The 144,179-nt window shown below is 40.4% G+C and overlaps 2 protein-coding genes across 2 annotated transcripts; one reads left to right on the forward strand and one right to left on the reverse strand.

The window, feature by feature from the left end:
- Positions 1-3,127: 3,127 nt before the first annotated feature.
- SLC2A12 (solute carrier family 2 member 12) lies at positions 3,128-69,365 on the forward strand. Its single transcript, XM_056125922.1, has 5 exons — positions 3,128-3,392; positions 25,952-27,292; positions 48,396-48,518; positions 53,198-53,330; positions 67,729-69,365. The coding sequence occupies exons 1-5, from the start codon at positions 3,278-3,280 to the stop codon at positions 67,877-67,879; spliced, it is 1,863 nt and encodes a 620-aa protein (XP_055981897.1). The 5' UTR covers positions 3,128-3,277; the 3' UTR covers positions 67,880-69,365.
- TBPL1 (TATA-box binding protein like 1) lies at positions 69,343-105,056 on the reverse strand. The gene is made up of 7 exons (XM_056125923.1): positions 104,918-105,056; positions 82,435-82,613; positions 79,432-79,514; positions 79,209-79,272; positions 76,892-76,995; positions 76,713-76,807; positions 69,343-71,929 (listed from the first exon to the last, which is right to left on the reverse strand). The coding sequence occupies exons 2-7, from the start codon at positions 82,567-82,569 to the stop codon at positions 71,850-71,852; spliced, it is 561 nt and encodes a 186-aa protein (XP_055981898.1). The 5' UTR covers positions 82,570-82,613; positions 104,918-105,056; the 3' UTR covers positions 69,343-71,849.
- Between the last annotated feature and the right edge of the window lie 39,123 nt (positions 105,057-144,179).

The raw sequence follows: 144,179 nt of genomic DNA on the forward strand, positions 1-144,179 counted from the left end.
CAAAAAAATTTTTAAAAAGAAAAAAAAGAGAGGAAGCACATATTTCAATTTATAATTTTTCTAATGTTAAATATTATAGGGAATTGTGAAATATTTTGATATTAATAAAGTGAAGGTTTATTCAGTGCATTAAATAATGAGGATCTGCCATTTATTAAAGAAATATATATATAAGATCTGCTGCATGCCTTATAATGTGAGCAAGATGAGACGTGCATATGAGACAGATATAATAAGACTTACAGTCTAGTAACACTAGACTGTAGTGGGTCTACAGGGAACAACCTATTTGCATATATATACTAAGAATTTATGGTGTACCAAGCACTTAGAATATGCAATGAACTTAGATGATGTAGTTCATAGTCTTGTGAAGCTTCATATCTAGCAAAAAAAGATAGATTTAAATCAAATTCCTCCATGCAATAGTAATAAATGCTCTTAAAATGTGCAAAATGCTATATAGGGGGAGTTCTTAAGAAAATTTGAGTGATAAAATATTTTCTTCTAGCATGGGCAGAAATAAATTTTCTATGAATTAAGAGAGTAAAGGGAAGCTATGACCTGTCACATCAACAGAGGACAAGGAACAGAAATAAGGGTACCAAGAGAATATAAAGACAGTTGTGTTTGCTTATCCAGTTTTTTGTTTGTTTATTTGTTTTGTTTTGTTTTTTGTTTTAGGCTCAAAGTTGCCTCATGTAGTGCCAGGGATGGAGTCAAGGTTGACTATGTACAAAGAAAGTGCCTTGATCCCTATATATCTCTCTGATCCTGTCCGCTTATTCTCTTGGTGGTTTATGCCTTAAGAGTCCTTATGTTCAGCTACAGAAAGTAAAGTGAAATTGTTGGAATAGTTTTAACCATAAGAAAGTATCATAGAATTAGGTTTGTTTTCTGTCTAGTTAAGGCGATAGCAGACATTGTCATAATTTGGATTTCCAAGAAGTGCAGGGACACAGTGCTTGGGATCACTAACCCATTGCAAGAAAATATTCTCCAACTGAGGTCACTGGTCATGAAAAGATAAATGGGGAGCTGATGAGAAATGGCGCACAGATAAAATCTGCAACGCCTACAACCTTAACTCATCCTGGGAACAAATAAAATAAAAGTCTAATTATACTGCATTATTTTTCCTGGGAACAAGCTGATCTAAGTGATTCTGAACTCTGCTCCTCTCTGAATCACGAGGAGGTTAGGCTAAGCTTGGAGAGCTTCCATTTTCCAGCCGTATAAGCAGACACACAAAAGGTGCTTTAAAAATACCAGTGGAATGAATCCAGGTTTTTCCCATTGGCCACCTGATTCTTCCAAGAACATGGAAAATAGAGAAATAGCTACTGAGATTCAAAGGAAAGGTACCAGGGACAGGTTATTATGACCTAGCAGGAAAGGAAGAGCTGTGTGATTCAGCTTCTGTACACGCAAGCACAAATTCACTCTCTGGAGAGATGGCTAGAACCAAAATCTCTATTCCATGGCATCTTCATAAAATAGCTAAGGGCTGAGGTGAAGGAAGTCAAGAAAATTAGGGAAGGACAATGCCGGGAGCTACCATATAGACACATTCGACTCCCTGACTGTTGGCTCAGCTCTGCCACTGGCAAACTGAAAGACTTTCGCTAAATCATCCAGCCTTCATTTCCTCTCTTGTTAACGGCCTCATACTTGTTTCCAAAAGAATTACTTGAGTCAATGCTCTTAGTATTTCTCGACACATAAAGAGTGCTTCATAAATTCTAGGGTTTCTTTTTGTCACACACAGAGCTGGTCAGCACTTACTCCTTGCTCTGTGCTCAAGAGCCACTCCTGGCAGGGTTCCTGGGACCATCTGGGGTGCTGGGAATTTACAACCCAAGTCAATCACATACAAGGCAAATGTCTACCCACTGTACTATCACTTCAGCCACGTGATTTTAGATTTTATTCTTAATTGATTTCTTTATTTCCTTTAGGGGGGCGGACAGATGTGGAGAGGGGTACACATGACTACACAGGGCCTACTCCTGGCTTTACACTCAGGGATCACTCCTGGCAGGCTCAGGGGGGGGGGCATATAGGGTAATTGGGATTGAACCCAAGTGAGCTGCAAGCATGCAAGCAAAACACTCTACCCACTTTCCTGTTGTTCTGGTCCCCCTTCAAAAGATTTTCTAAAATGAACCTATTTTCTCTATCACATTTTACAGTAATAGGATTTACGTAATTTAGAACTGAAGGTCACATGTCATAACTGTAGGACTTTCTCTATATATTCTTTCACAACTCAGAAGAATTTTCCTTTTCTGGCCTTTGGATATTGTATCATAGCTACCGAGAGTATTCGATATGCCAGACACAGTAACAACAAAGTCTCCAATGGAGACGTTACTGGGCCCGCTCGAGCAAATCGACGATCAACGGGAGGGCCTTTACCTTTACCTTTATTGTATGACTACTGTACTGACACCTGCCTTGTAAGCCTCACCTCTCTGAAGAGTAAATACCTCCTCCTACCAGCAGGCAGCTTGCAACCTGAGAACAACTCAGGGTTGGGTCCAGGTGTAAGGCAACTCTGTACATGTAACAGAACTCATGTCTATGCTATAACATATCAAGATAACAAAAAGCTCACAGAGGTTCTCAGGCCTGACTTGTACCACTGGCCTTGAAAGAGAGCCAGTATATACCTCAAATTCAAAGTAAAACCAGGTAGAATCCAGAAAGATCGTTTATGCTTTGTTTAAGTTAGTAAGTGTCAAGAGTCTCTGGCTAACAGTTCTGCTGAAAAATTGACACACTTTTCCTTGTGGTATGTGTGCAGAAATTGTTCCTCTCTCTGCAAGATTAACCGATACCATCTGTGACTCTTCTGGGAGTTAGAATCTGCAGACTTCTTGCGGGGCCCCTCCTTTCAAAGGGGCAAGAATCCGAGCGCTACCCGCAGCTAAAGACCAAACACTGGGTCAGAGCTCTGCTTCCAGGGCCTTTAACCCCTTGCTTCCAAATCAGCATCTGAAGGCAAAAAACAATCCTCCTCGGAGACTTGGCCCTCCCACCGCCTGTGATAGGCTGCTTGGAATAGCAACAGCCTGTGTCACCGTAAAGGGCAAAGCCTTCGGAAATAGAAACAAAGTTGGTCACAAATCACATTGGCTTTGCCCGAAGTTTTTTCTTTTGCTTCTTTCCCACCCTTCTTGAGCATGCGACCATGGGGAAAAAGTGACCACTCGTGGCAGTAGGGGAAGTCGGGGTGGTGAGCAGCCGAGGGGACAGCTGTAACTTCTACGTGACCATGGTACCTGTTGAAAACACAGAGGGCCCTAGTCTGCTGAACCAGACGGGGACAGCCGCAGAGACTGATGGCAGCAAGAGCGCCCGCGGCAGCCGGCATTCGCCCTGGGCAAGAGGTAACGTGAGGCCGCTGGGGCTCAGGTCACCTGCTGGAAGCAAGCTGTACTTGTGTCTCACTCACGGGTGTGTGTGTGTGTGTGTGTGTGTGTGTGTGTGTGTGTGTGAGAGAGAGAGAGAGAGAGAGAGAGAAAGGCAGAGACAGAGACAGAGAGATAGAGACAGAGAGACAGAGACAGAGAATACACGGGAAATTGCAGAGTACAATTTCCTAGAGAAGGGGACATAATCTAGTGGGAAGAAATGTCCAGTTGTTGCAATGTGAAGCCTGAGGTCCCAAGCAGGATGAGTGCCACTGACAGTGTTGACATTACTATAGAAACCTCTTCCATTTGGTCCAGATGACGGGTTATATGGTCACATGTGTGTGTCATGATAGTCATCATCACACATGCTTGTGTCATGATAGTCTCAAATGGACCATCCATGACAACTGGATATTTTCCAATCAGCAATTAGATTACTAATTCCTAAAATGAGTGATTATGTAATCAATGACCACGGTTTATTTCTAAGCGTTTAACATCTGTTTGGAAGGGACTTGAGCATTATTTGGAGGCCCCAAAACGCCTGTTCCATCTTCAAATTGAGGTTGATGTCACACTTTTGCCTTTGGGAGGTGAAATTTGGATGCTTTAATTCATTCCCTTTTCTGTGTGTATGTTTCTGTTTGGTTTGGAGGCCACACCTTCAGCCGTGGGGTTGGCGGTTGGCGGTCTGCTCCCTAGTTAAGTGCTGAGGGGTCACTCCCTGAGGCACTTAGGAGAACATGGGGTGACCAGGGATTTCATCTGAGTCTCCTGCATACAAATGAACTCCAGCCTTTTGAACAATTTCTCCAATCCCTCACTTCAGGTCTTTATTACTAAACCAAATGCCTTTTTTAAACATTCACATTTTCAGTTTCCACAAACACAGTGCACACCTTTGGCTTTCTCTTCCAGTTCATTTATTAGTGTGTTCTCCAAGGAATAGAAAGGAATGGTCATATGAAGTGAGATCAAATGCCAATAATTCTCTCTTGCCTCACCTCTGTACTTCCTCCAATCGAATAATACATTTCCAGGACATACACTGAAATTTCATGAACAAATATTGCAAACTCATCAACTTTTCCTCTTAGAATGGATCCATATGCTTACATCTGCTCTGTGGGTTTTTCAGATTGTGGAATTGAACCCGAGGCCACTGACGCTTGAAGTGACACTTTCTTAGAATTAATAAGCTGTCACACTTTCTCATTCTGCTCCCTGATCAGTCTTCTGCCTTCCCCAGTCTAATCAAGGATGAAAATCTGGGTCATCTTGCAAGATGACCAGTGCTCTATTCAGCAGAGCTGCCCCTTTCTGCATGTGTCTGCTGTGGCTTATAAGTCTATAACCAGAACAGGGAAATTGGGACCAAAAGCAAGCAATCCAAAAGTTCTCAGCCAATTCCTGAAACATTGAGCTGTGAAGGAAGCTGAGGTGGAGATACTACGAAGGTGCTAAGCAATCTGTGATACAGTCACAAAGAAAGTAAAGGAAAACTGTCCTGAAAGGGACAGTTTCCATTGGATAATTATTTAACTTTGCTAGAGTTTTGACAGTTCGGTGGACTTTTTCACTGGATGAGAGTGCAGAAATTCACAACTGACACAAAGGGGCCATGAGTCCGTGTACTTGGGAAGGTTGAATATGTGCACCAACTTCAATTAAAAGTTCAAGTTTTTGTTTTTTTTTTTATAAAGAAATAATACGAGGCTGGAGAGATAGTACAGCAAGTTGTTGCTTGCCTTGCATGTGGCTGCAGGGTTTGATCTTCAGCATTTCATATGGTTCCCTGAGTACTATCATAAGTAATTCCTGAGTGCAGAGCAAAGGAGTTACCCTTGAGCATGAGTATGCCCCCCTACCCCCTGATAAAATAATAGAAATGATAAAATTATTGAATCATAAATTGTCTTTTAAGTTTAAATGAAGCTTTAGCATGTAGAAGAGAAAGTCTGAACATTTCCCTGAAATCTTAGCTCAATACAGCTTATATATATATATGTGTGTGTGTGTGTGTGTGTGTGTGTGTGATTGTGTATGTGTATGTATGAATTATACTAAGTTGAAAAAATATCTAGTAAGAGGAACATAACAGATCATAATGAGATGAATTAAGCCTTTTATTATGACTTTTGTAAATTTTCCTAAATTGCCTTGAACTTCTCTGATCTCCAAAGGAGATATATCTTTCTACTGAAGGCATAGTGCGAACTTACTGTGGAGTGTAGATGAATTCCTTGACCTCTTCTGTTAGAATTACATTTTAGTCCCTTTTATGAAAATTCTGAGATTTAATGAAATAAGATTTGCCAAATTCTCCTCCCGACTTATTTATATTACTGACCTCAACAGTTTGATCCTGGTAACTCAGAGTAGCTAAAATATACTTAATAATTAGCTCAGCACTCTTACATTTGAAGGTATCAAATATTCTGTGTTCCTATAATGCAAAAATTAAAACAAAGAAAAAATTAGAACACAAAGATTCTCTGCAGTCCAGGACAAGGTGATTAAATCTTTAATATGATGGGAAAGAAAAATAAACAAAAGAAAGAACTTAAGATCTGTGATTGGCACCCCTCGTGCTATTGTGTGCAGTGAAGACTGTTGGCAGCTCACCCTCAGCCACCGCTCTCAAACTGGCAAGAATACTTTGTTCCAATGACTAGAAAAGAATGAACTACAATTCATTTTCTAGAAAATATGACAAGAAATATGACGATAATTTTTTCAGTCTTTATAGATATTTGTAATTGACCCTCTCAGGAGATGGTTGAATTTTATTTAGAACCCTGTTTCCTAGAACAGTAACAGGTGAATGAGACCAGTTGTAGTTACTGGTTTTGGCATATCGAATACACAACGGATAGCTTGCCAGGCTCTTCCATGCGGGCGGAATACTCTCGGTAGCTTGCCAGTCTTTCCGAGAGAGATAGAGGCTTTTGGGGCGACCTCTAAACACCCTTGTAGGTGTTGCCATATTTGAACCCTATCAAATATGGTACGACAATTCCGGAAGATGGGTATTTAGTGTCTTAAGATGTGTCTTATGATGTGTCCGGAAAGCGTCCTGGAGTGTGGCGACGGCTGGGTAGTGGAGGTAGTGTCATTGGGCTACACTAGTACGCGACAGGGACAAATGGAGACGTTACTGGCGCCCGCTCGAGCAAATAGATGACTAACGGGAAGTTAAGTGATTAAGTGATTCCTAGAACAGAGAGCTAGCACTATGGTTAAGGTGCTTGCCTTGCATATGATCTACCTGGGGTTGATCCATGGCACCTCATATGGTCTCCCAAGCCTGATCAGAAGTGACCCCTGAGCACATAAGCAGGAATAAGCCCCAAGGACCGCCAAATATGGGTCCACATTCCTAATAAATAAATAAATAAATAAATCAGTACTAGTACCTAGAGCCAACAATAGATACAAGTGGATGACAGTTGCACACTGCTCGAGCATCTCACAGCAGGGAAACAAGCAAGAGGTCTGAGATGTGAGTTGGCCCAACTTTCTCTGTGGCTGGTACGAAACTGACCCCTGCAGCTTTGTCCCCAAGCTTTTCTGATTTAATCATTCAAATCAAAGTTCAGATACCAAGAATCTTACTTAGTATGAGAGGGCAGGTTTTCCAGTATCACAGATCCCAGTGCTGAATGTCCTGGAATGTCCCAGGCTACTAAGGAGTGGACTTATTGACTCAGTTGAAAAGCTGTTGGTCCCAGAAGACCCTTCTGAGTCATGCTGCTAGTCTAGAGGTGACACTCACAGCAATAAAAAGAAATCAAATTGTGAGACTTTTTAATGACTGTAAGGCTTAACAAAGAAAAAGTTTCCTCATGATCTCAGAAAGAGGAATGGCATGTAGTCTTACCAAAAGCTACATGCGGTCTTTGCTTGATGCAGTGAAACTTTGTTCCCCTTTAAGACCATAGCACCTAGAGAGGGAGAATTTGCCATTTGTCTTTTGGGTACCAGTGGGTGCTGATGGTACTGATGGTAGCCCATGGTGATAAAATATAAAACAACAACAACAATCCAGGAGTCAGACTGAGGTTAGCTGTAGATGATGATGTGCCTAAACTGGTTTTACAACCAGTGTGGGTTCTGAAAGAAGGTGCCACAGGCACAGCATTAAATCTCTTAAACATCACCTTTTTCGGGGGAGAGTGCTAGGAGGAGTTGAGGGAGTTAAACTGCCAGAAAGAGGTCCGGTGATAGCTCATAGCACCCTCATGGAACCCCCCCTCAGAGTATTTTCTGTGTAACTGCATGCTGGGAGTAGAGGGGTGCTTTTTTGCAGTCATAATCTTCCTCTGGGCTGAAGCAATAGCACAGCAGATAGGATGTTTGCCTTGCATGCAGCTGATCTGGGTTCAATTCCTCTGCCCCTCTTGGAGAGCCCAGCAAGCTACCGAGAGTATCTCGCCCGCACAGCAAAGCCTGGCAAGCTCCCTGTGATGTATTTGATATGCCAAAAACAGTAACAACAAGTCTCACAATTTGTTGTGAGACGTTACTGGTGCCCGCTCGAACAAAATGATGAACAACGGAAGAACGGTGCTACAGTGCTAATCTTCCTCTAGGTGTTAGAAATAATTGAAAAATAACAATGATTAATGCAACCTGGAGTCATTAGAGGTTACCCAAAAGGTCATGTGTTTGTCAAAAGCGAATCAATCCCCTTCAAAATGCAATTTTTAATGACCTTAGATGTGTGAGATTTTATTTTCATTCAAACCTTGTTCTCAAATCTGGTTTTATAATTAATGTTTCTCAAGAGTAGGAAACCAAGTAAGAAACTATTTAGCCTTGGGGTTAAAAAAATTCTCCAAACTCCAAGGGCCCTCCATTAGCACTTAATTAGCCAGGCTGTCTAATTGTTGAAGCAGCTATTTACCCTATCCAGGTTGTATGTGCAAGAGCTAGTTTTATGAGATGCTTCACTTGCGTGAGTTGGGTTCCCTAGGTCAAATATTTTCCTTTGGGACAGTCTTCCACAAGAGGATGAAACTGACTACAACACAGCAATGCAATGGAAACCGTGTGATAGAGCACCAAGTTAAGGGAATGAAAGGTTCCATTGAGCTTCTTCCCAAGGGGTCATTTGACCAAACACCAAATAAAGATAATTACTTAACCCTATTTGTATCCAGAAGAACTTAATCTCAGTTAAGAGTGCAGAACTCCAAATTGCCTCCTTCCCTCACACTTGTTACAACATTTAGTTAATCATATTGTTTTTCTCTTAAATAATGCATTTCATATTTTTTCCTGGTTTGTTTGTTTGATATCATTTTTATTTCTTTATCACAGAAGACTCATTTATGCATTTTCTAAATATACCCCAGTGATACACTGTTTTTTCCATACAATTTAAGTAGAAATAAAAATAAAATAAAAATTATTGGTTACATAATTCGAATTTTAGAAATTTTTGTTCTTTCCAAACAATGATTCAATTTATACATATCTGCCAAATTGCCAAGGGAGAAAAATTCAGTTCTCGGGTTAATTTGTAAGAATTTTTTCCCCTTAAGTAAGTGAAGACTAAGTTTGAACTCTTAAATGCTGTTTACCTTGGAAATAATTTTTCTCAGAAACACACATGACAGGCCTGCCTGGCATTGTTGGACTCTAGGCCTGTTAGCTTTGTGAATTTATTTTTCCCATAACCTTTTGAACATACCTGTTTGCATATTTTATGGAAGTTGAAATTGAATGCTATATGCCATCTCTGTTTAGAAATCAGTCTGAAATGTGTGTCCATCTCAGATGTGCAAGACCTTTTAAAGTTAAGTGGCAGGGGTTGTAATAAGAATTAATTTATACCATACAGCATTAGCAGCCTCAAACTAATGAAATATTTCACGTTCCTTTTTGGGGGGGGGGGGGTAGGAGGGCACACCTGGCACTGCTAAGGGTTTACTCCTTGCTCTGTACTCAAGAATTACATAAAATGATTGGACTCATTTGTGATGTAAAAAAATAATATGAGACCAATATCCAAGGAGAATAGAAATAAGAACCAAGAGGATTGGTCCGTGGTTGGAAGCCTATCTCAAATGGTGAAGGAAAAGGCAGTTGGGACAGACAAGGGACCACCATTACAAAGATAGTTGGAAATGATCACTCTGGATAAGAACTGTGTGCTGAAAACAGGTAAAGAAACAAACATGATAACCTCTCAGTAGCTGTATTACAAACCATAATGCCCCAAAAGGGAGGGGGGTGCAGGAAAGAGACAGACAGACAGACAGACAGACCGACAGACAGATAGACATAGGAAGAAGGAAAGTGCCTACCATAGAGACAGACTGGGGGGAGGGTGGCGGGAGGGAAACAGGGGACATTGGTGGTGGGAAATGTCCACTGGTGGAGGTCTGGGTGTTGGAACACTGTATGACTGAAACCTGACCATGATCAGCTTTGTAACCCTATATCTCATGGTGACTCAATAATAAATAAATAAATATATATATTTTAAAGTGATAACCTCTGGTGGTGCTCAAGGGACCAATGGAATGCAAGAGATTGTACCTAGGCTGGCTACTTGCAATGCATGCACCTTAACCTCTGTATTATCTCTCCAGCCCCAAAACCAATTTTACTGAAGTGCTGGTATTTATTTTCTCTTTTGCTTTTGAGCCACACCCAGCAGTACTCAGGGTTTATTCCTGGCTCTGTGATAAGTGATCCTCCTGGTGGTCTGGGAGGACATATGATCAAGTGCCAGGATCAAGTCCAGGTCAGCTTCATGCAAGACAAGCACTCTACTTACTGTACTATTGCTCCAGCCCCTGAAATATTTCACTTTCCTTGGGAAACTAAACTGTAGAAATTCCAAGGCAAAGTCATCGGAAGAAATTTTTATGATGTAAAATCCATGTTTGTAAGTGCTGTCCAAAACAGAGAAATTAAAAGATGTATGAAAAGACATCATTGTTATTCTGGAAGCAGTACCACTTTGCTTCCTTTTCTATCAGTCAGAGAATATGTTCAAAGTTTTAATTCATTTTAGTAAGATTTACCTCACTGATGCAGACTTAAGGAATCTTGTTTGAACAGTTGTTGTGGGTCAAAAGCTTCTATTATTATTATTGTTCTAAAACAAACAGTGGTTTCACCAGCAAAGTGGGTTTATCAAGAGTGAAGGTAATTTGGAACCTGTGGTGTCTTGTTTGTTTTTGTTTTTGTTTTTGTTTTTGGTCACACCCAGCAATGCACGGGGGTTACTCCTGGCTCATGCACTCAGGAATTACTCCTAACAGTGCTTAGGGGAACCACATGGGATGCTGGGACTCGAACCCGGGTCAGCCACGTGCAAGGCAATCACCCTACCCGCTGTGCTATCGCTCCAGCCTCAACCTGTGGTATCTTAATGAAACATGTGCATACTTCTCCAGAACACAGAAAGAAACATTCTTAAATAGATTTTAGAGGGATTTTTTATAATGGAGAGTCCAACTGAGGAAACAGAGGTTTGAAATATAGTGGCTTTTCATTGATTGAGCTCTTGCAGTGCAATAATGCATTACTATCCAGGGCAGAAAATGTATCGCTTCCATTCCTAGATTGCTGGCATGTACCTTCTGGATGGAATCTGTAATTCACCCTGCAATTGGGTGCATGAGAACCTTCCTAATCTTTCTAATTAATGAGTTCAGTTAATGAGATTTCTGTATTCTAATTTCCACACTATCATGCCTTAACAACAACCCAGTAGATATCACCTAGGTTCAGTTAGGAAAACTGACATTAAGAGAGCAACTGCTAACATGTTCCCAGTGCTTCTTGTGCCAAGCCCTACTTCTGTATCCTTTATTCTCACAACTTTATAGGGCAATTTTATAGATCTTTCTCTTAGGCATGAGGATGTAGGAAGAGAAAGGTAGGAAATATGTCAAAGTCTACATGATCTCTAATCAGACACTCTGACTCCAGACTGCACTTTCATTAAGCCCGTAGGCCTCCTGGAGAGAGGAAGTGACTGACTGCTGCTAGCACTGATAATAGATGGGAGCACAGAAATTTCAATCTAGCAAAATTTTATCTAATTCAGGTTTCCTCCCATTTGACCAGGAATACCAGAAAATGTTGATTTCTACTGCTCATTCTGTGAACTGATCTGTGGATTTGGGTACTTGTTACAGAGTACAATAAGTACTCCATCACTCTGTTTCTTGCCTTCTGCTTTACCTAGTACCTTAATTTTCAATGAATCTTATTTTCTTTTCTATAAGATTCTAAGTCCATGTAAAACATATATATTCTTGCATCTATCAAAAATTCTGAACATATTACATTTGTTTGGAAAGTAGCATTTCACTTAGAAGAGGTCACAACTATGCTTTCTTTCTCTTTGTTTGCCTCAGGACTAACTTGCCTATGTTACATATAACACCATCATGTGCCAGCAAATCCATATGTTATCTAGGAAATGTCTCAACAGCGGGCTCACAAATGTCACCCTGGCTGATGACTCTGTCCATTAAGATAAACCGGTCTCCCATCTGTGCTCAAGCCAAAGCTTGCACAAAAAAGAAATGTGCTTAACTGTTAAATCAATAAATGATAAAGTATCCAGTGCAATGCTCTATATTTCACTTAAAAAGAGATACCTAACTTATTAGAAAGACAAGAATCTAAATAACTAGAAGATAGTCATTTAGAAAATTTAGAGTTCCTACTAGGATTCATAATGCTAGTTTCTACTAGGATTCAAACATAATGCTAGAACCAGTGGTGAACAAAATACAACCATACAATGCAGGTGCTTATTGATATACTGAATGACAAGAGACCAGGAAACCGAAGTTGAAGGAGACAGATAGATGTGTAAGGCTCTGGAGGTGGCTCAGCAAGTTTTTATAAATCCACTGGAGTGGCAGTATAAGTAAAGCAAGTGAAAATCATCTAACTGCGATCAATAAGTTTATATAGAACATTTTAAGTCAAGAAAATAGCTCACCTACAAATCTGAAGAGGAGAGCAACACATTCAGGGATCCAAGGAACTGCAAATATGTTTGCATGACAAGAACACAGCATTGAAAGTGGAGGGAAGATGGCAAAGGTATCTGAAGATGTAAGCAAAAAGAGTGACTTGAAGCCATTGCGGCTAAGAACCACAAGAGGAAGAAGACTTAGGAAAAAAGCTGTATCAGTTTCTGAGATGGTAGAAAGAGCCTTCAACACTTTAAACTGTGTATCTGCAAAACCTTAGACTTTAAGAGGTCACCTTTACTTAATATTTCAAGAAGGACCATTCCAGAGAGATAGTACAGTGTAAGGTGCTTGTCTTGCATGACCCAGGTTTAATTCTAAGACCACATATGCTCTTTAGACTGCTCCCAGGAGTGATGCCTGAGTGCAGAGGTAGGACTAAGTCCTGAGCACTTCCAGGTGTGGCCTCCAAACTGAAAATAAATAAATAACAATCTTAAAATGTTGCTCCAGCACCTGTATGGTTAGCTGCCTTTTCAGGTCGGAATTTGGGGGCTCAACAGTCCACATCTTCCTATCTTGTCCTTTTATCACTTCTCTTTCTGTATTTCTTCAGATCCCATTTCCTAAATTTCAACTCTGGACTAACTAGGTAAGACAGTGGTAGCTCGTTTGGAATTTGAAATATGAAATGTGCTACAAAGGAGCAAAGTCTAAGCGGAATCATCCATACATTCTAGATGTGGTAGAGTTGACTGCAGTGCTTATGACAGGCAATGAATCACAGACTGAGTTAAGATAGCATGGGCATGATGTACCTCATTCATGATAGGGCAATCAGAAAGGGGGAACAAAATATTCCTTCTCAAGTCCAATGGATTCATGCCAGAAAAGCAACTTCTAGACTTGAGAAATGTGACTTGCAGTGTTGAACATCAACAGCTTGTCCTGTTTCTAACTGAACCCCGTGGCAGACAAAGAGGGTCAGTCACTAAAGATTCAATAACTGTTCCATCTCCTTTCTGATTTTCTGCCCTTCTTTCAGGTAAAAAATGACATAGATGCTCATTTTTTAGTCTCCCTTGTAGCAGAGTTAGACCATAGAACCTACAATTTCTGATCAATGAATGAGAGACATTAGGGTAAATCTTTGTAGGTAAGGAAAGTTTTCCCCAGGTCTCTTAGAGTTACCACTAGGTCATTAATCTAACTGACCATGAACAATTAGAGCATAAAAATATATTTCATGTAAGTTTTATTTTGCATGGGAGTTTTTAAAAAAATTTTTATCAGTGAAACACCATGAGGTACAGTTGTAGACGTAACAAATTTTTGTGCTTGGGTTTCAGTTATACAATGATTGAGTACCCATTCCTCTACCAGTGCCCATTCTCCACCTCCTGTGCTCCCAGTATTTCTCCCTCCCATGCCCCCATCCCCCATCCCCCATCCCTCCATCCCCCCATCCCCCCATCCCCCCATCCCACCCCACCCCTGTGGCAGGGCATTCCCTTTTGTTTTCTCTCTCCTTTTATGTGCTGTGGTTTGCAAAAGAGGCACTGGGTGGAAATCATGCTTGGTCTATAGTCTACTTTAGGTCTATAGATCTACCATCCTGGGAGGATCCTCCCAACACCCTTTATTTGGTGCTCCCTTCTCTATCTGAGCTGCCTTTTCCCCTAGCATGTGCAGCTGGCCACCAAGCCATGGAGTGAACCTCCTGGTACTTATCTTGGCTATTTTTGGGTGTTAGTCTCCTATTTTTTTTTTTTACTTTATATACCCCAGATTTGCTCGAGTGGGCCCAGTAACGTCTCCATTGGAGACTTTGTTGTTACTGTGTCTGGCATATCGAATACGTCACGGAGAGCTTGCCAGGCTCTGCCGTGCGGGCGAGATACTCTCGGTAGCTTGCCGGGCTCTCCGAGAGGGGCGGAGGAATCGAACTCAGGTCGGCCATGTTGGCTGCGTGCAAGGCAAACGCCCTACCGCTGTGCTATAGCTCCACCCCAGATAAATGCAATCTTTCTATATCTGACCCTCTCTTTCTGACTTGCACAGGAGTTTTTATAAGGAAATGAACACTTAAAGAACATTTACTGAAGTATTTCCGTGGTAGGTTGGAAAGAAATATGTGAGATGAAGGAGTTTGAGTTATGTGTGGTAAACACATAATGAGTGACTTAATAGAACCTGTTTGGCTCCTTCTGGAACTCCCGTGTCTTCGGGGACAAGGAAACCAGTACACTTCTTCCTCAGGAAGGGCAGGTTGATGACCTACGAAAAGTTCAGGTGATCTTGCTTTTGCTGTTTTCTTTTTCTTTTCTCTGTTTTTTTGGTGAAACAAACTTTTTTTAATTTAGGAAATATAAAAGAGCAGAGAGAAATAAAAAAAAACCCTCAAAAAGTAAAAGAAAGGAATTCCACACCCTATGTTGAGATGTGGGCAGCCCCAAGTAGAGTGCAGAGTAAGGAGGCAGAGCTGCATATACGGACTGCAAGGACAGCTGCTTCCATGGTTTCCTCCAACTCCTTCCCAACTTTAGCCTAAAATAACCACTACATCAATGGGCCATAGTCTGGTGCAGTGATTCCTCGGTACCCTCATCTTGCAGGGGGCTTCTGGAAAGTTCCCTCCTTGAGAAAAGAAAAAGAGCAACTGAGGACAGGCATTGGTCCTAAGCCTCCTACTATTAACAAGCTTGGAATCTGGCTGTGAGACAATCTTATGCCCCAGACGGTGGCTGCCACCTCGCACATATGGAGGTGAGCAGAAGACAAAAGTCAATTTCCTGAGGAGGCAAGAACAGAAGCGTGCATGGAGTGTGAGTCCTTGGAGACACTATACTCATTTGTTTTTCTTGTGAATTTAACAGTTAATGCCATGATGTTTCAGGTCTTGTTTTTTGATTTGGATTCTTACAGCCCAGAATTTCAAAGCCGATGGGGAAGCTGGGTAAAGAGAAATCTGGTCCGTGACCAGTGTATTGAAGACGCAAAGGTGGGGGGAGTGGGGAGAACACAAAGTCAGAGGGTGCATTTTAAGGTTTCTTTTACAGAAGAAAAAAGTGTTGGAAAGCATCTGATTTCTGTTCTCTGTCAGTTTTACAAACAGGACTCTGAAAAAATAGATGTAAGATACTGCCGATAAGATTAAACAGGGCTGACTTTAAGTTAATTGAGAAGAGAGATAATAAATACACCTCTTAGGACATGTAAAGAAGCTGTCTGGGGTCCAGGAATGTGTTGCAGTCAAGAATACCTGCCTTGCATAGTTGAGGTTCTAAGTTTGACACCCCATCCCCCATTCCCCCCCATCTTACTCCTGCCCAAGATCACGGAGTATGAATATCTGTGAATCTCAGCACCACTAGTACATCCTGGCACAAGCCCTAGCCTCACTCACCACTAGCACAAAACAATAAAACAAGCTGAGGAGACTAGAGTGGCCAAAGCAAAATTGCTATCTGACATCTGTGATGTAGAGGATAAATAAAAGACGATCTTTCAGAACATCCAGTAAAAGGATAAGAAAATGGAGGTAAGAGAGAACATGGATATATGTATAACCAAGGTATAATTATTCCTGAACAAAGAGGAAAATGACCAAATACGAGAACAAATCTGCTATTACTTATTTATTTATTTTACTGAATCACTGTGAGATAAACCTTTACAAAGCCGTTCATGATTAGATGTCAGTCATACAGTATTCCAACATCCACCTCTCCACCAGTATATATTTCTCAGTACCAGTGTCCCCAATTTCCCTCTCATCACACACCACCAGCCTGTCTCTATGGCAGGCACTGTCCTTCTCTTTATGTCTCTCTGTCTCTGTCATGTCTCTCTCTCTCTTTCTCTCTGTGTTTGTCTGTCTGTCTGTCTCCTCTCTCTTTCTCTCTCTCTCGCTCTCCTTTTAGGTATTGTGGTTTGCAATACAGATACTGAAAGGTTGTCATGTCTATCCCTTTACCTACTAACACATTTTTTCTGAGTAGAATAGGTAGGAAAAAAATGTTGGAGAAACATCAGTAAGACTTATCTTAGTGAAAGTTTTCTATTGAGAGAGAGAGAGAGAGAAGAGAGGAAGGGACTAGGAAGAAAAGAAAAGGAAAAATGAGGCCAGGGAGATAACTCCAAGGACTGGAGTTCATGCTTCACATGCCAGAGATCTTATTTCCCTAGTCCCTGGAGCACCACAGAGTGTGGTCCCCAAACAAAACAAAAGAATGAAACAGTATTGTGATCCAGCAGGAAAGGAGATTTAGGGCAGAATGTGGGAGATTCTCACGTGCACATGAGCCATGTGCTTCTACCTCTCTAGTCCGCTAGTGAAATCTGGTTAAGATTCATTTCAGGAGCATGTCTGTGAAAGGATTACTGCCTCCAACCTGGGATTAAAAATGTTTGAAAAAGGAAGCAAAGTGTCCATCTTTTTATCTCAGAAAGGTCAAACAGTAGTGGTTACTAGGAAGGCCTACTTTTCTGTGAGTTTGAGTTTCACTATAGTAAAGCACTGAATTGGGGTTCCTGGGTAAAGGGGTTAGAGATCAGATAAAGGCCGCGGCCCCATATTTACCACTACAGATGGTCAGTCCAAGAGGGGAATAGAGAGCCTTTATTGAATCTAATTTATTTATTTTTGCTTTTTGAATCACACTCTGCCATGCTCTGGAGTTACTCCTGGTTCTGCACTCAGGAATTACTCCTGGCGGTGCTCAGGGGACCATATGGGATGCTCGGAATCGAACCTGGATCAGCCGCGTGCAAGCAAACACCCTACCCGCTGTGCTATTGCTCCAGCCCACCATAGAGTGCCTTTAACAGGGTGGACACTCATGGCCTAAAGCACAACATGCGCTACAGGGATTGTGCAAAGGAGCTTTCAGTTAAGTTAGTGCACTAAACTAACTTAATTTCACATCTAGTAGCCTGCATGAGTTCAGACTTAGCTTCAAGCCTCATGTGACTCACCTTCCTAAACCCCGGACTGATATTTCCTGCCCTCTGTGCTCCCAATCTAAGGCATAATCAAATGTAACTGGATACTCTAAGACCATAAAGACAAAAGTAAAGAGAGTAGAGAGATTGATGTGAACCAAAGGCAAGGAATCAGGAAAGGTCTTGTAGGGGGAGATATTAGAGGTGGATCTTCAAAGCTGATCCAGTTTCTCTAAGCTGTAAAGGAAAGGGCAGGGCACACAGTGACGGAAATAGCATAATAAGAAGCACAAGTCTGGGAAAGAGTTGGACACTTTCCAGAAACAGCAAGAGGTCGGGTAGCCTGTAGAATTGCTGCCTGGTGACCACTGTGGAATCTAAATACTCAGTCCTTGGAAAGGCAACTATTAAACATGGAGTATGAATGACTGCAGGACAATTACATGCTGGGATGACATGGAATAAAGTATGAATATGCTTTATTATGTATTAGTTACCTAACAATCAAATACTAAGCTCTGCAACAGGGTTATATTAACTAGCTAATCATAGTGCTGAAAGCTTTCTAGCAATTCCTAGAACAAGCTGTTTAAATGCAAAGTGTTCATTTGTAAACATGAAGCCTTATATCTCAATGTCTCAGACTACTACATGGTAACCTTAGCAAATTGACAAATATGTGGAGGAGAGGAATAAGGATCAGTATTTGGGGTTGGGCATCTGCCGTCATTTATTCATGTGTTCATTCAGGGAGCAAGCAATTATTGAGTACTTACCATGTACTGAAGACTAGAGGTAAGAATATAGATAGAGCCTCAATATTCACAGGTTTTTTCATCCTTGAATTCTACCAGCCTCAGACAGAAAATGAAAAATACCCACAGCAGATTCAGGCCTGCAATGATGGAGTCTGTTACCAATCTTTCCAGGTTTTTTTCTCTTGTCGTTATTCCCTAAAGAGTGCAGGCTAATAACAAAGTAATTATGCATTTACATTGCATAATCATTACTTAATTATTAATAAGTAGTTTAGGTTTCCTATTTAATAATTAATCAAAATACTTTTACATTTACATTGAGTAAGAATTTTAAGTAAACTAGAAATGACTTAAGACCTTCAGGAGGCTGTGCAAAGTTTACATGCAAATACTATACCTTTTTTTATTTGGAGGTTAAACATTCAGATATTGGTATTTCTGAGTATTTTAATATCATTGACTCACTCCTGCACCCTCAGACACAGAGAACATAAATGGCTGTATTAAGCCAGATTTTTGTACTCTAGAACTTTCCATCCAATAGGGGATGGCAAAAAGGTAAATAATCAGTGCCTTTATATGTACCAGGAACTCTAAAGACACATTCTGTGTTTGAGAGGGTTGAGAAGGGCAGATCTGACACCACAGGGTGGTTTTCACAGAGTAGGAGCCCCTGAGATGATTCTGGAAAGATGAGCCAAGATTTCAGAGCTGCAGGAAGAAGGGCAGAACAGCAGTGCCGAGCTTTCTCCAGAGAAAAATGAAGTCTAGGGCGGCCGCACGGGAGCCTTGTGGAAAGCGGGTTTGAGCCGGGCTCGGGGGAGCGGCGGGGACCTCATGGGAAGGGGGGCTTTGTGGGCCGTCCCCCACGCCCCACCGAGGTCGCCAGCTGCCCCCCACGAGCGGCTCTCCGGCACGGCCACGGCCCCGGAGGCACGGAAATCAATCTCTTAACTAGCTAGCTTTTGATGGAGATTCTTCCAGGGTCAATAAGTAAAATAGCAGAAATTCAAAAAAAAAAAAAGAAAAAGAAAAATGAAGTCTAGGGTCTTTAACATTTGCAAAGTGCTCATAGTTGGTCAAGCTGTCTGATTACCTGGCTGCTTGCCTTCCCCTCCCTGAAAAATCATACAAGATGGTAAGCCTAGGTGCGCCTGCTTCTCAGTGTGTTGGAGGATGTAGTGAGCAGGTGAATAAAGTCCTGGTGGGTTCTACATTTGCTCGAGCGGGCCCAGTAACGTCTCCATTGGAGACTTTTTTTTGTTGTTACTGTGTCTGGCATATGGAATACTCTTGGTAGCTACATAGGTGGCATAGGCAACCAGGAAGAAAAGAAAGAGGTAGGCAGAAATTCAAGCGCGGTGGCAAAGCGTGTGTGGCCTGTGTGTGCCCATTCCAGGGTGGTTTCATCTGACTCACCAGGCGTGCAGACAAAGCAGTGATTGTGCTTACAGCTGTAGTCTCAAGTGGGGGCTGCCTGGCTTTTGTGCTCGGCTGTGGGTTTCCCTGCTCATTTGCATGCAGTTTCTTGTCTGGGGTACAGCAGGTTTACTTACCATCTCGATAAAGAACTTTTCGAAAGGACTCTGCAGCTCCAGCGAAACTGCAGATCATGGAGGAGGTCAGAGACAGGTGACACTACAGCCTGAGGAGCAAGTTGTCTCTGTAAGGAGACTCTTACGAGGTGCCAGGTAGGGGGACAAAGATGTCATGGGGAGGTAACCTAGTCAAGCAAGATCCAGAGCAAATGACTGGGAATCATTATGAGCATTAGGGACGAAGTTTGTAGAGAGCTTCCCAAGCTGTGCTCAGGAGCCTGGGACCACCCCTAGGGAGAGACCGCCAAATGGGGCCCTAGGCTTCAACATGTGGGCCTGGGCAAGTGCTTAGCAGTTCTCATGGATGCCCCTGGTACTACATTAATGGCTACTTCTCAGTCCATCCAGTTCTCCCATCTGTGTATACACAGAAAAAGTAACTTTACCTCCTACCACCTCCTCTCTCTTTCCTCCTCTTGTCTGCCAGATTTCTTAGCAGTTTTCTCTCCTTTCTAGCATTCAGAAAATAAGATATTATCACCAGTGGCCTGTCTCATCAGTAATGGAAAAGTAGACCCAGGGAGGGGGACAACTCCATTCATATGGCAGTATTCATTGTTTTTATCTGTTAAAATATTACCAGGATCATTTCCTTTTTTTTAATTAAAAAACTTTTTTGAATCACTGTGAGATAGACCCTTACAAAGCTGTTCATAAATAGATTTCAGTTACAGAGTGTTCTAGCACCCATCTTTCCACCAGTGTACATTTCCCAGTACCAGCACCAGTGTCTCCAATTTCCCTCCCATCACCCTACCTCATTCCAGCCTATCTCTATGACAGGCACTTCTCTCTCTCTCTCTCTCTCTCTCTCTCTCTCTCTCTCTCTCTCTCTGTCTCTCTCTCTCTCTTTCCCTCCCTCTCTCTCTTTCCCTCCCTCTCTCTCTCTCTTTCCCCCTCCTCCCCCCTCTCTTTCTCAGGACCATTTCTTGTAGAAATCTGAAGGTGTCAGCAAGGCTGTGCTTTTGGAAGTGTCGGGGACTAACCTTCCATGTTGCATTAGAATTTAAAGTTGGCTGGAAGACTGTACAAGAGCAGTAAGAATCGGCCGGGAAGCCAGTTTGAGGTAGTAATCCCCAAATCTGATAACAGGGAAGGTACGCCTTATAAATAAAATGCAGACAATTAAGACCTGAGACCAATTCTATAGCACATAACACTTGCTGGTACCTCCCCCTGGGGGAATAGGATGTCTCAGTTCAGCTCTCTAAGCTTTTAAAGACAACTCCCCCAGAGAGGGCCCAGAGGAATAGTGCAGCAGCTTAGTTGGCCTGCCTTGCAAGCATAAGGTCACAAGTTCAAATTCCCAGTGTTGCTTCATGTGTCAGGCACAGTCTGGCAGCTGGTCAATTTGAGACTTTCAGCTCTGGTGTTCTGGTGTCTGGAGTCTCCAGAGCCATAAGAAATTTCTGGCAACGCATCAGCCTTAGTGTTAAAATGTGCATACATTAGAAAAATATGGCTAAGGTCTAGATGAAGCTCTACAAAGGGGTGCAATCCCTGGTGAACCCCCCAAAAAGTAGTGTGATTGCCTCGTTCAGGAAGTACAATCCCCCAATCAGCACAAGTGTAAACCATAACTAAAGAAGTGTAAACCTTGGTGAGCACCATAGCCACGGGTGTTCGACTCTCAGCAAGTTGCACAACAAAATGCACTATTCTAGGCTACTCAACTACTTCAACAATGATGGGAGGGGAGAGGGTGGCAGGGAAGAAAAAAACTTCTTAGATAGAAAATAGATGCCAGATGTAGCACTGTAGCACTATCCTCCTGTTGTTCATCGATTTGCTCTAGTGGGCACCAGAGACGTCTCCATTGTGAGATTTGTTGTTAACGTTTTTGGCATATCGAATATGCCACAGGGCGCATGCCAGGCTCTGCCATGTGGGCGGGATACTCTGGGTAGCTTGCTGGGATCTCTGAGAGGAATGGAGGAATCAAACCCGGGTCGGCTGCACGCAAGGCAAACACCCTACCCACTGTGCTATTGCTCCAACCCTTATGATTCGGTTTTCATTTCATTTCATCATCCTGTTAATCGTCGATTGCCTCGAGCAGGCCCCAGTAACGTCTCTTTCATCCTAGCCCTGAGATTATATTCACGGCTCTTTAGGAGAATGAGACCCATCATTGTTACTGGTATTTGGCATATTTGGTAGGCCACGGGGAGTTTGCCAGACTCTGCCCTGTGGGCAGGCTACATTCGATAGCCTGCAAGTTTGTCCAAAGTAGGAATGAGATAATAAGATGTCACGCGGCCGCGAATGCGGCCACGCGGTTCCGGGATCTGGATTTTATAGTCTCTGAGTCTTGACCGCTGATGGGATTACACGGCGCCAGGGGGCCAGGTGGTGGGTGTGACCCCCGCCTACTGGAATTTGGAGGATCTGGGTGGAAGATGCTCGACTCCAATTCGAGTAGGCTTGGAGGTCTCGGCCCCGGAACCCGCGTGGCTTTGTCCCTCTGCCAGTACCTTCATGTGTGCGGAGAGTGGTCTCAGCATGGTGGTGGCTGGTCCTGGAGGTCTTCGGCTGCCGGAGCTCTGGTCGGGGCGGGGAGGAAAGCTCAACCCGCTCCCCTCCAAGGGACTCCGGTAAGCCCTTATAATTCAGCCCTTATGGCTCCAGCTCCATATGATGTCTACTTTGTAAAATTATGGTTGTGTAAATAAATTTTATACCAGCTTCTCTAGAAATAATTTGCATATGTGCCTGAAGAATTAAACTAGTGCTAGTGGCTAGGTCTCTAGATGGAGACTGAGATACCAGGATATTTATCCCAACCTCCCCTCCACCCCCCCCCCCCCCCCCACACACACACATCCCAGTCCGTGAGTGTCCTCTGGAATTTGAGTCAGAGGACGTGACAGTGGAAAACAAAAGCCGGATCTGTCTTCTGGCAGGCGCAGTTTGCCCTAGGCTATCAGGAGTTGGTTTGGAGACTGGCTCAGGCCCTAGTCTATTCTCCTCCCCGACAGTCTCAGGCTTCTTTTTTTTTTTTTAATTTTTATTAGTGAGACATCATGAGGTACAGTTGCAGTCTAACACATTTTTGTGCTTGTGTTTCAGTTATACAATGATCAAATACCCATCCCTCCACCAGTACCTATTTCCCACCACCACGGATCCCAGTATCCCTCCCACCCCTCATCCCCCCCATCCCACCCTGCCTCTGTGGCAGGGCATTCCCTTTTGTTCTCTCTCTTTTATTGGGTGTTGTGGTTTGCAAAAGAGGCAATGGGTGACAATCATGTTTGGTCTATAGTCTACTCTCAGCATGCTTCTCCCATCCTGGGAGGACCCTCCCAACACCTTTATTTGGTGCTCCCTTCTCTATCTGAGCTCCCTTTTCCCCTAGCTTGTGTGGCTGGCCTCCAAGCCATGGAGTAAAATTCCTGGTACTAATCTCAGCCATTCTTGGGTGTTAGTCTCCTATTTTGTTACTTTATGTTCCCCAGATGAATGCAATCTTTCTATGTCTATCCCTTTCTTTCCTGCCTCAGGCTTCTTTAAAGAGAACAATAGAGCATCAAGACAAGGGACTCCTGAATCTTTAAGAATATCTCCTCTCTCTCTCTCTCTCTCTCTCTCTCTCTCTCTCTCTCTCTTAAATTGAATCACCAGTTGTTCGTGATTGGGTTTCAATCATACAGTGTTCCAATACACATCCTTCAGCAGTGAGAAATCAGATTTCTCAACACCAGTATCCCCAGTTTCCCTCCCACCCATCCCACCCCTTTACCCTTCTCTCTCTTCCTCTCTCCCTCTCTCCTCCCCTCTCCCTCTTTCCCTCTCTCTCTTCTCTCCTTCTCTCTTCTCTCTCTCTCTCTCTCTCTCTCTCTCTCTCTCTCTCTCTCTCTCTCTCCTTTCCTTTTGGGTATTATGGTTTGCAATGCAGATACTGAAGGGTTATCATGTATATCCTCAAGGGATCTCTTTTTTTCATAGAGAATTACTGGTTCCCGCCTAACAAAAAGGGAAAATGAAGATAGGCCAGGGGGAGGCTGTGATGGCATTCATTTCCCCATGCCCTCAACCAGTATCCTCATGGTTTCTGCTCTCACATAAAATCTGCACTCAATCTGCCTCCCAAGTGTTTCATTCATCAAAGTCACTCTGTCTCCAATCTGAGTATCAGAGACCAATTGCCAAAACCCACTCACTTTTTTAACTCCTTACACTTAGAGGAAATAAATGAAGACAGAGATACAAAGGCAATTCAGCATTCTCTTGAAAAATAATGTTTTTTCTGTAAAAAAAATTGATTTTTTGCATAGGAGAAGGGTATTAGGCCTCACCTGGAGATGCTTATGGGTTACTCCTGGCTCTGTGCTCAGGAATGACCCTAGTGGTGCTATATGATGCTTAGGGGGACCATATAAAATCCTGGGGTATATGACCCAGGGGTATATAACCCAGGTCAGTGGGACACGAAGCAAGAGCCTTGACCCCTGTAATGTAATATTCTCACCGAAATATGAGAACTTGATCTAATTTTCCTTGTGGTGGAATAGTTTGTTGTTATGAAAACAAAGATCACAGGGACAAAATGGCATATGTGAAATAGGGCATGACTGAAAGTTAGGTGGCATTTTATAAAATCATTTTGAAGGTAAAGGTAACAACACATAATAAGAAATATGGACAAAAGATCACCTGAAGTAACTTCTTGGGGACAAAAGCCACATCTGTTTTATCTCATCGCTGGGTACCTTCCATTCCTGCCCAGTACCTAGGAAAATGCCTGCTATATAATGATACTATTGTTTTCTGATTCAAGGTCCTCCTGTTGTTCATCGATTTGCTCAAGTGGGCCCAGTAACGTCTTCATTGTGAGACTTGTTGTTACTGTGTTTGGCATATCGAATACAGCACGGGGAGCTTGCCAGGCTCTGCCGTGTGGGCGAGATACTCTCGGTAGCTTGCTGGGCTCTCCAAGAGGGGTGGAGGAATCAAACCTGGCTCAGCTGGGCTGGCTGCGTGCAAGGCAAACACTCTACCGCTGTGCTATCACTCCAGCTCTGATTATTGTTTTCTGATTAGGTAAAGGTAAAGGTAAAGGCCCTCCCGTTGATCATCGATTTGCTCGAGCGGGCCCAGGAGCGTCTCCATTGGAGACTTTGTTGTTACTGTGTTTGGCATATCGAATACATCATGGGGAGCTTGCCAGGCTCTGCCGTGCGGGCGAGATACTCTACAGCTTGCCGGGCTGGATAAAATGCTGATTAATTTTAATTTGATGTACTTCCAGTGTGGTGTTCACAATGTTCATAGATTAATTTTATGCTGTTGCAAATTACTATATTCTTATTTGCTCCTTCATCTAAATAGTCAGCCATTTAAAAATTTTTATATTTTTGAGTCTTCCACTTTCCTTATTACACCAGGATCCCAAAGGTTTAAAATATCTTGGTACTCAAGGTAAAACTAACCACACAATGAAAATATCTTCCTCCATATCCATTCCCTTCCTCCTTCCTCAGAGTGGGTCATGGGCATTGCTGGTTCTTGCTCGGTGTCTACATCTCCTTATCTCTGACACAATTATATCTTTACAAGGCACTCACAAGCTCTCCAATGCCTCAACACTTTCACAGACTTCCAAAAATGAAACAAACGAAAAATGTTCTCTGCTCTACAAAATCATTTCTAGGCTGAAAGTAACATGAACATTGGCTGAGCATTGGTTGAGGTGGTAGTGAAGTGAGGTCTGAGAACATCAAACCATAACTATGAGAACCATAGTAAATATGTGACCTAACCTATAATAATTATATGCATCAATCTATCTAGATATGTACACATATATTTTAGCAACACTTTAAGGGTGTTATTTATTTTACTGTATCCAACTGTGTGTGTGGGCATTCTGTGCTAGGAAAACCTTTTTGTGTTCTTTCTTTCTTTCTTTCTTTCTTTCTTTCTTTCTTTCTTCCTTCCTTCCTTCCTTCCTTCCTTCCTTCCTTCCTTCCTTCTTTCCTTTTTTCCTTCCTTCCTTCCTTCCCTCCTTCCCTCCTTCCTTCCTTCCTTCCTTCCTTTCTGCTTTTGGGACACACCAGCATATTCAAGGGTAAGTCCTGGCTCAGCACTTGGGAATCACTCCTGGTGGGGCTCAGGGATCACATGGGTTTCTGGGGGTCGAACCCAGGTTGATCATGTGCAAGGCAAACACCGTTCCCTCTGTACTATGACTCCAGCCCCTAGGAAAACCTTCCTGAGGCTGAACCTGCATTCGAATAAGAGTCGAATAAGGACTGATCCCCTTTCTCCTCTCTGCTTAGGTTGCAGCATGCTGACTTTCCTGTCCTCCATCACTGCAGCCGTCGGTGGCCTCCTGGTGGGTTATGAGCTTGGTCTCATCTCCGGGGCCCTCCTGCAGATCCGAACCTTATTAGCCCTGTCCTGCCATGAGCAGGAGATGGTCGTGAGCGCCCTCCTCATCGGGGCCTTGCTGGCCTCCCTCACGGGAGGGGTCCTGATCGACAGGTACGGAAGAAGGGCCGCCATCATGCTCTCATCCTGCCTCCTGGGCCTTGGAAGCCTGGTCCTGATCCTCAGTTTATCCTACACGCTTCTGATCGTGGGACGCATTGCCATTGGCATCTCCATTTCCCTGTCTTCCATCGCCACTTGTGTGTACATCGCAGAGATCGCCCCCCAGCACCGGCGAGGCCTGCTTGTCTCCCTCAATGAACTGATGATTGTCATCGGCATCCTCGGGGCCTACATTTCAAACTATGCATTTGCCAACGTATCCCACGGCTGGAAGTACATGTTTGGCCTCGTCATTCCTTTGGGGATTCTGCAAGCCATTGCCATGTACTTTCTTCCTCCAAGTCCCCGGTTCCTGGTGATGAAAGGTGATGAAGAAGCAGCGAGCAAGGTTCTGGGGAGGTTACGAGGTATTTCAGTTACCACAGAGGAACTAACAGTGATAAAATCTTCCCTGAAAGATGAATATCAATACAGTTTTGGAGATCTGTTTCGTTCGAAGGACAACATGAGGACCCGAATAATGATCGGCTTAGTGTTGGTCTTCTTTGTACAAATCACCGGCCAGCCAAACATTCTATTCTATGCATCCACTGTTTTGAAGTCTGTTGGCTTCCAGAGCAATGAGGCAGCCAGCCTCGCCTCCACGGGGGTGGGTGTTGTCAAGGTGGTCAGCACCATCCCGGCCACCCTTCTGGTTGACCAAATTGGGAGCAAAACCTTCCTCTGTGTTGGGTCTTCAGTGATGGCAGCCTCTTTGGTGACGATGGGCATCGTGAATCTCCACATCCATATGAACTTCACTGATATCTGCAGAATCCATCCTCCTGCCAACCAGTCTTGGAACAGCTTTACGGCTTATGGTCCAGGAAACCTGTCAGCCAGCAATGACACTGTTAGAGAGTCTTTTAAGGGGGCCATTTCTCACATCAGAAGCCCACTGATGCCCACAAGAAGTAACATGGATACAGGAAAGGAGATGAACTTGGCACCTTTACCAACTGCTGGACTGAGCCAAACTGAATTCCAGGTGGTCACCGACCCTGTGGAAGTCCCTGCGTTTTTGAAATGGCTCTCTTTAGCCAGCTTGCTTGTCTACGTTGCTGCTTTTTCTATTGGTCTAGGACCAAGTAAGTATTTTATTTGTTTCTTCTTCCCTCTTCCACCTTTTGAAGGCTAATGCATCACATTTGACCCATCAACTATTTCTACTACTAGAGTAGCTCCTACAAATAATTATTAGAAGCAAGATGGGGAGAATGGTGGTTTCCTGATGTTTCTGCTAATGTAAAAAGTGTGTCTGGCTTCTATCTGCTTTGTAAACTGCATAGAGATAGTATTGAATCAATCAAAGGATTAGCTTCCCATTATCTGTCAGATGAGAGTACATTAACACCCATTGACTGGAGATATCTAAGACCTGAAAGATATTTATTGCCCAAGTGAATTCTTGCTTTATGAAAGTAAATACACTAGGATAACATTTCCTCCATCCAGTTCCTAAATATCTCCATAGATGCAAGAAAAAATACCTTGTTTATATTTTCTTAAAAACACAATAGTAGGTGTATTTCAGAAATAACAAAGAAGGGAAGTATAAATTGGGAAGGAGGATGCATCATTTATGTAAGTATATTTTGTAACAAAGAGTAACTTCCCAGGGTACTTAACTTTCTTCCTTTAAACAGAAGAATGGGAGTTAAATTAGTTCTCATTGAACTTACATTTTACAGGGAGATAGCTACAAGTTGACTTTTATCTATCTAGTCAGTCTACTTCAATAGGTAAGTCTGAACACTTTTCTTGAGCAAGCTTTCTTGACGTCATTAGAACAAACCGTCAATGTTTTGTGGGATTCTTTTGTCTTTTAGTTTCATGCCAAAAGTCTAAACCTATCTGTGGTTAAAGGGAATGCTCTTTTTTACATTTCACTATTAGATTAGAAATTAAGACTAGTGGACAGAATAAGGCCTGGAATAAAATCAGAATCACTGAGCACAGAGCCAAGAGTAATCCCTGAGCTTTCTATTAGTGAAGAATTCTATTAACTGTTGGAGGAAATAGTGATGAACAAGGTGGATACTGTATCTTCAAGAAAATTGTAGTTGAACAGAATAAGCTACGATCTCTGTTTATTCTTTCTGTTCAGCAACCAACAAGTTTAGATTCAGTTAATTAATAACTGGATTTGTACATAACTGACAGACTCTCTCTTCCAACTCAACTTCCTCATCTTGTAGTCTACTTCTACTTCTAATTCAGGTAAGTCTTTAGATAATGATTCATACACATTTTGCAGAAAGAGCGAATCTGATGCACTCTCTTCGTTGCTTTAAGTCCTATATGAGTGTTCAGATCTATCTCTAGCCTAATCAGCTGTTGCAATATTGGGCCATTTGAGGCAAAACACAGATGCCAGAAACTTTGCCTTGCTCTAGCAATGTGAGCCAACAGATGTGCCCGTAAGGAACAAAGCAAGTGCCAACAGAGTAAACACACTACTCTTGGCCTCTGATCTCTGTTTGTTTCAAAACTCTGACCCTGCTACTTAGAGTATACTGATGAGACATATTGATGAACAATTTCCTGGAAGAAGATTTATGCTATTATTTCAGGATTCATTTATATAGGGTGTGCCTGTGAAATATTTGTCTTAGTGAGTTTTGACTGCTATAACTAATTACCAAAATTTGCGTGCCTTAAAAGGCCAACATTTATTTCTCAGTCCAGAGGCTGGAAAGCCCAAATTTTTAGTTTCTACAGATTTGGTTTTTGGTAAGGCCCTTTTTCTGATTTGCAGATGACCACTTATTTCTTTGTCAATGTATTGCAATCAAGGACAGAGAGAGTTATTTTGTGCTTTTCCTTACAAGTGCATTAATTTTACACTAATCCCAGTTTAGGATCTTCACCTTTATGACCTAGTTATCTCATAACGCACCCTCCATACACCATCAGAAAGGAAATTGTGATTTAGTAACCACTTTGTTCATCTGTTCCGGAATATAATTTTTTGTGGCCCGCGATATCTTATTATCTCATTCTTACTTTGGACAACCTGGCAGGCTACCGAATGTTACCTGCCCACACGGCAGAGTCTGGCAAACTCCCCGTGGCGTACCCAATATGCCAAATACCAGTAACAATGATGGGTCTCATTCTCCTAACCCTGAAAGAGCCTTGAATGTGGCACTTTTTAAAATCTCAGGGCTAGGACAAAAGAGACGTTACTGGTGCCTGCTCGAGGCAATCGACGAACAACAGGATGATCGTGATGGTGATCGTGAACCACCTTGTTCATATGTTCCGGAATATAATTTTTTGTTGTTGTTGTTGTTGGATTGTTTTTGGTTTTGGGTCACACTAGGCGGTGTTCAGTGTTTATTCCATGCTCTATGTTTAGGGTTAACTCCTAGAGGTGTTTAGGGGACCATTCATGGTGCTGGAGATCAAACTCAGTATCAGATGCATGCAAGCCATATGTTTTATCCACTGAACACTCTCTCTAGCCCAGCATATGAATTTTAGGGAGCACAAAAACATTCGGTGACTAATAATGCATACACAGTTACTTAGCTACCAAAAACTAATGATATTTGCACCATTATTATATTTACTTTTCATTTTCAAACATTTTTTTGAAGTCCATCATAAGTATAAGATATGTATTGTGCTGTAACAAGGAGCAACTTCACCTTGTGAACTTCATATATTGACAAAACAAGTTTTGATCCTTTGATAAACTTCTGGCGGTAGCCTCTGCTCCACTTATTTACTTTAATGGCATCTTTATTCCTACATATTTATTATAAAACTAAAAATATTTCCTTATGATACCACTTTCTGTGCTTCAATCTTTTGAAGTATTGTGAACTAACTAAGAATCTAAGAAAAATTTACCATAAAGAAAAAAGATACCTGGTTTTTGTTTTGTTTCAGAGAATCAATTTGTAGAGATTCTCAAAGGACACATTCTGGTTTTGTTTTGTTTTTTTGTTTTTTAGGCCACACCCAGCAATGCTCAGGGCTTACTCCTGGCTCTGTGCTCAGGGTTCGCTCCTGGCATGCACCACATAGCATGCTAGAAATTGAATCTGGATTCACAGTCTGCAAGGCAAATGCCTTACTTGCTATACTCTCTCTCCAACCTTGTTCGTCCAGTCTTATAAATAAAGACACTGAATCTCAGAGAGGTTAATCAATTTGCTCAAATAAATGAAACATTCCTTGGTCTTCTGAAAATCAGTGTTACCCCAAGACAAGTATAGGCAATCCTGTATTGGTCTCGATAGCAAATATTAATTCTGTCTAGTTTAGTACCTTCTGGGAAGTTGCACTAGAAATAAGAGTGAATGAAAAGAGTGGATTCTTGGTCCATCACATGCAGTTATTAAATAGCCCCTTCGCATTTTAGACAAGCTAGAGACAGCATCACTGGGAAGATCAGCATGGAATTTGGGCAAGTCACTTATTCTAAGGCTTTACTACAGAATAAAAAGAGTACACTAAGAATACAGAAGCCTTTGTTGTGTATTTGTTAAGTAACAGAACTTGATTTACATCATGTTTAATGTCTGTATTGGTTAGAATTCAAGCTTAGCTGCAACAAAAACCAAAATAACAGAGGTTGAAATAAGTTAGGTATTTCTTTCTTATTGCTTAACACGGTGGAGCTGGGTTGTTCTGGGTATTGCTGAGTCTCCCAGCATCAGGCACCAGGAACCTAAGGACAATGTCCTGGGGCTTCAATGTCAGTCAGTAGTTTCGGTTCTCAGTCTTTCTGTCTATTTAAAGCATTAAGATCCATTTTAAAATTTCATCACCCATTACTGATAGATAATCCCTTGAGAAAGAGTGTAATGCACAAATTGTTGTCAATTAAAGGAGAGTGGGGTGTAGGAAGGTAATATGATGTGAGCAATTCTCTTAGGGAAGAAGGACCACAAATGATGTGAAATAAGAAGTTCCTTACTGGGATTAGACCTCATGGGATTGTGGGAGAGACAGAGAAAGATCCTAAGGGGGAAAGACAAAGGTTATTTCCTCTGGTAGGTCAGGCTGTAGGAAAGCAGAGTGACACAGGCAAGTGACCTTGCTAGGACAGACTGGAATCTGTGAAGACTGGAGCCTGCATCTGTCCCTCATTGCTTTGACTGACCACTTGCAGAGAAACCATGTCCTTTTACAGAAGGGGGACCCTGACTGTGTATTTCGCTTAGCTAGAAGTGATCTGGCCACTCCACCTCTTCTCCCACACCAATAAGAAAAACCAAAAACCAATAGCAAATCCTGTTCACAAACTGCAGTGATGCCCAGGGCCTTGTACTTCCCTTTTTCAGTATAGGGCTGAGGGGTCACATGGGCCTTCCTGGTGTCCTGTCAATTTTTCTTCCTCCCAACTCTAGTTCAAAGGTACACAGGGAAGGGATGGGAACTCTGAGAAATGTAGCTCCAACTCTGCTAAGTTGACATGATACAAAACCTCCTGATTCATAAGCTCTGGACTGAGGGAATTGATGTGAAAAACATTTCAGAAGGTCAAGGGCTCTGAAATTTTTTCAATTGTAATAGACAGATTTATTTTAATCAAAATATTAATTGTTAAAATGCCAGTTCTATTCCGTCTACTTCTAAAAGAGAGATGAAGTCATTTTGTTAATGTCTCATAACCTTTGTTTCGTCAGCTGTAAAACTGAAAACACTCCTTCACTAATGCATTGTAAAAGCATTCCTGTTTCTTCTAAGCATCATGAATTATTTCCTTTGAGTTGATGATTCTCATTTATCTCCACTTGTGTCATCTCACATGATTTTAGTTTTTTTTTTCCCTGTGTGTACTGGACCTATCCACTCAAATGCTTTATGATGCACCAAGCACAGCAGCCTGATGCTGAGTTATCTTTTCTCTTATACAAGAGTATTACCCTTGTATTATTCTTTTAGTCACTTGTTTCTGATGCCCTGGGAATTTTCCCAGTAAGTTCAATGACTAAAGTCTCTTATATTTTTCTTCACAAATGGCTTTTTGTATTTATTTCCTTTCCCATATCTGCTACCCTACTCTGCCCTTTAAATCATCGGAAGAATCTTCTTTTAGTTCTCTTATATTCCAGGTCTTTCTCATGTCTGTCCATCCTCCATACCAATATTCCTTAAATATCATTTCCCTTATGTTACTGAAGCTCACAAATATTCTATCGCTTTCTACTCTCTATAATATCAGAGAAGTCAAATATCTTACAAGCTAAAAGGATTAGAAATCTTTCTAGCCCAACATTTTCCTTTTATAGCAAAGAAACAAGAAACTCTCAAGAGATCCAATTGATTAAAGACTAGAATTCCAGGCCTGCATCCTATGCTCTTTTCACTATTATCTCATCTATCTTTATGGGGAAAGCAGCATCATTTTCAAAGCTTTCCATCATCTCACCAAACTAGCAAATCTAGAGGGAGCCACTTATATTGCAGTCTATGGGGTTGCATAGGCTTCTCAGAGAATGTAAAGCTCAGATGCACTGCAGGCAGTGAGGTAGTATTTTATTTTTTCTGGGATTCTTTATCCCCCCTCTGCTCTACACCCAAATCAAGAGACACAAAGACTTTGTTGTGATCATTTTTCCTTTCCTTCTACTCTATCTAAGCTTTCTCATCTTTAAAGTCAATCTCCTTTATGAATTTACTCCATTTCTTCTTTTTTTTATGTTTTTTTAAATTTTTTTTTAATTAGTGAAACACCATGAGCTACAGTTGTAGATTTACAATTTTTTGTGCTTGGGTTTGATTATACAATGATCAGATACCCATCCCTCCACCAGTGCCCATTTTCCACCACTATGGATAATATCCCCCCCACCCCCATCCCCCCATCCCCCCTGCCTCTGTGGCAGGGCAATCCCCTGTGTTCTCTCTCTCCTTTTGGGTGTTGTGGTCTGCAAAAGAGGCATTGAGTGGCAAAAATGTTCAGTCCATAGCCCACTTTCGACATGCATCTCCCCTCCTGGGAGGATCCTCCAAACACCCTTTATTTGGTGTTCCCGTCTCTATCTGAGCTGCCCTTTCCTCTAGAATGCCCGACTGGCCACTAAGCTATGGAGAATTTACTCCATTTCTTAGCGTTCTACTTTTGCATGAAGTGCTAGTGTGTTTCTAGTGTAAATTTAGAAAACCCAGGTTCTAATTTCCAGTTTTCTGCCTACGTGATCCCTAAGCAATTTAGCTTCCTTGAAACTATTTCTCATCTATACATTGGGCATAATAATGATGGACTTAATTCACATGGTATAGGTGGGGGGGGTTAGTGCAAATGTTTGAAATGTGCAAGTGTTTGGAATGATATAAACTATGCTATAAATGGGAGAAATAATATAAAGACAAATTCCAGTCCTTAATACGTAGTATATTTTATATGCTTTGATTTATTAACCAGAATATGGTTAATAGCTTATAAACTTTTCCCTTGTCTTCCTTTAAGTGACACTGAATATGTCCCCTTGAAAACCTTTCAAGGACACACAAATATTCCTGAGGGAGTGGGGAGTGGGGAGAAGGACTTTAAAACTGAGATGCTGACATAGAAAATATCTGGAAGTAAGATTGTTACTTGTAACATAAACTTTAAGAAGCAAACTAAAAATCAAGCAAGCTAGAAATGTTAGACTGGCAAAAAAGACTCCTGTTCCTGCCAGATTCTGTCACAGAGATTTTTCACAGAACAGTTAGTCCTTCCCTTGGACCTGATTTCTAAAAATCATTTTCTGATTTTGTGTATTAGGAAAGATGCAGAGAAGTTAGTAGTGGTCAGATATAAGTAGAGGGAGGCATCCAGGAATTTATTTTTAAGCCAAAACATTTATTTAAAAATTTCAGGAAGAGTGTCTAATAGTTTTCTCATGGGGTGGTGGTGGTGGGGACACCATTATTTATTGCTACAGCATAAGAAAGAGACTCTTTTTGCTATTTATTAGATCAAAAGCAAAGCTAGTGGGATAGAGAATCTCGGGGCTGGGAAAAAATAATGGCTGTGAAAAAGGAATATATCGCTTCGCCTGATACTTTTTCCAACTGGCAATTGCAGTGTCAAAGACCGAGCTGAATATTTGTGCAGGAAGATGAGGTGCTGGGATGCTGTCTGCTTGGTGAGATGATGGAAAGCTTTGAAAATGATGCCGCTTTCCCCATAAAGATAGATGAGATAATAGTGAAAAGAGCATAGGATGCAGGCCTGGAATTCTAGAATCCAATCCCAAATCTATAACAAATGAGAAACCATTCCAAGTGTGTCATTGAGGGCTGTAACTGCTACTGAGGTTTGCAAAGAAGATATTTGAATAATTGTATCATTTCCTTGCTAATATATATTGCTTTATGTTCACACTTATGCTGTCATTTGTTCTTTTCTTAAAATATATTGCATTGGAAGTCTAATTCAATCACTGAAATTGTTTTCTAGAACTTCAGAATAAGCTGTGTGAACTCAGTGAGACTTAAAGATTTTTATTAGGAGCAGGACTTTCACAACAGATCTTAAAATATTACAAACCATAAGAATTTGATGTGATTATTGCTCAGGTATTTCATTTAGAGAGCTTATTGCCCATAGAGAAGCAAATCCTTTGTGCAAATAAAGGTGGAAAGGGAAAAGTACTTGCTGTTCTAAAGCAAAATTGAAAGCAAGATTAACCCATCTTTATTAAACCTTCCTAAATATGAGTTGGCTTAGAACAACGTGGCTTGATTGCAGTAGGTCACAGATAGTTTTCCTCTGCCAAAAAATATTTCTGTTTTTAAGTTAAAATGTATGCCCAACTTCATTTTACTTTCTGATACTCTGTTTCCCTAACTGAAAAATGTATGGTTGCTCTGACATAGAACTCAAGAGAGGATATGCAGTTGATACCAATTTGTTTTGTTCAATGCATTTGTAATATCAGTATTCTAAGAAAATCATAAACTCTCATAAGCTTCATTAGTATGCTGAAGGGGTTCATAACCAAACAGGTGAAGACAAAAATGTGATGATACCCACACTTATTTATGAAATAGAGAGAGACAAATTAACATAATAGACAGCACTGAACAATGAAAAACTCTTAGCATTGGAATGCAAAACTACCAAACAGTGGACCAAGGAGAGGGGAGGAAAGAAGACTAGAGTAGAAGACATAGAGGGACTTTGGTAAAAGACCATGAACACTTTGGTGGTGGTGGTGGTAAGTATAGTAATTCTATTTATTGATATCATAAACTTTATTTTTACAAGGAGTACACTTTGCTGTGCTCAGGGTTTGCTCCTGGGTCTGTGCTCAGGGATCACTCCTGGTGGTACTCAGTGGGTCATATGTGGTACTGAGGATTGAACCCAGGTAAACTGCATGAAGGCTAGCACCTTACACACTGTACTATCTCTCCAACCCTGATACCATAACTAATATAATTGCCTAAATTTTAAAACACAAGTTAATAAAAGAACCTCTACCTTCCATTCATCTGTAACTTTAGAATGCCTACATTAAAAAATCAGAATCTATATCCTACTGCTTTTACCAGAAATTTAGTAAACACCTGTTTTCCACATACCATTTTTTGGTTTCACAATGTTTAAATTCTCACTCTTACTCATCACTCTCTGGAGGTCATTTTTATTACTCCTTTTGTTATAACTGAAAATATTCCCATCGTGGTACAGCCTGTAGGGTGCATTAGTTTCTTGACATTGTGAAGACATAGGTTCAATATAAAAACTTCCAGTCATGGTTCAAACGTGAAGCAGAGATGAGCCAAAACCAAGGCACAAAGCTATCTCATGAGTGCATCGAAGGAGCCATATGCACAGGATTTCAGTTCTTTCTAAAGCACTCTCTATAACTGAGAACACTATGTGTGACTGTCATTTTCCCAATAATTATTAGGACTTTTTTAAATACAAATACTAGGAGATTAATACCCAAGAATAGCAGGGATCAGTACCAGGAGAATCACTCCATGGCTTAGAGGCCAGCCGGGCATTCTAGGGGAAAGGGCAGCTCAGATAGAGAAGGGAACACCAAATAAAGGGTGTTTGGAGGATCCTCCCAGGAGGGGAGATGCATGTCGAAAGTGGACTATGGACTGAACATTTTTGCCACTCAATGCCTCTTTTGCAGATCACAACACTCAAAAGGAGAGAGAGAACAAAAGGGAATGCCCTGCCACAGAGGCAGGGTGGGATGGGGGGGATGGGGGTGGGAGGGGTACTGGGATCCATGGTGGTGGAAAATGGGCACTGGTGGAGGGATGGGTATTTGATCATTGTATAATTGAAACCCAAGCACAAAAATTTGTAAGTCTACAACTGTACTTCATGGTGTTTCACTAATAAAAATTAATAAAAAATAAATAAATACAAATGCTTTTGTGCAGGACTGAATAGATAGGACAATATAAGATATTTAAGAAAATATATTATATATTTAAGAAAATATATCTTAGGCAGGGCACTTTTACACATGGCCAAACCCAGGTTTGATTCCCAGAATCCCACAGAGTTTTCCAAGCACTGCCAGGAGAGAACACTGAGTGCAGATCCAGAATTAATCCCTGAGTATGGCCAGGTATGGCTCAAAATTTTAAAAAAATCTTTATACATAAACTCCTTTTCTTTCTCATGATTTCTTTCATCCTGAGCAAACAGAAGGAATTTGAACTAGGTCATGTAATAAGTTTGAAAACAAGAGTCTGACTATCATCTCTTAGTGAACTTTGTAGTCACAAAACAAAATCTTTGACAGAATACAGGTGACATAAAACACTTCCCCCCAGAAAGGCAGGGGTTCTAGTAAAAAGTCATCTTGAAGTGACCAAGAGGCGAGGAAGAGGTAGAAAGCTGTGGCAATTCATCAACCTATCGCCTCATCCAACACCACAATAGTGGGCATGGTGCAAAGTGTGGGATTCAGGATGGTGAGTGAAATCTACCCAGACCCTCCTAGAGCTTCAGGAGGAGAGAAGAAGTGCTGAAATTGAGATGGAAGTAGGAGTGTCAAAGAAAAATTTAAAAGCATAAGAATGCTTGGAGAAATTTGGATTAGATATTATAAGAGGCCTTTCTGTGTTTGTGACACTTGGACTGAGACATTGTATGACAAAAGTGGTGTGTAGTTAGATCCACGAGAATAAAGTTAAGCAGAAGTAATATCAAGTCAAAGTCCTCGAGAGGGACATGAACTTGAAGATTTACAAGACAAGCCAGAATGCTTGTGGAGGTTCTACAACACAGTGCTTGATTTTGGCTTATCTAGACTTTTGCATCAGACTGCCCGACTGTGAGTCTCAACTCCATAGTGTAGGATTTGGGGCAAATCAATGTATCTCTTTAAGATACACTTCTTTCAGTTTTCTTTATCTAGAGACTGAGTGGTAGTTTCTCCCTCATAGCATAATGCTGGGGGTGAATGAAGAAATCTGTACTTACTTCAGAGATTGGTATGCAACATGGACTCAATATTCTTGGTTATTAGTGCTAATATAATGTCTAGTTGTGGTCTAGACATGAGATAAGTAGTTCTGATAGTGTCAGCTCTAACCTCAGCATTTTGCTTAAGTCTTGTCAGAGAACACAGAAAGTCCTCCACTGCCGTACGTTGAAATATGATGCCACAATCCTTGTTGCTGCCCATTTATACCATTCCAGTCAGGTCAAGTATAAAGAGATTAGATTTGCGGCTTGAAGTATGCCCAATTCTGGATCACCTGCAGTCAACAACATTTCTGAAAACTCAGGCAAGTTATATAGAAAATCCCAAGACTTTGGAGAAAGTTTAAAAGTATGATACAGGTTGAGAAACACCAAGATAGCAACTCTTTTAAGTTGATATCGTTAGTTTAGATTACATGTCCTAGTGCACACACATTGTCCTACTTGTGTTTTTTCTGGTCTCACCTAGGACTCAAATACTATTTGTTAGAGAAATCAAAGAAATATTTATGGAACTTTCAGCTTCTGTGATTAAACAGAAGTGCTCCTTCCCTCTCTGGGTTTTGTATATCCTAAACTCCTTGATAAAAAAATCTGAGTCAATAGCTAGGAAATGAACTAGAAATGTGCTTTGTGTGGAAATTCATGGATATTTTGACCAAAAAAATTATATCTGAATAAAGTTGAGAATGCAAAGAAATTCTTTTAAGAGATTTTATTATTGAATTATTGTGAGAGATTTTTACAATCAATCTTCAATATTTGATGACCAAAAAAAACACTTGATTTTGTGTTTCAAATCAAGTAAGATAGTTAGGCAAAATATTTATTTCTAAATTTTCCCCATTTTCTCCCAATCTGAGATGTACTCCTTGCCTTTGAAAAAAAGAGGGAGCCTAGCCTTAACATGAGATAATTGGTTTAGTAATTATATGCATTTAAACTTGATCCTTTACAGAAAAAGATTTGAGGCAATTCCTTTAGGGTTTTCTTTGAAGAAATAGGTGAAAATATCATCTGAAATCTAAAAGTGGTTTTTATTTATTGGCAATAGATTTTATTGAAATGTTTTCATGGATTATCTCAAGCTTAAGAATCAAATCACATGAAATCCTTCCAATGTGAAGGAGAAGCCCACAGTTAATACTACTGCTAATAATAATGAATTTCTTTGTAGAAAAATAATATCACCATAACAACAAGTAATCAAATTTTCAAGAATTGCAAGCAGGCTGGGATTCTTAGCCCACTTGCAAGCTGACACATTGGTCTGTAACAGTTTCATGGCTTTTAGCAAAACACAATACTTCTTGGTCAGAGACAAAGGACCACTTAATACTCATATGAATAGCTATCACAAGGAAAATCATTGTTTATTCCAGGTCTTTTATCTTCCATACTACAGACATAATGGGTTTTTTAGAAGGAGGAACTCCAAACTTTGGAAAACCAAGTCTTTTATAATGGACAGTAAACCCACCTGATTACTCTCTTGTAGATGATGCCTTTGTTAATGTACTGAATAGTAAAGAATGCTATAGTAGTAAATTAATTAAAAATAACCTCCCACTCCAGAAGAGACATCAGTTCCATTTTCTAAGCCTTAGAAAGCAGTCTGGAACAAGTTCAGTGAATGCCTTTGTGAAGTCACTTTCAGTGAAGTTACGCAGAGATTCCTGAGATCCATGGAGAATTGTTTCTCAATTCCAATATCCTAAAGAGGCCTCATTCCTGTTCTTAAACAAGAAACGAGATTTTTTTCAAGATCAAAGACTGTCAGAGCTATAAGAGCTTGGCTTTTCACTTGATTTGGTTTTACAGAATTAAAATGTGATTTTGGAGGATGGGAATAAGTTGGAAGCAAGGAGACTCATCAACCATAACATTTAAATTTAGATTTTATTTCCAAATAATTTTGGTCTTCTGAAAGAATTTGTTCATGTGATGTTTGCACAGTTAGAGAGTATGAAAATTCCAGGGATGTGGAACAGCAGGTTCTAATTTGAAAGTTTACTTAGCTGCTTTGTTCCAAGACATCCTGGATTTAAAATGGAGAGGCTCACAGACCAGATGTATATCAAATGTTTCTAAGTTTCTTTATATTCCCCCTTATACCTCAGGCCCCTGATATTCACATCTATCACTGTTAAAGACTTTCTAAGTGGTAATCTTCTTTCTCCACCAATCTTATGGGGAAAAATGTACTTTGAGAGAAAAACAAATGTTGCAAAAATTATTTTTTATTTTTTCAGTCTTTGTTATTATTTGGGGGGATTTGGGACCACTCCTGACCATCCTCAGGGGTATTCCTGGGTATGTGCTCAGGAATGACCAATAGTGGTGGTTGGGGATCATATGCAGTGCTAGGATGGAACCAAGGTAAGCCCCCTGTACTTTCTCTTTAACCCCCAAATGACAATTTTAAACAAGAGACTTATTACCAAGTGTAACTATTTTACGATCACTAACCCAACAGAGTTAAGTGTACTGTTAACCTCTAACATATTTCAAATCTTTTCTTTTAAATATCAAACTCTGTTGCCACCAATACCCACTTACATTCTTCTCCTTTTCCCCAATAACTGACTTCAATGTCATTTTGATTGATTAAAGCAGTGATTTGTTTGGTCCTCTGGTATTTGTCATTAAATAATGCAAAGTAAACCAAAAATAGCAGATGAATTGTTCTACAGAAAGAATATTTATATCAAACAGAAATCCTTAGCTAATTACCCTCTATGAATTAGAGAATACAGCAGGAGTACCCACCAAAGGGCTGGAGCGATAGCACATCGGTAGGGCATTTGCCTTGCACGTGGCTGACCTGGCTGATCCAGGTTTGATTTTTCTGCCCCTCTCGGAGAGCCCTTCAAGCTATCAAGAGTATCTTGCCCACACAGCAAAGCCTGGCAAGCTACCCGTGAGGTATTTGATATGACAAACACAGTAACAAGAAGTCTCACAATGGAGATGTTACTGTGCCTGCTCGACCAACTCGATGAACAAAGGAAAGAATAGTGCTGCAGTGCTACCCATCAAAATCAGAGTCTAAAACTCAGCTCCCTCCACCTCAACGAATGACAAAGCTAAGTACACTGTCAAATGTCACCATCCAACTCTGTTACCTAGCAGCCATCCCCATAGCACACAGCTGTCACATATCCCCTTAATGCAGCATTTCAGTTATAGTCCTGTACCCTTGAAAATTATGAGTATTGGGTAGTATAGACATTAAAGAATGAGGCTGGGATTTTAACGCTATCTTAAGAAGCACAAGCATTCATTTGTTCCTTTATTGTTTTCTAGAACACAATGTTAAGAATTTCTTTCAGGAACATTTGCATCACTGAGAGCTATAATATTTTTTGAAGTCTGAAGCATTAATCATGAAAAGGAAACAACAACATCTGAAGCATGTCATTGAAATTATAGTTTAAAGCAGAAATACTTATTGCTTATAGTTCCTTTCTTGTTTGTTTGACATTTTGAATTCTTTTCAGTGTGAACTGGTCTGAAAACTTAGAGAGGGGCTGTCCAGAAGTGTATATATATATATATATATATATATATATATATATCCTTTAATAATATATATTTCACTGTCACTGTCCTCCCATTGTTCATTGATTTGCTCGAGCGGGCCCAGTAACATTGTGAGACTTGTTGTTACTGTGTTTGGCATATGGAATACGTCACGAGGACCTTGCCAGGCTTATTAATAATATATACCCAAAATGTAAAACTCTATTGCCTTAAATTCTTTTCAATCTTATCTCCCTAGTGAAAGCATACCTAGATGAATCTTCTTGTTTTAGCTTTTAAGCCATACTCAGCAGTACTGCTGGTGGGAAAGGGGTCAGGGAAGTTACTCCTGGTTCATTGCTCAAGGGCTGCTCACAGATATACTCAGGGGACCATCTGTTTGTTTGGTTTTGGTTTGGAGGCCACACCTGGCAATGCTCAGGGGTTAGTCCTGGCTCTGCATTCAGGAATCACTCTTGGCAGTACTTGGGGGGACCATCTGAGGTGCCAGGCATGGAACTGGGGTCAGCTCAGAGCAAGACAAGTGCCTTATCTGCTGTACTGTCACACCAGACCTCAGGGGATAATCTGATGCTGGGGATGGATCTGGAGCCTCCATGAAAAGCAGAAGCTCCAATCCATTAAGCCATCTCCAGGGTCTGTCAGAAATATCATGATTCACATTTTAAAATATTAAAACCTGAGGGATATTTAAAAAGACACTGGAAATTTTGATGTAGGTTTGATAAGGGAAAAATGACCCTAATTACTTGATTCTAATTTTTTTATAACCGAGATAGTTCCACTAGTTCATCTCCAATAAAAGGAAGGATGACATGTTATCAGCTGATATATCATTACCCATAGATTCTGTTATTAACGGAAAGATTGTTTCAAGGGGCCAAAGAGATAGTATAAGGATTAAGGTACTTGACTTGCATGCAGAGACTCATTCTAAATTTCAGCCCCAGGCACCATTCCTGAGCACAGAAGAACACTAGCCCCCAAGCACTGTACCATGTAGCCCAAAAAGAACAAAAAAAATTAAAAAAAACCTGGATTTGGGACATAGTGATATAGCTACATAAGAATTAAAGGAAAATAGACAGGCTAATATTAGAAAAATAGCCCCTTCTCTATCTCACTTCCCTACCCTTCCCTTTCTTTTTTCCACAAAGTTTTTAATGAATTTGGCCATCTCATCTTGGGTCCTCTGCTTTGGATCTGAACTGCCCGAGGACATGAATCTAACAGTCTAACAATATTGTGAGGTATGTACCTGGACAGGATTCAAGTCCTGGCACCCTAGCATTACCGAGAACACTGGCAGTGTGATCTAGGTAACTCCCAGCAACCAGAGGACTAAGCAGTATCATTTTCGGGTCCTTGCATCAAACCATCTATCTGGTTCATGGAGAATTGCAGCAGGGTGAGGGGGACAGGAGTGTGGGGGGGGGGGCTGGTTCTAGACATCACCCCCAATTATTTTTTGCATTTTGACTAGAAATAATTAAAATAGAAAGATTACAAACTTTGAGGTCTTTATTTCAATAACTTTGAAAACAATCAAACAACTAATAAAAATTAAAATAAAAAAATCAAACAATCCAAGATAGTATTCCTGTGTAAAATTTTTATTTTAGAGGAGGCAGAAGAGAGTAATCTTCAGAGAGACTGAAAAAAGTGAGATATGATGAATAAAAATATAGGCTATGACATCACTGTTGATGTTGGTGATCATGTTGGAGCCTGTGGAGTTTATTTTTGAAGAAACATAATTTTCTCAGTTGGGTAACTTAATGGAAACATATTTTAAACATCTGGTTGAAAGGCAGTGGGCAAATTTCCTCTCATTTCCCATTTTTCAGTTACACCTCTGCAGTGAGAAAGCCAGGTGCGTTACCTGTTGCTTGCAAAGGCAATACAAGCTGAAAATGTGGTTTCTTTTTGACAAAGTATTCATTCCTTGGCCAATCAAGTTGTTGACAGCTCTGCAGCCTAAGTATAGAAAGAACTTCCTCCAAAGCTGCTAGGAAGTTCTCTGCTCACGCTACCAAGACCTCCATGAGTCTTTCAAACTGTGAGCTAGCATAGCAGGCCAGGTAGTTCAAGAAGAGCTCAACCAGAGGGCATATGTGCTTGGAAAGCCGAAGCACTAGAATCTGAAAGCACAGGGAGGACAATGACAGCATCAGTGCAAAGAGCTGCAGCCGTGGCAGAGATGTGGAGAAGGAAGGAAACAAATGAGGCACTTTACACGTGTGGGACTAAATCACTTCCATTGACTGTCCCTATTAATCAAGTCCGTGTCCTCCACTTCACACAAATGCTTCAGTGTACTCATCAAGTTTATTGTTTCTTTTTAATAAACACCCTGTGCAGTATAAATGCAGATGGCATATTGCATATGGACGGGCAAGTTCTGATGGGCCGCTCTGGTGATTTAATGCTATGTGAATATGACCTGCACTATTGTTGGATATCGTTTTGCAAGGAGTTCAAAACTTCCTCCATCATTGCAGCATGAGTAAATCTTAGAGGCATGTGCAGACTCTGGCGTTTATAAACAGTGGTGCAACTTACTGAGGTAGACCTGCAATGATGAGGCTAAACATGGAATAAGGGAGGTTAAGAAAGATTACTTGAGGGCCTGCTAAGCTGAAGTGGTTGAACTCTCTGCAGAAGAGTTCACGATGTCTCTGAGGACTCTGCACTCTTTGCAAACAAAGAGCACGAAGCATTCCCCATGGGCTGATCATCACTGTCGGCAAGGATGAGGATACACAGATCCATCATCTCTTCAGCATGGCATGCAGCTTTAATTATATATTTGTTGGGGGAAATTAGGCCATCTCACTGGTTCATGATGTTTGGAAAAATTTTCACCTGTCATTATAAATGTCAACATAGTACATTTCCACAGCTAATTTTTTTGTGCACTTTGGAACTGATCAGAGTACCTCCATTCCTTGTTTTGGGAAAACAATCCCTTTCCAGAGAAAGTGAGGGTGTATAAATTTTGGCATTGTCTTGCTCCTAGTCTTCTGTCTTTCAGTAATTGTAGTCAGATTTTTATTTTACTTTCTAGATTTAAAAACCTGTGAATTTTATAACTATGAAATCATTGTTAAAATAACATTCTCCCTATTTATAACTTAATATACTCCATATTGTAAGATTGAATCTTCCTTGTCAAACACTTGTCAATGACTGTGACAGTCAGTTTGCCAATATTTGATAAACCAAGACATCAATTTCCAAATTATTTTCAACACATCAAAAAAGAATCTTATATGAAGGCTATGTTGTTTTTGTTTTGAAAAATTAGGTGTAGTGTTTGCCTAATAAGTTTCTATCAGAGACTGAAGGAAAGTTCTTCTTCCATCCTTCCTTCCTTCCTTCCTTCCTTCCTTCCTTCCTTCCTTCCTTTCTTCCTTCCTTTCTTTCTTTTTTTCTTTTGTTTTTGGCCCACAATTATGGATGCTCAGGGCTTACTCCTGGATCCGCACTCAGAAATCACGCCTGTTAGGGCTTGGAGAGCCGAATGGGGTGCTGGGATTGAAATCAGCTGCTTACTAGGCAAGAATCCTACCCGTTATACTATTGCTCTCTCCAAGAAGGCTCTTTTTCAATGTTCTAGTTCATTGCTTCCTGACTGGTTAAACTGCTCAAAGACTTGGCTCAGCTGCTATATTGGATGCATGCCTAGGAAGGGCCTTCAGTGTGGGTATTAGGTTATTTCATGCCTAGGAGAGTTGCACAAAGCACCAGTTCTAAGTGTTTGCTCTGAAATGACTTGTGGTTAGGACCACCAGTATCTATAACAACAGAATCAACTTGTTTTCATCTGAGGCCAATATGGCTTATAACTGATAACATCCATGACCCCGGCAATGGCTTTCATAAAGCCCCTTAAAATAATTCCAAGGGATCATCATGAAGAAAGACAGTGAGGGGAAGAAGAGGGTTTTACACAAGATGAGATATGGGTAAAAGTATATCAGAAGAACTTGTGCTAACTCCTTTATTTAAAGGAAATGAAAGTGTGCTTCTACCCTCTACCTTTTCATGACTACAAATGCAAAAATGTCATAAGGAACCTTCCATTCCATTCCAATCTATGTCAAATGCCCACGATAGAAAGGAGCTTTTCTTCAGCATAGATTCATTAGCTTCTGAACTATAATGTATGTAGTTGATTTTACCTTTTATTTTTCTTTTTTTTAAATATAAATGCTGTGATTCACAAAGTTGTCCATAATACCATTGTTTTCAGGTATTCACTGTTCCAAAACCAATCCCATCACTGTTGTGACCATTGTCCATCAATGTCCCCGGTTTCTCATCCTCTCCCCCCTCCCCAACCTGTTCCTTTAGCAGGCACAAATGATTTTACCTCATATTTCTTGTCACAGTGAAGTGGCAAATAGACTTACCAGAAAATATATGCATAAAAGTCAATTTGTGATCATTGTTATATTTCACAATGATGCTACTAAAGATATTTAGAATTTACTGAGCTGGTGGGTGCCTTCTGTGTTATTGTTTTTGTTCATGGAGCTTGGTGATCTTCTCTGCAACTTTCCCATCAAGTTTCCTGTTCTCTTACTGGGATGTTAGTACTCTAAAATTTGGAGGTATCACTTCAGGAGCTGTGGACTTGGAATAACTTGGTGGCTGGTCAGCTTGATGAGGTCTCAGTTGGAGAGCTGGACTGTTCAGAAGCCAGAAGAGTGTGGTGGGGACCCCTGGTGCTTCCAGTGGGGAAGGGAATCTGCCAGTCCCTATTCCGAGGAGAACTCAGAGTTCTCAGCCTGGAGACCCGGTATACCTGGAACAATTCAGTGGCTTGGCATCTCTTCCTCTCCCCTCCCCCCCCTCCCTTTCTTCCCTCCCCTCTCCTCCCCTTCTTCTCTCCCCTTTTCCCCTCCCTGCCCCTTCCCTCCCCTTTCCTCCCCTCCCCTTCTTTCCTCCCCTTTTTCTCTCCTTGCCCTTTCCTCCCCTCCCCTTCTTCCGTCCCCTTTTTCCCTCCCTGCCCCTCCCCTTTCCTCCCCTCCTCTTCCCTCCCCTCCCTTTCCTTTCTTCCCTCCCCTCCTTTCCCTTCCCTCCCCTCCTTCCATTCCCTTTCCTTCCCTACCCTCCCTTCCCCTTCTCCTTTCCCTTCCCTTCCCTTCCCTTCCTTTTCCTTCCCTTCCTTCCCCCCATTCCCATCTCTTTTCTTTCCTTTCCTTTTCTTTTCTTGTGGTGCTAGGGATTGAACTGATTCTCACACATGCAAGAAAAGTACTCTGCTATTTAGCTACATCCCTGACCCTTGTATAATTTTATTTTATAGTTGTTGAAGAACAAGCTACTCAAAGTCTTTACCAGGATCATGCAGACATAATTCCACCATGAGCCAGGTTCCCAGGCTTGCAAGTTCCATGATCATAGCATTATTTCACTAAGCACAAAATAATTTCACCAAAGATTTAATCTGGAAGAACTTTGTAATGGTCCTTTGGAACAGGGAGTGGAGAGGAGAAATAATAGAATTTAATTTTGAATTTCCTGTTAAAACAATAGCAATCACATTTGTTGGTTATAACTATCTTACATTCCTTTAAAGGTAACCTTTTTACTTTAGTAGGAGAAGCTAATCAAGAGGGGAAAAGTTTGCAACCCCCCCCTTATTTAATAATTCAATTTAATTTTCTTACTTTAAAACAGCAAAGTTGCTCTGAGCAGGTGTTTTCTCTACAGATTGTGATCTTGTCCTGAGAGGCAAATTGAAAAATTTAGAAGCACAGCTGACTGCTTGAATCTTGCCCAAGTAGTTGCTGGCCAATAGAGTCTTTTTCTTGGCTTCCTTCTTCTTCTTCCTCCCACTACCTCCTCTGGGTGAGAATGATGCAGCTGGTCTGTTTATAAATGCTGGCTTTCCAACACAAGTTGATTTAGCCAGCAGTGAGTCAGAGCTGGTACAGCTCCCGAGTTCTTTCCTTGGAATCAAAGATGCTTATACGCCATTTTTATTTGTTCATTGACAAACCCTTGTTGAATTACTACCAACATAGCACGACAACTCAAAGGCCTGAGTTCCGAAAACTCTCTTCCAAGACTCAAAGTCACCCCTGCCATTTATGAGCACTATGACCTTAATAGATCATTTACTATGGGAAGCTTCAGTTCTCTTCGGAGAATTCTGACAAATTATTCACTGCTATGTCTTTGCTCTATTAGTGATGGAGTAATCATTCCTTTTCTTTCTTTCCCTCTTTTTGTTTGTTTGTTTGTTTGGGGGCCACAACTGGCAGTGCTTAGGCTCTGGCTTAGGCTCTTCCTCCTGGCTCTTCAGTCAGGAATCACTCTTGGCAGACTCAGAGGAAGATTTGGAATGGTGAGGATCAAATCCAGGTCAGCTGCATGCAAGAAAAGTGCTGTACTTGCTGTACCGTCTCTCTAGCCCTCATAATAGTTTCTTATAGAAATTTTGTGAGGATGGAGTGAGATAAGGCATATAAACTAAACAATCCATTGTAGAAACTCACAGCTATTTTATTGGGCAAACTGGGTTTGATAAGCTATTACCAGAAGGCAAGTTAATTTGCTCCCAGCCTCTCCTTTCTAATCCAAGCAGGCAGATCCTATAACGTTCCCTATCACCCTCAGATACTAAAAAGTTCTCTGATCAGTGTTAATGCCAAGAAAAGTCTCCTTTGTAAATGCAAATGTTTAGTCTTGTGTAATAATAAAATCTCGGCACTCTATTTAATTTAAAACATCTCTCTCTTTTACCCCAAGCCAGGAGGGCCAAGTAGAGGTAGTTGTGCTTTCAGCTCTTCCATTAGTTATGATATGGGGCTTCTCCAAGTCAAAGGACAAAGGAGATTTCAGAAAGAGGCCCAGCTGTCTAGTAGGTGGGGCTAGGCAAGGAGGCTCCCGTGCTTGGCAGTGGTCCAAAGTTGGCTTTCTGGTTGCTGCTGGGCAGGTGCCCTCAATACTGCCCAACTCCTTCCCCCACCCCTTACATTTCTCAGACCCAGCACTTTATGACCGTCTTCCTTCTCTGGGGACCATTACTAAGCTTTCATAGAATTTCTCCTCAACCCTTCCCACTTGGCTGGAGGTGCAGAGAAAGCACTTTCCTTCTTTCTGATAAAGGACATGGCCTTGCCACCGACCACCAATCAGCATGACTGGGGCAAAGATCAGCAAGATGAACTTCATCTTTAATGGCGTTTGATCATTTTATTGTTCCACTCTTTTCTTTCTTCTAGTGCCTTGGCTTGTGCTCAGTGAGATTTTTCCTGGTGGAATTCGAGGACGAGCCATGGCTTTAACTTCCAGCATGAACTGGGGCATCAATCTTCTCGTCTCTCTGACATTTTTGACTGTGACTGGTAAGAATTCTTGGTTTTCTGCCCTCTTGTACTCACTTTGTTCTTTGGATAAAGGTTAAGCAAATACAGTCACCTGAAAAACATTTTGTTGTGTGCATTTTCAAACACATTCAAGAGTAAAGAGTAAAGCAATGAGCCTCATGTACCTCTACTGACGAACTCATTTACCTATTTAATCACTTACTCTTCTGCTATTCAATTGTTTTGAGCCATATCCCAGATATAATATAATTTTATCTAAAATTTTAATATGATTATTTAAAAGATAATCTAAAATACATAACCACAATATCTTAGCACACATAAAAGTCTTGAAAACAATTTTTAGCATCACATATTCAGTCTGTGGTCACAGTGTTCTAATTGTATACTTGGTTTGAACAATGACCAAAACATAGAATTTACACAATATGGACAATCCTTCAAAAACTAGAAATCGAGTTTCCATATGATCCCACAATACCACTTCTGGGAATATATCCCAAGGATGCAAAAAAGCACAGTAGAAATGACATCTGTACCATATTTTTATTGCAGCACTGTTCACAATAGCCAAAATCTGGAAACAACTCAAGTGCCCTAGAACAGATGACTGGTTAAAGAAAGTTTGATACATCTACACAATGGAATACTATGCAGTTGTCAGGAGAGATGAAGTCATGAACTTTGATTATAAATGGATAGACATGGAGAGTATCATGCTAAGTGAAATGAGTCAGAAAGAGAGGGACAGGCATAGAAGGACTGCACTCATTTGTGGAGTATAAAACAACATAACATGAGGCTGACACCTAAGGACCGTAGATACATGGGACAGATAGATTGCTCCATAACTGGAAGCCTGCCTCATGAGCAAAGGGGAGAAGGCAGCTGGAATAGAAAAGGAATCACTAAGAAAAAGATGGCTGGAGGAAGTGGTCGGGATGGGAGATGTGTGCAGAAAGTAGATAAAGGACCAAACATGATGACCTCTCTGTGTCTGTATTGCAAACCATAATACTCAAAAGTAGAGAGAGATTATGGGAAATCATTTCTGCCATGGAGGCAGGGGGAGGATCGGAAAGGGGGGGTATACGGGTGATATTGGTGGTGGGGAATATGCACTGGTGGAGTGATGGGTGTTTGATCATTGTGTGATTGTAGCCCAAACATGAAAGCTTGTAACTATCTCACGGTGATTCAATAAAATTACAAAAAAACATATAATTTACAGTATGTTTATTATCCTTTATAACTTTTATAAATTTAAAAGGCTTTTTAAAATTTGTAGTTTTATCTCATTTCTCCATGTCCCCCTTTTTATTTTTTAAGTTTTTAAAAATATTTTGATCTCACCCAACCTGCAGAAATCACAAACTGAGGGAAGGGGTCACCATTTTTTTTGTAGGATATAAGACATCTAACCCAGGTTTGCTGCATAGAAAATAAGTACTTTATCTCTATTACATTTTTTTATGAAGAATTGGGGTCTTTTGTTTCCTAGAGATGTCCCAAGGCTGAATCTTGCTGATTGGGATCAGATTGTTAAGCTTCAGATCTTTATAGTTTCCATAATTTTTTTTTAAAATCTAAAGACTTGAATTAGTGAGGCTCCTGGGCTGCATTACAACTTGGTTACATGTGGAGGCTTCCCCTTACTAACAAGAAGAAGAAACTTTCAGTCTGGGCCCAGAGAGTTAGTACAGGGACTGAGGCACCTGCCTTACACTCAGCAGACCCTGGTTCGATTCCCTGCATTGCACATGGTTCCCTGATCCATCCAGGAGTGATTCATGAGCACACAGAGGAGCAAATGCTGAGCACTGCTCGGATACTCCCCTCCATCCCCTACCCACTAAAAAATTCTCAGACAATATGAGGATGTCTGGTATCAGCTCTGATACTGTCTGCCTGGAGAGTTGTTGCTCAGGTACAACAGTATTATCTCCTATTGTATCCTGCCAATTAAAGACCCCAGTTGCAAGTCCCAGGTATTTTCTGTGTTTCTGAGGAATCAATTACAGATGGGAGGTTCCCACAGCCCCCCCTCAGACAATAGGTGCCTCTTGAAAGTCCAATTCTTTGGTTATATATATGGTTTTTTATATATATAATATAAGTATACTTATATTTAGTTCACTTCTGATAAATGAGGTTATAAGTCAGTTTCCAAGAACCTCCTCCTCAGGTTCAGTTAACTTGATAACTCAGCTCAGAGAACTTAGAAGAGCCACTCACTAGGGTCACTGATGTTTTACAATGGATACTTAAGGCTATGAATCAACAGTCAGATAAAGAAGTACCTAGGTCAAGGGCTTGGGGGATAAAAGGAGTTTCTAGTCCTTATGATACCAGAATCATAGCGCAGAAGCACATGCAAATATTCTGGTTCCCCAACTGAAGCTCTCAGACTCTTTCCCAGGGAGTTTTAGGGAGCTGCTTTATGGCACTGATGATTACTGTCCTTTAACAATTGAACTCAACCTCCAACCTCCAACCCCTCTCCACTCCCAAGAGGTCATGGCATGGGACTAGAAATTCCAACTAGTTTCTCTAGCCACATGGCAACCAGTGCCTAACTGTTGCCACTTCCCCCCACAAATTACTGTGACGAACGTAGAGATACCTTTTCGCTCTCCACATCACTGTGTCTTTATATTACTGTCATCCCGTTGTTCATCAATTTGCTTGAGCAGGCACCAGTAATGACTCCATTCGTCCCAGCCCTGAGATTTTAGCAGCCTCTTCTTACTCATCCTTTCCAAAGGTGCCACATTGGAGGCTCTTTCAGGGCCAGGGGAATGAGACCCCCTCTCCACATATTTTGGAAATTACAAGACTTTTGGGAGCTATGGATGATCACAGATACAACAGAGAAATGTAATTTGGTCATCTGACTGACCAAACAATGATTCCAATAAATCACAACACCACAGTGAGAATTACTTTTAACAAAGAGAACCAACTTCCAATGTGGTGAGAATCTCTGTGAAAAATGGTGAGCTTCTGGTCACAGGCTGTCATCCCATTCCAATAGAATGGATGAAGTTTGAGGAGATGACTTTTTTGCTTTTATTTTAGTTTCTATAATTTAATTTTAGGCCCCAGAGAAGGGAAAAACAAACTCCATAAGCACTTTATTAAGCACTCACTTGAGCAAAAGTCCTGTGCCAGCAGCAAGCAAAGCACAGAGAACCCAGACTTTAATTAAAACTGCTGGAACTGCAATACTCTTCTGGCTTCCCCTTTCCTCAGCACAACTGACTGACAAGTGGTTAACATGCTGCACTCCTTCAATGCTGCATTGACAAAAAAACATCAACTCAAAATCTCATTAAAGGACTGCTGTTTCAGTTTTCCTGACTGACCAAGCCATTTGTGACTTTGGCTGTTAAGTATTTGCACTCCTCCAGTCTATGGTTGGTCTAAGCCTCTGAATAAACCAACCACAAAAAGTGATGCTTTCCTCTTCAGGACTCGAAGGCATTGCTGGACTTACTACTGCTGAGGCAGGAGTGACAGCACAATGCAGATGCCTGACTCAGGTGCACGAGGGACCACCTCCCACCAATTAACGTACATTGCCCTTGACTAGGAACTACAAAGGGATTGTACCTCTGACTAGAAGTGGTCAGAGGAAAATTGAGTCTGGCAGGAGAACTCCATTACTTTGATGATCCTGCTTGTTCCATTTATACCTTAGCAAGCTCAAGTCTTTCATTAGAACTATTTCTTTTTCTGAATTCAGGAAAAAAAGTGAAATAGAATGCCAGCTACTAAAATGATAAAGTATTGCCAATGTGAAGTGATTTACTCAAGTCAGAAGAAAGAACACTTAGCTCAATCCCAGAAAAGTTCATCTATATAAATACATTTTTTAAATGCCTACCATATAAAAATCAAATGGTTACATTGGAGGTCCCCAAGAGTAATGGTGGATGGTGTCTTCCCTTAATGAAAGGGACCTGGTTGAAGGTTACCTACACCTACCTTAATTTTTGCATTTAATTAGAGCTATAATATCCTGAGAAACATGCATGAGGCATTTGTGTATTGCCTTATTGCTAGATCAGGATTTATATACACAAAAGGCAGACTGGTTGACAGCTCAGGACACCTTTAAGCAAATCAGGTTTGCTTTTAGTGCTGTTTTAATTGGTGGAAAGTACATTGAAAATGATGCTTGGTTAAACTTCGGTCCTGGCTGGTGAATGGCAGGCCCTTTCCTGGAGGTGGGTTTCTCTGAACACCTGGGCATGCCTGGATATGCCTGGTCATAACTGGGGGAAAAAAATAGCCTCGCAATTCCGCTTTAGTTAGTGCTCAAATGACTACAGAAATGTTTCAGGTTTTTTGTCAAGGGTGAGCACAGGGTGGAGGTACTTAACCTTTTACTTTCTGTGTTTCTGTGTGGTTTGGAGTTTTCTCTTTTAACCACATCTTGCGTTTTGGAAGAGCCTGCAATGCAGGCACGCAGATGGCCTTGGGTTTAAGTTGTGAAAGTTAGAAGAGTGCAATTTACCTGAGAGAGCTAGCGTACAGTCTAAAGATTCAGTGGTGAGCAATATTTTAAATTTGTGTAAGCTGTTTCCTCAGACACAAGTGTTTTGGAAAATTCCATGCGCCTTCATATGTGCTTCAAGAACTATCTGATATTCACGAATGCAACACAAAATATCAATTTCTTCTGTCATTTACAGATCTCATTGGCCTACCATGGGTGTGTTTTATATATACAATTATGAGCCTGGCATCCTTGGGTTTTGTTGTTCTGTTTATACCTGAAACTAAAGGATGCTCTTTGGAACAAATATCAATGGAACTTTCTAAAGAGTAAGTATTCTGTGCATTGCTCTCTGAATCTCACTGCCAAATATACTGCTTTTATTTACAAATAGAAAGTAATAGCATCTGAAATTTTTCTAGAATATTCCATTTTGTGTGAAATCCTAGCTCAAGGAATAATCCCAATTCCTCTGCTATGTGTTTAATTTGAATGATTCAGTAAAGAATGTGAAAAATCAGTGTTCTGGCAAGTGAGTAAGCCTTTTAAAAATGTTTTCAGTAGTGGTTAAAGAAGAAGAAAAAAACTCCACCATGCCATTTTTGCCCCCCTAAAAGGAGAGTAAGGCTTTTGATTGTTTGCTCGAGCTTTGAGGCAGATCTAGGAATATCGCTTTCATTCTGTGGATTCCTGCTCTTTCTTCTCCATCACATGCGCAGGCCTCAAAAGCCCAGACCTTTGTTAAAACTAGAATTTCCTGAAATTCTCAGAAAAATTCTTGAGCTTAAATGCCTGTAATCACTTTTAATTGGGCACAATTAAAGTGTTAGACATAGTTTCTTCTATGATTAGACATTTAGGAAACAGATCAAATGAATTTTACTTAAAAAAATTATTTAGAAAAAAATTATTTAGACAATTCAACTTAGAAATGGCTTTTAGAAACTGTCCTTCTTAGTGGCAGAGCTCAGAGCTATTAATGCTGAAATCTGGTCTCAGGGAGGGAATGGTAAGCAGGGATCAGGAAGGAAGAAGAAAGTTTTTACTCTTTTTAAGATTTAACTCTTGGACTTCACAATCTACAAAGAACGGCTCTTGGGGTTTTAATGTGATTTTATTGCCTTGTCATACTATAATAAATATGTAGAAGAAACTACACATATTAGTTAATGATTTTCTTTTAAAAAATTTCAGTCTATCAAAGAGGAAGGAATGATCATTACAGAAATTTTTAACGTAGGAAGTTCTCAGCTTTTTGTTAAGGAAGAAGAATAAACCAGATAGTTGAATTGATGATAAGTATATTATTACAGTTTCATAGATCAAAGTGTTAGTCCTGAATATTAAAGTGTATATTAAGTATTGAATATGTTATATTTATTTATAGTGAGTAATATAAATATAATATATATTTCACAACAGAATTGTGAAAACTGTTCATTTTGTATTTTATGCATTTTGAATGATTTACATTTAAAAAAATTTTCACTGAAAGACTGCTCTGAATTCAAGCATAAGTTAAAAATCAAATTATTGAGCCAATTTTTGTGTGTTTTAGGGGCTTTGCCCCCCAGTGCTTAATCCTGGCTCTGTACTCAGGGATCACTCCTCAAAGTGCTTGAGGAATCATAGGGGATGCTGGGGATGAACCCCCCAGAGTAGTTACATGCAAGCTCAGTTCTCTTTCCATACATCTATCTATCTATCTATCTATCTATCTATCTATCTATCTATCTGTCTCTCTTTCCAGCTCCTGGGCTAATTTTTGATGGTGATAAAGCCCTGATTAATGTTTTCAATGGCACCTTGTGTTTATTTTATCTAAACTTTGACTATAATGGAAAACAACAAAGTAAATAAACAAAAACAAAGCAAATCATATTCAAAAGTATCACTACTATAAAATAACAAGCTGCCTATGCCCCTGATTTAATGCAGCTTATACAATTATGCTATTGAAGGTGGCCTCCTGCAAGATAGTTCTCGTTTCATGACACTCAGCTGCACAGCAAGCACAGGAAATCTAAACCAGTTCTCCCTAAATGAAAAAAAGGTAGGGGAATTACATGAAACCTCAAGAAATTGTAGCTTCAGACCTTAAATGGATGAGTTTGGGGTATGCTAGCTTATTCCCATATAATTTTCATGTAATGTTGTGTACTAAATACCTACAAAATTGATAGTTTTATCAGATAACCCGAACACCACTTTTTTTTTAAGACACTGTGATTAACAAGTTATTGAGTTTAAGCATAGTATGTTCTTGCAGCAGTCCCACTATCAGTGTCATTTCCCTCCACCAGTGTTCCCTCTAACCTCACCCCAGCCCTCAGCCTGATGGGCACATTTTAAGTTTGGTGGTTGTGGTTCAGATCTCCTGCTTCCTTCATTACTGACTCTGCGGTGTGGATATGGAGTTGTACCACTCCTCTACACTGCTGATGTACCTGAGACCCTTCATTCCTGACCCCTGCTACTACCCATTCTCAATTTCTTTCCTTCTCTCTGTCCTCTTCCTCCCCATATACTGGAGTCAGGAGTAATTTAGATATCTCACTTTTACTACATTGCATTCCCTGGTCCAGTTATACCACATAGAAGTAAGATTGACCTATGTTTGTTCTTTTTCTTCTGGCTTACTTCACTTAACCTGTCATCTTCCAGTTGCATCTGAGTTGCAGCAAATTACATGATTTTATCATTTTTTGTAGCTTCTTAGTAGTCCAATGTGGATATCTACCACACCTTCATGATATGTTCATCTGTCATTGGACACCTAGATGAATTCCATATTTTAGCTATTGTATTAAGTGCTGCGATGAATAATGGTGTGCAGCTGTTTGATAAGGCCCCGGTTTTAAACTGAATGTGAAGATACTCCTTTACAACAAGAAATATAATTGTCACTTGGTTAATGTCCTTGTCTTGATCTAAAATGAAAATGAAGACAACTCATTTACAAAAATAAATATAATTGTCAATGATTTTGCCCTTGCCCAATCAGCACATTGCATGATTATGCATGCTAGCTAAAGTCAATGACTGAATTTCTTGTCAACCCAAGGATCTGAACAAGACTTGAATTACAAATATATGATCTGAATAGCCTTGGAGGCTAGCCATATGGCTATGTTAAAGAATACAAGCCTCATATGCTTGAGGACCTGCATTTGATTCCTGGCACCGCAAAAACAAACAAGAAGCAGAAAATAGCCTCAGACTTTAGTAACTAAATACATTCATTTGTAAATTGGAAATGTAAATTCCAAAAGGCAGAATGGAAGACAGAAATTAGATGCCAAAGATAGGCTTCCAAATCTATTAAACTTCTTCATGTATGGTCCTTTTCTTGAACTACTTTGTGTATTATTTAGGTACAACAAAACACCCCCAAATGCAGTGATTTAAAGTGAATCCAGTTACTATTCCCTATGATTCTTTGGTTTGGCTGGGGGGTGCCTTGGCTGTCTTCACCTGCACGCCCTCATGTGGCCTATCAACAGACCTATCCAGTTGGACGAGAAGGTTCAAGAGCTCACCCCCAGGGGTTGCTACTGCTGGCGCGACCAGGAGCTTCAAATCTCCTTCAAGGACTTCATGCTGCAGGAAGTAATGTGGCTTCTCACGCATCAGACTCAGGCTGCATTCCCAGGAGTGGAGGCAGGGGCTGCAAAGCTCTATCAGTTTTCTATTCTGGAAGTCACACTTTATCACTTCTGCCTTTTTCAATCTCTCGCACAAATCTCAAAGGCAATTAGACTCAAGAGATGTGAAATAGACATAACTTCAGAATAGAAAGGGTTTTTTAGCTTTTTGGGTTTTTTTTTTTTTTTTTTTGCATTTTTTCTGTGGGGTGGGGGCTGCCACACCCAGCTTTGCTCGGGTCTTATTCCTGGCTCTCTTCTCATGGATTATTCCTGATGGGCTCAGGGGACCATATGGGGTGCTTGGGATTAAACCCTGGTCTGTTCAATCCCCTGAACCCCAGATGGTCATACACCCAGAGAGATAGTACGGTGCCAGACCTTCTGTACAATCTCTCTGACCCCACACAAAGAATTTTTAAAAAATTTACCACACCTACTCTTTCTCTTAGGTTCAATGAAACATTCTTCTTCCCTGGTTCCCCTCCATCTTCACTGACTCTTACCTCCTAACTTCTTTTATTCTACAGTGTAATTATCTTTGAACCATTAGCCCCATAGCAGTGTCTTCAGGGCCAATTCAACTATTCATCCCAATGCCCTGAATAACTGAAAAGCTTTACTTTCTCCTGAATTTTCAATTATACCTGGCCTTGTTTTCTTCTATACTGCCTTATCTCACAGTGTGGTTTCACCTTCTTACTTAAATGATAGAGAATTGATGTTCAGGAATGGTATTTGGTTTTCAGTATCTTCCCTTATGTAATTTCTAAAATTTCTGGCTTAAAAATATTGATTCTTAGAAGATGACCAAAATATACAGACTGTTCAAGTCGCTATCTTGTGGACAAAGCCAATGCTGAATTCCCTGTGTGTGGGGATTATGTATGAGGATGGAGACCCTCATATCCCACATTATGATAGCAGTATAAACCATACAATGTGTGACTCATTCTCTATTTAACATATAGATATAGTGAGGGTAGGAACAGGAGAAAGGTGTTTAGTTTGAGACCTGCTGGCTTTATTATACCACTCCCTTTCCTGTCACTTCAAACATTATTTCTCCAGCTATTTGTTGATAATCTACTACAGAACCAGACATTGCAATTAGAAATAGCTGAAGATAAAGGGAACAAAGAATCCATAGACTCTAAGAGGCAAATGAGAATAGACTGCTGCAATCCACTAGCTTAAAACGCACAGGAAAAATTACAGTCTGGGGTCTGGAGTGATAGTACAGTGGGCAGAGCATTGTATTGCATGAGACCAATCCAAGTTTGATCCCCAGCATCCCCTTGTGCTCCCCAACTGTACCAAGAGTGATCCCTGGAGTAAGAACCAGGACTAAGCCCTGAGTACCATCAGGTGTGGTCCAAAAACAAATACAAGTTATACTCACGAGAGGGTTTCATCTAAAAAGCTCCCTGAAAGACTATTTATGCTGAATGTTAAAGTTGTTAAGGGCAAAGGGGAATGTGTGGGAGTCCATGCAGAGGTTGGGACACTCAACAGGGTGGTATAAGGAGGACGGGTTTTGAGTTGAGAATCGGGAAAAATGTCTGGAGCACCAGGGAGAGAGCAGTCAGGAAAGAGCTTGTCTGCATTGGTCAAAAGTCTGCGTTTTCGAGTGCCCCAGAACAGGTGACTGGTTAAAGAAATCATGGACCATAGACACAATGAAATACTATGCAGTTGTCAGAAAAAAATGAAGTCATGAAATTCGCTTCAAAATGGATGGACAAGGAGAGGATCATAATGAGTGATATGAGTCGGAAAGAGAGCAACAGACATAGAATGATTGCACTCATTTGTGGGATGTAAAAAATCACAATCTGAGACTAATACCCAACAACAGTAGAAATAAGGGCCAGGAGGACTGGTGCATGGTTGGAAGCCTGCTTCAAATGCTTGGGGAGAAGGCAGTTGGAATAGAGAAGGGATCACTATGACAACAATAGTTGGAAATGATCACTCTGGATAAGAACTGGATGCTGAAAATAGGTAAAGGAACAAACACAATAACCTCTCAGTATCTGTATTGCACTGTAGCACTGCAGCACTGTCCTCCAGTTGTTCATCGAGTGGGCACCAGTAATGTCTCCACTGTGACACTTGTTACTGTTTTTGGCATATCGAATACACCACGGGGAGCTTGACAGGCTCTGCCATGCGGGCAGTATACTCTCGGTAGCTTGCTGGGCTCTCCGAAAGGGACAGAGGAATCAAACCAGGGTTAGCCGCATGCAAGGCAAACGCCATACCCACTGTGCTATCGTTCCAGCAAAGCATAATACCCAAAAGAAGAGAGAGAGAGAGCGAGCGAGCGAGAGAGAGAGAGAGAGAGAGAGAGAGAGAGAGAGAGAAGTGCCTGCCACAGACAGGTTGGGTGGGGGGAGGGTGTCAGGAGGAAATTGGGGACATTGGTGCTGGGATATGTACACTCATGGGGGGATGGGAGTTGGAACATGGTATGCCTGAAACCCAACAATGTACAGGTACAGTGAGAACCAGCCTTTAACTGTGGATCTCACAGAGATTTAATTTAAATAAATAAATAAATACTAAAAGGTAAGGTAAAGGTAAAGGCCCTCCCGTTGATCGTTGATTTGCTTGAGTGGGCCCAGTAACGTCTCCATTGGAGACTTTGTTGTTACTGTGTCTGGCATATCGAATACTCTCGGTAGCTTGCCGGGCTCTCCGAGAGGGGCGGAGGAATTGAACTCTGGTCGGCCATGTTGGCCGCTTGTAAGGCGAACGCCCTACCCGCTGTGCTATCGCTCCAGCCCTAAAAGGACAGGCTGGAAATAAAAAAAGCATGGATTCTGTTCTGAAGTCATTTTAAACAATAGACTGGGAGAAAGTGATTCAGATTTTTAAGGAGCCCTCTGGAAAAATCTGGAAAATGGAAAGGGGAGGTGTTGAATGAGGCATCTGTTGAATCATCATTTAGGAAACTATGAGGCTCCATGAGGTTCAGAGAAAGACCATACTAGTCAGAAAACAAGGAGATTGGGATCTCACTCCTGTTTCTAGTGTGCAAGGGACGGCCACTGACAGAAGTTCTGATGAGAAACAGGTTTAGGAGGAAGGTGCCTGGTGAAGTTTGATCCCAACCCTGAGTTTGGTCCTCACTGCATTTGTACGTTGATAAGTGCTCACAGGGCTGGAGCAATAGCACAGAGGGTGGGGCATTTGCCTTGCATGCAGCCAACATGGCCGATCCGAGTTTGATTCCTCTGCCTGGAAAGCTACATGTGACGTATTCAATATGCCAAATACAGTAACAATTGTCACAATAGAGACGTTACTGGGCCCACTCAAGAAAATCGATGAACAACGGGAGGACAGTGACAGTGACAGTGAAGTGCTCACGGATATTTATTATTATTGTTATTACTATTACTTAAGGCACCATGATTTACAACGTTACTCATACATGAGTTTCAGGCATACATTCTTTCAGCACCAATCCCATTACCGGTATTAACTTCTAAAGACTTCTTTTATAAAAACGCAGTAGCACTGTAGCACTGTCCTCCCGTTGTTCATCGATTTTGCTCAAACGGGCCCAGTAACATCTCCATTTTGAGACTTGTTGTTACTGTGTTTGGCATATTGAATATGTCATGGGTAGTTTGCCAGGCTTTGCTGTGCAGTGGGGATACTCTCGGTAGCTTGCCGGGCTCTCCGAGAGGGGTGGAGGAATCGAACCCGGCTCGGCCGGCTGAGCTAGCTGTGTGCAAGGCAAATGCCCTACTTCTGTACTATGGCTCTAGCCCTAGCAAATTAGGTAGGATGCTGTGGGTCTTGGGAGGAGCAGTGCGGGTGTGGGGTCCCTGAGACTTACCTTTCTGCTCATCTATAGGAAGGGGAGCAAGATGCTGTTTTAAGAAGGGCTGTGGGGGACGTGCAGAACAACAAACACAGCTGGTAGGGTGCTTGCCTTGCACCCAGCTGACCTGGGTTTGATCCCTGGAACCACATATGGTCTCCTCAGTCCCACCAGGACTTATCCATGAGCATGAGCTCAGAGTCAGGAGTAAGACCTGAGCACCACTTTGGGCATGTGGCCCAAAAGGAAAAGTTAAAATATAATAAATGTTGGGGCTGGAGGGAGCCATCAATGGGACGAGCTCCTGCTTTGCATAGGGGAGGCATCCCTTCCATCCTTGGCACCACATGGTCCACTATGGTTTGGGAACTGAGGGATGGTGGGAAGGGAAGGAAAGGCAAAGGAGGGGGCAGGGAGGAAAGAGAATGGGAAGGAGAGGGGAGGAGAGGACAGGGGAGGGAAGGGAGGGAGCAACACTGCAACACTGAGCAATAAATCAAAGCAGGGAGAAGATGAATTAAGAAAATGGAAAAATGTGACTTACTAGTCATTTTATTCCATTTTTCAGAAAGTGCAATTTGAAATTGGAATAGGATTTAGATACTTTAAAATCCATTTTTCATATGGGCTGTCGGGATATATCAAATTACAAACCAAATTAAACATTGAATTGAAGAAACCTAAGAAATCCTTAAGTTGATCTTTCCATCTAGTGGGCCTTTCAAACGAGACATTCCAAAAGAACATAATGATTTAAGTATCTAAAACTCAACGCAATCTATTCATTCTGGGGTTGTGGTGGGGAAGGTATGTGTCTAAATTAGTAACACTCTGAATTAAGAAAAGTTTTGGGAAGAACTACATTTCTGTTCTCTGGGAATCATGTAATTACACCTACTTAAATCTAGACTCCTCCAATAAAGTTATAAGTTGCAGATTAGTGATCCACAGAACAAAGAACAGTAGACCCTCTCTCCAGCCCCCCACAACCAACTACCTCGGTGCTAGGTGTATTGAGGAACAAAAATATGAAGGTGGCAAAGGCTACAGCAGCAACAGGCCTAACTTGGTGGGAAGCCCTAACTGAGACTAGAAAGAAAACAAAGTTGCTTTCAGAAAACTTGGCTGACTCTTCGCTCTGCAATATTAGAGCACTAAGGGCTTGTCTAAGCTTGAAGCAACAGGCTGGGCGGGCTTTAAAAATGGAAGCCATTGACTAATTATGTATGAAGGATATATGTTAAACATACTTCCCTGGAAGAGAAAGGTCAGAGCCAAAACCCAAAAATTAAGATAGTATGACTGGAATGTTATCAAACTGGCTAAGTAACTGTCAGGCAGCAGAAAAGTCAGGGAACTTGCTAGTACATTAGAAGCTGCAGCGAACTTCTTGAAGTCTCTGCTCAGGGGGTTTTTAGAAACTTCAGTAACTAACTAACTAACTAATTAACTAAAACAACACACCACAAACACTGCATGTGAGAGCTGTAGTCTTGAAGAGTTTTTCTAAGGCATAAGAAAGGAAATGATATGACATTAACTTCAGATTCGGTACTATGCATTGCTTAACATTTTTCTCTCATGTGGAGCTGGGTTGAATTAGTCTCCCTTAACTTAAGGGGGTGCATTTCCAGTCCCACTGAGATGCCTAAAACCAGGGATAGCACTGCACAATATAGGAACTGCCTTTCCCTATGATGCACACTTATGCTAGTGCAATTTATAAATTTATAAATTAGGCACAGTAACGTTAACAAAGGTCAGCAGAGCCTGGCAAGCTCCCCGTGGCACATTTGATATGCCAAAAACTAGTAATAGTAACGGGTCTCACTCCCCTAACCCTGAAAGAGCCTCCAATACGGCAGCATTGGGAAAGACGAGTAAGGAGAGGCTGCTAAAATCTCAGGGCTGGGATGAATGGTGCCCACTTGAGTAAATCGATGAACAACGGGATGACAGTGATACAGTGATACAATGTTAACAATAATAAAATAATTATAATAATTCTATAGTAAAAACTGTGTATGTGTTCTCTTGCTCTCTCTCTCTCAAAATATCTTATGATGTGTAGTGCTGAACCGTTTGACCATAATTAACTGAGATCACTAGACGCATAAACCACAGATAAGAAAGTGGCTTTACTGTACCATTTCTACAAGACTGAGATAGCAAGAATTCCTCCAAAGTTGTTAGGTTTTTTTTTATATCTCCATATAAAAGTGACTCAGCTGAGAGGTCAGTAAAGATTTTAGAAATAATGTCATTTGCAAGGATTTTATTTTAAACTTCTCTGCCAACTACAAACTGAAAATGGGATGGTTGGCATTTCAGCTGTGACTTTTACTCTTTTCTTTAGTTTAAGTGGAAACAGAAACCCAACAAGAAAATGTCTTGTAAATATTTTAGTTTTGAACTTAAATCGCTTTCACTCTGATTAATTTTATGTGACCATCTCTTTATTCACTCATACAAATCTATTTATTCAGTACATTTTTATTTAACATCTGCTATAAACTCCATGTTGTTCTAGGTAACACATTAATCGACAAGCAGACTGGCACAAGAATGAAAATGTGCTGATAGGATGCTAAGTGATTAGGGACTCTTTTGGTCCTTTGGGTGATCCAAGAAGTTGGTTCCAGAGAGATGACCATTAGGATAAGATTTGGAAATAATAAAGAGACAGGCCTACAAGAACTAGGGGAGAAAGAATTCAGGCAGAGAGAACAGCTAGTTGAAAGGCTGAACCAGGTCAAACCAGAAGCATGTTGGATTTGGTCCAGACACTCTAAGAACTGCAGGATGCTGCAATCTTCAAGATGATTCTAACCTTCAAGACAATTCTAACCTTCAAGATGATTCTAACCTTCAAGTTAAGTCAATAGAGGGGCCAGAGTGGTAGAAGAGCATGTAGGGCACTGGCCTTGCAAGCAGGTGACTAGGTTCAATCCCAAGTATTTCAGATAGTTTCTTAAGCCTGCCAGGAGCTATTCCTGAATACAGAGCTGGGAGAAAGCCCTGAGCACTGTCAAGTGTGGCCCCAAATCCAGGGGGAAAAAAGTCAGTAGAGACTGATATACAGAGTTTTGCAGACTGAGTGACTTGGGGTTTTATTCCAAGTGCAGTGGAACTCACTACAGCATTGTTAGCAAGGGGTGGGAGTGTGATTTATATTTTTATTTATTTTAACTCATCATCATTATTCTTAAAAAATAAAGCAAGGCAGGTGCCCTAAGCCCTGGACTGGGACCCAGAGGTACCTTCAAGATGTGTGTGATAAGTGAACATCCGTAGTGATGTAGCTGAACATGGCTGAGAAAGCACAGAAGCAAGGGACTTGGAGCGATAGCACAGCGGGTAGGGCATTAGCCTTGTATGCAGCCGACCTGGGTTCGATTCCTCCACACCTCTTGGAGAGCCTGGCAAGCTACTGAGAGTATCCTGCCTGCATGGCAAAGCCTGGCAAGCTCCCCGTGATGTATTCGATATGCCAAAAACAGTAACAAGTCTCACAATTTGTTGTGAGAAGATACTGGTGACCGCTTGAGCAAATCAATGAACAACTAGAGTACAGTGCTACAGTGCTACTTTTATTTTTATTTTTTTGCTTTTCTGAGGGGGTCACACCCAGCAATGCTCAGGGGTTACTCCTGGCTCTGCACTCAGGAATTACTCCTGGCGGTGCTTGTGGGATCATATGGGATGCCGGGGATTGAACCCGGATTGACTGTGTGCAAGGCAAACACCCTACCCACTGTACTATCATTCCAGCTCCATTGGTTCCATTTTAGATCCTGACCATTAGCCACAAGTGGCCTCAGTGCTGCTGGCAATCCCAGATGTACTAGTCTCTCCACAACTATTTGATAGCAGCTTTTCTCTCTGGAAGCCTCCCTGACTCCTTAGCTCTCACTCTTGCTGATGGTCTTGCTTCTGACCTCGCTGGGAAAATGGACTGTCAGAAAATCATTTTCATGACCTCCCACATCACCTGCATTTTAATATTGAATCCAAACTGCTGCCCTGCTGAATGCATTCTGTTAACCTCACATTCCATTGTGAGGCCAAGAACTTCTGTGCTTTTTCCTTCTTCAAGACAAGTACCAACAAGCCCCTACCTCCATCAGATCTCTGCTTCTCAGTGTAGAAACCTGTTGGGTGGCTTTGCCCCTTCTTAAAGGAAGGGGGAGGGTATCTTTTGAAAGTTCCCTCCCCCTCCAGAGTTTGCTGTTTTTCTGCTACCATTGACTGCAGTCACTGCTCTTCTCTCTCATGAACCTGTTCCAACAAGACCCACCAGAAATGATCCTTGACCCCAAAACCAGGAGTTAGCCCTGAGCACAGCTGGGTGTGACCCTCCCTCCCCCTCCCCCCCTGCAAATCATACTCTCCTGTTTTGTTTTTTAAACGAAGATCTTGATACTCTATATTTTATCTGACTCATCTCACATTTAAATCCTTCAATTTCTTGAAAGGCAGGGAGTCTTGTATAGTCTGTCCCTGGTGTTCAAGCACCCAGAAGTGCTTGTTTGGCATATGATTGAAACTCGTATTGAATAAAAAGACACAAAAGACAATGATGTAGTCAGGATGATGCCACATTTTTAGCTTGAAAAGTGATGGTAAGATAGGAAAGTTAGGGAGGGCTACTCCCGGAGCTGGGAAGATAGCAGTGTTTTTGAATTATTTTGAGATATCCTTTAGACTTAACAATTTTGAGATGCCCTTTAGACATTAGCCTAGTCAGGAGCCGGAGAGCTAGTGCAGGGGTTAAGATGATTTCCCTGCATGTGGTCGATCCCAGTTTAATTCAGCACCACATATTCCCATTCCCAAGTCTCTCCAGGGGTTACTTCTGAACCCAGAATAGCCCCCTAAGCACTACTGAGTATGGCCCATTATACCTCTGTTCCCCCACCCCCAACACACACACACACACACACACACACACACACACACACACTCCTCCCTCAAAAAAAAATTAGGCAATAGCAAAGTATTCAAATCTGGATTTCTGGAGATATCTATCTGGAACACTAATATGTGGAAGTGGTATTTAGATCATAATCCAGATGAGATCATCTAGCCAAGACCAGAGAGAAGGGAATAAAGTCCAAGACCAAGCTCTAAATTCTGCCAATTTTAGGGAATCAAACCAATGGAGTATCAGAAGGGATTGCAAAAGAACCAACTGGAAGCAAGTCAAGTGAATAAGGTATCACTGAATCCAAAAGAAGTGTTCCATAAAGACAGTTAAACAAGGCAGAGTGTGGCTGGGAGGCCACATTCAAAGAGAAGGCAACACAGCATGTCAGGCACATTCTCAGGGAGTATGAGGTAGAAGCTGACTGAGGAGGACTGACGAGGGAACTGAAGTTTGCAAAGGCATAGGCTTCAGTAACTAGGCTCACTTCTGGTTTGCTTGGAATGGGGAGCAAACAGAAGAGTCAGACCCTGCATTCTCACTACAAATCACTGCTCCACTCCCATATATTTCCCTCTCCCCGAGAGCTCTGCATTCCTGCTCTCATGTATCTGCACATCACTTTAGTAAGTCTTGGTTCACACCAGAACCTGGGATCCACTGAAATTTCTTCTTCTTCTTTTTTTTTTAAATTGAATCACAGTGAGATTCACAGTTACAAGGTTGTTCATGATTGGGTTTCCAGTTATCTAATGTTCCAACTCCCATCTCTTCACCAGAGTATAGTTCCCATCACCAATATCCCCAGTTTTCTTCCCGCTCCACCCGCTTCCGCCTGCCTCTGTGGCAGGATCTCTCTCTCTCTTTCTCTCTCGTCTTGTCCATTATGTGTTTTGCTGCAAGTCCAATGAGGTTTCACCAACAAGTTCTCCTTTCCCTTCCTCCCCAATTAGACTCCATGAACTAGCCCCATCCCATATCTTCTCCACCCCTCTGTCCCTGTCCAGGTTAACCTTAGCTGACTGATTTCTAGTTTAACACTGCATTTGATGAGTCAAAAGGGACTGAAGAAAACACAACTGTGCCAACAAGTCTGATTTTAGATACATGAACAAAAATCTCAAACAGGTCTTCAGGCCCATCCTGAATCTTACTTTTTCCTGGTGAGGTGGTCTTTAGCTCTCCATCATTCACTTAACACTCTCCTTGATACTTCTTCCCACTTTTTCAAGCCTGTCTCATAGTGAATTTTAAAAAATGGACTAAACAGAGATCACCTGTCATCTTTCACGTTGTCTTTTAAAGTATTTGTATCTATCCCCACACCTATCTTGTGGCAAAGAACATTATAACATTATCTTCCATTTGTGTCCCACAACAGTTAAGAATCAATTGGTACCTATTTCCTCCTTCCATGGCATTCTAAATTATTTTTCAGACTTCTCAAATTCCTTCCAGGCATCAACTTATGTCCGCGTCCCTACTTTTCAGTTCTGGAGTGCACTCCATTGCATCAACATCCTCACCTTCCATTGCTTCTATAACTTACTCCACTCAGCCTTTCTCACTCTCTTGCTGCCAAGGCTCCTCATGACTTGAGTCACCAAACCTTACAGTTCTTACTCCAGTTTCTGGTCAAATGTCCTATCTTCAGGGATGCTAGCTTATGTTCACAAACATACCAATAATCCCTTCCTGTTTACTCTCATTAGCACTTTAGTATTAAAATGATACTTCTAATGTGATCATCTCCTTGAAAGCAGTTATTCACCTGCACACATCACCAGGCATACTACCATAGGTACCAGATTTTTGACCTGGTGTTGTTTTACAGGCAAAATATTTGAAAGGAGTAGGGAAGTTAAAGTCTTCTCTTTGAAAACAAATGTGTGCAACTAAAAACATATTTTTATATTGATACCAAGAATAAACCTATAGAAAATAGTGTAGGAGCAAACACAGAAGACACAGTATGTAGACATATAGGCAAGTTAGAAGAGAAATAGAAGGAAAAGGCATCTGGGGACACTTACATTTGTTCTATGCAACATTGCCCTCAGACTCCTTCCTTACAGACAATTAGACTATGATTAGGCCCTGAGAAGAATTTCCCCTCATTTGAGTTCGAGCAAAGGTCTGTGGTACTCAGATCCATTGTATGATCAAGCCAGCCAGCCAAAACAGGCTTTGCAATAGGTTATTATTTTTTTTCACAACTAAAACATTAAAGCCCCAGGGTGATTTTAAAATTAATAGTCTGCACATTTTTTCCAAGTACTGCAAATTATGAATGACATTTTCATTAGTGCCTCTTTCTCTTTCAGGAGCTATGTGAAAAACAACATTTGTTTTATGAATCATCACCAAGAGGATTTAGTGCCAAAACAGCTTCAAAACCGAAACCCTCAAGAGCAGATAGAATGTAAAAATCTGTGTGGTAGGGGGCAGCCAAGGCAGCTTTCTCCAGAGACCTAAAGGCTCAAAAGCTTGCAAATGTTAACATAGGATAAGAATTTAGTAAAGGGTGTCTTCAACACATACTTCCCATTCTGCAATGTCATGAAGTTTTAATGGGACACCCTGAAAGGCCAGATAACCTTTATACTCCAATCCCCAAGAGGAATCTCAAAGAGTAAATGAGGCATGAATTTCAAGTGATTCCTGTTCTGAGTATGGTATCAGGTTAAAAAAGAGTAAGTCTGGTATAATACATTCCATCTTTTTCACAAAGCCACCTCTGAAAAATTATGAACTAGTAATGTGAGCATCTTTTTGCCTTAAATATGTTTGTATAAAAGGCCAGTCACAGCCTTATTTTAATCAGGCACATGTTCTGAAGCCAAGGTTTGTTTTCAGATGCCTTTATATTTAAGTGCCTACTATGACTCTACTTGTACTGAATCTAAGTGTAAGTATTACCAGGACACAGTGGACACATGTGTCTGCAACTATCCTTTGCACACATGTTCTATCTAGGTTAGAAGTCCCTTGCTTGGATTTCAGTGGTAATTCTCAATCGCTGGTCAATGAGTATAAAAACTACAGCTTTTTTTAGATGAATTATGAACTATATAAAATATCCTGCATTTGTAAATCTCATGTTATTTTATAAAACAGCCCAATAATTCTGCAATAGTTGAAAACAATCATTTTTCTTCTTTTTCTAATAGAAAATACAAATAGAAGGAATTCTAAAATCCTGGCACCATATATATTTATTCCTAAGTAGCTGTTAGAAAAACATTAGAAAACAAGTAAGGCCGTTAGGTTATTTATCTAACTTTCAACATTAGGTTTGAGTTATAAAATCATGCTCACAGAATTCCTCCTTGTGAAGTGTTCATAACACAGTTCTTTACACTCCTCAGGAATATCACTACCTCAGGTTATGACAAACAGGCTATCCTAGATGTTAGTTTTCAGATGATCACAATGATAATTAACTATCAGGACCATTTCCTCACTGCTCTACTCCAGGATGAAAGAGTCAACCATATCCATATCAGGGACTCCCACCCAAACAATGGATTCTCTCTTCCTGTTATCTCTCTAGTTGAATTTTAAGGCCTGACAACAATCTTACCAATAGAACTTGGATATGCTAGAACATTTGCAACAATCTCAGACCACTTATGCAGCAATCTATTGAATTATTAATTTCACAACCCTCAAAGACACTCCTAAAGTTTAGTGTCAACAACTTGAAAAATATCATTAACTTGAAGTAAAGAAAATTCTAACAGGCCTTTTTATTTAACTGGAAATTTTCCTATTGGCCCGTAAGAGAGTATAAGGATCTACCCCCACTGACTTAGAACAATGAAGAAAAGTAACTGTGTTTTATCAGAGATTCAGGAGAATGAATGCAGTTTGGTTCTGAAATGTACAACCTAAATTATAATTACCCAGAGATGTACGAAGAAAAGAAATCTGACATCTTAATTCTATCATGGTACATTTTATTTCCGAATTAGAGGATGTAATTGTTTTTTGTTCGAGAAGGAAACGTGTGTTCTGAAGAGGATCAATTTAAGAAATTTATTATTATGTGAGCTTCAATGGGATTACACACAGATTTTTAAAAAATCAAGACAGGGAATCAACATGAATTCTTTCTTTGCCAAGCATCACAGATTTGTTACACACATTTCCCTTGAAATTCAAACAATGTATGTACTTTAGCTAGTTCTTTGTCATTCACTGTAAAAGAATAGGAAATTGTTCATAAACCTAGGTGTATTACTAGCCATTTCAATGTCAGTATCTTACTCATATTTTTCTTTCCTCATCTTGAGTTTGTAACTAAACAATTTTCTTCAAGCTAATTTTACCCAATATGCCCCAGAATGTCTTGATTTTCAAAAATAAAGGGGAATGCTTATAATTTGTATGTATATATTCACAGTTTTTATTTATAAAAAATTTACAGCACTTGTGAAAAGCCAGCAGAAGACATGAGACACACTCATTTCTTACCAGCTTTGTTAAAAGTTTAGTGACACTTTGCCAGTAGATGCTTCCGCGGCAGCCCCGAAACCAGACCTGGTCAGATTGTCTGTCCTCTTCTGAGAAAACATGGTGACGAGCTACCCATCTACTCAGTCTTCAAATCACTTGAATACTGAAAATATCACATCTAGACTTGCACCTTGGCCACGTATTTTCCCATTTGTTTGTCTGTTTGTTTTGTGGGGGTGTAGGGTGGTGAACATTGCAAAACAGGAAAACTAACTGGAAAAAAATCTCTAACTTTAAAAACAGTCTATCTGCCCAGAACGATAAGGTTTTATTCTCTGCATTTTATGAAGTTACCTATTCTACTTAACCTAAGGCAAATAAAACACAAATGTTAAAAAAAAAAAGTCAGGAAATCACAACTAAGTCTTTCACAAGAAAGAAAATATAAAAATTAGCCTTTGTTCCCAGCTTATGAGGGAGTGAGAGGCGGGGTAGGAAAGGCATCAAAAAAGAGAAAGAAAACACAAAATAGTACGTGTATCGTTCAGTGCATTGTTGAAACTAGGTCTTCGAAGGAAAATGTATAAGAATATGGAGGCTACGATGTTGTAATTTTCCACAAAAGTTTCAAAGCATTTTGGAAATTCGGGTTTTGATCATGCTGAAACATCTTCTAGGTTTCTACTGAGAAGCTAATCCAACTCTCCACTCAGCTTTCCTTCCAGGTGAAGTGTCACTGTTGCCTACACTAAACTCCTAAACACAAGTGGCAGAGCACACCACAGCTTTGTTCTGTTTTACCATTCCAGGGCTCGTGGGTGAGCCTGAGAGCCAGTTTCACAAATGCATATTTATTATGACTTTAAGAGTGGCAATCCAAGAGTCTGTCTAGTCACTCTTCAGCTCCATTAAATAAGACACAGCAAAGGGAAAGACATATCTTGTACAATGGCTTTCAAGTTCAAGTTGAACTATAAAATAATTACACTGTGGCACAGAGGCAGCATGTGGGCACTTCTAGTTAAAACAGCAAAATGCATCAATTTCTGACGAGACTCTTAGTTTTAGCCTTGAGCACCAATCTCAGATTATTAACGTTCCTACGGAGTTGAGTCTTTCCAGAATAACAAAGGTACAAATGAGGTACAACCCATCACGGCTTCTTTCTCACATCCATCTTGCAGGTAAGAGGTTTCTCTTTTAAAACTACAATTTTGTAACTTCCAAAAGATAGTCGACATTTCTATCATATTAAATTAGTAACATAAAACATTATCCTTAATCTATAAAGGTCTACTGCAGTTCTCTAAAACTTATGTACATGTTTTTATTTCTAATTTGCGAGAAAAAAATTCCTATTTGATATTTGGTAACAGAGCATTAAAAGATACTATACACATGTGGCATATATATATTTACAAAATACACTTCAAAAAAGAAGCCCACACAATTTAGCAAAAATCTAAGCTTGCATAGATTAAAAAAAAGAATTATGAATACAGTTTTTGTTAAAATAGAAAATGGGGACTACAAGTTATAGAATGGATATGAAGAGAGATCTTTTCCAAACTTTTATTTGTGCACATTCAATTGAAAAAGATAACTTTTACAGGTTCTTTGGTGCCCATATTTAGCATACAAAAATGTAAAAGACTATTCACAAAGAAAACACATTAGCTCAAACTGGAAAAAATAACAACAACAAAAACAACTGAAGGTAGTGCACACCGTGACAGCTCTGCTTATGGGGACATGAGTATTACTGCGAAAATAAATAGAATGTCCTTTTGTAAAAGCAGCAATGTCATGTCTTGTAAACTTCCTTTTTATATTACAGCAAGGTTTGAAATGAAATCCAGAGGGACTGGAGCTTACACTGTAGCCATGAATGAATAAAAGAGTCTGTTTCCTCAATTACTGTTGGTCCAGTTTTCCTTTTGAGTCCAATGTGCAGCAGGTTCTAAAAGGTGCTCACCAACGAAGTGAATTATAAAATTTCTTTCCTGCTTTCAAACACAAATGGGTAAATCTGTTCCACAGCGGTAGCAACAGCCTTTACATTGGGCCCTGCAACAAATACAGCAGAGGATGGGGTGAGAAGAGATCACCCAAGGAAAAGCTTATTTTAGAATGAAAAGTAGTTAAGCCAGTTAAGTATCACATATTTAAAAAATATACAGTCACAAAATTGAAAAATAACCCTAAGAAGGAAGACAATAATTTTTTTTCCTGGACAATTAAAGGAAGTCTCGAACCCCAAACGGTGTTGTTTAGCTTGGTTTAGATTACCAGTGTGAAAAGAGCTTATATAAAAAGCTACACACAAACTATCAGAAGACAAAAGGCCTGATAATAGGTTTTATTAAAAGAATGACAAATGAGAGAAGACAGCTATTAAATAATTATCTCTTTGGTCACCATGGCTGGCTTTTGGTTAAGCTCCCAGGAGTCTGAGTACCCAGCAGAGTGAAACAAAGCTGCTCCCAGAACAGCTTCCACTAAGCATCCTCACAGACCACCTGGTACTTATATGTTCCCCAGTAATCCATTATTCAGGTCCTTTCACCCCGGCAGCTTATTCAGTCAACAGACAAAAATGGAAAGCAATTCCCCCTCCTCCCAAAACAAGCACAAAAGAATGGGGAGACACTACAATTTCATCAACCCATATAAAGCTAGGAATGCTTTAAAAAAAAAAAGAAAGAAAATGCTAACTATTTTGATAATAAAATGGCTTCTTTAATGTACCTTTATATTTTCTGAAAGAGGCCAAAAAATATACATACACCCACCATGCACTCATTAAGGATAGTGACCTTTGAGATATACTGTCTTCTCTTTTCTTTACTCGCTCCACATTGTACCATGCTTTGCCCAAGGGAACCACTCAGTATGAACAGCTAACACTTCACAGGACAGTCCAGCAGTACATATATAATAATGCATACTTAATGCATACTAATCAGCCAAACCAATTATCTGTTAACTGATAAATATAAATTTTACATATGTGTGTGTGTGTGTGTGTACTGGTGTATTTTCTATTTAATAGAAACTTATCAATAGACTTTGGAAACGTTCAGAAGTCTGGGCTCCATAATGTAGAAGCAGACAGTGAAAAGAAGAAATAAGACTTGTTTCTATCACTTCGTTTTTAAGATTCAGGCATGACTCAGGCTTTAAACGTCTCTAAGGATATACCTCCCCTCAGCATAGGATGAGTCACGATTCAAACTTATTTGCTGAGGGTCTAAAGATATCAACAACTTTAATTTCCACGTAAGGATTAAAGAAATGAAATGAAAAATTTAAGGATGCTAAAGAACTTTTCTGAACTCAATGTTGCCTACTTTTGGGCTTTACATTTCTGTGTGATTTATTTATTTTTGTCAGGGAGGGGTTTAGATAATACCCAGCAGTGCTCAGGGTTTATTCCTGGCTCTGTACTTGAGTGAACCCTGTCAGTGCTTGTGGTATCCATATTGTGTGTCAGTTTTTTTTTTCAATTTTTATTAGTGAAACACAGTGAGGTACAGTTGTAGACTTACAAATTTTTGAGCTTGGGTTTCAGTTATACAATGATCAAACACCCATCCCTCCACCAGTGCCCATTCTCCACCACTACTGATTCCAGTATCTCTCCCACCCCTCATCCCCCCATCCCACCCTGCCTCTTTGGCAGGGCATTTCCTTTTGTTTTCTCTCTCTCCTTTTGGGTGCTGTGGTTTGCAACAGAGGCATAGAGTGGCAATCATATTTGGTCCACAGTCCATTCTCAGCATGGATCTCCCATCCTGGGAGGATCCTCCCAACACCCTTTATTTGATGCTCCCTTCTCTATCTGAGCTGCTTTCCCCCCTAGCATGTGCAGCTAGCCTCCAAGCCATGAAGTAAAATTTCTGGTACTTATCTTGGCTATTCTTGAGTGTTAGTCTCCTATTTTGTTACTTTATGTTCCCCAGATGAATGCAATCTTTCTATGTCTGTCCCTTTCTTTCTGACTTATTTCACTTAGAAAGATACTTTCTATGTGGTACCACCTGTATATAAATTTCATGACTTCATCTTTTCTAACAGCTACATAGTACTCCATTGTGTAATTTCCAGGTGTTTGACTTGGTTCTCCATGTCTGTGTGTGATTCATTTCTATTCTCAGTGCATCGTGGTCTGAAAAGAATGTTGATACTATTTCTATCTTCCTGATTCTATTGAGGTATGTTTTGTGTCTTAGCACATGGTCTATTTTGGAAAATATTCCATGGGCACTGGAGAAAAATGTGTACTCTTTCTTTTTGGGGTGTAAAGCCCTGTATAGGTCTATAAGCCCTCTCTCTTCTATTTCTTCTTTCAAAGCCAATGTTTCCTTGTTGAGTTTTGTTCTTGTTGATCTATCCAGAGGTGATAAGGTGATGTTGATGTCTCCAGCTACTATTGTGTTGCTAGCAATGTCCTCCTTAAAATCCGTTAGCAGCTGTTTTAAATATTTAGCTGTTCCCTCATTAGGTGTGTATACATTTAAGAGTGTGATTTCTTCCTGTTGTACACATCCCTTGATAAACAGAAAATAGTCTTCGCTGTCCCTTCTAATCTTTTTCAACTTGAAACTGATGTGAGCCACCCCAGCTTTTTTGAGGGAGCTGTTTCCTTGCAGGATTGTTTTCCACCCTTTAACTTTGAGTCTGTGTTTGCTCTGATTGTTGAGATGAGTTTCTTGTAGGCAGCAGAATGTTGGGTTCTGTCTCTGAATCCATTTTGCCACTCTGTGTCTCTTAATTGGTGAATTTAGACCGTTGACATTGAAAGAGATTATTGTTATGGGGTTTTGTGTCATCTTTCTGTAAGGGTGTGTTGTGCTTGTAGGGTTTGTCTTATCTTATAGGGCCCCTTTAGCCCTTGTTTTAGGTTTGGTTTTGAGTCTACGAAGTTCCTGAGCTGCTGTTTATCTAGAAAATAGTGTACCGTTCCTTTGAGTTTGGGTGAGAGTTTAGCCAGATAGAGTATTCTTGGTGAAGCATTCATTTCAGTGAGCTTTTTCATTATATCCCGTCATTGCCTTTAGGCTTGAAGGGTTTTCTCTGATAGGTTGCTGTGAATCTAAGGGGTGCTCCTTTGTATGTGATTTCCTTCTTTGACCTTGCTGCTTGCAATATTGTGTCTCTATCTGCGGCATCCATCATTCTAACTATGATATGTCTTGGAGTGTTTTTGTTAAGGTCTCTTTTAGCTGGCACCCTTTGGGCTCCTTGAATCTGAATGGCTGTATTGTCGAGCTCTAGGAATTTTTTCAGCAATGATTTGTTTAACAGTGGCTTTTTCATTGAGATTGTTTCCCTGAGCTTCTGGTACTCCTATGATTCTAATGTTGTTCCTCTTGGAATCATCTCCTAGGACTCTGATTCGCTCTCGAGCTATTTTGAGGTCTCTTGCCATTGTTTGTTGTTGCCTGTTGGCTTGGTGCAGGTGATCTTCAAGCTCACTGATTCTGTCTTCAGCTGTGGTCATTCTACTGTTGAGGGCACAGACTGAGTTTTTTATTTCATCTATGGAATCTTTCATTCATGACATTTTTGTGCATAGCTTTCCAATTTCTGCTTTCATTTCTCCCTGTATTTTCTTGATTGTGAGATCCACTGTTTCTTTCATGTCCTCTTTTGTGTGTCAGTTTTTAAACTGAGGTTGGCCACATGAAAGGCAAAGTGTCTTACCCCCTATACTATCTCTCTGGCCCCTATATAATTTATAACTACAGTGACTTTCTGCACTCTGAGGCTCTCCTCTGCTGTCTATCCTCAACTTTGGAAGCCACCCTCTCCAAATACTTAACAGACTCGAAAATTATAACAAAATCACATAAAACATAACACCAATGTGGGGGTCCCAGATATAATACAGCGGGTAGGATGCTTGCCTTGCACAAGGTCGACCCGGGTTTGATCTCTGTCACCCCATATGGTCTCCCCCAAGCTCACTAGGTGTAATTCCTGAGTGCAGAGCCATTATTCCTGAACAAAGCTGTGTGTGGCCCCAACTCAAAAACAAAATTAAGCCAATCTTGTTTAAGTACTTTGCTAAGAAATACCTCTGAAGTTAATAAAGTGCATTCTCAAGTATTTTAAATGCAAGATATCATAAATTTTTAAAAAATCAGAGAGTGAAACTATATACTAGAGTATTCATTATTTTGTTTTTGGGCCAAGATTTTCAAATAGTACAAAAAGCAGTAAAACTGATGTATGGTGTTAAATTAGATGGTTAAATTAGATGTGTTGTTGGGGATCAAACCTAGATCAGCTGTGTCAAGGCAGGTGCCCTACCCGCTCCTTAAAAAAAAAAAGTACTAGAATACTCTTAATTACAGCAAACTGGTTATCCAAATAGTATGTTCAAACACTGTCTACCACAACACAATGAGAATCTACCGTTTATAATAAACAGCAGTACAAATAAACTACATGAAAACAATGAGTGAACACAGGGAAGGGAGCTCAGTGCTAGAGTGCAGGCTGGGCTTAAGAGAGGCTCCTTGTTCAATCGCCAGTACCACATAGCCCCCCGAGGACTGCTGGGTATGACTCTAGGTAACTATTGAGCACCACTGGTCTAGGCACCTCACAAAAGGCAGGCCAAGTATCACCTGAAGTGGCCTCCAGGCCTCCTAAGAATATACAAGATTTTCAAATAGTATAAAAGGAAGCAGTAAAACTAATGCATAGTGTTAAATTAGATAGAGTGATCTCCGTAAAAAGTGGAAGTAACTAAACAAGACAAATCAATATTATTTCTATTTTTGTATGAACTTCCCTTATCTACCCATAACTGGAAAGCCTGGTTTTTAATACCGTAAAATACCTGTTACTGTGATACTTCCTGTTGAAAAAATCTGTAATGTTGCTCTTAGAGATTTTATTCGATAGCACACAGCAGGGTGAAGTTCAGGTTCATAACTATAAAAAAAAAGCCGCAATTAACAAAAATACATGTAACCTGATAAGTCATTTCAAATTTCAAGTTATTCTTCAAAAACCTACCTGGCATGAGGTCTATTGTTTTTTGTGAATTCCGGCAAACGGATTTCAAATGGCATGTTACACACTGCCAAAACATTTACAACTTTAAAATCTGTAAAGATTACCTTTAGGAAAGAAATAAAGCTCAGTAAGTTACTTTAGAAAAAAAAAATCCTATTCATCAGGGCAATCATTAATAATTAATTTCAATCTTAAGACATGGATTTAAAAAGTTAAAATTATCAGAAATGACTTACTATCATAATTAAGAGGGAAAAGCTAAAACAATGTCATCTAAAAGTAAAACCTTAGATACTGAAGAGAGAGTATAGGGATTATGGTGCTTGTCTTATATGAGGCAGCACTAATTTGATCTTGCACATCACTGGTGCAACCCTGAAGGCCCATGAGCACTGTCAGGGTGGCCCAGGTAATCTCTTGTACTGAAGGGCTCCAGAGGTACCGCACTGATGCACTGAACCACTGGGTCAATTGGCCAAGAACTGCTGGGAGTGGGCCTTGGGACTCTTCTTCCCTACACACACACACAAACCCTGAAATCTGAGAAATTGTCTGATTACAACAGTATATTTGGAGTCTTTCAGTTCTTGCCTTTTTTTTAAGACTTTGCGTGGATGTTGAAATTATAGGGACTGGAGAGAGACTAGTGAGGAAGAAAATTAAAGCAGAGTATTCCTCACTTGTCCTCAAGTAAAAAATTATGAAATTTATCACTTAAAAGAAGTAAACAGTGGGGCTGGAGTGATAGCACAGTGGGTAAGGCGTCTGCCTTGCACGCAGCCAACATGGCTGACACAAGTTCGATTCCCAGCATCCCATATGGTCCCCCAAGCACCGCCAGGAGCAATTCCTGAGTGCATGAGCCAGGAGTAACCCCTGAGCATCGACGGGTGTGACCCAAAAAGAAAAAAAAAAAGAAGTGAACAGGTAGCTCCAAGGAAGCTTTTTCTTAGGTGCAATGAAGTAAAATAACATTTTTGTGAATTTAATCAGAGGTTTTTTTTGGGCGGTAGGGGTGGGGTGGGGTGACGCAGTAAGGGTCTATCATTCCTAGGAAGCAAAACTTTTTAACTAATTGGTGTTTCTCTCAACATATCTCATTTTGGGGCTCGAGAGAGTACAGATGATAGAGTGCTTGCGTGCATGTGACTGATCTAGGATCGAGTCCCAGTACCACATTTGGCCTCTTGAGCACTTCCAGGAGTGATCTCTGAGTGCAGAGCCAGGAATAAGCCCTTAGCACTGCCGAGTGTGGTCCCAAATCCCAAAACATACTAATAATCCTACCCCCACATTACCCTAAAAAACAAAACACAGAAACAAAAAAAAACCCTAAAACCTCAAAATATGACCAAAGCCCTTTCTATTGTTATGCCAAGAAGCGTCCACACTAAAAACAATGTTTTTTATAATATTGTTTGATTAGACAATACTATTGTTTAAAATTGATAAATTCCACTACTTCTGCCAGTGGTTTTATCTCATTCGCTTCCAAAACTTTAATGAGATCACTACTCTGGATGATCTTTCAACTTAGAATTGCACAAAGCTCGTAGAGTCAGTTGCACAACTGTAGAAGTGGCTCTAACAGCAAGTTCGGGTCCCCTTACTGCCAGCCACTCCCTGACCTTGCCATCCTCTTCCAGTAGTGACACTTTGCCCTCTTGAGTCCTGCTCTTCAGTGCTTCCTGCACTCACACCTCATCCTCAGACATCATCAGACAGACAAGACACTCGACTTCCCAACCACATTCCATAAAGCCTGGGCCCGCCTCTCTTGGGACCACAACTCGTCTTTATCTTTCATTTATTCATTATTTCTCAAGTGCCTACAGAGTATACAATGTGTATTAAATTTATGTCTCTGCATAATCAGATGGGATCCCGTTAGCCTGGTAGGGAAGATGACTCACAGGGGTGAGAGCCTCCTGGTCACCACTCTACTGTGCGCAGTCAACAGAGCCCTGCGGGTTTCTGCCCTCATGAGCCCAACATGCCCCCTTGAGATGATCAAAAGAACTTGTTTTTCTTTTTTTTAAATGATAAGGGAAAGAACATAAAGAACTGAAACGGCTGTTAACATGTGAGGAAACAAGCCTCCCTATGGGAAATGATGTGCTCTATAGGAAAGGTTTTACTACTGTACTTTGGAGCTGAAGAACAATACCCAAAAACAAAGAAATAAACCCTCTAAAATAAAGGCCGTTCCAAAAAAAAAGTTGTTATGATGATTTTTATAGACTTTTAATAAGACAGTTTAACTTTACAAAATAAATCTTTATATACTGGCAGTCTAGGTAATTTTTGAAAATGTTACCTGGAAACCTAGCTTTTGCAGACTGCGGGCTAAACGTCTGGCACCAAATTTAGCTTCTTCTTCACTACAGTTTTAAGGAAAGAAAAAAAAAGATCAGTTTCACAGGAAATAAATTTTAAACTAAGGAAATTTGCAAAAGTCTACATATAATTTAAGTCTGGGAAAATACCATTATAAGAGGAATTTTTTAAAATTAAAAATAAAAATCTCATATAACATTTACCTTGTTGCTCCAGTGCAAATAATTTTTCCTGAGGACCAAATTGTAGCTGTAATTCTAGGTTTTCTAAGCTTCATTAATACTTTCTGCAAAATATAAACGAAAACCCTGATTACATAAACACTCCACATATGGTTTTGTTCTATGTGGCCAGTTTAATGCTTAAATACTTTTCAAAGATCACCCAAGACTAAAATAACTATCCTCCAAATCACCCATTTAAAAATAATGTTCTATATAAAACACAAAGAAACTATTCCAAAAAGACATATATAAAATCACTGTCTGGAGGAAATTGTACTCTAAGTATATGAACTTTTCAACTCTCATTCCACTTGGGTCACATAGCTAAAATTTGCAATATTCATGGATCTTCAAACAAGCCAAACTTCATGCTTTTGAAAGCTCTGTAATACCTGTTACATTTATTTATTTACAACACTCCTTCATTATTTTCACTCTTGCAGGTCTCATCTGACAGCACCTCAATAAACAGGTCTTTCTTGATTATCCTACTAAAACACCACCCCCTTACATTGTTTTAAACTTTTGATTATACTTTAATTCTACTTCATAGTATTCATTATTACTTTTTACTGTATCTTGTTGAGATGCCTATTACATATTCAAGTTCAGTATCTTGAGTGTAAGAGACATGCAGGAGCTAAAAAATGTAATATTATATCCTCATTTCTTAGATATGAAAAGAATTTAAAACTACTTGCATAAATTTATCCATAAAGTTAACACAAATAAGTTAAGGACTAAGACTCAAGATAATACATGTATGAATTTAAATTTTCCTTGCAACTTTTATTTATGAAAATAAGTCCATCCACCAAGTGTAAAGAATAAAATAAAACATAAACCAGTAATTTTTCTCTAAAATTTTTGTTATATTTTGAATTTCTTCTTGCTATCATATTCCACATTGTCAAAACTAGAAAGTTATTAAATCTGGTACTAGACAATTTACCAAAAATCTTAATTAAATCTCAGTTAAGACATTTCACAGATATAATGGAGAAACACTGGACAAAGTTTACTCTACTTAATAATAACTCATTACCAGCTTGTCCATCAATTTAGCCTTTATTCTTTACTACATGCAAAGACTGTTTTCAAAGCCATCTTAGGCACTCTGTCTCTCTGAACTTCTCAGTAGTTTTTTCCTTTTAAGTAAAAAAATAAAACATTACTGATGAATTTGAGAATCCCTAATTGTAGATCACAAAATTTTGTCATCTAATTTAACTCATCTTAGTTCATGGTATTAAGAAGTACAGATACTGTACCTAATTTTGATAGTTAAGCTACAAGTTTAAAAAACCCTACTACAAAAACAGATCCAGTGACAGAGTATACATGGAGCATATACAAGGACACATACATAGCCAGAGTTCAATCTCTGGCATTACAAGCCCCTCCCCTCTCTGTCCCTCCAAGTACCACTAATATAGCTCTGGCGGCCAAAGCATTGTTGGTAATTGAGCACTGCTGGTGGTGATCATTAAAAAGGAACATCTTCAAGTTTTCATATACATTCTAAACTTTCATAATAAACGTATTATACACAATACATATGTATTACCATTCTTGAGAAAACCAAATGAACAGCCATTGAAATTCATTTAAATCTCAAAACATTAGCAAGCTATTGACTTTGGAATATTATAGGTTTAATAAAAACTAAAATTTAGATTGTCCAGGTGAGGGCTGGAGATAGTACAGTGTGTAGAACGCCCGACTCATATACGGCCAACTTGGGTTCTATCCCTGGCACCTCATATAGTCACCAAGAGTGATTCCTAATTGTAAAGCTAAGAGTAAGCCCAGAACACTGGCTGGATGTACCCCACACCAAAAATGTCCAGTTTAGGACTATTTACAACCCTTTGCTAATAAAGAATACCAACTGTGGAGCTAGGGAAATAGCTCAAGGTGCTGGAGAGCCTGCATGCATGCATTCATGAGTCCCTAAGTTCAATTCCCGGTACTATGTGTCCCGCCCCCCACCCCCCCACCTCAGCAAAGCCAGGGTCACTGTGGTGGCCCCCAGAGAGACCCAAGCAGCATGGTATCACTGAGCCTCAGCACTGAACTGGTGAACCTGTACAAGTGTCATTAGGAGTGACACTTAAAGCTCAGCTGCGGAGCCTCTTCCCACCCCTAAAATGGGAATAAAACCTATTGTCAGTTAATTTCAGAAGGTTATGATAACATTCTATACAAATTTCTATATGTATATGTGTGTGTATCTATATCTATACATTTATATTTATACATGGGGGTAATAGTGTATCATTCAAGTACAGTCGTACTTCAGTAAATATACACAAAGTACATAAACATCCCCTATGCAGTTCAAATAAGCTGTGGAACTAATGAAAATTCAGTAGTACTGTCCTCCTGTTGTTCATCAATTTGCTAGAACGGGCCCAGTAACGTCTCCATCGTGAGACTTGTTGTAACTGTGTTTGGCATACTGAATACATCACAGGTAGTTTGCCAGGCTTTGCCGTGCGGGCGAGAAACTGTGGGTAGCTTGCTGGGCTCTCCAAGAGGGGTGGAGGAATCAAATCTGGCGCAGTCAGGTCAGCTGTGCGGAAGGCAAACACCCTACCACTGTGCAGCTAGTGCATTTTTCAGTACGATGTGCAGAAAGGTATCTATTTCTAAAAGTTGCTAGTTCGTTTTTTTTTTTGGGTCACACCCAGCGATGCACAGGGGTTACTCCTAGTTCATGCACACAGGAATTACTCCTGGCAACCATATGGAATGCTGGGAATCGAACCTGGGTTGGCTGCATGCAAGACAAATGCCCTACCCGCTGTGCTATCACTCCAGTCCCAAAAGTTGCTAATTCTTAAAAGGAGAGGTCATTTCTATAGTCTTATAGTACAACTAGAATGGTAAGGTACTAAAACAATCTATAGAATGAATATTTAATATCATATTTTATAAATTAGGCTATATTAGCATACATACCAAAATTTTGATACTTACTCCAACATCACGCTTATAAATTACATTTGCTCCCTCCAAAGCAATCTTCCTTAAGTTCAAATGGCATCTTGTTCTAAAAACACAGACTACATTTGTAATTAGAATGTCCAATGCAACATCGCTGTCTGCATCCATTGGGGTAGTTTAAAAACTTAGCTTCCCACCACGAAGATCACATCCTGAGAAATAAAATGAAACAAAGTAATGTTAGTGTGTTAATTCATTTTTCACAGGCAATCCTAAAAATTTCACAGATAATCCTAAAAATCAAAATGCAAAATAAATCTACATTATTTTCAGAAACTACTCAGATCAAATCAAGTCCATTCTTTTGTCTACTAAGAATATTTTTAAAAGGTAATATCCCTATAAAAAATCCTTGAAGATCTATACCTAAACTGCCGTCCATAAAATTTTTACATAATTGCAAACCACGATGCCCTAAAGGAGAAAGAAAAAAAAGGGAGAGAGTGAGAAATAGAGAGGAGAAAGACAAGAGTCTGCCATTGAGGCAGGCTGGGGATGGGGTGAGAGGTCATGGGAGAGAATCTGGGGACAATGGTGCTAGGAAATGTACAATGGTGGAGGGATGGGTGTTGGATCACTGTATCACTGAAACCTAACCATAAACAGCCTTTAAGGGTCTATCTCATAGTGATTCAATAAAAAATCTTGAAAAAAATGTATTAAAAATAAATTAAATTATTACACAATGTTTACATAGCAGGGGCTTGCCAAAATTATCTCCCTCTTGCCTTTATAACCACTATATTCCAATTACAGTCATGACAACTCTTCAGACACACCATATTCAATGGTTGGACTCTGTGGTCCCAAAGGTCAGCCCTGATAAGTGCTAATATATCCCACTTCACAAAACTTGCCAGGTTATAAAAAGGTTGAGTTGTTTTGATTTCAAGTGCTCTATTTAAATTGAAAGCAGAAATATAATTACAACACTAACAATTTTCTTCTTCACTACACATTCATTCATTATTCATTTTACCCACCACCTTCTATATGCTATATACTAAGGTTATTGGAGGAAGTAAGGAATAAGGTAAAATCTTTTGGTCACAAACTAGCTTATGTAGAGACGATCTCTAATATAGTATAATACCACTTTTAAAAATATGTTACATGGCATGCAATTTTCAAAACAATGAATAAAATCATTCCTACAAACAAAAGCAATTCCTAATACTTACTACACATGACCTATAATCAGCTACAAATATTTGGGTATCCACAAACACCGTCAAAACACTGTCCTCCCACTGTTCATCGATTTGATCAAGCGGGCCCAGTAACGTCTCCATTTTGAGACTTCTTGTTATTGTACTTGGCATATTGAATATGTCATGGGTAGCTTGCCAGTCTCTCAGAGAGGGGTGGAGGAATCGAACCCAGTCAGTAGGGCCAGCAGTGCACAAGGCACACACCCTACCGATGTGCTATCGCTTCAGCCAATTTTTAAAAAATATGAAAAATTAGTACTCTTTTTAGGATTAGTGAAATTATTACATGACTAAAACAATGAAGATACCAAGAGTAGAATACAGTAAGTCTGACCAAAACTCCAAAATACCTTATTTAATTCTGTGTATCAAATGTATCTCAACTTTATTCATTTTTTTCTGCTCATAAGTGCTTGAGCAACGTCAAATGGTCTTTCTGTACCATGGGTGGGCAGGCAGAACAGTGGACCCTATGGATGTATCAGCAGCTGGATTAATAAGCAGAGGTCAGAGACAGTTTAAGCTACAGATTTGATGTCTGAGTCACCTCTTTCCAGTTATTAGAATTTAGGATTGCCAAGTAATCTATTTGTGCTTCAAATTTCTCAATATTAAGATAGAATTCTGTCTATCACAGTGTGTGGGAATGATAGAAAACATGAAAATTAGCACATATACCTGGGAAATAACAAAAATGACAGTTATTATAGATCAAGTTTAACCGAACAGGCAACAAGAAATTTCTTAGTAATTACTATGATGATTCTAACCCAGACTATAATGACTCTAATCCAGATATTCAGCTATCTGGACATTGACAAAGTTTTCTATTATTTTCTTGAAAATGTCTGTGAAGTGACTGGGCAGTACAGGCTCCTGGATACTTACCCCATATCCATTCCACCCTTCCTTCACAAAGAACCACACAATAAGGCACTGCTTAAGAGGCCTCTCCTAACCCCAGGGACACATCCCAAGATACGGTCCGGTCCTCCTTCCACCCAGAGAATGCCAGAAACCACAGGATGTGATCAAACCCAATCTATACTGTTTTTCCCTTACGTATGTAGACTTAAATAGGCACAGTAAAGAGAGAAACAACAATAAAAGAAAAAGCACAACAATATTTTGGAATAAGTTATGTGAATATGGTTGCTTAAAATTATTGTATTTAGCTCTTAAAACTTCAGATTACTTTGAATAACTGAACCAGTGGAAAGCAGGAGGCCAGTGTACCAAACTTTTCAATCTCCATGGCAACAGATATAGATCACATGATTCTGTTCTGGTTAGTGAAGTGTGAAATGAAATAGATTCGTACTTTCTGGAAGTCATCTTACAGGGAACAACCTAAGCTAGAAGAGCACAACCTGTGGTCTATGCTCTTCTTTGACTCTTGCTGGGAGTCTGGGGGAGAGATGAAGTTTTAGGAGCTAATCAAGATCAGGAGACTATGAAGAGATAAGGGTGGTAGAACTGTAAGACAGAAGAAGCCCGAGAACCTAACACATGGAAATTCCTTATCCCTGTACTTCCTAACTTCAGATTTCTTGAATGTGAGAGTGGTATCTTCTCGAGTCCCTCAAGTTTTAGAATTTTCTTATATACATACAAACTTATGATAAAATAATATACATTAGTGAGAATAAGCTACAAAAAGCAATTGTTCACGGTACTCCCGTTGTTCATCGATTTGCTAGAGCGGGCCCAATAACGTCTCCATCATGAGACTTGCTGTTACTGTGTTTGGCATATCGAATACGTCACGGGTAGCTTGCCAGGCTCTGCCGTGCGGGTGATATACTCTCGGTAGCTTGCTGGGCTCTCCAAGAGGGGCAGAGGAATCGAACTCGGGTCAACCATGTTGGCCGCTTGTAAGGCAGATGCCCTACCGCTGTGCTATCGCTCCAGCCCACAAAAAGCAATATGTAAGTGAAAACTATGTATGAAGAAATATTTCAAATTGTACATAACTATTATAGTATCCATGGTTAAATATCTTGATGATCTATTCTCCAACTTAATTCTGAGATTAGAATGTATTTTAAAGGTCTCTAATCACATGGCTCAATACCATTCAAGTAAATCCATCAATATTTTATTGAAGGGTGTTAGAAAACCGAATATTCTGATCTCCATTTATATATTAAAGTTGTCATATATCTAGAATTCCAAACCATATTTTAAAACTTGTTACCAAACTTGAAATTTTATTTCCAATGTCATCTACTTCATATAAATCCAAGACCTGTCACCCTCCATACACACAAGTTCCTTAGGGCAATATCTGTGAAAATGCACATGTAGTCTACTTTATTATGTTCCATAGTGATTCATCTACAATGTTTCCATTGGTCTGTAAAGTTCCAAGAGGAATGTATTTAAAAATTCCACAAAAATTGTAGTTTCTGAAAGTGACATTTAAAGTCATAGTGCTAACAAGAGAGCATTATTTATAACAAACAAAAGGACAAAAAGAATAATACCTAAATATCAATAACAACTTTACAAATAAGCATTATAGTTGATGCCCTACAAGCATTTTTCCCAAACCAAATGTCTCATTCCCTTTCCTTGCAAAGGAAATCTCTAAACTAGTATTTTAGGATTCTCATGCTTTTTTCCTAGATTTATGTTAGAAAATTTAAATTTTTAAAAAAAATTTTTAACTTTATTTAAACACCATGGCTTACAAAATTGCTCATAATACAGTTGTCTTGGACACTCAATGTTCTAGCACCAAACCCCCACTAGAGTTATCTTACCTCCACCACCACTATTCCCAATTTCTCACACCCTCACCCCAAGCTAGCTCCCTTGACAGGAATAAAATAATTTATTTTATATAGCTTGTTACCACAAAAAGGTAAGTGGGATTATAAAAAAAAAAATAGCTAAGTTAAAAAAATGTGAAAATTGTTGTATCTCACAATGGTGTTACTGAAGTCACTGAGAATTTACTGAGCTGCTTGTTGCCAGCTAAACACTTTGTGTTCTTATTTTCACTTATACAGCTTAGTGGGCTCTATGCTACTTTCCCGTATAATTTGTTGTGCTCCTATTAAACTGTCAGTATTGTGGAATTTGGAAGTGTCATGTGGCTGCATACAAAGCCACATGTTTCAGAAGCTCTAGGATCTTTAGAACTGGAACAATTCTTGGAACCCCCTGCCCCTCTCTCTAGGAACCCCAGGATTCTCAGCCTGAAGACCGCTGTACCTGGGAGTTTCATCAGCTTGGCTTCTCTTCTGAGATAAGTTACGGAGCAGTGAAGCTGGGCCATTTATATGGTGGCGGCTGTGCGGTTTTGTTAACTAGTTTCTTCTGATAAAAAGAGAAGTTCAGGCCTGCATGTGTCATAACCCCAGAAAATGTCAAATTTGTAACTTTCTATTAAAATGTTTCACTGAAACTGAGGCAGTTTCAATTTTCTGCAATGATTTCATGAGCAAGATCCTATTATGGGTGTACTTTCAGGCCTTGGACTTGCTAGTAGTGGCACCCAGAAAACACTGCCACCTTCTGGTTTTGAAGAGAAACTGCATCTAGGTTTACTAAAGTTAAAAATTCAGGTACCAGGAAAAGATACTTAACCTTGACAAATCACAATGAAGTTAAAAACAAAAGAAAACATGAACCACAAGACAAAGGTGAAATGACTTTAAATCTAAAAGACAAGCGAATAAAATTATATAAACATATGAATACAGAAAAACAGTTTCAAGCTACTTTACGTGTATTCAAGTTGTCTGTGAACTGAGCCTCAAGGGTTTAGCCAAAAAGGGATCGTACATTATTTGAGAAGTGGCAGAAGTAGGGGAAGATTGGATACAGACCACTTTGCAAACTCCACATGAACTTATGTCTAGAGACAATTCTCTACTAAAAGCAAGGCATGCATGCAATAGCAACTAAGAAAACCATGTTGATAGGTTAGACAGGAGTCAGAAAACTACTGACAATGGTCAATTTTTACTACTGCCAGTTAATTTTTACTTTGTTTCTGTCTTTTGGGCCACACCTCGTGGTGCTCAGAGATCACTGCTAGAGGGGGCAGGGGACCATAGAGGATGCCAGGGATTGAACCAGGGCTGGCTGCCTGCCAAGCAAGCATTCTATCTGCTGTACTATGGGGTCCAGCCACTGCACGTCTTCCCCCCCCCAAAAAAAACCCCCGTTATTTATTAGCATATTATCATGTTAATGTACTTACAAATACTGGCATAAGTACTGAGTACCAATGTCATGCCCCAAATATTCACATTCTAGAGACAGTTACTATCTTGTCTTTTAAGAAAAAGTTTGCTGATTCCTTGGGTAGACTAGTAAGGCAAAATGTAAAATAAAATTTAATATTAATAAGCAGAAAATTCACATTTTTACAATGAACTGAAATGTGTCCTAATTTGAGCAAAAGAGCTGTAGGGTATTTAAGGAAAATTTGCATGAAATGTATTAGAAAATTATTGTAATTTTCTTGGTGAAATAAGAGGGTGGCTAGTTATATAGACAAATATGCTATTTTTAGATATGAGTAATGAAATATTCAAGTGTCTTGCCTATAATTTCCTTTAAATACAGGTATTTTTCATAATATGTACTTAGAAATCTAGATGTCGATAAAGTTTCATATTATTTCCTCAATATCTGGAGTTTTGTCACAAGAACCAAAAAAGGTGAACTATTCTGAGGTATAATATAAATTTGCATACTGGGTATAATTGTATTTTTTTGCCCAAATCTGTAACATTACCACTTCATCTCTAATTAATTGCTAAATCCAGGTGATAGATATCAAAGTAGGTTTAGGTTAGTATTCATTATATCATTCCCTCTACATTTCTGCTTGGAATTTCCCATGATTTAAAAAAGTTATTTAAGAACAAAAGGGCTGCTTTATTAGAGATCACACTGAGTCAACATAACATTTAATTATTAAAGAACAAAATCCCACATCCTGGGTGTGTAGGAATGACCAAAGCAAAGGAATAGAAATATTGCCACAGAAACATTGCACTATCAGGAAGGTACCATTTAAAGAGGGCACAGCTATCTTGATAGCCAGAGGGAAAGTAGGAGAGTGTGATATGTAAAAATACTTACATGAGGAAAGTCTCAGAACATTAAGCACAAAAAAGGAAAACAGTTGTTTTCAAAATATGAATAAAAGATGCTGTTAGAGAGTCCTACAGAAGCAGATGTCATTAAGTTATTTCCAAATCCAAAGCCACACAACTTTGTAGGTTCCCCAGAAGGTAAGTTTCAAAAAGGGAGAGGGACAGAAAAGGAAACAACAGCTAGGGAAGCTAGAAGTCCTCGACGATGTGGGAGGTGAGATTAGATGATTTCTAAGATCCCATCTAACTCCAAAATGCCAGAATTCAAGCACTTTAGATAAGGACATACTACAGACAAATTTAGAAATCAGATTATTATATTTAAACTATCATCACAGTTCTGAAACCCTCAGTTTCCTTAATACATTTTGTGCTTAAAGAGGATGGTAAAGACAGAACTGCACATGCGCGAAAGGGCAATCTGGAGGGTGACATTCTAACTTGAGGCCATGCTGGTCTAAGAACCTACACTTTAAGACCAGTATTAAGGGGTGGTATTTTTTTTTTATTAACTCATATGAAGAAAATTCAATAACAACCCCCCCCCGTCCCTCCCATACATTCCAGATAAAAGGATTTTACCAACCACATTGTATAAATTCATTTTAATGCTGAGTAAAAAGTATCTGACAGACATAACCATAAATACATTACATTAAACTATTTTCACTGTTACATATATCTCCACCCAATATATACAATTGAATCTAGACACACATTCTGAGATAGGATTCATGTGTACAGCTTGCATCAAAATGAATGATCATAATAAAAAGTATATTAAGAAAACTGTACAGTGACTGCATTTTTAATGAAAATTAACAATACAGAAACTGTACTTTAAATTGAAGCTTCACGGTCATGGTGCTCCCGTTTTTTCATCGATTTGCTCAAGTGGGCCCAGTAACGTCTCCATTGGAGACTTTGTTGTTACTGTGTCTGGCATATCGAATACTCTCGGTAGCTTGCCGGGCTCTCCGAGAGGGGCGGAGGAATCGAACTCGGGTCGGCCATGTTGGCTGTGTGCAAGGCAAACGCCCTACCGCTGTGCTATCGCTCCAGCCCAATTCAGGCTTATTATGTGAAAACGCACTTTTGGCCTACCACCTCCTTCTCAGGGGAGAGAAAAATCAGTGTGCCTCTACAAATCTACGTTCCTTAAGGAAACAAACAAAAAGTGACCCCCAATTACATTAGAGGTTACTACCACCCTTTTCATTGTTCCAATGTATCCCTCAGGGGGCAGTATGGAAACACTGGTTCACCTTTTCAGGAAAAGTTCCAGTTGTCAAATGAAATACTTGACAATTTACAGATTTATTCTGGTGGCCAGAAGGAAGGTATCAGGGTTAAGCCCTTATCTTATCTATGGCAGACACAAGTTCAATTTCCAGTAATGCCTATGAATCCAGAGCACAGCCAGGGGAGACCTCTGAGCACAGAATTAGGAGTAAGCCCCAAGTACCACCAGGTGTGACGCCAAAAACAAACCAAAACCAAACCCCCCCTCAAAAAAAAAATTCAGTCTGATACCATACTAATTATGTTTAAACTGTAGCTAGCATACTTAAGAATTTCACTATTTTAACATGTACTAAAATGTATCTACAAAAATACAGGAATATTAATAAACAGACCCTTTGATCCAGGAAGGCTCCTATGCTGGAAGCTATGTTAACACACTGGAATCTTCCTGAATTATTGCTAATCTTATTAGTAAAAATAAATAAATAAATAAAAATAACCAACATTTATCTCACCTGATTTGTTGAAGGGTTAGTATGCACATCACAAATTACAACATGATCTATTAAGGTGATGCCATATAAATAAGTCGTTAACATTAATTTTCACTAATGTACTATTGTGGAAAACAAAAAAAGCATATTTTAATGAATACAATTTGAAATGCGGGTATTCAAACTCAAAAATTAGATACAGCCTGTCAATCACTAAGTATATCAAAACAATACTTATAGATTTCTTAATATTTCAAATAAATAGTCTGAGTGCACAATTTTTTGAAGAAGTGTCTATGCCATTTTCTGATTACAAAAAACTAAGAGTTTGGGGTGAAGGGTCTTGGACAGGAAGGATTCTATGGCCTGAAGGAAGGACTGACTTAGCTTTGATGGGTGTGATTTGGTAACACTGTATCTTTAACATATAAACATCTACACTCAAGCAAACTCAAGCAAATCATTTTCACTTGGGTTCAAAGGGGAAGGGGTAGAGGAGGGAGCCAGGAATCTAACTTAGAGAGGTGAGCACTTGCCCTACAAGTGTGAGACCCTTGGTTTGATCCCAGCATTGCAAAAATAAAAATAATTTTCAGAGTGATTTACCAGCGTGATAATTACTGTCAAGTTTTCCCCCTATGCTCTCACATAGGCACATTTTTCTTTTCTTTTCTCCTTGAAACATTTTTCTTAATTAAAGCTGCCAAATCTATATATTTGATTTGAAAACAAGATTAGGATTGTATGCATATATGCTGCTTATTTAGAACAATAAGAATTTTGTAAACATCTCCAACAATCTAATACGAAAATTAGAAACAATAAAATAATTTTTTTCTGAATTCTCAGGGTGACAGTTTCAAATATTGCTACTAATTTCTTTTATGTTTCATATCCTTTGTTTGCTTTTTCCTCTGAGATTTTTAACTTATAAAAGATCTAACAAATGTCAATTAACCTTTTGCCTGCTTACACTATTCCCTGTTTAAAAAGAAAAAAAAAACAATTTACATCTTGTGCCAGAGACAGAATAGTAGGTAAGTATGCATGTATGCTTGCCTTGCATACAGCAAACCCAGGTCTGATCCCTGGTACCACACAAGGTCCCCCGAGTGCAAAGACTGAAATAAGCCGTGAGAACTGGTGGGTGTATGCCCCGCATCAAAAAGTAAATCTACACCTGGTTCATTCCTACCTTTTTTTTTTTTTGCAGGGGAGGGAGGCACCTGGTAATGCTCAGGGTAATGCTCCTAGCTCTGCATTAAGGAATTACTCTTGGCAGTGCTTGGGATGGCTGGGGATTGAACTGGGTCATCTGTGCGCAAGGCAAACATTCTACCTATATGCTATTGCTCCAGCCCCAGATTAACCATTTTTTAAAAAGTTTTGGAGCTGTACCTAGTGATGCTCAGGGGTTACTCCTGGTACTATGCTCAGGAATCACTCCTAACGTACTCAGGGGACCATACTGGGATGCCGGGGACCAAAGCCTGACCCACGGTGTGCAAGGGAAATGTCCTACCCACTGTGCTATCTCTCCAATCCCACTCCTACTTACTCGGTAGCACAGCAATACCTTTATTCAATCAATTCTGTATGAATGATATGGAAATCTAAGTGTTAGACCCCATGCTCGGGCATGGGAATTCACAAGTGAACCCGACCTAGTAGAGGATACAACCAGTAGGTATTGCCAGATTAGGGCTGAGGAGGAGTCAAAAATAGAAATCATTCAGACCTAAAGGAAGCTCACAGCATGGCTAGAATGGGAAGTGTGAAAGAGACAGTGATGTAAGGCCAGCTGGGAGACACCCGGAGGGGTCAAATCCTACCTTCTAGCCTTGCTAAGCTTTTTCACAGTTACCCCAAGAGTAATGGTAAATTATGAGAACAGCAGGATGTGGCATTTTTTTTTTTTTTAAAGACAATCTCTCCCTTCAGTACCAGGAGAAAGGACTAGATGAGAAAGGCCTGGAAATTCAAAGGCTAGTGCAGCAAGCAAGTCAGACAAGAGATGACAATAGTGGAACCAAGGTGGATGAAAATTCCAAGTATAGAAAAGATAGATATTTTAGGAGACAGAGAACAGAGCTGTGTGACTACACGGGCATGAGGAAAAATGAGACAGGATGAATCCAGGTAAGTGTGAGCTAAGATAGTATTTACAGAGAGACACACCAGAAGAACTGCAGGTTTGCAATGGATATGGGAAAAGATGGAAAATAAGGAGTCTTGGATACGCTGAACTGAAGGTGCTTTTGAGTTATCCATGAGAAGGTTCAGACTGGAGGTGAAGTTCTGGACATTCTACCAAAGTACGTAATCAAAACCAAGATGAATAAAAGAGGAAATGAAAGGAGCTAAGACATCTGATCCCTAAGATGGAACCCGAGTATCTCTTCTGAGAGTTCCATTAATGGGTTGCTATGCTTACCTCGAGGACAGCATTTCCCTACACTGCAGTGACCTTTCTTATATAGCGACACCAAGTTCCTCAGATGCATAATCAAATTTAATCAAATGTTACACATTTTGTACACCAGTCTAGACTGCTTCTGAGGTACTATATACATACTGTTGTTTTTTTTTTGGGGGGGGGGGCATACTTACCTGGCAGTGCTCAAGACTTACTCCTGGGCTCTAGGGTCACTGCTGGTAGGATCTGGTGCCAAGGATCGAACCCAGGTTGGTTGCACGCACACAAGGGACATGCCTATTCACTCACGGTACTATGGTTCTGGCACCAAACACATTTAATAAATCACGCAAGCTAACAAATTTGACATTATTAAAAAAAAAAACAATTCTCTCACTTGCTCAAGGTTAAGAGTGTAAACTCTTGAACATATTACTAGGGTTAAATCCAGATACTACCCCTTAGTGGTATGACCTTGACTAATGTAATGTCTTTATTATAATATAAGGCAGATAACAGGGTTTTTCATACTGTTGTGAAAACCGAACTTTTAAGTGTAGCATATAGCACAATATTGCACATGAAAAGCATTCAAATTTATTATCATTACTTTATTATATCCTTCTTCACTGACCGTAAGATTCAAAATGGTAAGGATTTTCTGTCAGTGAAGTCTTCAAACTTTGGAACACATAACAGATTATGTTTCTTCAAGTCTACTAAAAGTAAGGGGTAAAAATACTGCAATTTTGATGGATCAGATAAATAAGTCTTTTTTAACTGAATGGGAAAAATCTAAAATAATAACATCCTTTCAAATACAAACAGTAGTTATTGGTTATGAGGAAGTTGGGGATGTAGTCAGATGGAATAATAGAAATAAACAGGGAAAAAGGATCTGATCTAGACTATTTCATATTACAAATAGATACTTCACTCAGGTCTTTTTTAGCTAGGGATAAGTAAAATTACAAGTCCTGTAAGTTCAGATATCTCTATAAAAGAAAGTATACAAGTAAAACTGTTCACCAGTTCATTTTATATGAAGGGGAAGGTATAGTTTTCTTGGGCATATCATGCAAGTGTCTCTACTTTCCCTTATTAAAGGTAAAGGTAAAGGCCCTCCCGTTGATCGTCGATTTGCTCGAGCGGGCCCAGTAACGTCTCCATCGGAGACTTTGTTGTTACTGTGTCTGGCATATCGAATACTCTCGGTAGCTGGCCGGGCTCTCTGAGAGGGGCGGAGGAATCGAACTCGGGTCGGCCATGTTGGCCGCTTGTAAGGCGAACGCCCTACCTGCTGAGCTGGGAATTTGATCACTTTACAGAGAAACTTGGTATTTGCCTTGAGTCACCTTTAATAACTGACTAAACTCTGTGAGACTAATTTAGACATTAAGCTAATGCTAATAATACAGCATTTGAGTGCAGTGAGGGTTGCCCACAGAGGACCAAACCCTGGGCTTGTCATTTTCATTTGGAAGTATCAATGTTGATATTTCAGTAGGGAGCCGACAAACAAAACCTCTTTCAGCTTCTGGTAGGTATGAGGACTGATTGGCATGCATAAAGTTCAAACTTCTCTGTAATCAGATTTTTATTTCAAGAGTATGAATTCAGAGTTCAAACCTGATCACTGACAGCTCCTCAAGAATTTAATCAAAAGAAACACTGCAAAGTGAAAACAAAACAAGTAAAATTTCCTGTTTTGACAGTTTTCTTTCAACTGCTTTTATAGATTTACCCTTCATGTAAAATATCTGCTCTAGGGCTGACAACTTGTTTAAGATTTGTGCCATATGGGATTGCCATTTTAAGAAAAGGAGGTAAGATTTAAAAGTTAGTTACTTGGAAAATATAGTGTGGAGTTTAAACTTTCCTAGCTACAAAATAGTAAAATACAAGAAGTAAAAATTTTAAAAGAGCATAACATAATGAATACTTATCCCATATGTAAGCAACACTAAGAATTTCTTGTCCATAACCTGTCCGATGTTTAACTGCAGGCTGTGTCACTCAAAAAAAGAAACGTGGGACACTTAGAGATCAGAGATACCTACACAATTCTTTTACTGGAAAAATGAAAGACTAAAAGATTAAAAATTAGCACAATAATAAATGGAGTTATTTGATAGTACCATACAAGTAAAAGTAAAGTTAATATAACAAGAGTAGTACTTGTACACAAGAATAATAAGGAAGTCCTCTGATTGGAACATTGGTTCTGAACTACTGAATAAAGGAACAAACAAAATTTATAGTCTCAACTTTCAGAAATATTGATTAACCTTCATAGGGCCTTACCATTGAAAATAATCTACACTTGTTCAAATGGGCAGTCAGCGGAGATCCTCTGGGCTCTCAGGTTATCAAAGTAATGGAACTTCATTTTCAACAGGTCCTTACAATGATCATACATACGTATTTTATCACATGTAACATGTTTATCACAGAAAGCGTCAAGATTTCTGCGCTCTATGCATTGCTTCCTTAACTTGGATTCATAAACTAAAGCACCACAATCTAAGCCACAGTGCTTGAGTTTTATCAATTACATACTAACAGTATCGAATTATATGTAAGAGTTTATTGAAGTAGTTAGGAAAGAGTACTCTAGACAGAGAATCAGGGTAGGGCTGCTCTTGCACAAGGAATGGTAAAAAGTTGAGACTGTTAAGATGTGATTGGAAATGAAAGACAATATTGCAAATATGTAGATTTGGAGGCTGTGAAGCTTGTAGCATTCAAGCCAATTATATTACTCTATTTTAAAGAGTAATAAACTCTATTTTAGAGTTAAAGTGTTTCTTCAAGTGAAGGTCTCTGACAATTAGGATGATAACTCTGGTAGCTTGTTTGGTAGATGAACCAGATTATGAAGACTGAACAGAGAATTCCTTAGAAGACTAATTCATAATGACTGGTGGCTGGACACGAAACACATTAACTCAGAACAAATGGTCAGATAAGAAACCTTTAACATATATATGGCAGTGGGAAAAACTGACAACACAGAGGCAAAGAGTACAATTAATTACAGAATACCTATGTTATAAAGAAAGAGGACACCAGAGAATTTTTTAGGAATACTCTGGAAGCACTGTGGGTAGGGCACTTGCCTTGCACACAGCTGACCCAGACTGACCCTGGTTCAATTCCTCCGCCCCTCTCTGAGAGCCCGGCAAGCTACCGAGAGTATCTCACCTGCATGGCAAAGCCTGGCAAGCTAACTGTGACGTATTCGATATGCCAAACACAGTAACAAGTCTCACAATTTGTTGTGAGATGTTACTGGTGCCCGCTCGAGCAAATCGATGAACAAGAGGAGGATAGTGCTACTCTGAAAGTACTTCTGAATTCCTCACAGATAAGAAATTATTCTTAGTTTTGTCTTTGGGCCACACCCAACAACGCTCAGGGGCTAATTCTGGCTCTGTACTCAGTTGTCACTCCCAGCAGTGCTCAAAGGACCGAACCTGGTCTCCCACATTCAAAACATGTGATTAGCCCAAGAAGCTATCTCATCTGCTTGAGAAATGATTCTAAAATGAGATCTGCAGAAATAGAGAGTCAGTCACATGAAACACTGAAAGAAGAGACCCCAAATAGAGGGCAGAGTAACGCAAAAGTGTTGCCTGCATTATAGATACATACTAGACTGCAGACACCATGACCTAAGAAAAGAACTGTTCATTATAATTTTGTATGGTCCACACCTAGCTGTGCTTAGGGCTTATTCCTGGGTCTATGGTCAAGGATCTCTCTTGGAGGGGCTCAAGGCCCATACAGGGTGCTAGGGATGAAAGGAAACTTCAGCACTGTGCAAGGCAAATACCCTATGGGCAGTAACATCTCTCCGGGTCAGAACTGTTTATTATAAATCTATCTCTTTAGAACTTGGCTTGGCTGGCAAACTAAATAAACAGGAAAATTAAGTGAATGTTTTAAAAACAATTGAAAGAAAGAAGTGCAGTGCTGGGGAATAAGTGGGAAAGACTTAATATTTTCCACAAGATCAGTAAGAATCTTAATAGCCCCAAACCACTATGTTCTCTTAAATGTATCCTATTTCCTTACTTCACTTTCTGGCACTGTGTATAGTTCCTACACTTAACAAGTTATAATTGCTTTTGTATAGTACATTTCTAATATGAGATCATTTTAATTGAGACACAGACATAGATCCTTAGTGGGTATGCGCATGTGTGTGTGTGCATCTGGTCCACAACTGGCTGTGCTCAGGGAAACATGCAGTGACGGAGAGTGAACCAGGGTCAACTAACACAGGCAGGCGGCTTAACACCTGTACTCTCTTCTCCAGACCAACCAGAGCACTTTTTTTTTTTTTTTGCTTTTTTGGGTCACACCCGGCGATGCTCAGGAGTTACTCCTGGCTCATGCACTCAGGAATTGCTCCTGGTGGTGCTCGGGGGACCATATGGGATGCTGGGAATTGAACCTGTGTCGGCCATGTTGGCTGTGTGCAAGGCAAACACCCTACCCGCTGTGCTACTATCGCTCCAGCCCCAACCATAGCACTTTTAATTCACTTATTACTTTCCTGCTTCCCTAAGAGACACTCTTCATTTCACCTGCAATGGTGCCAATTCATCCAGACCCTAATTCTATGACAGATATTATAGAATGGCTACCCTGTCAATGACTGCTAACATATCAGCCATTCAGTAGAACGGGGTTTGATGTTAAAGCCACTGTTTCTCTTTATAAAAGTGAGAAGTAAAAAGTACAAAGAAACCAAGTATATAATTTCAGACATTTGAATCTCTTCCAATTTAACAAGCTTCAAATAAAAAGCCTAGAAAGAGTAAATCAAAAGGCATAAGTTCTTAATGTACAACAAAATAGTTATTTATCTAAGGAGTTCTGCACTGCGCTTTGAAGCAAAATTTTCAAGATTACTTGGCCAAAGGTTTTCTCTGCTATAATGAGTTACATTAGTAATATGCCAGTGGAAGATACAGCGCCATGTAGGATCTCATATTTCAAGTTTCACCCCCTCTCTCCACACACATTACCACCACCTCAAAAAATGGAGTGGAGAACTCAGTTAAGGCAGGCAGTGTACTTTTGAAATTAGCACACCAAGTTTGTATTAAGGAAGATCCAATGAAGTGGTGAGAGCACCTTAAAGATGGCTGTACTAGGGCTAGGAAATCTCAAAGGGGTGGAACATCTGCCGTACACATGCCTGGGTGCGACTCCCTGTGCATCACTGGATGAAGCATGAGAAGACACTGGGATGTAGTCAACCTACAAATATTAAGAAGTGCTTATGACAATTTCACTAGTCTGTATATGTACATAAGCCAAGGAAGTCACAGCAGTCAATAGCAGGTGAGTGGCTCAATGAAAGCATAAGATTACTTTAAAAGAATGGGGATACTCTTGTTTCTCAAAAGTTCACCAGGAATCTCAGCTGAGGTTCAAGCAATGAGGTTCTGTAACTGTTGACCACAGTCATAAGCCAAATACACATCTTCATATTTGTACTTTTGGACATTTGGCTTTATTAGCTTCATATATGAAGGCCAGTAACGTCCTTAAAAAAGTGTGGTAGAAAGAACATCAGGGAAACATTAACAATAGGTTAGCCATGATTTGATCTCAAAATCACTGTCACTGTCCTCCCGCTGTTCATCGATTTGCTCAAGAGGGCCCAGTAACGTCTCCATCGGAGACTTTGTTGTTACTGTGTCTGGCATATCGAATACGTCACGGGGAGCTTGCCAGGCTCTGCCGTGCGGGCGAGATACTCTCGGTAGCTTGCCGGGCTCTCCAAGGGGGCGAAGGAATCAAACTCGGGTCGGCCATGTTGGCTGCGTGCAAGGCAAACGCCCTACCAATCTCAAAATAGGCAAGTTTATTCTGGACAATAGTAGAGACACTTGGGAGGCCTATTTTTCTACACATCACCCATAGTTGTTAAAACATTAAAATTAAGATATATATGTATATGCATAAATATAAATATATATAAAATATTAGCATTTCCTCTTTTGGCTAAAAAATGTTCTGATCTGAAATCCATAACAATTTTGGGAATAATGCGAAAAATATATCATATAAATCTATTCATAACACTTTATCATAGATATTTAAAGCAATGCTTTAATGATAACTAGATAAATCTCTAAATTTTACAAAGCTTTATAGTCAAAACAGGAAACAGAAACTTGCAATTGTGTTTTAGCAGGAACATTTATGTTCTAGTCAGATACTCCAAATGTCCATATATAAACTAAAACAACTTAACTAGAAAAAGTTATTTCAATAATAGCCATAATTATCAAATTATTGCTCTAGTTAGATAGGAAAACCTTAGATTTTGTGCTAACCTTCCTATAAATACATATCTTACAATCTTACGTAGTCATTCTGGAGCCATTTGAATTATTGGCACAAAACAGCAATTTCTGCTACTTCTAAAATTACAGGACTACTATGTAGAATATTTATAGTAAAACAAAAAGTGCAGGTTAAATGCTTGATAATGACATCAACAAGTTTCAAGTTTACCATCACTTAAACCTATACAAGTGAAAAAAGTCTTTCTAAAGAAAGACTAAGTCTGTTAAATGAAACCATTAGAGTCTATTCCTTTATTCAGAAGTACCACACAGCTCAACAATCAGTTAAGTCCACAGGGAAATAACATTTCAATAGCTGCTACAGTGTGCCAGATCAGACTTTGTTGGACTTCTTTTTCTAAGAAACAGAGATGTCTCTTTTTACTTGGTCCATCTGCCATAAGTGATAACCAGATGCCTGGGTGACAATTCAAAATTAAACAAAAGTGCTCCCCCTCTTGAAACCCAACAACAGAGATGAGTCCCATAGTCTGGTGACAAAGAATTTCAATGCATGAAAAGAAAGCCCCCAATGAAAGAAACAAAATATCACCTTTAATTGACTATTTACTGTCAATACCATTACTACCACCTAGCACCAGCTAATATTTTCTCAGCTAACTATGTGGAGCATTTTTCTAAGTGGTTTACATAATTCTCAAAGCAACCCTAGGAGAGAGTACTAATAATAACCTCCTATTGCAGCTGAGGAAGCTGGAGTCAGAGCAGTGAAATAACTCGTTCAAACTCTTCTTTCTAATAAGCAAAGCCACACTATTACACAGACAGCCTCACCCAGGGTCAACAGTCTGTGATCCCAAATCCCAAGGAAGTATAACTGATTTGGATTTAAAAAACGTTTGTTCATGAAAGCTTGTAACTATCTCAAGGTGATTCAATGAAATTTTAAAAAAGTTTGTTTCACAATGAAAACACCAGTAACTTATCTGGAGGAGGAGGGTTAACATATGAGTCTTTAGAATATTTAACAAAAGCTATTCAACAAAATTCTACTTCTTTTAAGATGCTAAGTCCTCTCCAAGTTTAAAAAATATACAGTATATAAGTATTAGTATCTGATGTATACATGATGCTAAACACAAAGAGCTAGTATTACACACACTTTAGTCTTTCAGTAGAATTTTTAAAATGTGGGTCTCATCCTGCTAGCGGTGTAGGGAAACAAGGTGGGAAAGAGGTCGTGACCAGTAAGCCCTGGACACAGCTGGGTGTGGCCCCCAAACAAAAATCCCTAGCCATTTCAGCTAAATTCTGGATTTTATTATCATTTAGTTACTAGATAAGACTATGTGAGTACAGTTTCTAATATGATCAGATTTCCACTTATGACATTTCTCGGCTGGAGCGATAGCACAGTGGGTAGGGCGTTTGCCTTGCACGCTGCCCAGTTTGATTCCTTTGCCCCTCTTGGAGAGCCCGGCAAGCTACTGAGAGTATCTCACCTGCACGGCAAAGCCCTGCAAGCTCCCCATGACGTATTCATTATGCCAAACACAGTAACAACAGTCTCACAATAGAGACGTTACTGGGCCCGCTCGAGCAAATCGATGAACAACAGGAGGACAGTGACAGTGGTATTTCTCCTACCTTGCTTATTTTTTTTGCAACTACACACACACACCACCACCACCACCACCACCACACTCAAAAAGTTGTATCAAAATACAGAACTCAATTTTCAAATTTACATGGCTAAGAAAAATCTCAGATAGTATCTATCCTTTCAGCCTTTGAAATTTCCCCAAGTGGCAGTCAAGTGACAAGAGCAAATACTTTATCTACCCAAACAAAACAAAACAAAACAAAACAAAACCATAACTATTATTTTGTTTGACTTAATCAATGCAGAATACTAAACATCTTTGAGCCATGTCTGTTGTTTATACTTGCATCCCTACAGCCAGAATAAAAAAACTGAAATTTTAAGCATCAAGAATGAGATGCCTAAAGGTTCCCTTTATCATTGATGCTCTTTATCATACATAATACATAATATATTCTACATGAACACAATATGATGACAACTCGTAGTCCTGAATCTCAAAGACTTCTAATTTAACAGGTATGATGTAATCTACACACTAGTAACTACATAGAATTAGACCACACACAATAAAGCACTTAAAATTAACATTTGTATCTGTTGTGCTTTGATCCATGCTTTCTATAAGGGCATTAAAACTGCCTGAATGAATACAAACACTTTTCATCTGCCTTTGTACACTGATGTGGCATCAGGCACCCACAAATATAGGTATAGTTTTTCAGGAAAATTTTATTACTTCAGCTGTCACAATACACTTAAATCCAAGAGTACTACAAGTTTTAACTTAGATATACTGAAATCTTTTAGCATATTTTTTCTACAATAAATTTACACCTTATTTTTCATAACACTAATAATTTCATCACACAGTCTATGATGCAACAGAAGGAAATAAATCACCAGGTTATTACAGGTTTCCTTCACCTAAAGCTACACTGATAACCACTCAACTATATTACTGAGGTTACTTGCTGATTTTTAAATAATGTGCTTCATCCATAAGAAAATAATCAGCTCTCCAAAATTATTCAACTATTTATTTCATATGTGTTCAGACAGTATTGTGGCAAACTCTGTATTCTAATGTTTATACACATACTAAAAAAAATTGATGTACCATAAAATTTTGTGGGAATCAGTTATCTTAAATTTAGCAAAATGCTATTTCAAATAATCAGATGCAAAAGTGTTCAAAAAACAAATGCTGCTTTTAGACTAAGAATTATGAAAATTGAAGGTGCAATTAACATCACACAGCAGGAATTATTATATTCTAACTTTCAAAAAATGACTGGACTCCAATTAAGTTTTACTTCTTGGATTTCTAAATTACCTGAAAATTTGAAAATCTGAATTTTGAAATTTCTGAAAATTTCAAGCATTTTCACCTGTCCTATTTCAACAGCCTTCGGATTCTCTGCATAAGGCTTTTTCTTATCTGCCATACTGCACTACCAAGAGTTATTCAAAATGAATATAGAGTATGTGACACAGCCAGTACAATTCTCCAAATACAGGGAAACACAGAAGGCAAATACAACAGACAAAGTGACGTTAATAAAGAGCCCATACAGGCCAAGGCCATATGTCAAAAATGTCACAAGAAATATGAATCAGATAAAAATAATTTCCGATTGGGACACTTTATCAAGATACCACCATTGTATATTAGAAGTACGAGGGCTAAGAGCAGGGAAAGCAGAAATTGGATTATTAATAAAGGTGGTTAGTAAAGGTGGAAGCAAGGGTCCAACCCTCATTCAAACACAGGATGGAGTGATGGCAACGAGACACAGGAGCAAATCCATGGAATTGCACACACACTACAAACGGATATCCACAGCTTTTCTACTGTGGTTGTCCCCGAAAACATCCTTCACTGAACAGCTATATGAAGAGACTAAGCACAGCCACTGATTTCATTATCCTAAAAATAACAACTGGGCACTTTTTCTTTGGAGTCTTAAAAAGGAATTGTTAGTTTTCAGCGTTCATGTTTCTCATTCTGGCTAAAGGAAACTGCCCATCTTTGCACGTATCTGAACCTCCTGAAACAAGAGATAGAGGGCCTATATTGGTGCTTCAGTTAAAAGCTGGATTCAGGCATTAGTCAACCAATTACTAGCACAGAGAAGCAGATTATTACAGTATGAGACTGATTTTAAGGACAGCTTACAAAAAGAGGATGCTGGAGATAAGGATGACACATTTCCACTTAAGAGAAGCTAGGTTTAGCAGAAAATAATAAGTGAGAGCCCAACAGAAGCTGTGACTGACATAAGCGCTTCTATGATCTATAACCTTTCTTTCATCTGTAATGCTTAAACTGTATTTGTAGAGCTTTGTTCCCACTGGAGAAAAAATATGGTTTTTACTGTAGTCTTGTATACTGGCCTTTTTGGTATGCCACAAATCTTATTAACTGACCTAGAATGGCTGGAGGAATATAAAACCACTAACGAGTGTGCCTGGAAAGATAGTAAAGGAGGCAAGGCGCTTGCTTGTCTGGGAGGTGTCTGACCTGGACTCAGACCCGAGCATCCCATATGCACCGCCAGGAGTAATTCCTGAGTGGGGGGGGGGGGGGGGTAAGCCCTGAGCATCGCTAGGTGTGACTCTAAAACTAAAATACAAAATCAAACCACTACCTACTCATGGAAGGCTTAAAGATTTAAAGATATAGCACAACTGATAAACACCGGATTGGAAAAATCACACCGGTGAGTTATTCTTTAAACCAGCGAATGCTAAGAGTCCCTTCTGGACATGAATGAAATGCCGTATTTCCCCCCAAACTTTCTAAAGAAATGGCAGATTATGCTAGGTCACTAGAATCCTCTATTTCTCTTTTCCCATTTCCCAGAGAACCCCTCACTGCACACTCTCTCTCTGTCTCAATCTGCACACTCTCTCTCTCTCTCTCTCTGTCTCAATCTCTGTCTGTCTCTCTCTGTGTCACACACCACATCACACCAAGGCTTGCTTCCTTTCCTCTACTTGGGGCAACCTGAAGGTGCTGTTCTTAAACCCTAAATACACAAGCCCACGCTGGGTGACTGCCAGTGTCTCTCTGCAACTGCAGGTGACAGATGCGATCCGAGCGCGCACAGATGTGGACTGGCTGCAGACTGCGCCTCAGTGCAACGAGCCACACGAAGAGAACCGGCAGATGCCCCTCTCGGCAGCAGGAGACAGTTGAAAAACCATCAATCCCTATTAAAACGTACTTTGCGGGTCCCGGCCGCCTATTATTGACCGCTTATCCCCCTCTACCCTCCCTCCCACTCTCATCCGGGCTTGGCCCTCCACCCACAATTCATTCTTCTCTCCATCAGCTCCATCTCCTTCGTCACCAGACCTAATTCCGCGTTAAAACATCAACAATAATAATAAACTAAAAACGAGGCTGCTGGGCATTGTTGAGACCAGACACCGACGGAGCTGCCCTCCCGGAGCCTTCCCGCCGCGGCCGAGGCCGCTGGAAGTTTGCTCGGGAAGCAACGGCACCCTCCCCCCTTCCCTCCCCGCCCCATAGCATCTCTTCGGGGACCCTCAGCCAAGGGGGGGTGCAGAGGTTCCACGAGGGGGCAGGTGCGGAGAAGCCCCCTTCCCCGGTCTCGCCCCTCCGCGGCGATCACGCAAAATAAAACCCCCTCTAAGCCTACAATTCCCCCGCACCCCCCCCCCCCCGCCCCGCGCCGCGGCCGCCGCCGGATAACGCTCCAGCGTAGTGACGCCCCACCCCCACCCCGTTATCCCTAACAGGATCCCCGAATCTGACGGAGCGGCCCGAGAACCGGACCGGACCCTCCCGCGGCCCCGGGACCGAGCCGCCCACCTGAGCGCCCCAGGAGCCACTCACCCGCCCACGCACCCCACCCCCCCCGACCCGGACGCGCTCGGCGGCCCGGGCCCCGCACTCCCCGGCCCCGCGCCCACACGGGGGCTCCGCACCCGGCCCCTCAGGCCGCCGGGTGGCCCGCGCTCCCACCCCCACCCCCACCCCCATCCCCCGGCCCGGATCGCCCTCGGGGTTACCGTGGATAGAGCTGACGGCGACAGAGGACGCGGCGGCAGCGCTGCTGCCGGTTGCGTCGGACGCGAAGGATCAGCTCGAGGATAAGGATGATGATGAGACGGGCGCGCTCCCCAGTCTCCATGGAACTCCCGCCCCGGCCCGTTGCTAGGAGCCCCCGAGGCTCGGGCTCCGTCTTTCGTGCTTTGTTGTTCCGGGTATAGGGCGGCCGCGGCTTCCCCGCGACAATAAATAGACTAGACGCCGGGGAGCATAGAGACAGAGCGCGGAAGCTAGAGCGCCGCCCGCCCGGGAGCCTGTGAGCTCCTTGCTAGCCAGTCATTTCCGGCTCTCACTGCTCCCACCACTTTCCCCCGCCTCTTCCCGCACTTTCCTTCTTCCTGGTCCGCTAAGTCAGCGCCCCCCCCCCCCACGTCCCCCTCCTGTCCGCCCACTGGGAAAGATGGGGGCTTTGGCGCGGGGGGGCGGGGGGGGGGGGAAGAGGGGACGTTATAAACCAGATTTTGTTTGAGAACCGTTTGGAAGGACGTAGGGAAAAAAAAAACTACATATGAAAACGATCACTCAGATAGGAGTATATTTTCTTGCAGTGCATTCTAAAACGTGGGGACTTTAGCTTTTGCGGGGTGGAGGATCAAAACCTTGAACTTGCTTGTTGGCTCTTTTCCCATCAGAGTTCGCCTTGTCACCTCGTCCATAAAAAGCCCGTCCTGACTAGATTTCGAAGTTCTTTTCTCTCTGGGCGCGGGAGGTGGGGTGGGGTGGAGGGTGCTGCTTTTTTTTTTTTTTTTTTCAGTGAAAAGAAAAGCGTTGATTGACGACCCCGCGATAAAGCGTTGGGATGCCGAGGCACGTCCAGCCTCGTCCTCACGGGGAGCTTGAGTGGTGCCTGGAGGAACCGATTGACCGCAGGGGACGGGTGGAGCGAGACGGGGGGCGGGGAAGGACGGAAGGACGAGTGGAGGCTGACGCGGGGAGTGGAGGTCACCCCCGGGTCGCCTGTCACTTTGTTCTTCCTGACTCCGCTGGGCTTGGGGTCGGGGTTCGGCCCGGGAGCCGCGGGGCCGGCCCTGGCGAGGCCCCGGTTAATGCCGGGGCTCCCGATCGGGGAAAGGCTGGAGGTGGGCGGCGGCGGCGGCGGCGGAGCCGGGCTTGGGTCCACGGACGTGGGAGACGTTCACGTGGGCGACGGGGCCGCCGGAGCCTGCCCGGGCACTGCGCCCCGGGGAAACGCGGGCTGACCCGGGGCTGACCCTCGCCGGTGTGACCGGGGCCCGTGGAGGGCGGGCTGGGAAGCGGCGGGCGGAGCCCCGCAGCCAAAGACATCCCGGCGGCGCTGACTCTGCGGACACCGGACACCGCGGTTCCCACCGCAGACCACGCACGGCGTTGGGCGTGCGGGGATCTGGCCTTGTCCGGGAAACGGGGATGAAAACTCATGTCACTCAGGGCTTGCGAGGGAAAGAAGACCGGGGCTGAATTGTGGGAGATCAGGCAAGAGGCAACTCTCTGGGGTGTTTCATTATTTGGCGAGTCTTTAAAATTGCCTCCTGGTTCGGTATACGTATGGTTTCCTTTCGAAATGTTCAGCGAAATAGCTGAGCACTTAAAAAACTGTGCAAATCCCACGGGGTGATTAGGATAGCACTTGATTGGAAAACCCTTGGCCCCGGGTTATATAAATGAGAATGCCAAGGAAGGGGGGGGGGAGGGAAGGAGGAGACAAGACTGGCAGTAACATAAAGACATTGGTCAAGAGTCTTGGACATTTCCATGATGCAACCATGTACATCCAAACCGTAAGACTATGCTCGTGTAAGACATGTGACCCAAACTATAATTTTATTTATTTGCTTTTTGGGTCACACCCAGCGATGCTCGGGTTATTCCTGGCTCTGCTCTCAGGAATTACTCCTAGCCGTGCTTGAGGGATCATATGGGATGCCAGGGATTGAACTCGGTCAGCCACGTGCAAGGCAAACTAGCGACCCACTGTACTATCTCTCCAGCCCCCCCCCACCATAAATTTTAATCAGAGAAAATGAATTTGCTAAGGAGGTGCGGTGGGTAAGGGAGGAAACCTTGGGTCGTTGGTGGAGGGGTTGGATGCTGACATGGCGTGAGTTTGGAGCTGGAACATAGAATGCCTGAAGCTCTGCCTAAGAAAAATAAAATGCTCGATAAAATTAGAAAGTTTTAATTCTGTTTCTATTTCTGTGATTTATTTATTTATTTATTTTACTTTTTGGGTCACATCTGGCGATGCACAGGGGTTATTCCTGGCTCTGCACTCAGTAGTTACCCCTGGCAGTGCTCAGGGGACCATATGGGATGCTGGGAATGCAACCCGGTAGGCCGTGTGCACGGCAAACTCCCTACATGCTGTGCTATTGCTCCAGCCCCTATGATTTATTTTTTAAAAGATCATTGCAGCATGTAGTGTATATAATGAAGGAAATGAGCAATAGGCGGGATTACAATAATAATGTCTTCGTGTTTGTAGCTGACGGCTTTTAGGAGGCAACATTTCAGCTGATGGCCAAAATGGTTAGACTTGGAATAATGTGGAGAGGGAGCAGGATATTCTCCTTGCTGTGCAAGAGAATTGGCTGAATGTAACGTTCTGATCAGAGCAAGCAGAGAACCATGTAAAAGTGAAAGTGTTCAAGTAATAGAGAGTTAAAGGAATAGAGCTCGAGACTGGCATGTGCCAGGGCTTGTTCTATTAGTGATACTCACAGGATCATTCTCCGCACCTGCAACTTACACACCCCCTGCCCACCTAAGTTGCTCCTCACAATTGTGAAAAAAAAATGAGAAATTGGAATGGGAATTAAAGGGTGTTTTGTTGTGTGTGTTTCTTTTCTTTTTTTATGTAGACCACAGGAATTCAGATTTTCTTTTAAGAGTCAGGGAGAAGTATTTCAGTTTTAGAGTAACATGCTCTGATTTACCAGAAAGCTTGTAGTGGAAAAGCACAATTCCAGTGATTATGGTCACTTCTGAAAATTCCATTTTACAGCAACATGACTAATTTTAAGGTCTGTGTTAAGGGGTTTTTTTTGTTTGTTTTTCAGGAAAAAATACTTGGTATCAAGTAGATAGATTAGTTTGGACTCTTCTATTTTAAATAATCAATTGTCTCATCACAACATTCCTCATTCTGAAATTGGATTTAATTTTACTGCAAGCACCGTTCTGTAGAGACATATGAATCAGTGAAGCAGCTCATTAGACATCATCTATTTCTTTAACCAAAGAACTCATTTCATGATCAAAGAAGACAATGAAATAAAGTCTCTGGGCTGTACTGATTTTATAATGTGTTCTGTTTGTCAAGTGACAATGGAATATACAGTCTGAACCAAAACTCTTGATTAATAAAGAAATCTATCTGGGAATGGGGAATCATAGTTGTCTTCTAAAAAGTAGATGTGGATGGAGGTAGTAAGGAGCCATCTCTTCCCAGGCTTGGAAAATAGTGAGTTCTCTCAGATTAGTGCTGTGCAAAAAGTGATAATAGACCAAAACTAGTCTACACACTATATTGATCAGCAATGAAATAGGTATAGAAACTGGGGAACATTTTGAAACTTAGTTTGGCATTCTCTAAGATCTAAACAATGAGGTTTTGTTTTTATGAGACCATTTATTCATGATGAATTGGTATTTGAAAGCAAAGAAAAATATTGAACCTTCACAAGAGATAATTGAATTATTTGTTATACCCACTTCACACTTTACTAACTTAATTTAAATAACTAAAATATGTTAGCTACTTCTTGTCTCTCTTAATACCACAAGAGAAACTGGCTCAACATGGTCTTATTATAGACACAACTCAAAGTATAGTAACAAATATACAAGATTACTGAGAGTCATCCTTCTAGCCAATGTTTTCACACTGTCTGTCCCGTTGTTCATTGATTTTGCTCGAGCGGACCCAGTAACATCTCCATTTTGAGACTTGTTGTTACTGTGTTTGGCATATTGAGTATGTCACAGGTAGCTTGTCAGGCTTTGCCATGCGGGCGAGATACTCTCAGTAGCTTGCCGGGCTCTCCGAGAGGGGGAGAAACCTAACCCCGGCCCGTCCGGGCTGGCTGCGCACAAGGCAAACGCCTTACCGCTGTGCTATCGCTCCAGTCCCTGCCAATGTTTTAGTTATCCTATTCCATCAATGGAAACAACTCAATTTCCTGCCCCAAGTAGTTAATACACTAAAATTGTAAGGACCCAGCAGAACAGTAGAATCAGTGATGCCTCATGTCTCTGAATTCTTTACAAATATTTGCAATTTCGTCACTTACTAATGGAAGAAATCAATTCATCCCAATGCCAGTTGAGAGGAATACAATAGCAGGTGGAGTCTGATGCTGTAATCCTCTTTTTCCTTCTGATAGTCTATGGCAGACATATTGAACTAAGATTGAGGGAGATTAACAGAGCCACTAGGCCAGTATTCAAGAGAGGAAAACAGGAAGGACAGAGTTCATATTCAAAGTTTATGTCTCATAAGCTAATAATTTCTCTCAAGTGACACTGGCTGGTAGCCAAAGTACTGTTTAAGATGTTGCCAGAAAGTCATTTTCCTGACAGAGGTACCTACAGAACACCTGTCTTAAAGGTAATGCCCCATCTCCATGCCTGTAAAAAGATAAACTTGGTTCCAGGGAAAATTCCTTTTAACTACTACTCTGAGGGCAGAGTTTTTAAGGACAGTGGACCAAAGTAAAGTTCACCTTTTGATGGTTAATCAAATATTTCAGGTCTTTCTTACCCTATTACTATCTTGCAGGATGCTTGCTCACAGCCATAGCATACCACACGTCTCTTTTTGTCTTTCAGTGTTGATTAGTATTACCCTAGCTTTCATTATTTACTATATACTTAAGTATCACTGCATCCTGTCATCCCGTTGTTCGTTGATTTACTTGAGCGGGTGCCAGTAACATCTCTATTTGTCCCAGCCTTGAGATTTTATTTATTTTATTTTTTTTATGTAGGAGTACTGCTATTTATTCAGCCACTGATTGGCTGATTGAATTGGGCATGAACTCCACCTTACTTTTTTTTCATTTTTTTATAATTTTATTTATTGAATCACTGTGAGAGCAGTTACAAAGATTTTGGGTTTAAGTCTCGGTCATACAATGAAACACCTGTAACTTCACCAGTGCCCATTCTCCACCACCAAAAACCCCAATATGCCCCCGTCCCACATCCTCCCCCTACATGTGAGGCAGATGATTTCCAAATTACTCTCTCTCTACTTTGATCACATTCAATATTTTGACACCAGACCCACCATTATTATTTGGGATTTTACCCCAACACTCAGATCTGCTGAAAAGGCAACAGTAGACAATTTGTTTTCTATTGCTGGTTAATAATAACATATCGTGTCTCGTGACTGCAGTAGTGTTTATGCAATTTTGAAATTCTGAAATTTTAACACTTAAATCTAGAGGGATTTCTCCCAAAACCTGCTGGGTTCCAAGATATTTTTCTGAGTCCCTTGGTTCATGACCATTAAGCAGCTTGATCAGGAGCCAGAGAGGCCATTCATGGGTGATGACTTGGGGTCTAGTTGAGGTGGGGAGGAAAGGGCTGTCTCCACCCCCATCCCATGAGGCCCAGTGTGTCTCGTCACTGATCCCCCAAACCTGACTGTCCAATGGCCTCTGGAGGATGGCAGCCATCAAGCCTCCTAGAGGGAGCAGGCGGAGGGACAGCACCCTTTCCTCCCTGGGGTGGCCTGGCGACAGTAATCTACTGCGGATCTGGATGCATTTCTGCCAAAAGCCACTGGGTTCCAAGATTTGTTTATGAGTCTCTGGGATCATGGCCGTTAAGCAGCTTGATCAGGAGCCAGAGAGACTGTTCGTGGGTGGTGACTTGGGGTCTCGGAGTGGGGAGGAAAGGGCTGGCTCCACCCCCATCCCGTGAGGCCCCGCATATCTTGTCACTGCGGGTCCAGACTGTCCAGTGGCCTCTGGAGGATAGCGGCCACCAGGCCACCAGGGGGAACAGGCCAAGGCACAAAACCTATTCCCACCTGGGTTGGCCTAGCACCAGTAAAAACCGCTGGGTTTCGAGATTTGTTTCTGAGTCTTTGGGATCATGACCATTAAACAGCTTGATCAAAAGCCAGAGAAGCTGTTCATGGACAGCAACTCGGGGTCTCGTTGGGATGGGGAGGGAAGCCAGCCCTGAGATTTTAGCAGCCTCTCCTTACTCATCTTTCCCAATGATTAAAAGCTCTTTCAGGGTCAGGGGAATGAGACCTGTTCTAGTTACTGGTTTTGGTATATTGAATACACCATGGGGAGCTTGCCAGGCTCTGCTCTTGCGGGCAGAATACTCTCAGTAGCTTGCATGGCTCTCCGAGAGGCATATAGATATATTTCTCTCTATGATTTGTTGCCTACTGTCTGAACTCCATCAAACATGGTGTGTTAATTATGGAAAATGGGTAGGGAGTGTCTTATGATGTGTCGCGCAGCAACTTTGTGGCCACATAGTCCAGAAACCAGCCTGGAGCATGGTGGTGGTTGGGTAGTGGAGGTCGGCTGCCAGGGCTGGGTCCCTTGGGGTGGGGAGGGCTCTCACCGCCCCTCCCTCTGGGGTGCTCCAAGTGAAAACATCCTTGTGTGGAGTCCGGTGGCATGGTTATGGGGGCCCCATTTTATACTCCCGTCTGGGAGGAGCAGCTGTGTGTTCTGGAGGGTGGTCGATGAGATTATCTGGTGCCTGCAGGGTGTGGCTTATGGGTGCCACCCCTGGGTCACCAGAGACTGGGGGAAGCAGGCAGAGGATCTCTGCTCTCAGGTCCCATTGAGTCCAGAGTTCAAGGTCACAAAGTTTCTCATTTCCTGGGTTCCGTGGACTTTACTCCTGAGTGAGGCTCAGCCCAAGGGTCCAGAAATCAGCCTGGAGTGTGGTGGGGGTTGGGTAGTGGGGGTTGGTTGTCAGGGCTGTCTCCCTTGGGGGAGGGAGGACTCTTGTCCACTCCCCCCTCTGGGGCGCTTCGAGTGAAAACAGCCTGGTGTGGAGTCTCATATACTTAAGTATGGGGGCAAATTTATTATTCATCTTTTAACTACAGTTTGACACAACCAAGATTGATTTCACTCAAAGATTCCAAAGATTCCAAATTTGGAGTTGGTATAGGAGGTTTAAGGTCCCCCCCCCCCCCTCACTGGGCAATAATTAAGTTTAGTTCAATTGTTTATGGGACAGTTGCTCTATGTTAAGAACTATAGAGTGCCCCCTGGGATGAGTTAGTGGTAAAAGCACCTGCCTTTTAAACCTATGGGAATTCAATTTTCAGTATTGCCACATGTTCCAAGCACCATCCAGGATGCACTACTGTTTGGACCCCCAGCATCTCAGCAATCTCCAGAGGAGACACAGGTAAGAACCACCTTTAGGCAAATACCACAACTAAAGAATGTGTGACCTCCAGTGAGCATCAAAACATAAAAAAAAAAGGGCTGGAGGCCAGGAGTGTAGACACCACTCTCCCCCTCCCCACCCGCCCAGTGAGTACCACAGACAAAGTTGTGTAAACACCACCACTAAGCTTGTCCTTGCAACAACAGAAAAGTGGAGGAAAGTGGTGGGAGATTATAGGAATAAAGAAAATAGTGTGTGTATGAGCAGCCAAGAGGGATAAGGAACTGTTTCTTATGATAATAATAATAATATACAAAGAGATATCAAAATGTATTCTCCCTTATTTTAAAGGACGAACTTATTTTTTAATTTTTAAATTTTATTTTCATAAAGTTGTTCACAATTCAATATTTCAACACCACCATTACACCACCATTACACCTTCCCACCACTATTATTTTGAATTTTCCCACCACCACTCAAGCCTGCCCTACAGGCAGATGCTAGATAACTTATTTTGTATTGCTTGTTCTGAATAGTTTGAGATGTCCATAAGGGTCTATCTCTAAGTGATTCAATAAAAAAGTTTTAAAAAGTATGAGACATTGCATGGCCACTTTTCACATGCTCCTGGAATTCTATAATTTTAAATAATTGGGGTCCGGAGACATCTCTGCAACGAGCAGATTCCAAGATTCTTTTGTGAGTCTCTGGATCATGGCCATTATTGTGCTTAAATGGCACCAGGAGACAGTTCGTGGGCATTTCCATCCCCGGAAGGGTGGGGAGATGGAAAAGGATGTCCCAGTCGCAACCCCTTGAGGCCTGGCATTTTCAGTCAATGGATCCGCATACCTGGGTTTTTCAGCAAATTTACCCTCTTGTGTGGGAGGCACAGGACAAGTCTGTGAGGGTGGTGGGTTCGGGAGGTTTGTGTCTGCCAGGTTTCCTCTGGTGCAGGCATAGAGAGGACACTTGCTCCCCTCTGAGGCTTTTGTTCTGAGGCATTCAAGTCTCTACTTTGACTATGCCTTCTACATCTAATGCAGGTCCTAATGCTGCAATAACTCTCATGATTCATGGCAAAATGGGTTCCTGAGCTAAACTGGGACAACTATCTGTTACTTCTACCAAGTTGACTATTGTTGTCCCTTCAAATAGACTTTTTCTTTATGACTGCTCTGTGAAGCCAAGTCTGAGATCTTTCAGTATGGTTTTCTTAGCTGGAGAAACACTGAAGTGGGACAAGCTTTTATTTCCTGCTTCCAAGTGTATTTCCAACTTCGGAAAAGTTTCTAAAGCATAAAATAGTGCCCTAGAATCTCCTTTGTGCAATAGTAACAGTCTCCTCATTCCTTGTCTCTCATCGCCCCCATCTCCACCCCACAACCTGTAATTCCCCCCAGCACTGAGTTTCTCCACTCAGTGGTCTAAAGAATAATCAGTGGTGAAAGAATATCTGCACTGTAGCACTGTCTTCCTGTTGTTCATCGATTTGCTCAATCAGGCATCAGTAATGTCTCCATTGTGAGACTTGTTGTTACTATTTTTGGCATATTGAATATGCCATGGGGAACTTGTCAGTCTCTGCCATGCAGGTGCGATACTCTCGGTAGCTTGCTGTGCTCTCTCTCCGAGAGGAACGGAGGAATCAAACCCGGGTCAGCTGCGTTCAAGGCAAACCCCCTACCCGCTGTGCTATCACTTCAGCCCAAAGAATATCTAAGTGAGGATAATTCTTCCATGTCTGAAGTGGAGGACAACTAGACTGGGCATAAATTACTAATAGTTTTATTTATTTATTTTTAATAAAAGCACAGGATTTGGATTAGAAGATCCACAAGGAAGTATGGGGAAGAAATGAATGGATTTCTCTGAATGGACTCAAACTATGATGATATTTGTTACTATCTGAATGTACACAAAAATTATTCATTGGAGATATTACAGGTGGATATTAGCATTCTCTGTGAGTGTCAGCCAGACTTTTTAACAGTCTCTTTTGCCCAATGATTGCTTACTGGGCCCATAAACAAAGTGGCCTAAATGGTAGGGATGCAGCTATGCATGACTCAACCACCCTGGCTCACCTTACTGGTGTTCTTGCCAGTGCTTCACTTGTCAGGAGTTAAAAACAAAATTAAATCCCTGATGTGGCCTCTTTCCCCAGCAAACCTCTTCTCTAATTAAGGAAACAAATATTCATCTTCATTGGAATAACTACATTTTCTGAACATAGATTAAACTTTGTTGCTAATAATTTTCCTGCCAGCATCACTATCTGTAAATTCTAGATGATTTCTCTGCATTAATGTGTTTCACACAACACTAATAAGGGGGCTCGTTTCACAGCGATAATGTGTAGCAACGGGTCCATATCTATGGAATTAACTGATCTCACAACATCCTCTACCACTTGGAAGCAGCTGGTTTAACTGAACAGTAGTTTAATGATGTCAATGGTCCTCTAATGTATTTAGAATTTGAATGTTATTCTAAACAATAGTGATGAATCTTATTAATAAGATTCTATACTCTATCTAGAGAAGAAAATACAAGAGGTTAACACAGATAATTTTGCAAAAGAGGAATGTTAAACTATGGGATAAAAAGAAACAATAAAACTGTAACAATGAATAGAACTGGGACAGAGATGAGCAAAAATAAGGACTGTGAAAGAATGGAAAATATAGCTCCTCTATTTAGAGAGATTTGAAAATGATCACTGTCACTGTCACTGTCCTCCCATTGTTCATCGATTTGCTTGAGTGGGCTCAGTAACATTGTGAGACTTGTTGTTACTGTGTTTGGCATATCGAACACGATAGAATGGAAATAACACAGAGCATTGATAGAGGGGCTTAGGCACGTAGGTTGCAGTGAGAGGAGGTAACTATATATATATATATATATATATATATATCAAATCCATAAATGTCAACATTATTGGAAATGTATGACCTAAACTATAATAATTCAAAAATAAAAGATGGGAGGAGGGTCATGGGCACTTTCATGTTGATGTAATAACTATACAACATAACTAAAAATATTGACACAACTGTAATCAGGTTTCCTATATTACAATAAAAAGGTAGCATTTCAACTATGTTAGAAAAGGATATCAGTAAATAGCATTGAAAAAACTAGCTATCCATTTTAAATGTATCTGTAGCTTGATCTTAATTTGTATCAAGTAAGTTCCACAGGGATTAAGGATCCTCACTCTCATATAAGTCCCATTTGGATACAATCTTTATAACATTTGTCAAATATAAGAATCTTAAAGAGTCTTAATTGTTAGGTTTTGCCATAAAGGCTCTATCCATACAGCTTACTTATAAGTGACAATGTAATTATATTTTTATAACTAATACATGAATATATTTCCTTTGTAGAAATTCAGTCAATCCAAGCACACAAAAAGTAAAACTCTTTAATCCCATTTCTGCTGTTATCCCACTTCTTACAGTCAATTTAATTTCATTAACAATAAATCATGGCAACTACTTTATATATGGTCAAGAAATTCTATTGATATTCATGGCTGGCTTTAAATTTTATACATTAGTTTTTATGTTTATAGTTAGTTCTTCAGCTAATTTAATGAATTTTCAGAAGAAAAACAGGCAAATATTTAATTTTAGGTCCCTGTCTTGAAATAAAGGTGTAGTTGATCTTAAGAAATTCATTCCCAACTTAGGTAAATATTATTATTTTCAAATATTTATTTATTTATTTATTTTGGTGAAGCAAGATAGTTTTTATTGCCACTTATTTGGAAAGATGTGATCAAGAAAGAAGATGAGTTCCTCCATAGTGGAAGTAAACAACCAAAGAGACATAGAGACAAGTAAGCAAACACGTGTTCAAAGGAGACCATGGGCTTGAAGAGCAATAGAAAAATATGTTATTTATTTAAAATTATTTTGAAAAGGCACTTCACCCTCTAGTGGTGAAAAAGCTTTTTCTACTAAATTTTTATTATTCATAGCAATTCAATTAAGTTGGAAGAGCAGGGGAAAATGGATGTAAGAGTCTCCCTGGATATATCATTTGAAAGAAGTGTTAATGTGAAAATTCAGATACTGTTGAGGTGTTAAACATGTTAAAGAAGAACTACTTAAAAATAATTTAAAAACATGTATATACCTGAGGCCAGTGCGATAGCATAGCGGGTAGAGCGTTTGCCTTGCACACAGCCGACCTGGGTTCGATCCCTGGCAACCCATATCGTCCCCCAAGCACCGACAGGAGTAATTCCTGAGTGCAGAGCCAGGAATAACCCCTGAGCATCGCTGGGTGTGACCCAAAAAGCAAACAAAACAAAACAAAACAAAAACATGTATATACCTGTAGAATAGACAGAAAAAAATGAATAATAAAATAAAGAAGAGTCAGGGCTAGAGAGATAGTACAATGGGTAGAATGCTTGCCTTGCACAACCTGGATTTGATCCCAAACATCCCATATGGTATCTGGGGCACTGCCAGGAGTAATTCCTGAGTACAGAGCTATGAATAAGCCCTGTGCATTGCTGCATGCAGACCCAAAACAAAAACAAAAAACAAAAAGAAAACGGAAAACAAAAGTCAAGAGACAAAAAGGAAACAGAAAAAACTAGAATGTACCTTAAAGATTGATTTCCAGTAAACATAATATATGTAAATGATTATACTTAGATGCACTCCCCAAGCAAAACAAACAATAGCAAAAGCCCAGAAGAAACTAATGAGCTAAAAATAATTTTTTAGTGATGAAGTAACTTTATTTATTTTTATATTTTATAAAATAGGGCTGGAGCGATAGCACAGCGGTAGGGCATTTGCCTTGCACACAGCCAACATGGCCGACCCGAGTTCGATTCCTCCGCCCCTCTCGGAGAGCCCGGCAAGCCACCGAGAGTATCTTACCCGCAGGGCAGAGCCTGACAAGCTACCCGTGACGTATTCGATATGCCAGACACAGTAACAACAAAGTCTCCAATGGAGACGTTACTGGGCCTGTTCATCGAGCAAATCGATGAACAACGGGAGGACAGGACAGTGACAGGGCTGGAGAGATAGCACAATGGATAGGGCACATGGCCTTGCACATGGCCGACCCGGGTTCGATTCCTCTGTCCCTCTCAGAGAGCCTGGCAAGCTACCAAGTATCCCGCCAGCACGGCAGAACCTGGCAAGCTACATGGCGTATTCAATATGCCAAAAACAGTAACAAGTCTCACAATGGAGATGTTACTATTACTTGCTCAAGCAAATCGATGAACAACAGGAGGACAGTGCTACAGTGCTATAAAATAGTTTATGATGATTTATTATAATCAATGTCCTAGCACCAATCCCACCAGCTTTGCAGCTTCCCACCACCATTATTTCCAGTTTTCCCAACCACTCCACAAGACTGCCCTTATAGCAAGTCCTGAAGCCAAAAATAATTTAACTGCATTTTGTGGATAAGTATTTTGGGTGTCAAGTTTAGAAACATTGCTCTAGTATATTTTTAAAAGTTAACAAAAAGGACTATAATGAACAAAACATTATTATTTAAGGTTAAAAAAAGAAAAGCAAGTATACTGAAAGTCATTTCAGAAAAAAATTTACCAGTAATATTCATAATGACAAAATAAAAGCAAAAATTAATAGATTCTGGGGGTTGGAGTGATAATACAGCAGGTAGGGCATTTGCCTTGCACGTGGACGACCCAGGGTTCGATTCCCAGCATTTCATATGGTCTCCTGAGCACCCCCAGGAGTAATTCCTGAGTGCATGAGTCAGGAGTAACCCCTGATCGTCTCTGGGTGTGACTCAAAAAGCAAAAAAAAAAAAAATTTATGAAAAAAAATAAAATTTTTATGTCAAAATAAATATGCAACTTGAATTGTTGAAAGATAAAAATTAGTATAGAAATTTTCACTGTACTGTGAATATTACTTGCTTTAAAGAAAGTCTGAAAATTCTATGAATTAAGTATATGTTAATAAAGAAAAGCAGAAGAAACTATAAGAAAGTAGATGGGGTTAGAGAGATAGCTTAGAGGTTAAGACACTTGCCTTGTATGCTACTAATCTTGTTTTGATCTCCAGTACCACAGCACCTCTAGCAGTAACCTCTGAGCACAGAGTCAAGAGTAAAGCCTGAGCACAAACAAATGAGGCCCAACATGTCCCCAAAAGGTGAAAAAAAAATCATAATAAATAAAAAAATAATAGTCAAAGAGAAAACAGGAAATAGGAAGGATACTATAGATTTTTATTGTACATTTTGAACTCACATTAATTTAATTTTTGTAGTGAAGCAAGATAGTTTTTTGGTTCGATTTTTGTTTGTTTGTTTGTTTTGCTTTTTTGGGTCACATCCTGCAATGCACAGGGGTTACTCCTGGTGGTGCTCGGGGCACCATATGGGATGCTGGGAATCGAACCCTGGTGGGCTAGCCGTGTGCAAGGCAAATGCCCTACCCACTGTGCTATCACTCCAGTCCTGAGGTAAGATAGTTCTTATTGAACAAAACTTATTTAGAAAGATGTGCGAAGAGAGAGAGGGTGTATGTTCAAAAGTGAACATGAACTTTTTCACTTTCCAGAGTGAAAAAAGCAAAAAAACAGAGATTAGCAAGAAAGATACATATTCAAGGGAGAACATGGGTTTTAGGAGCAAGTTAGCATTAATGATTTTTTCTTTTTAATTTATTTCTTTATTTTTAAATGATTTATTTATTATTATAAAGTTGTTTATGATTTATTACATTCAATATTCCAACACCAATTCATCAATCATTGCACCTTCCACCATCATTATTTCCAATTTTCCCAATCACCCTTCAAGACTGCTCCAATAGCAGGCCCTGAATGATTTATATTGCTTGTTATAGTTTGCTAAAAATGACCAAAAATATTTCCTTAGAAGAGAGTTTGTTATTATTGTTGTTATCTTACCCTGGAACCATTAAGCTATTGTAGAAGAGCTAACATGTTGTTACAGGTTAAGCCTTTGTGTTTATATTTTCTAAATTGAGATTGGTAGCCTTCTACTTTATATTCCATTCAATGTAGTGTGCTACTTCCTGGTTTATCAGTGGTGTAGAGCTTGAGATGTCAAGCAGTGGCAAATTCTGCTGCATGTTCCAGGGATTCAAAATTTTTGAATGGGGTGATACTGCTGGAGTTAAATCTTTAACTAGATGAAATGACAGAGCCTAATGCAGGGTCTGGAAGCAACTCTGTAACTTGTTGATCTCTTTCAAGATTTATTTATGAATCCCTGGGTTATGGCTGGTAGCAACATGCTGCAAGGGGGCTCAGGCAAGGGCCTGGGTCCCTGGGAATGGGAGGTTCGCGGCCCACGGGTCTATGCCTCCGGTAGCCCCCTCTTCTGTTTTTGAAAGCGCCTCTGGCATGCAGTCCTCCCTTACCATTCTGTGGGAATAGGAGCCTGCCTGTTAGTTATTCCTGATGATTAATCACATAGCTTGGATTAAGATGTTTTGATTAACCTTTAGTCTTTGAATTATGTTTGCTAGTAAAATAGAGTTAATATTAGTTTCTGTAAAGTCCTGATTTTTTTAGGTTATGGGTAGGCGTTTTTAGGGAAGTAAAAACTTAAATGTCAGTGAAAGTAGACAATAGAGGAATAGTAAGGAACATAATATTTCACCCAGATATTTTATTGGGACAAGCGGATGTTCTGTCCTAATCTTAAAGCGGAACGTGTACGTGCCCCTTGATGTTTTGGGAACATGACCCATGGTCTGATGTAATGTGTGCCTTGCCACGTTGTTTCTGTAACTGTATAAGAAGAAGAACTCTGGATGCAATAAACCGCAGCAGCACTCAGCCTCTCTTGTGTTGGTGTCTGTCTGTCCAACGCGCCGAATCTCCTGCTTTCCTGTGCACCTTCGCCTGGTCTCCCCTCAGCCTGGTGGTCTTCGACCGAGTGGTCTGCGGCAGGAACACACATGCACACACACACACACACACAATCACCTAAATCTGACCAAGAAAAACAAGAAATAAAGCCAAATAGAAATATTACGGAATGAAAAAAAAGGATGTCTTCACAGCAAATATAGCAAAAACAAAAAAAAATTTTCAAAAAGGAGCACTATGATAAATGCACATCAATAAATTAGTTTTTTAAATAGGTATACAACTTTCTAAAAATAGCTTAGCAAAAGTGACCAGGAAGATATGAAAGAACTTCTGCATTCTGGAACACAATTGGTGAATACAATCGGCAAATACCAATTCTGTGAGAACTACTGAAAACACAAGGGAAGAAAATCTAGAAAATCTTAAAAAGGGAAAAAAAAACCCTAAGAACAAATGCTGAAGAGAGAATGAGAAACCATGTAATCAAAATTAAGAACACAGAAGATTCAAGAAAGGTAATGAGCGTTAGAAGGTTTTACTGTGTGAAAATTTGTCAGTCCTGAGCATTTGTGTTTTCATGTTGGTATCCTCAAAGTTCCAGCAAAACCTTAGGGTTTGTAAGAAGTGTTAATAGGAACTCCTCCTGAAGTAAGGTGGGCTGTATGCTGAGGCTAAAGATGTACATAACAAGGGCAAGTTCTCTTGTGAGTATCTTCAATGTCTAGAAAATTTTGTGCTTTGAACTTAGGTGAAGATGATCTCAGAATTATAGTGTTCCTCGGTGCTGAGCAGAAGCCTAGACTTCTCTATAAGAAACAATGTTTCTTTGGGGAAGCTTGGCACTGGAGTAAGGGCAATACCTTATGGAAAGGAACGTTCAGACAATGATATAGGGGGAAAGTGTTTGCCACAGAGGTAGACTGGGGGATGGGTGGGTTAGGGCATGGATGGGAGGGAAACTGGGGACACTGGTGGAAGGTAGTAGGCAATGGTAAAGGGACGGGTATTGGAAAAAAACATATGTACTCACATCTGAAATTCAATCATAAATATCTTTGCAACTTTGTAATCCACAATGATTCAATTAAAAAGAAAAGAAAAGAAAATCAGGAGGAAAAAAATATCCTCAGTTCTACGTATAATCCAAGCACCAGGGTAATGTAGGTATCACTCTCCCCACTTTGATACCTTGCAAACCTTCATCCTGCTATTCTATAAATCACGGAGATTGTCCAGCATTTGTATTTCTTCTGACTTCTTTCACTCAACGTGCTATTCCCCAGCTCCAGGCAAGGGAAGAAACTGAAAGCAGTGGGGAGTAAGAAAAGGTGACAGAAAGCAATAGAAGCTGGGAGCTGGGGATATTGTTGATGCGGAGTTATTGTTTTACTACATATCTGAACCACAGGACTAGCAGATTTGAAAGCATGAGATACAATCTATCACAACTAAACTTGAAAATATGCCTGTCATACAGGCTGGGGATTAGGGTGGGGCGGGAGAGAAACTGGATAATGGTGATGGGCCGTTGACATTGAAGATGGATAGGTGTAGGAAAATTGTGTACCTGAAACTCAACTATGAATTTTCTGTAAATCATGCATTCTCAATTAAGAAGATTTCTGTTGAGTTTCAAATTATTTCTACAAATATGTTGGCAAGTCCTACAACCAATGTATATTTAATTACATTTATGTTTTTCTTTTGTTTTGTTTTTTCTTTTTGGTTCACATCTGGTGATGCACAGGGGTTAACTCCTGGCTCTGCACTCAGGAATTACTCCTTGGCGGTACTCTAGGGACCATATGGGATGCTGGGAATTGAACCTGGGTCGGCCACGTGCAAGGCAAATGCCCTACCCATTATGCTATCACTCCAGCCCCTATTTAATTACATTTAAATAGACACATTTGGAAAAAAAGATTGAGTAAGAGCTAACATAAACAATGCACAACAGGAAAAAAGCGATAAATACTACATATTAGGAATTGAAAAGTTGTCAAGCAGGTGATAAAAGGCTATATTTAATATTTAACACACTAACAGATATGAATGAAATATTTCCAGAAAAAATATATAGCGTATTATTTATTTTTGCATTTTATTTTATTTTATTGAATCACTATTATATATACAGTTACAAAGTTGTTCATAATTGGGTTTTCATCATACAATGTTCCAACACCCTCCCCTTGTCCAGTTTACATTTCCCACCACCAATGTCCCCAGTTTCCCTCCCACCACCTCCTCCCCGACCCAGCCTGACTCTTTGGCAGATGGCAGATACTTCTCCCCCTTTCACTTTCACTCTTTCTCACTTTCACTCTCTCTCTCTTTCCTTTTGGGCACCATGGTTTGCAGTACAGATACTGAACGGTTATCATGTTGTTCCTTTACCTACTTCCAGCAGTCAGTTCTTATCCAGAGTGATCATTTCCATTTATCACTGTCATAGAGATCTTCTCTATCCTAACTGCCAACCCCCTCCACCACTTGTAATAAGTTTCCAACCATAGGCGAATCTTCCCGGTCCTTGTTTCTATTGTTTTTGGGTATTAGACTCCTACTATTTTTTTTATATCCCACAGATTAGTGCAGTCATTCTACATCTGTTCCTCTTCTTCTGAGTCATTTTAGTCAACATGATACTCTCCATGTTCATCTATTTGTAAGTAAATTTCATGACTTCAATTTTCCTAACAACTGTGTAGTATTCCATCGTGTAGATGTACCAGAATATTTTTATCCAGTCATCTTGCACTCAGTTTTCTCCAAACTCTGGCTATCATGAATAATGCTGTAATTAACACAGAAGTGCAGATGGCTTTTCTGCAGTAGTTTTTGAGCTCCTAGTATGTAGTCTCAGAAGTGGTATTTGGGGGTTGTATGAAAGCAGAATTTCTAGTTTTTTGAGGAGTGCCCTTATTGTTTTCCAAAAGGGCTGGACCAGTCAGCATTTCCACCAACAATGAACGAGAGTCCCTTTCTCCTCGCAATCCATGTCAGCATTGGTTGTTCTTTTTGTTATGTGCCAGCCTCTGTGTGTAAGGCAAATGCCCAACCCTTCATGCTATACTGTCTCTCTGGGAAAATTACTTGGAAGGCTTTAACAAACGAGTAAACACAGCTAAAAATAGAATTGATTAATTTGAAGATAAGTTATAAAAAAAAATTGAAGATACAGAGGCTGGAGAGATAGTACAGCAAGTAGGGTGCTTGCCCTGTATTCTGACTGCATGGTTTCAATCCCCGACTACATGAATGAATCCTATATGGTTCCTTGAGCACTGGCAGGAATAATTCCCTATTACAGAGCCAGGAGTAAGCCTCTGAACATCACGAACATCACTGAGTATGACCCCTAAACAACAGCAGCAACAAAGCATCCTCCAAAACCCTGAAAAGAAGCAAAAGAAAAAAAGATACAAAATACAAAAAGAAAATATAAAAAAGAAGGTAAGAGACAAAAGTAGTAAAGAAGATAGTATCAATGTTTAAGAAGAATACAAAAAATAGAGCAAAAGTAATATCAGGATAATGGTCAATATGCATATTATGTAGCATATACAGTATATGTACATATGTAGTTATGTGTACAAATACATATGAGTAATAAGTTATACATATATTTTATTTAAAATAACAATAAAGTAAAAATAATTAGTCATTAATATAAAAAGGGACAGAATTACAGATGCAGTATATATCAAAAATGATATTATAGATATTCAAAATATGTAGGTTAGAACAAATTCCTGAATTTTCACACCTAAGTAGTTAAATAGCCAATTTTTCTACAAAAAAATTACAGATTCAGATGAGTTTTGTGGATAACAAGCATTCATGACCAAATGTACGATGAATAAAATAATTACAACCTTATACAAAGTGTTTTAGACATGAAGATAAGAAATATTCCTAAATTTATTTTATGAACTCATAGACTGAATTATTACCAAAGTATTATAGAAAATGTTAGACATGAAATTTTGTTGCTGTTGTTGCTTTGTCCATACCCTGCGGTGCTCAGGCCTTACTCCTGGCTTTGCACTCAGGAATCGCTTCTGGAGGGCTGCGGATGCGTGTTGGCAGTGTTCGTGTAAGGCAAGTGCTCTACCCCCTGCACTATCTCTCCAGCCCCACAGATGGGAGAACTTCTTACCAGTTTGAATCATCAGGCAAAATTCTTTGGGGTGGGACCCACACCTGGGGGATACTCAGGATCTATTTTCTATTTTGTGCTAAGGGGTGACCTTTAACACGCTTGGGGGACAAAAAGCAGTGCTGAAGTGTGGACTGTGGTTGACTGCAAGTAAGGCAAGCATTTTTTTTCTTAAACTTTTATTAGTGAAACACCATGAGGTACAGTTGTAGACTTACAAATTTTTGTGCTTGAGTTTCAGTTATACAATGATCAAATACCCAAGGGCAAGCATTTTTATTTCCTATATTCTCTCTCTCTCTCTCTCTCTCTCTCTCTCTTTCTCTCTCTCTCTCTCTCCATCCCAATTAGACAAAATTCTTAAACAAATGCTGTTGAAATTACTTGCTGGCCTAGTGCCAGAAAACAATAAAGCAATCCAAACAAGTATTGAAATAGAAATGCAAGTCAAAACAACAAAACTTGAATCCATACTTGTAGTATATAGAAAAAAAGGAAATCTTAAACAGGTGCTGGAAGATAGTACAGTGGGTAAGGCACTTGCCTCCAACATGGTGGGCCCAGGTTACATCTCTGTCACCTTATCTAGAAGCCCCCTCAAGCCCCACCGGGAGTGATCTCTGAGCGCAGATCCAGAAGTGATCCCTGAGCACTGTTGATTGTAACCCAAATAAAAAAGAAAGAGAAAGAAAGAAAGAAAGAAAGAAAGAAAGAAAGAAAGAAAGAGAGAGAGAGAAAGGGAGGGAGGGAGAGAAAGAGAGAGAAACAAAGAGAGAAAGAAAGAAAGAGAGAGAAAGAGAAAGAAAGAAAGAAAGAAAGAAAGAAAGGAAGGAAGGAAGGAAGGAAGGAAGGAAGAAAGAAAGAAAGAAAGAAAGAAAGAAAGAAAGAAAGAGAGAGAGAGAAAGGGAGGGAGGGAGAGAAAGAGAGAGAAACAAAGAGAGAAAGAAAGAAAGAGAGAGAAAGAGAAAGAAAGAAAGAAAGAAAGAAAGAAAGAAAGGAAGGAAGGAAGGAAGGAAGGAAGGAAGAAAGAAAGAAAGAAAGAAAGAAAGAAAGAAAGAAAGAAAGAAAGAAAGAAAGAGAAAGAGAGAGAGAAAGCAAGCAAGCTCAAACTTGAAAGTAGACCCTAAAACTATGAAACTTCTTGGAGACAATAGGGAAAACTTTATGGTCTTGGGTTAGGCAAATTTGGGGTGGGTGAAACTGAAACAGTTTTGGTTCATACCCTGGTGGTGCTCAGAGCTTATTTCTGGCTCTGCTCAGGTGTCACTCTTGGTTGTACTTGGGGTGACATGCAGTGCTGGGGATCAAATATGAGTTGGAAATAAGGAAGGCAAGTGCCTTACTTCCTGTGCTATCTCCAACTCAGGCAAGTATTTTTTATATTTGATGTCAAAAGTATGCTCATTAGGGGCTGGAGCAATAGCACAGTGGGTAGGGTGTTTGTCTTGCACGCGGCCAACCCGGGTTCGATTCCCAGCATCCTACATTGTCCCCTGAGCACTGCCAGGAGTGATTCCTGAGTGCAAAGTCAGGAGTAACCCCTGAGCATCGCCGAGTGTGACTCAAAAAACAAAACAAAACAAAACAAAAAAGTCTGTTCATTAAAAAATAAACTAATATGTATTGAACTTCAGCAAAACTTTAAACTACTAGTATTCAAAAGGTATTGTGAATACAATGAAAAAAATGAAAAGATAAGCCACATAGTGTAGACAATGTTCTCAACATTTTATATCTTGTGAATTGTTTTAAAACCAATGATAAAAAATCTCAATAAAATAATTAGCAATATATTTATTCAGAAACTTTACCAAAAAAGATCTGCAGATGACAAATAAGCACACTAAGACATGTTTAATACCCTTAGTCAGAGAAATATAAGTAAAACCATTATGAGGTACCAATCCACAGCTATTGGAATAGTTATCTTACTGTCCTAATGTCCTCCCGTTGCTCCTCGATTTTCTCGAGTGGGCTCAGTAACATCTCCATTGTGACACGTGTTGTCACTGTGCTTGGCTTATCAAATACCGGGCCCGTAGTGCACAAGCCCTACCGCTGTGCTATAGCTCCAGCCCTGGAATAGTTATATATTTTTAAAAAGTGATGATAGGAAATTAACAGAATATTAAAAAAGAATATCTTGCACACCACTGATAAGAATAAAAGTTACTTTTAAAAATTAACAATGTGTTAATAAGTTAAATCTGTACATATTATTCCAGGATTTCCCCATTCTTTTTCTTAAAAAATGAAATATGCTTATGCAAGAACTTGCACTCAAATATTCATGATGGTTATATTTTTACTGGTAAGATTAAAAAAAAACCCAAACAACCACTCACAGGTGGATGAATTGGTAAATAAATGGTGGTATCCCCATAAAATGTAGTACTCAGAAATAAAGGGGAACGCACTATTGATGCAAGAGATAACAACTCTGATGAACCTTAAAAAATAATTATGCTATACTAACCGACGTATTTAAAAGATACTACACCAGGAGTTGTGATACCAGGAATGTAAATTTGCTTTTACAAAAGACAGTAAATGAATACAATCCACTAAATGAACATCTTAAAGAAAACTATAAAAATACCCCATTGTTAGCAAAAACTGCATACATGAAAAGTATCATGTTAAGCGAAATGAGTCAGAAAGAGAGGGATAGACATAGAAAGATTGCATTCATCTGGGGAACATAAAGTAACAAAATAGGAGACTAACACCCAAGAGTGGATGAGATTAGTACCAGGAATTTTGCTCCCTGGCTTGGAGGCCAGCCACACATGCTAGGGGAAAAGGGAGCTCAGATAGAGAAGGGAGCACCAAATAAAGGGTGTTGGGAGGATCCTTCCAGAATGGAAGAAGCATGCTGAAAGTAGACTATAGACCAAACATGATTGCCACTCAATGTCTCTTTTGCAAACCACAACACCCAAAAGGAGAGAGAGAACTAAAGGGAATGCCCTGCCACAGAGGTGGGGGGTGGGGGGGTGGGAGGGATACTGGGACCTGTGGTGGTAGAAAATGGGCACTGGTGGAGGGATGGGTACTTGATCATTGTATAACTGAAACCCAAGCACAAAAATTTGTAAGTCTACAACTGTACCTTATGATGTTTCACTAATTAAAAAAAAAAGAAAGAAAATACAAAATAGTGGTGGAGGAAAGGCATAATGACAGTGGGAATGGTGTTGAAATATTGAGTGGAATCAATTACTGTGAACAACTTTATGAAAATTAAATTGAAAAATTAAAAAAAATTAAAATGCAACATCTGAACAGTGAGATAAAAAAGTTTCAAAATACAAATAAAGTTTAAAAACAACCTTTATAAAGTCAGGATTCTGATATAAGACATCACATACTAACAAAAAAAAAAACCTACAAGTGATAACAACCTTGTTGCAAATACCTTAAAGGTGATACACCAAAGTCTTTATTCTCCTTTAATAAAGAAACAGGCAAAGTTATTCCATTTTTGCTTCAAACAGTTCTTTATTGGATCGCTAGCCTAGAGAGAGTGACAAAAATTTAGATCTAATATAGACGTATTTTTTAAAACTTCAAATTAGTCATTACTAACAGATGAGATTTCACGTACATAGAAAAATTTTAAAAATTACAGGTAAATCATGAGCGTGAAATAATTGAAATTGTAGGATTATTGCATACTAATACTACATTAACATTAAAATAGTTGCATTTCTCTCTAACTACTAACAAATAGGAACTAGATGGAATGGACTCCACTATAAATTCTTCAAATGTAAAGAGATTTAATAAAGGGATTAGATGCATATGAAGTAACTGCAGATGCGGGCTTTCCTGACTCACGCAGACATGAGGCTTTAAACAAGACCACAATAAAACATCAAAGAATCAGCTGAATGTAATGAAAGTCAGAGAATATGCCACCGATGCTGCAATTCAAGGATCTGAAATGAGAAAACCACATGCTCAAGCTGCCTCTGAATTCACCTCCTGTGAAATATTGCCCAGTTATAGGACACCGCTGCACAAAAATTCCATCTCTCGTGACCTTTCCTACAAGCCAAAACCACTGAAGCAACAGAAAGATGACCTCTTCCTTACTTTTGCCTTTCAAATCCCCCATCAATTTCTAAAATTAGTAAAAAAAAATTCACAGAGATAAAGTTAACATGGGGAGCATTTGCAGGATGTAGATTTTAGTTTTCCAGCCTCTGCTGGAAATGACTGTCAACACAGCATGACACTGGAAAATGCTGGAATTGAAAAGGGGTAGTCAACCATATCCTTTCAACTAGCAATAAATAGTTGAATAGAACATAAAACATTCAATATCCAGAATCTCTAAATCAAAGTGTAAAATTTATAATACTAAATAATAAAAGATTTATATAAATAAAGAGCTCTAAAATTTTTTCTTTGGATTTTGGGCCACACCCAGTAGTGCTCAGGGCTTATCTCTGGCTCTGTGTCAGGGATCACTCCTGGCAAACCTTGGAGGGCTATATGGGGTTCCAGAGTTTGAACCTGGGTTGATCACAAGGAAGGCATGTGCCTTGTCCTCTGTACTGTCTCTAAAGTACCAGAGTTATAAAATTTTTATGGAAGAACTTCGTAAGAAAATTTAGTATCCTATGGTGGTTATTTATTTCTTAATTGGTCTATAGATTTAATGAAATTCCAAACCAGATAACCTAGAAAAACAGATGATATACAGAGGAACTTATCAAACACTCCTGAAGAATAACACCATTGGGAAACTATAGAAACCAATAAAATCTCTTTGAAAATATGGTTCTGTGGGAGAATGCATGCTCCAAATTGTGATAACTTGTGCTGCAAAAATAAGGGGATAAAAACTAATAAAACTTTATTGAAGAAAGTAGTGACTATAATTAGCAACTCTCAAACAATATATTAAGGTATATTTAATAGCTCTGAAAAGACAAGGGAAAGATTAAGATTGATCCAGTGGTAAGACTGTGATTTAAACTTCCTTTAGCAGCTTCCAAACTTGTGCTCTGAAATACTGTTAAATTGTTTCTGATTAAATATTCAAAGTAAGATGTCTTATCTATAAGCAGAAATAAATAGCTGGTGATCAATGGAAACAATTCTAATAACTGATTTTTGTCTAAGAAAAAATATTTGCAATTTTTATATCAAGTGTTACCTAATTAGAATAATAAATCTTATTTAAGAATATATGTATGAAATGGGTCATATATATGCAACACGATCAAGACTTTCTCTTTGAATCATGTGGCAGAGGGTATTTTAATTATTTAATGTTTATTGAGGTACTGTGATTTACAAAACTGTTAATGATCAAATATTATTCCAATGCCACAGAGTATACCTAGTTGTCAGAGAGCATTTTTAGTTTTCTCCTATCCTCTTTTCAGACACCATGCAGACACCATCTTTTTGTAAACTCATTTGTTGTGGGGAGGAAGTTGGCATTTGAGCCACACCTGGTGTTACTCCTGGCTCTGTACTCAGGATCACTCCTGGTATTATTTAAGGGACCATTGATGGTGCTGGGGATGGGACCAGAGTTGGCTATGAGCAAGGCTCTTGCATTAATATTGGATAATATTAATATACAGAGGATAATATATCCTCTGTATTATCTCTCTGACCCATGTTATTTTTAGAGGAGTTATATTACTTTCATGTTATTATATTTTTAATATGTTATAGCATATAGCATATGGAATATATTATAACATGTCATTTATTATATATGTTACTATATTTCATGTTATTTTTGGAGGAGTTATATTACTACTGATGGGTGTTGCTCACCCCACAGCATATTGGAACTATGCTTTGATTGGATTGGGATGGTTTTGTTTTTCTCTCCCAAGAGCTATTATAATTGTTTCCATTAGAAATCGATCTCTTTTTCTCTGATATGGTTATTTTATACATAAAGATTGATTTTAGTCCATTTTCTAGGATATTAAAATAAAAACCTTAAAATTAGTCTTGTATGGCTCTTTTAAAACCTCCATCATCTACCTCACATAATTCCTTTTGACTTGGAGATCCTGCCATTTTCCAAGCAGTTTGCAAAACTGATTCTCAGACCTTCTGTTTGACTCTGCTGTGAACACCCTCCCCTAAAGCTCTCTTGCTGCATCAGACACTGCAGCAGTGCTGGGCCAGCCTGTTCCTGAAGGTCCGTGTGCTGACTTGGACTGTGGAAAGAGCGTGTGAGTTCAACGGTATATGCGTCCTCCCCTTATCCTCTAAAACCCTTTTCTCCCAATCTTCATAGATTCCGGTTCAGTATCAACTCAGCTGTACAACCATAGATTAGAGGTAGAGGGTATCAACTTGGTTTTATAAACAAGAAAAGAAAAATTCACACTTTTTTCCTCCTGCTTTCTTGCAACATCTGCTGCTCATCCCGGCGGTGAAAAGCCAGAAAGGAGTAACAAGGCTGCCATCTAGTGGTGCAATGCTTGAACAGAAAGAAGGGATATATACAAACATTTAAGACTAGGGGAATGTCCATTCATTTCAATAGTAATTAACTTTCAAAAACGGTGGTGCTTCTTAAAAGTAACAATTATAGTGATGTGAAATCCTCTTTGAGATATATCAGGAACTCCTGTCACAGTTGTGAAACTGCCTAGACTTATAACTGATGGCTTATGGATTGACTATATACGCATCATATTCTTTTTTTTTTTTTTTTTGGTTTCTCACTTCCATTTTATTATTCTGAGAGTCAGCCCTTATGCCAGTACAATATAAACTTGTTTTAATTATTGCTGGGGAAAAAATCAAACAGCTTCCATACACCTCTAATATCATGCACAAAAGTCAAATCCAAATGGATTAAAAACCGAAGTTAATACATTGTAATATTGAAGTAAACTTAGGAAAGTGAGAAGTGTAAGAAGGTGGTGTAAGAAGGTGTTATGCATGAAATCCCACAGTAATAGTATTATAAACCATGGTGCCTCTAATATCATGCACAAAAGTCAAATCCAAATGGATTAAAAACCGAAGTTAATACATTGTAATATTGCAGTGAACTTAGGATGAAGACTCTATATGAAATTAGAGGCAATTTATTTTTTTTTCTTTTTTTTTTAATTTATTTATTGAATCACTGTGGGAAAGGTTACAAAGCTTTCAGGTTTAGGTCTCAGTCATGTAAATATCAAACACATTTCCCTTTACCAATACTTTTTTTTTACCATGAAGAACCCCAATAAAACCCCACCCCCCACCCCTCCCAGTCCCTGTGGGGCAGATGAATTCTAGTTAACACTGTATCTGCTTTGATTAGATTCATTGTTTCAATAAAAGATTCACCACTATTATTTAGAGTTTACCCCCCCCCCCAAATCAGACATGCTGAAAAAGCATTGTGACGTGATTTGCTTTCTACAGCTGGGTTCAAGAATTAAATCTTGGTTTTGGATTTCTGCTATTTTACTTATTGACCCTGGAAGTATTTATACTGAAAGTCAGATAGTTAAGAAATTGGTTTCTGTGTTCTGGAGTCGTGGCCGTGCTGGAGAGCTGCTAGTGGGGGGCAACTGGTGGCCTCGGTAGGGCGTGAAGGGCGGACCAAAACGCCCCCCTTCCCATGAGGTTTTAGTCGCCCCCACTCCCCCGGCTCATACCTGCTGTCCACAAGGCTCCCATGTGGCCGCCACCTTTCTTTCCAGAGGGAGGAGGGCGGAAGGGACCAACACCCTTTCCCCTCTGGCAGACATGATGGCCTGGATTAACGCATAGTCCTTCCACTTTTCTGCTACAAGCTGCCGGGTTCTGCATTAAGTCCCTGTGCTTCTGGGGCTGTGGCCGTGCTGGAGAGCCGCTCGCGGGAGGCAACTGGTGACCTCGGTAGGGCGTGAAGGACGGACCGGAACGTCCCCCTTCCCATGAGGTTTTAGTCGCCCCCGCTCCCCCGGCTCATGCCTGCTGTCCACAAGGCTCCCATGTGGCCGCCATCTTTCTTTCCAGAGAGGAGAGGGCGAATGGGGCAACACCCTTTCCCCTCCAGCAGATTTGATGGCCTGGATTAACGCATAGTCCTTTCACTTTTCTGCTCCAAGCTGCTGGGTTCTGCATTAAGTCCTTGTGCTTCTGGGGCTGTGGCCGTGCTGGAGAGCCGCTCGTGTGGGGCAACTGGAGGCCTCGGTAGGGCGTGAAGGACGGACCGGAACGCCCCCCTTCCCATGAGGTTTTAGTCGCCCCCACACCCCCGGCTCATACCTGCTGTCCACAAGGCTCCCATGTGGCCGCCACCTTTCTTCCCAGAGGGAGGAGGGCAGAAGGGACCAACACCCTTTCCCCTCTGGCAGACTTGATGGCTGGATTAACGCATAGCCCGTTCACTTTTCTGCTCCAAGCTGCTGGGTTATGCATTAAGTCCTTGTGTTTCTGGGGCTGTGGCCGTGCTCAAAGCTTAACTATGATTTTCAGAGAGAAACGTAAGGTTGTTTACTTCCCATGGATCACTTCGTATATAGAGAGATGTCGCACGGCCGCATGAGCGGCCGCGCGGTTTTGAGGAAAAGTCCTAGGTCCCGCATACTCGAGCTGTGCTTGTAGAGGTTTCTGGTCACCGGGGTTCCATCTGGGGGAGGCGGGATGCGGTACCTACCCCATCTCGGACTTCCCGATGATCTCGGCTCTTTTTGGAAACTGTTTTTTTTTTACCTTCGGGATCTGTGGATCCCGCCCTCCATGTTGTTCTTCTCTTCGGCTGAATCTATACGCATATTCTTAAAAATAGCTTTGAGTGTCTGGAACGATAATACAGGGAATAGGGCACCTGCCTTGCCTGCAGCCAACCAGAATTCAATTCCCAGCGTCCCATGTGGTCCCCCAAGCACTGCAAGGAGTAATCCCTGAGTGTAACGTCAGGAGTAAGCCCTAAGCATCACCAGGTATGGTCTTACAACAACAACAACAACAACAACAACAAAAGGGCTCTGAAACAACTCGAGAGTAAGGGCATAGCTGGGTGGCAGAGTGATGCCCTGTGAACATGAATTCTCGAGTTGGATCCCTGGCACCAGTCCAGAACCCAGCTGCAATATTGGAAGCTCTGCCTTCAGTCTTCCCCGGGTCATACAGTGAAACTTCCAGAAGCACCTCAACTGAAATGGGTGCTACCACAAGAGGTCGACCATAACAACACTGGAAAGGAAAGGAAAAAATATTTGAGAGAAGATATGTAAAGACAAACTTATTTTATAAAAATGAACCCAAGGGCTCAAGGAGGGCTCAGGTGTGCCTGCCCTGCAGGGCCAATGTCTCAGGTTCTATCCACTGACTACCCCATGTGCTAGGTGCAGCAGTGCCTTTTGAGATGCCTGGTGCTGCCACACGTGTTTGAACTCTGGCACGCACTACAGCAATGTGAGCATGAGCAGCACCATCGAGGCAATGACACCAAAACAGCAAAGGGAGGGGGAGGGAAATGATGTGGATGAAAAAATGTTATAGAATATTAAACTCTGAAAATGCATTTTATTTTGATGTTTTCATAATGCAGATACTTCTAGTGTGCAGAGCATATTTATTATAACAAAGGGAGAGTTTAAATGGAATAGAATTTGATGGAGGCGCAGGTGAAGCCAGCCTTTCCATGTTAAATTTGAAAATAGATTGGCTTTTAGTAGTTGGGTTCTACGTTGGTTTGAGTGTCACCGATTTGTGGACTATTTATCCCTAGGCATCAAGTGCAAGAGCAAGAGGATTACTTGCATTGAATAGAGACCAGTGTTGGGCTATAACAGTAGCTAGCAAGCAGACGCAGTAAGAAACAATATAATGAAAAACATACCAGAAAGACTTACTGTCTCAGTTCCTGTCTTCATCCCCAATAATTGCAAACTAGTCATATCTAGTACCCAAAATTCCCAGACTTTCTTCACTTGGAATTAACGAGAATTGGCCATGCCCCACTCATAACTCTTCCCTCAATAAACCAAAAGTGTTATAAATATAACTCTATTTAGATCTCTGTAAAAAAAACACTTTTTTTTCCTATTTCTTTTTCTCTCATAGGGACCATACCCAGTGGTGCTAATCTGCCGTTGCAAGGAGAATGGGCCATCTAGGGTTGGGGATCAAACTCAAGACATCACACATGCTAAGCATAAGCTCTACCAGTTGAGCCATCTGCTCAGCCTTAAGACAATGTCTTTGGGGAAGGTTTTCTATGTGATGCTCAGGATTCTCAGCCAGTTGGGCCAGTAGTTCAATGCAAGCACTCAGGAGGCCGTGCTGTTTGGGCACTGCATGCTGAGGATTCCCTGGACCACTTCTGTGGTGCTCAGAGGCCCCCAGGGCTGCACCCAGTGACACTTGGGGACCAGGCAGTACAGAAGATAGAACTGGGTTCAGTAAGGCCTAAACCTCTGGAATAGCTCTCTGGCTCCAAGGTAATGATCTTTTGGGGGGTGGGAGTTAAAACAGTTTTCTTTTTAAATTTAATTTAATTTTTATACAGTTGTTCACCATGTGTGATTACATTTACTATTCAATCAACAATCCTACCACCAGTATACCTTCCTACCACCATACTTCCATCCCGAATCCCAAACCCTGCCTCCCAAATAGAGTCAAAATAATTTATTTTGTATTGCTTGTTATGAATAATCTGTTCAAAATCCAAAAAAGGTTTCTTAGAGGAAATTGTGTGAAGATTGTTCTAGTTCACCCAGGAGCCATTAGGCCCTTCTTTAAGAGATAGATAACATGTTGTTAAAGGTTGAGCCTTGTGTGGTTATATATATATTTTATAATATATGTATATGTATTATAACTGTATAATATATTTATATATATAACTGTATAAATATATTTTCCCTAAGATTGATTGCCTTCTACTTTAAACCTAATCAAATGTGGTGTGCTACTCTTGGTGTATTTGTGGTGTAAAGATGTGAGATGGCAGGAATAGATTGATTCATGGGTGAAGCTTGTCTGAGTGTGTGGAGAGTGGCCGTAAGCATGGCAGTGGTTGAGTTCTGGAGGTCTTTGGCTGCCGGAGCTGGCTCCACTGGGGCAGGGAGGGGCCTCACCCACCCCATCCAGGTTGCCCTTGATAAAACAGCCTGGAGTGGGCCCTGGAGGCATGGCTATTGGCATATAGTTCTGTGCTCTCTTCCCCAACACAGGTTTTTATTTGTAATTTTTTAAGGAAGAAAAGGGAGGAAGAGAAGAGAGAATAACATGCTCAAGAGAAAATATGGGCCTCTTTAGAGTGAGAAAGAGCCCCAGGACACCTAAATGTTAAAGTATGAAGGTATGAAAGTCACATCTAAAGAGGGGAGGTGCAGGTGGCACTTGTGCTTGGGCACTACATGCCCTTGGCAGCAACACATGTGCTCTGGTAGCACATGGACCCCTAAGGCAATATACTTGGAAGAGTTTAATAATCTCAAAGAATCAATATCTATTAATTGAAAGCAACTGAAAAATTTATTTTCTCCATTATACATTTATAGATTGAAAAAATAAAACTGAAATAAATTGTGCAGTAGATGGTAACCAAATGGGCCTTGGTCTCAGGAGTTGATCATGAACCTGAACTTTGGTATCTGATCTATTTATATCCAAATTCTTGTGATATATTTTGGATCAACTAGAGCCAAGTGGTCACCTGTAGACACCCGAGACACACAAAAGGAGAGTCATAGAAATAGGATCCCAGGGCAGAAGACTAGGGAGGTAATTGATAGTACTGGAATCATGGGAAAGACAGGTCAGAAAGGGACCAAGATGGGAAAAAAATTGAGAAACGCTGATTTAGGTGATAGCTTAGGCCAAGTGATTCAATCTCTATAGACTTTAGTTTCTTTATCTGGAAAATGGACTAATAACACATATCCATTGGCTTATGTAAGGACTTTATAGGAAAAGGTACACACAGTGCTTAGAACCTGAAATTTTTTAGCACCACTCTAAAAAATACAGTCTATGAAAAATGCAGGCTGAGTTGGTGGACAAAGCATTGATTTTCTAGTCAGACACTTTCAGGTTGAAATTTTTTAGATTTATCTCATGCTACCTATGTTTACTTTTTTGTGGCATAAAATTTGTAGAGCTGGGGGGGTTATAACACAGTGCTGGGGCTCACACCTAGGTGAGCTCACACCTGTGTGCAAAACACACTGAGCACTCCAGCCCTTTGAGCTTCACATATTAGAGAACAGTGACTTATACTCACATACTGTTTAGTATATAAAATAGCATTTATTCTCTCATCTGGTATCTGGGAGATAATATATATATAAAGCATCTATATTAGCACAAATCTCTGTAATTTATTTTGTTCTCTTGACATTCTTTTAGAGGGATTGTGGTTGTCAGTGTCTAAAGAAACCTTAGAATTTAGACACTCGGAAAGCTGCTTTACACATCCATTTTGTCTGATGGACAGAACAAAATCACAGGGAGTTGTTTCCAGAATGTTCCATGTATCAATGTGTTGCCTTGCTGCCAAATCTCCCTTTGATTGCTTGCTCAACTCCAAATCCACAGTTCCTTCTGGGGATGGATTGTAGTCTCTTTCGCAGCTGCTGAGATGTTAGGCTTGGGCAGTAGAGGGCACAGGAGGGACGCTCTGAAAGAAAGGGTTTCTCTGATTCTCCAACTGTGCTCTGTCTAGCTGACCCGGCGACTGCAGACAGATAGAAGTAGCCTGGAGCATTCGGCAGCTAAAGGAATTTAACAACTCCTGTGGGAGGGAAGGGCTTTACCCAGCATCTCTTCTGCTGTTTTTTTTTTTCCCCAAGTTTTGGCTCCTCTTTAGGATGACTTTCCCCTGCAGAATTCTCAGAGGGCATATCCTCCGTTTGTGTTCTAACCATAGTTCCCAGTTTGCCAGTTTCTACTCCCTAGATGCTAGTCCCAGCTTGCCAGTCTGCTCTGTGGACCAGTATTGACATAGAAAAGCATAGAGAGCGCTCTGCTCAGTGAGCTCTGATAATGCCTGAATCCTAGCCTTGGGCAGGGGCCTCACCTCCAACTTAGACCATTCCCTGGGTAAACTTCCTCAGCATGAGTCCCCCCCCCCCCCCTTGCCATAGTGAATAATTTCTTAAAATTTTCTTGTTCAAATTACTATATGATTTATACATGGGTCCTTCGTTTTGTTTTCCATGAAAATAAAACCAAGGGGGGTATGGTGCTGCAGCAGTTCAAATTATACCTGCGGGGCAAGTGCATCAGCATCCTGAAGTTGCCTTCAGACTTCAGATACCCCAAAATTGCCACTGTGCCTTTGGCCGGACCCCAAAAACTTGGAGCCAAGTTTACAAAGACATTAAATGGCCAAAAGATAGGTATGTGGGAGCCACACCCACAAACCACCCCTGGCTCAGCTATACAAGCTCATTTATTGGCCTTATTTCAGAGACCCATATATCTTGAAAGAGATCAAAAGCCGCAGTTAGGACCGATGGCACTGCGCAATGCAGGAGAGAGGCCATGCCCTGCAGGGCATATGCCAATAGTTCATTTCTCGTGAAAAAGATGGAAGCAAGGCCATGATCCAGAGACACACAAAAGAATCTCTGAACTGAGCAGTTTGCTGCAGAGATGCCATGGAATTTTAAGCCAGGCCAAATTTACCAGACGGCCTCAGACAGGGACAGGCATCATCCCTCCACCTGCCCCCTAAAAACCCCAGTGATCGCCAACTTCCAGAACCCAATGACAAGTGTAGGTACATGAATTTAGTGACGACAAACTCCAAACCTCAAGGGATAGGGAAGAGCCGGTTCTTCTCATCCCCCATCCTCATGGGACCCTGGAGTTCACGCCCACAAACTACCTCTAGCTGCTACTTAAGCTCCTTAACGGCCATGATCCAGAGACACACAAAGGGATCTTCGAACCGAGCAGCTTGCTGCAGAAATTTCTCCAGACCCTAATTATCTAAAATTTTAAAATTCCAGGATAACTGTGCACCATCTTATGCTATTCACAACAAGCAATACAAAAGAGAGTATGGGTGAGATTGTGTGTCATAGAGGCAGGGGGAGGGTTGGGATAGGGGCGAATACTGGGGACCTTGGTGGTAGAAGATGTGAACTGGTGGAGGATGGGGTGATCGATCATTGTATGATTGAAACTAAAACAGAAAAGCTTTGTAATTATCTCATGGTGATTAAAAATAGTATTAATAATATATAATAAAATAAAATTAACATTCTGAATAAAAAGAAAAGCAATATGGAGTTCATGCCCAATATAATCAGTTTAATAAAAATGGCTGAATAAATAGAAGTACTCCTACATTAAAGTAAGTAAGTAAGTAAGTAAAGGCCCTCCCGTTGATCATCGATTTGCTCGAGCGGGCCCAGTAGTGTCTCCATTGGAGACTTTGTTGTTACTGTGTTTGGCATATCGAATACTCTCGGTAGCTTGCAGGGCTCTCCAAGAGGGACGGAGGAATCGAACTCGGGTCGGCCATGTTGGTTGCGTGCAAGGCAGACGCCCTACCCGCTGTGCTATCGCTCCAGGTTGCCTACATTAAAAACAAAACAAAACCACCTCTGTTCTAATATAGAACCATGTCTCTTTGGGGATTCTGGGGACTTTGGGGAACCTCTGAATGTAACAGAACCGAAGAATTTGCTTTTTGTTCCTCGTCTATGGATCAATGTGCCTTTTGTGCATTAATCCATAGATCAGATATACATGATTGGATGAATATTAATGAAACTCTTTAGATGTTTCTTCTCATTTTAGATGATTTAACTAGACAGCTTTGCTGCGTTCTAGAATCTATCTTACTCTCTACTACCATCTTTAAGCTGAGGTGATTGGGAAAGGATTTATGGAGGAAGAGGTGTTCATTTGGACTTTGGAGATAGCATAAGTGTTCTGAGCCTGGCACATACTTAGAGTTAATCTTTGTGGGCACAGGTCGTTGTCTGGGACAGATGCTTTTCTTCTTTAGGTGACCACCTGATATACTTGGGTTCTTCTCTCTGTGGAGTCTTATGGGACTGGGACTATAGGATTGTCATGCCTGCTCTCTGTCTCTTGTAGGGGACAAGCTAAGGCTCCGTGGATGTCAGTACTGCATTTTGGCTGTGCCATTGAGGACATTAACCTCTGTGATCTGGAAGCAAGGGCCAAGGAAAGCCAACATTTCTTATAGCTACTATTGCATAATAATGATACATGAAACTCGCTGTGTAAACCTGGAGAAACTCTCCCACCCCGAGAAGATGGCAGGTTCTTCTTGTACCCTTGGGTTTTAGGTAGGATATGACATAGCACTGTACCACACATATTTTTACAAAGATATCCTCTGCACTAAAAACCTCCTATCTCTACATACCTTGATGTATCTTTTTATTTTATTTTATGAAGTTGTTCATGACTATTTATTACATTCAACATTCCAACACCAATCCCACTAACATACCTTCCCACTATCATTATTTCCAATTTTCCCAACCATTACCCAACCCTGCCCCAATAGCAGGCCCTAAATATTTTTTGTACTTTTTTATGAATAATTCACTAAAAATGATCAAAAAAGATTTTCTTAGAAGAAAGTGTGTGAAGATTGTTGTATCTCACTCTTATATAAGTCACTGTCACTGTCACAACCTCCCGTTGTTCATTGATTTGCTCGAGCGGGTCCAGTAATGTCTCCATTTTGAGACTTGTTGTTACTATGTTTGGCATATTGAATACGTCACAGGGAGCTTGCCAGGCTTTGCCAAGCAGGTGAGGTACTCTCGGTAGCTTGCTGGGCTCTCTGAGGGGCGGAGGAATCAAACCCAGCTCGGCTGTGTTGGCTGTGTGCAAGGCAAACGCCCTACCACTGTGCTATCGCTCTAGCCCTTATATAAATCATTAAGCCCTTATATAAGAGATTACTAACATATTGTTATAGGTTGAGCCTTGTGTACTAATCTTTTCTGAATCGAGATTGGTTGCCTTCTACTTTACTTCCATCCAATGTGGTGTGCTACACCTGGTTTATCAGTGGTGTAGTGTTTGAGATGTCATGCGTCCACGTGCTCCAGGAATTCTAAAATTTTGAATGGGGTGATACAGCTGGTGTTAAATTTTTAACTGGATGTTGACACTGGGGTCCAGAAGCATCTCTGCAGCTTGTTGATCTTTTCTGAGATTTATTTATAAGTCTCTGGATCATGGCGGCCAGTTCATGAGCTTATGTGGTGCCAGAGCAGTTTGTGGGCAGGACTGTCAGGATCCCAGAACAACAGGAAAAAGGGGGGAGGCCGCTCATCCCTGACTTAGTGAGTGTCTGGAGATTTTGGGCACAAATCCTGCATACCTGAGTTTTTCGCCAGATTCATTCCTGGATGAGGCTTGTCCAAATCCTGTGGAGTCCAGCTGTGAACATGACAGCAATTGGGTTATGGAGGTTTTCGGTTGCCTGGGCTCTATCTGGATGGGTGGAAGGCTCACCCGCCCCACCCCCTTCCCAGGGTTCCCCAGATGAGAATCAGCCTAGTGTGGGGTCTGGAGGCATCTATGGTGCTTCCCTGCTTTATCTATATTCTTGGTTAGGCTAAGAGTCTTAGAGTGCTGTCAAACTAATTTATTATGAAACATTTTTATAATAAATTTTTTATGATGGGCTTTGTCATGAAACTATTATATCTCAGTTGCAATTTCAGTTTGACCATTCTGTTGCCCAAGATAATCACAATGATAGCCCTCTTTTCTGAATTTCTTTTATAAAGAAATGATTAAATTGGTGCTATCATGTTGGTATCAAAATTTATGTACATGCATTTATATCTATTTCATGAGCTAGACATATTTATATGTAAAGTAGCACCGTAGTACTGTCCTCCTGTTGTTCATCGATTTGCTCTAGCAGACACCAGTAACATATCCATTGTGAGACTTGTTGTTACTGTTTTTGGCATACTGAATACACCATGGGGAGCTTGCCAGGCTCTGCCATGTGGGTGGGATAATCTTGGTAGCTTGCCAGGCTCTGCAAGAGGGATGGAGGAATCGAACCTGGGCCCTACCGGAAGTATTTATAAACACAATTTACATAAATATTTAAGAATCTTATTCTAAGGAAAATTTTAAGAAAACTTTCATAGACTTTGCATAAGTACTACTATACTAAGTTACCACAAACAGGAGATTTATGTTTATAAATTTGGTCTGGGGTTATGGCTCAAAAGAGTGAATCATTAGAAATGGCTCAATCCCTGCCTCACTCTATACCCAGCACCTCTGGGTGTAGTCCATATTTTTTTAAACCTATACATTTATTTTTTTATAGTAAGTCAGAAGTTTGAATTCATTCCACCACTTAGCTAAAACCAAGGTTTTAAATAGGGTTGACTGCCTCTGGCAGCCCTAGGGAAGAATTCATTTCCTGCCTTTGCCAATTTCTAAAAGGTTGTCAGTATTTGGCTTGTGGTTCCTCTATATCATCCAAAGCAGCAATGACTGTCTATTCTTTCTCATACTGCTTTACTGAGGTATTGACTCCTGCCTCCCTTCTTACCATTTAACTATCTTAATGGTTGTTTCTTGCTCACCTGGATAATCCAGGATGATCCGTCTATCTTAAGTCCTTTGCAGCTGATTGATGCACTAGAGACTGACTATCTGCAGTCTTAATTCTTGTTTGGCATGTATATCAATCTGGCTGAACCAGAGAAGTAGAAAAGTAGGATATATATATAACCTATATATTTATATGAGATTTATTGCATGACATTAGCTTATGTGATTGTGGGGGCTGGCTAGGCAAGTCTGGATTTATGGGGCAGACCTTCTGGAAGGACAAATGGAATTTTGGTATGATAGAAAGAAATTATTATGCACAAAGTGGAGTTTCTATTTTTCCAAGGAAGCTTTGGCTCTGTCCTTAAAGTCATTTAATTGATTGAATGTGGTTCATCCAAATTTATCTAGGTTAACCATCTTTACTTAAAGGCAACTTTAATTGTAACAGACTTTGAAACACATTAATATTTCACTCCTAGGTGGAAGATAAAGAACCAGAGCAAATGAACAAACAAAACTTATCACTCCCTTTAGGGTCTGAGAACAGAATGGTGGTTACTAGAGAAAAAGGAGGATGTAAGGTAGGTACTATGGGTAGGGTGTTGATGGGGTGGTGGTATGGAAAAACTGGACTTCTGATAGGTGTGATGTAGTACAGAAAGAAGTTGAAGTGTAAAACTAAAACTGTGCACTTGAAACTTGCAGAGTTGCAAATCAATGTTACCTCAGTAAAAACAAACCTAAAACCCAAAAGCTGAACATAGAACCCAGTCAAATGGACATTAGTCTTTCCTTTGTCAACTTAGCACTCATACACATCTCCACAAACCATACTTAACCTTTCAATAGAGACTACCATAAAGTAATATTCCCGCATGCATCCTGTTTTCCCCAAAGAGAATGTAAAAACTTTGTATGACAGTCATGGTTCTGTTTGATATATTAGAACTTGCACAGTGAGATATGAAATTTACTGTCATCATTCTAGATATTATGTTAGATAAGAAGGAGAGAAAATGAAGAAAAATAATTGCTCAAATACAGACATACTGTTAAAAACAGGAATAAATATTTTTACTATTGCAGCTCTAATTTCTGCAACAAAATGCAGCTGGTTACGTTTTATTTGCTGTTTGCCGCTATCTTCTTCCGCTATCCATTTTTTGTTTCCTTTGCCTTTAATTGGCATCTCAGCTGACCATAATCACATAAGCTATCACCAAAGCCCTCGTTCCTGAAGGATCTGGGGGGGCATTAGTAGTTGTGGGTGATGAACTAGATTGTTGCAGTGTCCACTGATACTGTTCACTAATAATGTTACTAATACTGTAATGGTTAATTTTGTGTTCTTGTGACAGATAATTTGATTCAAATTTTAAAATCTAATTTGATTAAATCCAGGTAGTTTGGTTAAGTTTTCCCCTCTGCATCCCTGTGAGAGTATTTGCAGATAAGATTAGCATTTGAATCAGTAGCCTGAGTAAAACAGATTGCCTTTCCTAAGATGAGTGGGAATCCTCTATCTTTTTAGGACCTGAACAAAATAAAACTCAAAACAATCTACCCTCTCTCTCAGAAAAATTGAGTGCTATGTATATCTCCTCCTGATCCTCTCAGATTAGGATTTATAGCATTATTACACTGGTTGTTAGTACTTGGGTTATGTACAGGAATTTAAACCATTGGCTCTCCTAATTCTTCAAACTTAGACTGCAAATTTACCACAAGCTTTCTTGAGACTCCAACTTGCAAATGGCAGACGATAGAACTACTTACCTCCAAAACGACATTGATCATTTTCTTATGATGAGCCATATGTAAAATTCACATATACATATATATGTATATCTGCAACAGGCACTTGAATAACATAAATTTGTTCAATGCTCTAGCCCTATAAATTTGATGAGGAAAAGAATGTCCAAACAAATGGCAGAACAAAAGAACATTATCCAAGGATATGGTTTTGCTGTATGCCTTTTTGCTTAAAGTTGCAATTTCCACGTACCTGTAGATGTTACTTGAACATTTCTGTATATAACCCCTTTGATTTTGTTTCTTTGGAGAAATCTCATAGCACCAGTCCATTCTTAATATTCAGAAATTCTGTATTTGTAAATTCACAAATTCTCTAAACTACTCTAAAATTTATTTATTTTATAATCTAAATTATACTTGCACACTTTTGTGGTAATTTATAGACATATAGATACACACAAAGCAGAAAAATGTTTGAATTACCCACTAGACATGGTTTCAGGTGAGGAAACAAGTTAAGACCACTGATTTTCTGCCTTTAGCTTCAGCGATCAGGGGATGGAGCCA

This window comes from Sorex fumeus, unplaced genomic scaffold, assembly GCF_029834395.1.
Source record: "Sorex fumeus unplaced genomic scaffold, SorFum_2.1 ptg000061l, whole genome shotgun sequence".
NCBI lineage: Eukaryota > Metazoa > Chordata > Mammalia > Eulipotyphla > Soricidae > Sorex > Sorex fumeus.

Excerpts from the sequence above, each read along its gene's own strand:
- SLC2A12 (XM_056125922.1), top strand. The coding sequence starts at position 3,278 with ATGGTACCTGTTGAAAACACAGAGGGCCCTAGTCTGCTGAACCAGACG. Across the intron at positions 3,393-25,951 it reads GCATTCGCCCTGGGCAAGAG|GTTGCAGCATGCTGACTTTC; the intron begins GTAACGTGAGGC and ends CTCTCTGCTTAG. Across the intron at positions 27,293-48,395 it reads TTCTATTGGTCTAGGACCAA|TGCCTTGGCTTGTGCTCAGT; the intron begins GTAAGTATTTTA and ends TCTTTCTTCTAG.
- TBPL1 (XM_056125923.1), bottom strand. The coding sequence starts at position 82,569 with ATGGATGCAGACAGCGATGTTGCATTGGACATTCTAATTACAAATGTA. Across the intron at positions 76,808-76,891 it reads AACAATAGACCTCATGCCAG|TTATGAACCTGAACTTCACC; the intron begins GTAGGTTTTTGA and ends TTTTTTTTATAG. Across the intron at positions 71,930-76,712 it reads AGGAAGTATCACAGTAACAG|GGCCCAATGTAAAGGCTGTT; the intron begins GTATTTTACGGT and ends TATTTGTTGCAG.